Source organism: Diadema antillarum, unplaced genomic scaffold (genome assembly GCF_040938485.1).
Source record: "Diadema antillarum isolate AM-2024a unplaced genomic scaffold, OU_Dant_1.0 seq00000776_RagTag, whole genome shotgun sequence".
Lineage (NCBI taxonomy): Eukaryota > Metazoa > Echinodermata > Echinoidea > Diadematoida > Diadematidae > Diadema > Diadema antillarum.
Genome location: NW_027271665.1, coordinates 891,746 through 1,035,924, shown reverse-complemented (window position 1 = coordinate 1,035,924; position 144,179 = coordinate 891,746). Strand labels below are relative to the sequence as shown.

Here is a 144,179-nt window from a genome sequence, read left to right as displayed (position 1 = left end):
GGCCTTCTGTCATTTTGTTACGTGAAAATGTTCTCCCATTGGAGAACATTACCAAGAATGTTCGCCCATGGGCGAACATAACGAATGTACCTCCATCACGTGACTCTGTTTAGCAAATCTCTAACCGGTATTTGACTAAAACCTATTTAATATTATATAGATGATGACTGGCAGGGGAGGGAACATACCGAATGTTCCATCCGAAGGTTTGAAATGCTATTGAGGGCGGTTATAAGTCTCGAGACGAAGTCGAGGGACTTATAGCCTCCCTAAATAGCATTTCAAACCCTGAGGGTGGAACGTTTGATACATGTTCCCGACAACAAAGGCATCATCTGTTATATTATATGGGTTAGTCAAATACGTCAACGTTAACCACAGCACCGTACCAGCACAACGTTAACGCACTCGATCGCTCGCGTCGCTCGATCCCGCATGCAGAGCCAAATTCACTGTGCGCGCGCGGTCCTAGGCCTTCTGTCATTTGTTACGTGAAAATGTTTTCCCATGGGAAAACATTCACAAGAATGTTCGCCCATGGGCGAACATAACGAATGTACCTCCATCACGTGACTGTGTTCAGCCAATCACTAACTGGTGTTTGACTAACCCATTATATAATATATATACTTTAGTAATTATACACACATCAACACACATCACATTCACACACACAACAGGTGCATGTACATCAGGGAAGAAGTGTCATGTAGCTCATTAATAATGTCCACATGTAACTGACTACCTTCACATTCCTGTGGGGGCCTGTGCGTATGCGCCATCAATGCGCCAATTTCAGCGCTATATTGAAATAACCTGCACATCATTAAAAAAAAAAAAAATACAATTATCATGCATCAAATTCTGTTATTTTGATGGTGTAAGGTGAAGGCAAATTTAATCAACATACAATATGCGGTTTGTCAATACACTGTATAAGAACACAACGAAGAATGAGCGTATACCCTTGCGATTCGACCACATGAACTGCCCTAGGATTATTGAGTCCTGAGCTCACGAACGGCAGCGGCGCCCTCCGGGGAAGATAATACACCACGATGACGTTGGAATCTTTGAACACGGCAAAGAGTCGTTGGTGTCTCTCTGCGAGTGCTATGTCAGTCAAGCCTGTAATTCAACGAGAATAATCTCAAGAGAAAGTGTGTGCCTTTTCGTCTGTATCATCGCAATAATGATCAGATCTGGAGCAAAGACTGCTGATGATTGTACATGCTAATTTAGACAACATTTTGATGATACAAGATGTCAGATGATTTTTTTTTTTCATTTGCATGAGTACTATGACTTCTCATAAAAAGAACAAAATTAACTCATCAATATTCTGAATTCCGGACTTATGGGGATATCATACAGTCCAAAGTTGAATATTTTTCTTTTCTATTTTAGTAAATGAATAAATCAAAATACAAAAACTCACACAGAGACGAAATATTATCAATTGATATGATATTTTAATGGCTTACTTCTATTTGAAAAAAAAAGAAGAAGCTACAACATACAACTGGGCATCATTGTTAAATAAAGATCTAACTTCAAAAGATCATTTAAGAATGTATCAAAGGGAACCGATTAACTCTAACAAAAATCATTCATTTTATTGAAGAGCATAGGGATTTGGGAAAGCCTGCAGTTCACAAACTCAGAAAATTAACGTTTTTACATTTTATCAGATGGTGGGGGGGGGGGGGAGGGGAGGGGGAGGGGGGGGGGGGGGAGACGGCACGAAAAATCCAACTGTGCTATTCAGTGAGTTAAAAACTGTAATGATTGTTATACCTGTATAGGTACCAACCAGCAATGTGGAAAGAGACGATCCAGTCAGCGTGCACGTTGTTAGCGGGGAATCCCCTTTGCTGTTTGCAACATACACGCGCTTATCCACGTGGTTATAAGTCGCCTTGATTGGCCCGTCAAAGTACACGGGAACCCTGGTGAAGGACATGTGATCGAGGTCGCTCGTCCAGACGGCCTCTCCTCGTGTGTCGGCCACAAAAATCCTCTTTCTGGTGTCTGGTAAGTATGAGGAAAGTAACAACAAAAAGGTACAAATCAGAAGACTACCACGTATAATTGAAGACATAAACGTCTTCTTTTTTTAATTTAACGGAGCGATTAGTAGAGTTATAAGTAAGGATACTATCAGGACAATTAAGAAGCTAGACTTGAAAAGAGAAAGGAATATTGAAAATGGAATATCACATCTTGCAAATTTGCAATCTTATAATTATCTACACTCCTGTTTCATGTTTTGAAAGATAGATTGCCAAAGCATAACATAATCAGATCAAAATCAGACAGTTGTTTTATCTCTTTCTTTTTGTTGGTGTACTAATTACAATTTTTTAATGATACATTACGTCATTTTTGTACTAACAGAAGCTACTGTATGTGCCACTGTATATAATGTGCGTGCACTTTAATTACGTTCTAATGAGTCCCTTAATAAAGTCAATGGGCATAATCATGTATGGAGTGTGAAGTCGTCGATAAGATTTACCTCACTTTGACAAACTGCAAAAAATCATACCCAGCCCCTGTCTAAGACCTGTCCGATCGATGGTACTGATAAGGCATCAGACACAATAAAAAATGTATAATATCTTATTATCTACTATGATATAATATTATATTATCTACTAGAGGAGAAGTGGGCCTACTAGATGCGGGATGGCTGGGGGTATCTGCTCTCCCATCTAAAAGCAAAAAAAAAAAAGAAATGTTTTCGACGTCAGAACGTGATGCGCACATGAAGACAGAGAATGGAGAACCACACTTTTTTTTTGATAATTCTTTATTCGAATTTCGTTCAGGTTTATATCAGAAAGATCAGAAACGTTCACAGAACAAAAACAAGACGTCATACAAACCAGACTGCATTATACACAAACATAGTACAAAATAACATCAACTTACACTATATAAGGACAAAATGCAGTAATACCAACATCCTGCAAACTAATATCAAACTTACATTATAACCCTTTTAACAAAAAAAAGAAAAAGCCAAACAAAATCCGCTTTTCTTTTACACATATTCTCGCAAAAGCCCGCAAAACAGGAACATCAGAGATAATTTGCTTTAAAATACAAAACAAAACCGGGCAAAGCACACACAAAACACATTCACACACACACACACACACACACACACACACACACACATCATACACAAAAGTGATTCAAAATGTCTCGCTTATTACCGTGATGGTTTTTGATGTTGAATAAGTTCATGCATTGTATTGACAATTTTTTTTTTGCAGTTCGATCTGTTCTTTCCTGTCCCCGTTCCTGACACACGAGATAATAAAATCATCTGCCTGATATTGGTTACTTTAAAATCATTGTACTTCAGTTTTGCCTGTTGTCTACCTTTGTATGTGCTTTCATGTTCACCTCTTGAAAGCGTAGGAAAAAAAAAACATAGCCTGAAGTGAAAGCTGAATTTTAAGTGTGAGAGATTGAATTGAATGTAAATTGAATGAAGAGAATTTAAGATGCATGTGAGTATGAATTATCCATGTTTTCACTAGTCACGTCAAGAGTGGTTGGTCATATAGGCGCTTGTGCATCTAACGCATGACTCCTGTTAAAGATGACGCGGAGAATTCATGTTAATAACTCTACAAATCCGCACGTAAAACATGTGCACTTTGGTCTAAGCCTTACGTTTTATTACATTGATACGCGCTATGGGTTAATATGCCATTGGAAGATGCTCTCTTGCAAATAATTAGAAAATTGCCGGCACCGCAGTGCATTTTGAAAAGATATTACATAGTTCGGCGTCCGAGAGATTGGAAGGAGGGGAGTCAAACAATATTATTTGCATTATGAAATCGATAGTGCCCTTGACGGCACCGAAGTGCTGAAGCCAATTAGGTGTAACTATTTCTACCCCAAAAGGAAACCCTGGCAAATCATGTTTATTTGACCAAAACGTATCCTTCATCCCAGGCCTCATAAAAACTTCAGATTCTTCGGTCGCCATGGTCTGCGCTGTTCACTTTGGCGTCCTGTTATATTTTTTATATCAATATAGTGTCCCTTTATTGTTACATGTATATATTCTTCATTAATTTCTCCTTTTTTTTTCATTTCCCCTCTTGTAAATGTGCATTCAGCACTCTTCTAGTCTTCTACACCACTCACAGATATTCATTTTTTTTTAATGCTGTAGTTCATCTTGAAACGTCTCTAAGATACCATGTGCACCCGATGCACACATAATATGCACAGGTCTTTGTCAAAGAAGGTAAAGTTCAGCACTGACAAAGTAGTAGATGTATAATCTGATTATCAAAACACTGTCATTGGCAAATAGTACAAGATGATTTTGATCTTTCTTTGCTAAATTGCCTGTCGCTTCATGTCGGAAGTGCCGCATGCAAAGAGCAAGAGAAATAGCTGATTGGTGCTGGTTAAACATAATCATAATAGTAATAATAACCCGTTTTACCCGTTCCTACCAGAAATCTAGTACACCAGGCTCTCCAGTTCTGCCTGCATTCGTGCGTCTGCATTCGCGGTCTAATTTCATGTTCATGTACTTTAACTGATCAGAGTAAAGCAGTGATTGTTAGTGAAAGATTATAGTTTCGATAGCTGTTTTTTTTTTGTCTGAAAAATACTCTTTTTTTTTGCGCAATTTAAACTTCCAACGATATTAGTGTGTTTGTTTTGCTGCAAAACTCGTTTGAAGACGAAAATATTTCGCAATCGACGCTGAGCTTACTACATGACTTTCGCTGACTCAATTCAGTTGCCATTATTACATGTAGTGGATATGGAGCAACGATAGATGGTGCTCTTCATGAAGGTTCTCTTTACTTTCATGAATGTTGGCTACCAGAGAACGTTTTTGACGTCGACATTGGATTTCGATATTGGAGAGCGATCACGTGCGACTTCAACTGAAGCAATATCAATTATCAAGTTCTTTAAGAATCGATTATTTTTCGTTGCTCGTTTGAAATTCATGATTTTCTTGAGAAGGGGAAGGACAAACAACACAAACAATGATGCATTGAATTGATTATAATAATATTGTATCACTGAAAGTTTGATTTGTGTGTGTCTTTTAAAACGTACGTCTGCTCATTTTTCTAAATGTTTTCATTTGTTTATATTTGTCTTTGAAACAAACAAAATAACACTCATTTGAAAGGATTTATAATTTCGTTTACCTAAAACTCCCATATGATAGCAAAGTAAAAAAAAAAAATACTATTAGTGTTTGGATTTCCGAATTCAAATTCGACACTTTGATACAGGCCAATAGGCCTATATGATTGGTTTATTACAGCATGACATATTCTCAGCATGACATTATAGAGACATGTTTTGGTACTAAGTCTTGACTGCTTATACCTCTGCTTATTTGACGAATTATGTTTATAGCAAAACTAACGTAATTTAAAGTGCAATTCTATTGATCAGGAAATATTGATAAAGTACTGAAAGAAAAAAAAAAGTACAACAAAAGCACGGAAAATCAAGGTCTGACCGACCTTCATTGTCCCCCAATTTTAAAGATTTCATTCAAAGATCTTCATGTGAATGTCACAATAATGACACTACCACACTCATTTCCGATTACAAACTGCTACTTTTGCGTGAAATAACACTCACTACCTTCATAACAGACAAACGCACACACACTCACACACACACAGAAGACATGAATAATAACACACTTTATAGTTGGATAGTTTAGAGTTATACCTTCCGGACTTCTGTCTTCAAGAGTGAAGAAAGTGTAGTTTATCACCATGGTTGCTTGCACAGGGCTCGATGCCAGGACACAGTGGTTAGTAACGTCGTTGTACGCGTATGACGAACAATTCTCATTGTCAAGACACAGCGAACCGCAGGCAACGAGGTGCGGCATGGACGCGCTTGTCCAGTGGTTGAGTGGGGCGTGATTCTTTCTCGCCCGACGGTAAGTTGCGATATTTCCGCTATTTACTGTCGCTGCAGTGATTAAAACGATACGACGCCTCCTTCTGTTTTATTTCTTTTATTTCCTGGTAAGTTTATTGATCTTTTACACTCTATCTATTGATATTGTTTTTAAAATTCGTCAAAAACTTGTAGGCCCTACATTTTTGTAGTGGCTAAGGGGGAAGAACAGATGATTTCGTGTACATGGAACCTAAATCTACATGGATTTGGAAAAATTATAGAAGAAGTGATGATGTCAACGCCATCAAAGTGCCCAATGATGTAAACCTGAACATTCTATTCTGAAGTTGCCTATTTGATAATGAAATCGAGTGGATGAGAACTATTAAACAACTATATCTTTTGAAGGCAAATATTAATCATGTGACTTTCAATGACTTTCAACGAGGTGTCGTTCCTATTAAACCTATCAAAATTGTAATAGCTAAATTAGTAACCAAATCATTGTTCTTATTATCTTATATTGTAAATACATTACATTATATTCTATATCATTGAAAGAACTGGCCTCGACTAGCCTGCACGCTATTGCCGGTTCCTTTTTTTTTCTGCCAAAACTGTACTTCAACTATTTAACTATTTATAGTATTCAAGATGTATTACAGTTTATTTTGTATATAAATGTTATATTTGTGTGTGTGCGCGTGTGTGTGCATGTGTGTGAATGCGTATGGCGGTGGGGCTGGGGGCATGGATGTTTAGGATCACCCAACTCCGGTTTGATCGGAAGAACGAAACCCTTGAAAAATGATGGGCTTTGTTGGGACTTAAAATATCTTCTTAAAGCATTTTTGTAGTATTTTCTCCACACCTTGGTTTTCAATAATAATGAAACAAAAGAAGGTTTCTGTGTCCGTTCGTGTGTGTGTGGGGGGGGGGGGGAGGGGGGGGGAGGCCAGAACCCCTCCCCGTTTCCATGGCCCTTCTATGTATGATACATAAATGCGTGTGTCTATACGAGCGAAATGGGAGAGCTGTAAGGCGATGATATCATCTTATCTTGAGTATAGTGCGATTAAAAAAGAAATGTGGTATAGCGAATAACGTTATTTGATTATTGTACAAAGTGCGACAACTTTCTCGTTTCTGAATTTCACGAAACGTCCGTCTAACATTCTGTCTGCCTGATTTTATTCTACTGAATGAAGTCAACTTTAAACATTAGATGCACTTTAACTTTACTGCAACTAACCTGGTACTTCACAGATAAAAGCTCGTTTCTTGTTGCATAGCTCGTCTGTCCATTTAAAGTCGTCACTCTCATCGAGAACGAAACAATCCGATCCGTGAGAGAACGGGTTCAACGCGAAGTTCGTGTGGTTGAAAATAGTTCCGTCCATCCACCGATAACTGCCATAGCCGGTTTGGGTGAGTCCAAGCCAGATGTTCCTATACCCTGTTACGAGACAAACAAACAGACAAACAAACAAGCAAACAAACAAAAGATACAATTTCAAGAAAAATTATAGAATCATCAGTCCCTTACTTTTGTAATCATCTGTTGAACGAACTTGCAAGTGATATTATAATGTGTTCTTCATGCGTCCCTTCTTGCTTGTGTTCAGCTCTTGTACATCAAAGTGTATCTTTTTATTTTATCTTGTTTTGTTTTGTTTTAAATGGGAATGTTTCTAACGGCAAGGGTCTGAATGCGCAACATGCTTAATAGTAGATATCCACTCATAGTGTATTACTCATTGCACAAAATCTAGAATCTATTGTGAGCAGTCAGTGATCTTTTTTTTAAGAGTATAGGGAATCTCTTACAGAGGACATTCTAGGCTTAGAAGTGAAAGCTTTAGCTCTGTTCGTAGCGCTAGATAATAAAATCACTTCATGTGATAAGCACAGGGAAATGCGTGTGTAACTGGTCTTTTATTGCTTCTTTTTCACTGTCTTTGAAATGTGTTTTATTTACTTTTATTTATTCAGTATTCTTTACCCAGGGTAGCCCCGTAGGGGGTTTATACACTGTTATTCTTGGGAGCCCTTTAACAGAATAACAAATACAACAATTAACTTAAATACACAAAAATAACAAATCAAGGACATCCCGCTGTATATCGCAACATACAAATAATGTCAATGTTGTGTGCATAGCGCAAAATTATCCTATTTTCATAATACACAAATGCACATTATTTGAAGTACGATGATACCCTTTAGACAATACGTTACGTTACGATGATGTCTCACCTCACGCATTGCGTAGCAGTGGCATTGCACCTCATACTAATAATGATTATTGTAATGATGTTCATAGAATTCTATGGAAAGCCAAACATGTCAGTATTAAGGATCATCTCTTTCTTATGAGGACTATCACCTGTGGCCCGGGCGAGATCCACGAGGAAATTGTACTCCGTCCGTAAGTTTATGGACACGATGTATCCTGTATTGCAGAGTTTTCGCGCTTCATCTCTTGTGTGTCTGGATTCGTTCGGATGAAGGTAGTAACATGACGGACCAAAGCTCACGTTATAAGGCCCAGAACATCCTGGATATTGAGAAGGTTGGAAAAGGCGGCATTTGATTTTTCCCATGCAGTGGTGGATCCAGAGGGGGGTGCGACCGGCGCACGCCCCCCTTTATTTTTCTTTAAAAACAAAATAAATAAAAAGAAAAAGAAAACCCGAAATGAAACCCGGAAGAGGCACCAGAAATAATAGTTGCCCCCCCTCCTTTTACAGAATTCCTGGATCCGCCCCTGCCACGAAATTGTTGTAGTGATAGGAGCCATTTCAAACTGGTTGAAACGATGTTACCTTATTCCACAAATCTAAGGCTAACCTGTGATGCACAAAAATCTTCACTGATGTCTGTATGATATGAAATTTTCCGTCTCAAGGATGACTTATATACAGATAACATGCTGTGCTTGTTTTGATAGTCGACAAGAAGGATATTGTGTGTGTGTGTGTGTGTGTGTGTTTTTTTTCTAATGTAAACCAAAAAGAAACCTCATCTCCTCAGATAATTTTCAAACTTGTGGCCAACATCAATATTTATTGCACGAAAAAATGTGAACAAATTGATTACATAACTTTCTTATCTAAAAAAAAGCAAAGGTTGAACTCGAGTGAAAACAATAGAGAGGTACCTATGTGATTAAATAAATGAATAAATAATTCATTAAACAAACAATCGTAGTTCGGCAAGTGTTCCTATACGGATTAGGCATATCATATAACTCAAATGTATTTCAGAAAGGTTTTGTCCACGTTAGAGCAGGATTGCTATAAACCTCGCTCGTCGGCTTTAAACGCGTCCAAACCATGGATTTACATTGACCGGACACATAATATGGATAGTTACAACCCGATCGGCGTACCTCCTGTATTTGGTCTTTCGCAAAACACCTGGAAACTCTGACCGCAGCTTTTGTCGTACCAGCGGAATTCTAGAGACTCCGACATCCTCACGCAGTCCGTTCGTTCATCGTGGGGATCGAAGGCATCGCCCCACAACGAGAAGTTTAGGGGTGAACCGTCCTCCCACTCGAAGTCGAGGGCGTTCTTGATAGTCAGGCCGATCCAGTGATTGACGCCGCCCGGGCTCGTGCCTAGAAGTTCCAAGATTGCGGACTCCTCGTTGGCCGAGTTAATGGCTATCAGCGACGAGCCGACCGATTCGCACGCCTCTCGGGCCGCTTCTCGGGATGCCACACTCTCGCTGATATAGTAGCACGTGGAATTTATGCGCTGAAAACCTTGTGGACAATCTAAATGAATAGACAAGGAATCCTTATGATAATTGTGCTTGTTATACGGATAAGTGAATTTCCCCTCTCCTTCTCTCTCTGCATTATCATGGCGATAATACCTAGGCCTATTAGGAGACTAACAATAACACTAGTGATAATTTTAACAATCAGTCAACTGCAGTCCTATATCGTGACAGTCCCGTAAATGCAACGACCATGACCACTAAAAGTTCATAACATCCGTAGATACCTGCTCAGATATTTGATCTTATTCAGTGTTAAAGATCCCAAGAATGCATGAGACACCTCCCCTCGAAAATTCAGTGCTTAGGCATATCTATTGTTGTATCAATGAAAGCGAGGTTACTGCCTTTTGATATGCAGAGTCGTTGAAGAAAAGAATGATTTCGTGGTGTTTTGATACAGCTGAAACAAAAAGAAAAACACAAAAGCAAAACAAACAAACAAACAGGAGTAAAACAAGTCACGAGTAAAACAGCACAAATTTCTTGAGCTTACACATGCGTTTCCCACTTGAAATGCTCTTCCACGCAACCGATACAGCTACCAAATACAGAGTGATCTGGAGGAAAAAATAAAAACACATGTACATTGACCCGAATTCACGAAGGTGGTACAATCTTTGTTCATGGACCTACTACACATGGACGTTCATTGCTCGTTAATTGATTCATGCACCTGTTTCTGTCAAAAAGTGGCACAAAAGCATTAAGATGCTTTTCTGCTTTGATCTTATCGTTACCGCCGACAACCAGCCTTGATAAAAACAAAACAGAGCTTTGAGATATCTAAAAGTACATGCGCAGAACCTAATTACTCTCTTAAATCAAGAAAAATGCATGTGCAGTTGTAGTGTACATTGGGAAATGATCACTCAAGAAATTAATTTGCAAAATGCGCGTACTTTACAGGAGAAAGCACTTATTTTGGCAGGTTGGTTGTGATTTGTAATCTAATTTTTCCCATTTTTTTCGCATATTGTTCCAGAGTTAACATGGACATTAACCGTAGATGACATCCGCGTGCAATCATTAAGCCATGTTACATGTTTGTCCACAAGTGTCCACTTCAGTAATTTTGGTTTGCTCCTCCCTTTCATTGGTGTTTATTCAAAGGCAGTTGAGTCTGAAAAGGCACCTCAGCAAAATAAGGCCGCAATGAGGGAAAATTGTTCTTTTGTCAGTGTCGGTGCACGATGTCACAATCGTCATTATCCAAGCACCTGGATATACTAATTAAGATGCACATAATCAGGTGGCGGTGGTGATGATGGGATCAAAGAAAGGCATTCGTTACTAGTCCATGTGTGTAGTAGGTCCATGCTTTTCCCATAGTTTAAACCATGGACAAAGACCGCAGTATGGGGCGCCAAGTGTTGCATGGTCTATTTCGTTACGAAATCAGTCATTTCGTCAACGAAATGATAATTTCGTTAACGAAATGATCATTATGTCTACGAAATGTTAACATTTCGTAACGAAATAGGCCATGCGACACTTCGCGCCCCAGACAAAACTACGGTCTTTGTCCATGGTTTATACCACGGACAAAGATTGTACCACCTCTGTGAATTCGGAACTTAATGTCTATATCTAATACATTAGATCAAATACAACCACACATTAATGATCTGTCTCAGTCATGTTGCCAATAAGCACTCACAATTTGCAAAGTTATCATAACAAGGCCTAAGTGATGACAGCAATGCTTCTTCAGCTCATTACATACTGGTTCAGTCTTTATCTTTTAAACAGTTACGAAACAGCCACTATCACACTTAGTACAATGCTTGCTTGAAAATTCTATAAACCAGAGATTGACAGATTCGTGATGAAAAAAAAAATGCATGATGATACAACATTATCTAACCGGTCAAATACTGCACTAAATTAGTACCAAAACTAAATACTTACCAAATAATGATTCTTTCTGTCCATTTTAAAATGTACCAGCTCCAAGTTGTCGACATCCAACGAAATGCCGAATTCTTGCCAATATTCAAAGCTTCTTATAATTTTTACAGGGGACGACCACCAAAATTAAGCGAGTTCTCCCGGGATAGTTTACATGGCAAACGGCAAGTAATGGACATGTTGACCTACATTTTAAAATTAGAAATGCGAACAATGGCTATTCAGATCGATTATTTTCATTATTATTGTTATTATTACAGTGTCTTATTGCCTTGTCATTGATTATAATATGCAGAGAAGCTGGGAAAGCGCCTGACCGCAGCGACGTCACACAATTTTACATTTTAAGTCGACTTGGTAACGCTAAACCTCGAATAAGTAACGATCAGTGTCGTAGATTGATTTTGATTCTCTGCAATCGATGTAATAAGCTTGGCAGAAATATTACTTTTTTCATTCGTCCGAGGCACTGTATTAGACACCCATATTCTACAACAATGATACTCCATCGTAGATATACACGCATGTGATAAATTTAATCAACTATTAAATTGTAGTCAACGATGCGATGTGGAATGTCAAAATTGGTATTCTGACCGGCCAATATTTTCAACGCGATGATGTCTTTCCCTTGCTAATTCGATGGTGTTCACCACATCATTAAATCTGCTATTTTGTGTGTGTGTGTGTCTCACAGTCTGGAAACCATCATATTTTTGTTCATCAAAGGCTTACCCCTGAAATGTGCAACTCAATGCGTTGGGTTCAATAAACTCAATTTTTATGTTCTTTATGATTAAAAAGGTAGATGTCTATGGAATCAAAAACTCAAGCGATCAAAATGAATTGGACATATTAACACACGCAATATTCATAGACAAAATTAAACAGAATTGCAGGATGGAATTCATGAACTTTAAGTGTATCAGAAATAATCAGAAACAGCATTAATGCCACACAGCTACATACTTGTGTGAAAAAGTGACCTCTTCTGAAAATCTTTAGGGGGATCCCGGCTGTTTACATCGTGTTCCTTTCTTAAGCCTGTGTACGTATGCACAGTATGTGTATATGCATGTATGTATCTGTGTATGACAATTATCTTGTATGTACCTATTTTTTTATGTGTTGACATATGTGTATAGGGTTTTGATTGGTTATCTATGTAGTTATCCCAGCTGGAATACCTCAACTATGGAATTCTAGCATGGGGTAATTCGTCCAAATTTTTGTACGATTCGCTATTCCTTCTTCAAAAACGCGCCATCAGAATTATCAATAACGCCGGATATTTATCTCATACAAATGAATTTTTTCACAAGAATAAAATTTTGAAATTGATTAATTTGTTTGATTACAATCTAGGTATTTTCATGTATAAATACTCAACGAATGATCTTCCTGATGTTTTTCTTCACATCAAAAGAAACTACTCAGTTCACAATTATCCCACCCGCCAACGGGACGCTTATCACCTTTCACGTACTCGCACAATTTTCGCGATGAAAACAATTATGTATGCGGGACCGAAATACTGGAACGACCTCCCCCCTGAACTCAAAGGTTGTTTATCACTATCATCCTTCAAATGCAAATTAAGACAGTATTTATTGAATAATTACGCTACATCAGCTCATTGAAATTCTGTTTTGTGCTGTTCAGGACTATCCCGTTATTAGTCCATGGGCCAAGACCCGAAAAATGGGTTGTTGGTACCATCTGAGGTGGCACAACCTTTTTGGTGTCATTTTGTTTGTCGGGCATAGATATGCTTATCAAGCTATGATAGCATTTCCAAATGAGTAGCTTAGTCATGATAAATGAATTTTTAACCAATTTAGTCTCGTATTTATATCCCTATACTTCTGAATCGAAACTAAACCGCTATACAAAGAAGAGCACTGCCTTCTGTATGTCCACAGGTGTTCTGTTGTAAACGCGGTGCGCTTAGTCTTTATTCAAGGCAGCGAAGGGAATATCCAAAGGCTTATGATGTCCACAGCTGTCACGCGGTGCGCTTAGTTCTTTATCTAGACCAATGTACCGTTATCATATCTAAAGTTCCTCATGAAAGGGATTATCTATACTGTTTTTATACCACCCTATCAACAAATACATCAGTTTTAAACAAAAATCACTCTGTTCATTTACAATATCATTCATTATAATGTATCGTAGTGTACCAGTACATTGTTTTTGTATTATCTTATATTGTTGGAGGGAAATAAAGCTACATTGGCGTGGTATCAGCGTTTTCACCGTATCGTTTTCGCCGGAAAATGATAAATAATTGAAAGATACGGTAAAATTCACGAGGAATTGCTTTTGTTGTTGTTGTTTTTAGATAAAAGGATATACACTGTATCATACGCTTTGGATATTCCCTTCGCCGTCTAGAATAAAGACTAAACGCTGTGGACATCATAACCTTTGGATATTCCCTTCGCTGCCTTGAATAAAGACTAAGCGCACCGCGTTTACAACAGAACACCTGTGGACATACCATAGAGCTGCATTTTACAGCTCTATGGAACATACAGAAGACAGTGCTCTTCTTTGTATGGCGGTTAGTTTCAATTCAGAAGTATAGGGATATAACAACGAGACCAAATTGGTTAAAAATTCATTTACTATGACTAAGCTACTCATTTGGAAGTGCTATCATAGCTTGATAAGCATATCTATGCCCGACAAACAAAATGACACCAAAAAGGTTTTGCCACCTCAGATGGTACCAATATCTGGCCTGGTCCATGGACTATATACTGTACTCCAGGGTTGTTGTCATGTTAAACCAGACTTTAAGAGCCCAGCTGTTTGCGCCCTTAAATTCTGTCACTGTGTTTATGTATATTTTTCCTTCTTTAAAGATAGCTGGGACGAGGAAACAGCTGGTACTTCACATTTTCACTGCACTGCAACTGGTTGTTGAATGTCTTTTTTTAATGGATTTGCAGGTGCATGCGTGTTCCCTTCTTAATACACGCAATGTACACATTTCTAATACTGTCTGAACGGTATCATTGTTATTATAACTATATTAAGTCATATTGTATTGCCAGAACGACAATGGTTCATCCGCCTATATACAGCATGTGGCTTTTCCGACCCCTAACCTGCACTAGAGAAGAATTTGCTATATAACTGTATATTTGTACTTTTTTATTTTGTTTTTCTCCGGTTTTTCTCTTTTGTTTTTCTCTTTTGTTCCGGTCATTGTTGTACCCGTGCTCCCCTTCTCAATCTTAAACTCGTTTTTAACCGGGACCTACGCTCAACAAGCTCGCTTTTAAGTAGGTTCCTACATATTTCTTTAGCATTCATTCACAGATTCCAAACTTAACAGATCGACCACTATTTTGTTTTACATATTTGCAATATTCTATGTATGTCATGTATTTCATTTAATTTTGTTATATTTGATGTACTTTTTCATCGAGAAATATGAAAATAAAAAAAATTGAAATTGAAATTGGAATGCGCAGTGTCTCACAGTGTGTTCACATAGTCGACTACACGAAAACTGTACACTCGAATTTAACAGTGTGAAGCTGATATCACACTGTGATGTGGTTTTCACAGAGAGTTCACATACTAATGTTCTGTTTCACATCGTGAATTGATGATTCACAGTGTGTTCACAATGTATTCACATAGTCGACTATATGAAAACACTCGAATTTAACACTGTGGATATGATTTCACACTGTGTTGTGGTTTTCAGAGAGAGTTCACGTATAGTGATATTCTGTTTCACACCGTGAACTGATGATTTACAGTGTGTTCACATTGTTAAAACACTCGAATGTAACAGTGTGAGGAGATTTCACACTGTGTTCACGATGCCTTTACACTGTGTTTCACACTGTGTCTTATACCGTAGGACACGGTGTTTTTTTCAGCAGGGATCAATTCAGGTTTAACTCATAAACAATAATTTGAAAAAAGCGTAATATCAGTATTTTGAGAAGAAATGAGAACTCGCACAATATCCTGCCCATGCATTAGTGCCCTTTAGGTAATAACTACCAAGCATCTCAAAGAGAATAAAATTCAAATATATGTGTGAATTGTTGGAATGCAACAATATCCATAGAATATCACGGTCAGCGAAGTTTAAGGAAAATTGAAAAATTCTTTCAAAAATGGAGAATTTTTGAAACTTTGGTGCAGCCATCGTTGGATAAGAAGACTTTAACACTTCGTAACGCCCACTGGCGTAGCCAGGGGGGGGGGGGGGGGGCGATGGGGGCGATCGCCCCCCCCCCCCCCCTAAGATTTGGACCGGGGATTTGGGAGGCGGAAAAAAAAATGCGTGTATACTGTATATGCATGCACATGAAGCTGGTCTCCTTTGCAACCTTTCATCAAATAAGATATTTTTTGAATATTTCACTCAAAGTGTGCACCAGATCGTTGAATTTCAATTCAAAATATGCAAAATCTCTCGTGCTTGGGATACCCCCTCCCAAACCCTCCCCCTCTGTGCCTCTTTCCCTAGCTTAGTACACTTTTTAGATTTACAAAAAAATTATGAATAATTCTGAGTGCACAAGACTTATATTCCGAAAACTCAAGGTTCCCTCATGTATAAGGGGAATTTCCCCTTTTAATCGACCCTTTCCTCCCTCAGCCCCCCCCCCATCAGTTTTTTTTTTTTTGGTGTGATTTCCCCAATGTTGATTCCATCAAAAATGCTTAGATGAGATATCTCAATTTCAACCTTAAAAAGGCAAAAGCTTGATCGGAAGGGAAGGGTGGGGATAACACTCGCCCACGCCTTCTCCCTGCTCCCCCGCCCCTCCCCCCCCCTTCCACCATGCATAGAAGTATAGACTGTGGCTATACCCAGATCGCTTTATTTCAATTCTAAAAACGCAAAAGCTCCGCGAGCGGGAGGAGAAATCCCCCTTCCTCTATATATACCTCACTAGACTTTATACATACACACAGATGGTGCACATTCGGAATAAGAGCCAAATTCCGTGATTTTATCACTTCGATAAAAAGTATTGCACCAAAAATTTGCAACAGATCGCTGAATTTCAGGGGGGCGTTTCATCAACGAGTTCGTCGGAGGTTTTCACCGACAAATTTGCTATCAGCCAATCAGACGCAAGGATTTACACTGACAACTGTTAAAAGCTAATGAAATCCTTGCGTCTGATTGGCTGATAGCAAATTTGTCGGTGAAAACTCCGACGAACTCGTTGATGAAATGCCCCCCTGGTCTGAAAACGCAAAATCACCTTCGTGTGGGAGGGGATATGCCCCTATCTACACCCTCGTGTGCATGCTTTTTCTGTTTGACTGCTGAACAGACAGTGTTCATGATATTCAGTGTAAGAATCAATACAAGAAGATTATTTAAATGATACCATTTTATAGGCAAATTGTTCAGTAATAATCTACACTAAATTATACTGCAACTTTAAAAAAAGTGGGACTGTTTCATCTCGTTAAAACACGCAAAAACATGCATCTAATTGCACCATTTACAACATCAAAATGCAAAAAGTTCTTACCGTGGGAGGGGGACACCCCCTCCCACACCCTCCCCTCCCCCCTCGCTCTCTCCGCTCTCTCGGGTTCAGTCGCGTTCATGATATTCAGTGAAAAGAAGTAATACAAGAAGCGTATTTAAATGATAGCATTATTTTATAGGCAAATTGTTCATTGATAATCTACATCAAAATATACTGCAACCTTAAACAAGTGGGACTGTTTCACGTCGATAAAACGCGCAAAAACATGCATCAAATTGCACCATTTGCAACATCAAAATGCAAAAAGTTCTCACCGTGGGAGGGGGGACACCCCCTCCCCTCCCCCCTCGCTCGCTCTGCTCGCTCGGGTTCAGTCGCGTTCATGATGTTCAGTGAAAAGAATTAATACAAGAAGTGTATTCAAATTATACCATTTTGTAGGCAAATTGTTCATTGATAATCTACATCAAAATATACTGCAACCTTAAACAAGTGGGACTGTTTCACGTCGATAAAACGCGCAAAAACATGCATCAAATTGCACCATTTGCAACATCAAAATGCAAAAAGTTCTCACCGTGGGAGGGGGGACACCCCCTCCCCTCCCCCTTCGCTCGCTCTGCTCGCTCGGGTTCAGTCGCGTTCATGATGTTCAGTGAAAAGAATTAATACAAGAAGTGTATTCAAATTATACCATTTTGTAGGCAAATTGTTCAGTGATAATCTACATCAAAATATACTGCAACCTTAAACAAGTGGGACTGTTTCAACTCGTTAAAACACGCAAAAACATGCATCAAATTGCACCATTTGCAACATCAAAATGCAAAAAGTTCTCACCGTGGGAGGGGGACATCCCCCTCCCACACCCTCCCCTCCCCCTTCACTCGCTCCGCTCGCTCGGGTTCAGTCGCGTTCATGATATTCAGTGAAAAGAATTAATACAAGAAGTGTATTTAACGTATACCATTATAGGCAAATTGTTCAATAGTAATCTACACTAAAATATACTGCTACCTTAAACAAGTGGGACTGTTTCACGTCGATAAAACGCGCAAAAACATGCATCTAATTGCACCATTTGCAACATCAAAATGCAAAAAGTTCTTACCGTGGGAAGGGGACACCCCCTCCCACACCCTCCCCTCCCCCACCGCTCGCTCCGCTCGCTCGGGTTCAGTCGCGTTCATGATATTCAGTGAAAAGAAGTAATACAAGAAGATTATTTAAATGGTACCATTTTTTAGGCAAATTGTTCAATAATAATCTACACTAAATTATACTGCAACTTTAAACAAGTGGGACTGTTTCATCTCATTAAAACACGCAAAAACATGCATCAAATTGCACCATTTGCAACATCAAAATGCAAAAAGTTCTCACCGTGGGAGGGGGACACCCCCCTCCCACACCCTCCCCTCCCCCTTCACTCGCTCCGCTCGCTCGGGTTCAGTCGCGTGCATGATATTCAGTGAAAAGAATACAAGAAGTGTATTTAACTTATAGCATTTTATAGGCAAATTGTTCAATAATAATCTACATCAAAATAAACTGCAACCTTAAACAAGTGGGACTGTTTCACGTCGATAAAACGCGCAAAAACATGCATCAAATTGCACCATTTACAACATCAAAATGCAAAAAGTTCTTACCGTGGGAGGGGGGACACCCCCCTCCCACACCCTCCCCCCCCCCCCCTCGCTCGCTCCGCTCGCTCGGGCTCGGTCGCTTCGCTCCCTCGCAGACTAACCGCCCCCCCCCTAAGATGAAATCCTGGCTACGCCGTTGGTAACGCCATGTATGAAAACGATATAGAAAAATAGAGGAAATTCAACATAGCCTGGTCCAATTTGCCTAATATAATTAAAAGAGCGTATGACTTATATCTGTCAAAGAGAAGGGGTATTACCCCTAATTTACATCAGTAAAAACGTCGAGGGAATGTAAAGTCTCTACTTTACATAAAAATGAAGCAATCTTAATGGATTCTCTATGATTTTTTTTTTTTTTTTTTTTACAATTTTTTCCATATTTCTCGCCCGGCGACGGCTACACCGAAACTTTTAAAATTCATAACTTTTCAACGGATTGTCCTATTTTCCTCAAACTTTCACTGATGTGTTCTATCTATATTGCAGCATCCTCGCAATTTGCGTGTATATTTAAATTTCATTCCTCTTCAAAAAGCAACATACAAGCACACTCATTTACGCAAACATGTACAATCATACACTTTCGCATGTAACAAGAAAACGACGCTTGGAATGGAGGTAAGTGTAAAGACGAGTACAAGCCATTAAACAGCTGACTACAACCAAAGCAATTTGGTTCAATTGATTTGTATTTTCCTTCTTCTACAAAATTTATTGATTAGAAACATGCAAACGCATTATTTTTTTTTCTTTTACGCAAATAAATTAAAATAAAATCACAAAGGATTGCAACTGTTTACTATGTCGCTATCAAACAATGATACTTGACCCATAAACTATTAAACCAACTTTTTCCCCCGTCAGGAATGCCTTATCATTTTGTGACCTCTTTCCTGTTCGAATTTAAAAAGAAAATGTAATCAGTCTTGTTGGATATCGCTTTTCACGTAACCTGTAAAAATTATCAAAAATTCGTTCTTTTTGGTATCTATATTTCGCCACCTTTGACGGCATAACGCTCCTGTTAGAGCTAAAAACAATCCCCACAAATACTCCATCATTCAAGGATCAAGCTTCAGTTGATTGATAGGAATTTTCCATCAGCGAACAGAACGTTGCCTTCCGTCGTCACTGTCGAGTTCGGAATTGTGGTCGTGACACGCAGGGCGGAGTCTTCGTCCATCCAGTAAAGGAGGCCGCCATGACATGCAAGTCCTCTCGCCCCGGAGGTGATGGAAGGGAAAGTCCCGAGATCCGTCCCGTCCAGATTCATGTAGAAAATGTCCTCCTCGTTCGAGTCGATGGCGAAAATCTTTTCAGCTATATGTAAAGAATTAGGAAGAGAGAAAGAGAAAGAGAGAGAGAGAGAGAGAGAGAGAGAGATGAATAGGTAGTTAGACAGAAAGTTAGACGGATAGATTAAAAGGGAGAGAAAGTGTGTGTGTGTGGAGGTGGTTGGGGTGGTGTTGAATAAAGACAAGTGGTTGTCGTTGCTTCAATAATGAACTCTTTTTTGACAAGAAAATGTGATTCATCATTGAAACAACGCCAATGTTAAATACTGAGTGAGGCAAAGGGTGCTGCAAATCGAAATCATGTAACAGGATAGAATGTAGATCTTTGTATCAACAATAGATTTGTTAGATTCACAAAAACAAGAACACCTCAATGCAATCTAATACATAATCTATTAAAGAGAAACGTGGATAAAAACGAAAAAACAAAAGAAAACAAAACAAAAATGAAGAGTAAGATCAAAATCACTGAAAGAGAGTTTTAAAACTAGTCTGTGGAATGACCAATAAATAGACAGACAGCCACTCTCTGTTGACACTGTTCTGGCAGTCATGGCAAAAATTGAAAGAGATGTTATGTTCATGTGTTACAAATGTCTGGTACAAGAGATACCAATCGAATTTATCAACTGGACACCCAAGAAAGACCTATCTGCGCCCCCGAAAACAATGGGAGGACTAAATCGAGGAGAAAACCTAAGGGTGGAAAGAAACTTCAACAAAGCCAAGGCCATGACCCTTGATAGAGCAGAGTGGAGAACGTCTGACAAAGAGGCATTCAAACCAATAGACCCACTGGCCTACAGGTGTCAGGGTGAGTAATGAGAACGGAGATAAGCTAGTGGTTCCCAATGGTGTTATAGGAAGATAATGTCTTTGAACATTATGGTAATGTCGTCTATTGTATTATTATCATTACGTCCAGATCTGATTCGACGAGTTACGATTTCAATTCACCAACACTTCTTAGATTTCTTGGACGATATGATTTACACCCAGGTGTCTGGAACCGTTAATGTGAATGTCATAGTGGGGCCCTTGGGAAGAAGGGTCATGCTGACAATGAAGAAACAATGCTACAACTGATATGATTTTCATTTAATGATAATGGAGATGACGATAATGATAACTATTATCATAATGTAAATCATTGCGACATTGATTGTAAGACTGTAAGAACAAAATAAACCAGGAAGGTTTGGGGTAGATAGTGTCAAACGACTTACTCTCGGTATCTATTGCAATAGCAACGATATCAGTCAGGGACGGGTTCGATGCGATGACAACACGATTACTCCCGTCGACGTCTATCCTTTCAATTTCGTCGTCGTCACCAAAATACACGTGTCTGTTGAATGAATTAGACCACAATGGTTATCAAGCGAACAAGCTGAGGCACGCACCTACCTAAAACTTGAAATACCGCAGAAAATGGCCAAGATTACTTGTGTAACTTTTAGCAATTTGATCCTTCTGTGTGGACTTTTAGCCAGCCCCATGCAGTGATCCCGGCTGTATTATATATGAAAATAATAACACGGTCTTATTTATCCAGGGAAGCCTCTTCAGTGTTGCTACTGCTCTACCAGAGGGCCCTGCCATTATCAGTACCCTAGCGTTGCCAGGTACCCATTTATACAGATGGGCTCGGTAAAAACATCTTGTCCAAGGACGTAAGCACTGGGCGGGAATCGAACTCGGGTCCTTCGATTGGTAGTCAGAAGTCGCATCTACTATGCCACAGCGCCCCCATATATAACATGGGCGCTGTTGTATGTAAGTTTTAATGGTAATCATTATGGTCTTCCTATCAAAACGATAGAATTCATCCTCTACATGCAGTGTTGCCACTGCTCTACCGAAGGCCCCATATATTGCATCTTGGATGCAGCATGTCCCTTTCTACTCAAGGATATAAATGTTTACCATTTGTGCACATGGGTCGTGAAAGACATGAAGAGTAGGCCTATAAATAGATAATATTTTGTCCAATGATATATTACCTTTAACGCTTGACGGGATTCGAACCATAGGGACCCGGATTTTTGACAATCGACTGTCTTATCCATATTGCCATGGTGTCCTTAGCTTATAGTTTAGAAACATAGACGAATAAAAAGCTATAATAAAGACTCACCCTCGCAAGGGAACGGCATGCACACAACGTGGGTTGTTTAGACCAGTATCAACTAGGATGAAGGAAGAGGGGGTTGCAGTGTCCACGTAGAAACCCATTATCCTACTGTGAGTCTGGACGACGGCGAAAAGCCTTCGAGATCGGGCGTCAAGAGATATATCTGTAATACCTGTAGTGGGTAAATGAAATGGTAATATTGTGCGGTTGGCCAAACGATGAAATTTGATGTCTTCCTGATTTGAAATCTATCGATATATTTGCAAAACCTGGAGGTAGGAAATGAAACCTTCGTTCATCTTTACCTCTGTTAGAAATGTATGGTTTGCAAATATAGATATCTATACACTTCTTACGCCCTTCTCCCTTTCCAAAAGTAACGCAAATATCAAAATCTTCAACAAGTGAATAAATAAACAAGTAAATTAAACAGGGATTGTATACGATTAGTTTTTTTTTTCATTCGATATTGTTTTGTTGTTTATGCAATTTGCAATTAATCAAAATACCCCCATCTTTACGCTAATGCTTGATCTTTCAATGGAGGCCTCGTAGGTTATAATGCAGATGTCGCAGCATTCTGATATACCGGTAATGATACAGTTATACTGCCAGAAAATCAACACAATCAACAGCAGCAGGAGCAACAACAATACGAAAGTGTCGTGAATATGGAGCGGGTTTGTCCTCCCTGTTTTGTCATTCGTTTTGTTGATGTCATTGTAGGTAATGCGTTTCAGCACAGAATCAGCATCATTCCGTTGTTGTGGATTTGGGCACAGCATGCTTTTGTGCGAAATATCTGCAACACAACGTCTGTTACACTGCATGCACCTCGAAACACACATAGACACCTACACGCCAAATTACTCGCAAAAACATGCAGGTCTAAAGGACTTACGTTCTGAACTATCTCCAGTGACCTCAAAGGTCTCCATCAAAGAGCCATCCACTGTTCCTCTACTCAGTTTATTATATTGCGCCGCGTATACATATCCTGTCAGAGGATCCAGTGCTGCCTTAACTGGCCAGGTGACGCCAACAGGGATCTCGGAAAAGACCATTTTGTCCACGTCGGCCATCCATACTTTTTTACCCTGCTCGTCACCAACTAATATATTCTTGCTCGTATCTGTATATTCATCAAAACACATGGAATTATTACAATATTATGTGAGACACATTAAAGGGACTGTACAGTACTGGTTGAGGTGGGGATTCATGTTTTGAAAATTCCTAAGTGAGATTAGTGAAAAGCCTCTTATGAAATATGAAAGAGCATGTAATTTTAAGGATTCAACATTTATTTGATGAAAATTGGTTTTCAAAAGGCTGAGATATCCAACAAAGTGCTAAAAATAAAAGGCGACATGCCACAACTTTATTAGGATCTCTTTGTTTCACCTTGTGATTGGATATCTCAGCCATTTCAAAACCGATTTTCATCGAATAAATTGTTGATACCCCTTAGAACTGTATGCTCTTTGACATCTCATGGAGTGGTTTCTGAATATCTCACAAAACGTTAAAAGCTAAATCCTCACCTCGACCAGAACGGTACACACACTTTAACATTAATTTAAAGTATTTTAAATACCGCGTATTTCTCAGTTAATCATAATGATTAACATTAGAATACGGTGCTGACATGTTTGACCATTGTGTGTTTAACTATTAAACAGCAATCAGGCTGTTATACGTTTAATGTTATAAGCGTGTTTGTAGAGGAACTTTCTGGAAGGTAAAATATGTTTCGTTATAGTTTGAAAAAGCTCCTTTTATTTTCTTACTTGCGAAGTCAGGGAAGGTAAAGAGGTATTGTAACCCGAATCTTTACATTCTCTAGGGAACTACCGTCGTTGAAAATACATCTGCTATAGAGATTTAACAGCCATGGACTTCGTCACACTGACTAAAGAAAAATGAATACATTGTACTTCAGCGTGATTTACGTAACATGGTTGAGAATAACCATCATTTCAAGGCCGTCATCATCAATATATTTTCTAAGAGTGCTCTAGCTCAATAATGCTACGAAGCGTAAAACTGTATATAAACTTCGCCTAAAACACTGTGGAGAATCATCAGATACAAATTTCTCTCGGACCTTTCTTTTTACCACCGTAAAGCTCAAAAGTAGCAATTCTGACTTAAAGTCGAGTGTATACCTTCCGGTTTTCGTTCGTAGAGCGAGTACAGGTCGAAACCAGAGCTTAACTGGGAGTGTTTCACCGGTCCCGCCACGCGACAATCTCCCGTCTGCTCGTTGTAGGCAAACGTCGTGCAGTTCTCGTTGGCCACGCAAGAGGACCCGCATTGAAGAAAGTACGGCGTCGTTTTGTTTTCTACCAGGGTTTGGACGACTGGTGAAAAGCTCTTTCTCGCTAATAAGTATTCTCTTGATGTCCATGCTGTTGCAGGTTTAGCTTTTCGATGAACACGTGAGCAAAAAGGAAGTCGAGCGTTACAGAATTTCTCAAATACATTTTGCATACGAACCATCATTCAACGTACCCGGTGACGTTAGGGAACACTTATACAATTTCATACATTTAGACATTGTTCATTCAGACTAGGGTTAGATCTAACGTGAATCTTATAAAATATGACGCCAGTAATCCTCACCCAAATACTGATGAATTTCTTCCTTTGATTCTGATTATCTGTCATCACCTCAGGGGAATTCAAAAGATAAATTACTTTTTAAGGTTTGTATATGCCCTGTTATTGATGTTGCTGAGAATTCAAGTTCCTTATACAGCAGACAAGAGAACTTGGGAGTCATTCCAACTCCCGGGGCTATATCGTATTTAATATTGTATTTGGTCCAAGTTCTCGGAGGTCCAATATTCTTCCTGGCGCCGAGAACAGCCAGGTGACATCACCATTTTTTTTTTTTTAATTCTGTGTTTGGGCCTCAGAACTAGATGGGGCACAATTCACTTTGCTTGATTTATGACTTTGTTGAACTATACTACACTTCAATACATCTGGATTGCATAGTGGTTATTTGAAGAAAAAAAAACCCACGTGCAATTCAAACTATGTGTTAACTCGTGACTAGGCAATTACCGTTTCTAGGAAGGAAGCTACCAATCACAGCAGACCCATCGTTACCATCACCTGACACAGATTTTTACCTGGTGTCTCGCAAATGTAGGCATTCTTGAAGTAGCATAGTTCATCCTCCCACATGTAGTCTTCATCCTTGTCCATAACGAAACAGTCTGAGCCGTAAAAGAAGGGTGTGGTCGCGTAATTGGTGTAGTCAAAAGGGTCCCCAGTCATCCACTGAAACACGTCCTTGTTGACTCGTGTCAAACCCAGCCAAACATCCACATAGCCTTCAAACAATAATAAAAATTGCAACTGATTGACAGATTACCTTACATCGACGTAGCACTGAATTGAGCACTGTTTTAGGAGTAGCCATAACAAAAGAAATCATAGGCATACATACTAGACCAGAATTCGAACCTACGACCTCCTGAGCACCGGACAGGCGTATCGTCCACGAGACCATAAGCTTCCGCCCGAAAGTCAGTGCAATTTCTGGTCCTTACAACATGCAGCGGATACTCTGCACCGGCTGTCAGGCGGAAGCTCGGTGGTCTAGTAGACAAGATGCTTGTCTGCTGCTCAAGAGGCTGTGGGTTCAAATCCTGTATGCCCATGATTTATTTTGTCATGGCTATACTACTAAAACACTGATCAATTCAGTGCTTATTCACGGCGATGTAATGAAATTTGTCAATCAGTTGCAATAAAAAAAAAAATCGACAAAAAAATTTCATCACTTCAAACCAAAAAATATGAAATGAACTTAATTTAATCCGGATACATTCATTTTCTTCTTCCACAGAAATGAAAGATTAGCAAAATATAAAATTAAAGAAAGAATACCATAATTATACACAAATTTTGACTCTGCGATTTAGCGGAAGTTATTAGCAAAATAAACAACATGCAGAGTTCAAACGAAACTTGTTAGGCCTGCAATGTATCTATATATGCTCTGAGAAAAAAGTGAAATGTCCACTAAATTCTAAAAGTCAAATCTAAAGCCGTGTACGACATAACAACAAATTTGAACAACAACTTATTCACCTATTGTCTTCGCTAGCTCCTGTATGAATTGTTCCTCTTCAGCACTGTTGATGACCACTGGGGTGCTGGCTTGGAATGTGCACCACAGGGTGGCACCTGCCAAGTCTCTCGCAGCCGAAGCGGAATTTGGAAGGGCGTAATAGCAGGAAGATCCAAAGGTGTAGTCGAAACTCATTCCACAACCTGTGGAAAAGAACGAAAACGAAAAAATATATATTTTACTCGTAAATACGATATCTTGATAAGATCGCAAAATCTAAACCTGAGAAAATTTCAGGCAAAACAAAAAGAAAATCATGGACAAAATTTGAAAACCTTAACTTCATACAAAAGCAAAAGTGTCAGAACCTCACTTATTCTTGTCCGAAAGAAAAATTTATGAGTGATTTTGAAATCTGAATATAAATTTAAGCCTCTATGTAAATTGGAGCCGAAATGTAATGTAATCGACTCCTTCTGTTTGAATGCATTATCCTCTATAGGCTTGAATGCTACCTTGCTTCAAAAGCTGATTTTGAAATTTCTATTCGTGTCGAGGTTGGTTTTGATTCCGTTACTTTCTCTGTAATGATTTGGTACAGAGCGAGTATTATCTGAAATTATTTGACGATCACTTCCGTAAACAAAGTACAGCGTGAGGCGTAGACACGTGCCACTCTGATGTTGGGTCTGTAACACATTTCGTTTGGATTACTTCACTCCCTGCCGAACAAGTCTCCCAGACTTGTTTACATGAAATCTACATGACGCTATAAAGGGATTGGATAGTTTTGGTTGAGACCTAATTTCAGGTTTCTAACATGTTTGGTGAGATAATAAGAAACCTCTTATGAAATACGAAAGAACATGCAATTTTATGAGGAATTCAACGTTGTATTTGATGAAAATTGGTTTTGAAATGGCTGAGATATTCCCCCAAAAAGGCGATTCTAATAAAATGTGGGACCCATACTTTATTACGATTGCTTTCTTTTACTTTATGTTTGGACGTTTCAGTCATTCCAAACCTGATTTTCATCAAAAATAAACTTTGAATTCCTCTCAACCCTAACCAGGCCGGGCTTTTTTGGGTGTTCTGTGGCCGGGGAGGGGTTGATTCAACCCCCCCCCCCCCCCCCCCGAGATCTCGGCCGTCGATTGCGCAATCGCCATGAAATTTGGCACGTGCATTACCTACGGCGTAATCTACCAAGCTATACAAAAAAAAAATGGAAATTTTCGTCATAATGATTAATTATGCTAATATATGCATAAAATCATACATTTTGCTCTAAATCGGAAATTAAAGCTCGTAGAATCCTAATTTTTGGTGAAAACATTCTGTGTAGCATTCCTAACAATAACAAAAATTGGTATCAATATCAATTTCTTATGTATTCTATTGCTTTGTGAATTTCTTATGTATTTCTTTTTTTTTCGATCTTTTGTTTTATCATTTTTTTCGCAAAATTTATGACAGAACCTATATCAAGCATAATCATGCTAAAATTAATTAGTTTCAGCCTATAAAAGTGAAAATAATCATATCTTTATGAATAAGAAGAGAAAACTCCATTTACATAGATTTCATACACAAAATTACGTTTTTGAGCCATTTTCGGTCTGACAGGCATGTATAAAACGTTATGCAGCGTCGTAACGGTATGCACGATTTTCGCAAAAATGGTGTCAAAAGATGCGCGAGACTTGAAAGTAAAAAGTCAGCGAACGGCGCGGTCAAAAAGTCGCGAAAAACGTCGAGGGGGGGGGGGTTGATTCAACCCCCCCCCCGGCCTTTTTAGGGTTAAAAATGATATGCTCTGTACTATATCATAAGTGTTTTCTTGGTATCTCGTAAAAAGTTAAAAGCCCAATTCTCATCTCCACCAATACTGTACCATCCCTTTAACTTTACCCCTCATGTCTCAAGTAAACTGGCTAAGAATCCCTTGAAAGATTTCAATATGAAATATCTACCATTACTCTTTAAACTCAATCATAGAGAAGTCTCAGAATGCATCAATAACTACTCATACTCGTGAATCTATACTTCCCGTCTTCTAAGCGGACATCAAGTGCTGGAGATCGTTCTTTTTCGTACAGCTCCCAAATTTATGAATTTATCAGAAATCCCACTCGCGAAAAAAACATCCAATTTAGGGAGCTTTTCTTTTTTTTTCAAGAAGCCTTACATGTCAATTGTTTTGCCAAATGATGGGTGATATTTCAGGTTGCTATTTGTGGTTAATTGTATATCAATAAAAGTTTGTCTGATTAAAATCTTGTCTGACATATTTTCATCTATGCTTGAAGCATTTTGAAATCATTTGAAAAGGAGATATGCAAAATTACTATTTTTTATATGTATACATTTACGGCAATTCATTTTCATATCAAAACTATATGCAGGTATTACTAATCTAAGTCTGCGCATGTGTGCGTGTGTGTGAGGGCGTTTATTCTGATTTTATGAACATTTGGTAAAGACTGCTAACAAAATCATAATATATATAAATATATGATTAAAGATATACCGGATAAGGTGTTGCAGTGTTACTCCGAAAATTGGAGAAAAGATGATCATACATTAATAATGGCAATGGGATAATTTCTCTTCAATTGATGTAGATGACATACCTATATAATGAATCTACATAGCCACGGGGAAGAAAAAAAAAGAGAGTAGATTTTAACATGGGTTCATGAACACCTTCCACAATGTTACTAGTGATGATTCACGAAACCCTTATATTCGTCGCTTTTGTATTACCATATAATTGAAGTAGCTGAAAGAAGATGAAATTGTTCTTACTGCCATCGGATTCCTTGGACTTCTCGCAGATGAAATGGAACTTATCTGCACAGCTTCGATCATGCCAGTGGAAGCTATTTTCGCCGTCCATCCTAATGCAATCCGTTCCGTCGTTGTTCGGATCGAACTCGTCCCCCCAGTTAGTATAGTTGAGGGGCGTTCCGTCCATCCACTCGAATTGCAAGGGATCCACGTGACCCATGCCGATCCAGAAATCGGCCCCTTTGCCGTAAGTAATGGCGTAGTCGGTAACAGCAGCCTGCTCGTCGGCAGAGGTTATCGAAGCCAACGAGGCACCAACAGACTCGCAGGACGTTCTGGCGTCGTCTCTATCGGCCACACCCTCGCTGAAGTAATAGCACGAGGAATTCACCCTGATAAAGCCGGCTGGACAAGCTGCGTTGACAGAACATTTTGGAGAGGCTTTTGTCATCGTCTTCATTGTGATACCAGTGAAAAATATATATATATATTTTTTTAATTTTTCTCGTTATTTCAGATGATCTTTTCTAGATACATCACAAACTGTCAGTATCGTCCTTGTTCAATCTTGACGTGTACTGTAACTTGTTGCCAGAGGAAAATATTGTTAAATACGGATCCTAAAATACAAAGAAATAGACGGTGCATCAAATCATCTCTGGTGAACATATCCAAAGACATCATAAATTTTGCAGTTTTAGAGTTCATTCAGGTACGGAGAAGGCGGGGGCACATAGAAATAATTTGAATGCAATTCACCCAGAACATAGTAGTGATATACGTCAATTTCTGTGTAATACTTACTATAGAAAGTTACTCTAGAGAGTTACTCAAGAAACATCGTAACTGAAGAAAGCTTGATAATTATATCACGCTGCAACCCGATCGTATGTGATTGATTGTGCAATTTCATACCACCTTGATGATCAATAGAGCTTTCGAGACATTAGTCTACATGGCTCTGTAAAGTCACGGACTATTCGTCCATGTATCTTTGTGTGTGTGTGTGTGTGTGTGGATGTGTGTGTGTGTGTGTGTGTGTGTGTGTGCTTTCCGAAGCTGCATTTGTTGTTATTGGCGCTATTGTTGCTGTTCTAACATAGCAGTGGAGAAAAAATGTTGAGGAGCGATTTTTTTTTTTGTAAGCTTACATCACAAACCTAGAAATATTTTCCGTTGTTAAACAAAGACAAAAAAAAAACAAAAACAAAAACCCTCTCTCTCCACATGCAGTATAACATTAAATACACTCTCATCAAAAAAAAAGGAAAGAAAGTAAACGCTTTTTCAAGTTTAGATTGTTCATAGAATATTTGGCTGAAAGCTAATGTATTATATACCGTATCGAAGGTAATTTAATTGGCTATCAACCTGGTAGGTAAACAAAAAAAGAAGAAGGAAAGTTAACGCATGAGTGAACACCATTGTTTTTCTTTTCCAGGGCACAAAAGTAAATAATTGCAAAACTGAACAAGTTGTCATTCATGCGTAAGTGCTCTTCCATAGAACAATAAGAACAAACAACAAATTTCACACAAAAACAAACCTTTGATCTCTGTGATGTCTTTAAAGCCTTAAAGACCAATAAAGGAAAATAAGGCAGCTTATGTCAAATTCAAATTCAGATGAATAAGAGAAGAAGTAATAATTAACAAAATGGTGCAAATTTGAGCTTTTTAAAAAAAAGTACGGAATTGTAATGTTTGGTTCTTGAAATTTTCACATGGATTTTAAATAAGTAGTTTAAAAGATATAAATAAAGAAATTTTGCTCATCTAACCGTTTTTATGATTTTTATTCCCTATGCCATTTGAAGTTTCACTTGAGAAAATTCTTATTTTCCCCTTTAGTGTCACACTTTGTTATTCTTAGAGGTAACAAAGAGATAAAGAGAAAAAAATTGTTTTTTCTATTTCATTCATGTCTCTCATTATGTTAAACTGATCTTTTGTTGTTAATGTTATTATGAAGGGCATTTGCAAATGAAATGTTTGCGATTTTTGATTTTGTGCCTTGGAGGACAAAAACGAATGCGTAATTTTTTCTTTTTTCATTAATCTATGAGCTTCATAGCCAATTAACTTACCTTTAATACGGTATTATAATACATTGATTTTCAAAAAAAGAGTCTTCTATGATAAATATGACCTCGAAAAAGTGTTTACTTTCTTTTTTTTTTGCTGAGTGTATATATATAAATATGTATACATATATATATGTATGTATATATATATATATATATATATATATATATATATATACTGAGAGAAATTGGACTGAGGCGGACGTTCCTCTCGACCGCCTTAGTCTAATTTCTTTCAGTATTTGTGCAACCAACAATGAGGCACCGCGCAAGTTTGGGACCCAGGGAACTATCTCTCGCCTTGAATAACATGCTGCTACTAAAAAAATTGGATGTTCCTATAATACACGCAACTCAAGGACTGTTTACAGATACTATACATGTAGGACAGATTATACTTTTGGGGAGAAAAGGAAGGGCATCAACAGTTTATTGCTTATTCATGCTTATACAAATATACTGTCTGTCGTTATATACATAGACACACTCATGCACACACACACACACACACACACACATATATATATATGTGTGTGTGTGTGTGTGTGTGTGTGTGTTATATGTATTGCAGACAGGAAGGAGAAAATGAGATATATTTGAAAGCTAACACTATCAACCTAAATGAGAAAAAAAAAACTTTTCGGATAACAAAATCATGAGCCACCCTATTGAAGGTACAAAGATTGTACTCACTGTACGATTCGAATTGCCCGTTGCTCATTGTTACGCCTACTGCTGCAGTCCAGACAATGGCGATCTGTGTGTTAGATGCAAGCTTATCCGTTACATTACTTTCCTGTTTTGTATTTTCTCTTACTTTGTACCCAAAACGCACATTTCTTATCCAAAAAGAATATGAGTCAAAAGTGTAAGTGTGTAAAACAAAGATAAACTGAAAACTTCCAAAAATGACCAAACATGTCACCCAATCTGTCTGTACAATGATATAAAAAATATTATACATGTTATACCCATATTACTATACTTGCTAGGTGTAAATGTATTGTATAACACATCCATATACTAGTAATTAACATATATACACAATTATATATCTTGCCATAATCATGACATTATTGGGAAGCAAACACGAAACAAAGAAGATGACAACATACATGTTGGCCTATATGTACTATTCCGGACACATTTTCAGATACTAGTATATTGAACCAGTTATAATACAGTTAGATGTAAAACAAATTTTGGTGATTACCAAAACTATCAGACAAAAATCTAGTCGATGACCGTATACTTTCCCATTTTACTGTATACGTTACATTTGTGATTGTTTAAATGGAATCCTATAAATCATTATAATCATGTTCTGGGGTGCTTATAACATTTCCAAGCGTTAAAGTGTCAATCCAACTACAAATTTGGAAATGAGTCCATATAACGTAATCAGGACTTTACTAAGTGACTTTTATCTCACATATTATATTTCTAATTGATTACCCCCCCCCCCGTGTTTGTTCTTATATTGCGTAATAAGGGGGAAAAGATTAAGCGTTGTACGATTATCTCAGAATAGCAATTACAAACGAAGAGAATTTGTAATCTCTTCAGTCCTCTTGAAAAAAAAAATTATGAAATAATATCATATCATCAGTCATACAATGATGAATTGAAGCTCCAAAAAAGTTACGAACTCACCAGCACCTTGCGTATTGAAGACATGACAAGGTTCCACGGCTGCCAGTTAACATCATTTCCCAGTAAATACCAGTGCTGAAAAACTTTCACTCAGCTGCTGTCGAGGACATTGAATATTCATATCAACCATTACAGTTAATGCGTATGAAAACGATACATGATATTATATATATTTAAAAACTCACTTTACTGTTTCCAGGGCAAAGATAAGCATGTTGATGCGTCAGAGGCGGCGTCTATTATTTGTCGCGCGAGTACCAAACACCAACTCTATAGTTTCCATAGTTTCCATAGTTTCCAGTCACTAAGCTGGCATCGATCCTGCTGCGATGTCGGTCAGGTATGTTAATGTGACGCAGCTGTTGCATCAATTTTTATTCCACAGGCGCGGTGCTAATAAAGGAGATGGACCATTATGTCTGGGCGATACACCGGAATACGACATCATCAAAACAGAATTGATTTTTTTAACAGAAGAAATTGACGTGGTTTTGAATAGCAAAAAAAAAAAAAAGAAGATTGGGTGGTACAATATATATAATACGTGGTGAACGGAACACCACATAACAATGAAATTTCTTAATGTTGATTTAATTTGTTACAAATTACTATCCCTACATTACAATAATTCAACCTGATCTGTAAATGATAATAAAATCAAGGAGGCTTAATTTGATGGTCTTCTGCGGTTTCTAGTTCTATATCATTTTCATGCCACAAAACCAACGAAAGTATGAGATTCAATAAAGGAATAGTCTAACCGAAAATACAAAATATGTATACAATATGAACGATAACACAATATCAGAGTAATACGGCGTGTCATAATACATTAAACATCATCTCTTATGCAATACCATATTCATTACAATCTAGATCAAGATTCATGTCTATCTTCGTGTATCATTCGTAAGTAGCTCGGGCTCCATAGCGGTGATCTTTCATGCTTGCTTCTGCTGTTGATTTGCTTTCGACCATGTTCGGGTCAAACTTCGCACGTGATTAAAAAGAAAAGTGTAAATTTCGGAACAGTGTGACGCCGCGCATAGAGCCTGTACTCTGCGGAAGTGTGTGTGATCATGTGTGAGGGTGCACATAATTTGCATGATTTAGGTGCAATGTTTTCATCTGTATACTACTGATGGTATCGTGTTGACTAGACAACTTTCAAAACTCTGCATAGCAAAGAGAAAATAACGTATAACATGCAGTCCACGTATAGAACAAAAATTATGTTTAATGGGCCTTATAGTAGTAAAATGAACTTAACAGTGAACTTACATGTTGTTTAAAACAACTTGAGCTTGAGGTCTTTAAGGTCTCTTATACCCTGTCTGTGATGTCTAAATTATTGCGGGAGTGAAACATTTAGAATCTGAAGCATGTGAATCTGCTTACATTGAATCATAATGTCTTTAGAGTGTTTGTTCTCCAGAGGTAAAGCATTCGAAACTTAAATGTGTAATCAACCCGTAGACTATAGGCAGGCTTCACATAGCAAATACTAAAGTAATACAAAAATTCATTTCGATCGCAAAGAACCCCCAATATATTCTAAAAACGAAAGCATCAACATGTCACCTTAGGTTCACTTTGGAATGAAATCGGGACTGGCCTCAAAAAAAAAAAGTTTCACAACATCCAATACCCGTTTCCCATTGTCAGTGTTCATCTAATGTTAGTTCTTATTTTCCTTTTTAACTGACAGACTTTTATTCGGCACTTTTTTTTTTTACCAGCCGTTTTAACTATGTGTATAACTTTGTTTCGAAACAGATGTCCACATTTTGAAAGCTATGCCGACACGTCGAAGATAGACACAAAACAACGCAACATATGTTATTGCACTTCCTCTTGATTATGTAGTGTCTTTGTTTCCATGGCAACGTCCATGGCCTACATTTCCCGTGTCTCAGTCCTCGCGTCAATACAATCAATTAAAGTCATTAACACTAGAGATCAATGAAGCTTTAACCGACCTAGTTATTCGATAAGTTGACTTGCCCTTAAACTAGCTAAATTCATTAGACAAATGTCAGACAATCTTCCACAAGATGATCCTTTATTAACCGACCTAGTTATTTGATAAGTTGACTTGCCCTTAAACTAGCTAAATTCATTAGACAAATGTCAGACAATCTTCCACAAGATGGTCCTATATTATTTACTTAGGGGATAAGGAAGAATGTAAAATAGAGAAAATTCTAGAGTTAATTAAGGCAAAAATGTATGTTTTAGAAGGAAATGACACCTTTGGTTTGTTTTTGTACTCAAGTTTGCTTTGTTGTGATGACACATCTGTAATTTATCAGCAGAGTTTATACAGAATTAAAAATGTATTCAGATATTCTGTAACACCTATTTAAGATAGTATCACACGGGTCTTTTCTGTTTCTTTGTCGGTTTTTTTTTTGTTTCTTTTGATTGAGCCTTGTATCTCCAGCTTATCTCAGGGTAGGCTTTGCATGTTACATTGTTGTGCTTTTGACATAAATTGGAATGTTGATCACATATTTATACCTTTGGTTTGAAATATGATTACTTTTTTTTTCAATGAAGTGATCTTACTCTGACACACTAAAAGCATGATCGTTCCATGCCATCCATTCCATAGTCACCCGATTACCGAGGACAATTTTTAACAAATCTACATTCTCTTTTCTGGCCCTACGTTTGAAATTCTATCAATTATACATTAGAGTAAGCTTTGAGCTGTTATACAGTACTTTTACACTATCAAGATAAGATGACTCAACTCCCTGTATATATAAAAATAAGACAGTTGCTGGTTTTAAGGTTATTGTTTAGGTGTAAGGCTGAAATGGAGATAATTATGAAACATATTTGAAGGAAAAACCTTTATAATGTGAATATTCAGTATGTATGTTTTGAATGGACGGGGGGGGGGGGTGGGAGAGAGCGAACGTTTTGTGGGTTTCTGGGGGGGGGTACTTTCTTGGATTTGTGTGTATTTTTGTTAGTTTAATCAATGTATTGTATTTTTTGTTTTGTTTGTTTGATATGCTTGTTATTGTACAATGTATGATGATGTATTTGTGATTTTATCACGCATGGACCAGCTGAAGAACAGCCATTGGCTGAGGCAGGTTCCGTGCTAAAATAAAATAAATTGAACTGAACTGAACTGAATTGAATGCTTCTTAAATAGTATTACTCACACACAGCAAAAATGTTACATTCATATTGTAAGGCCTAATTTCAATTTCCCCTTAATACCTCTGTGGACTTAAGGGCTTTTTACACTTGTAAAATTTTGCTTAGCCCCGGACCAACGGTGGGGCTAAGGGGGGGGGGGGGGGGGGCTTAGCCCCACCGTTGGTACGGGACTATCCTTAGCCCACTTTCTGTTTACACTCGTTTTTGCCAAAGTGGGCTAGCCCACTTTGGCTAGGACGGTACTATCTGGCCCTGCAAAATAGCAGGGGTTAGCACCGCAATTGCGGTGCCAAGCAAGTGAGTGTAAACAGAACGAAAAAATAATCCTGGGCTAGCGACGGAGACGATGTCCGACCCTCACTGACCAATCAGAAACGAGGTAATCAAGTGCTGCCGGTGCGTGCGTGTACGTGTACAGTACACAGCGTAATTATGAATATTCATGTGGTTTGGAAAGTCCGGGGCTAAGAAATACGAGTGTAAAAAGGTCAGTTTTCTCCTTAGCCCCGGACAAGAGATAGTACGGGACTAATTGGCGAGTGTAAAAAGCTGAAAAAATTGGTACGGGACTAACGATAGTCCTGGGTCAGAGAAAGTCCGGGGTTAAGAAACACAAGTGTAAAAAGCCCTTTACGCATCTTGTGCCGCGCGTGCATTGGAATAAACACTTCAACTCCTCTTTTTCCAGTCTTCCTTTCCTCTGTCCTTTCTTACACATCTTTAGTCTCTTCCTGTTATTCTTATGACGCTTATAGTCATTATCATTGTTCTATTGTTTTACAAGAGCGTTGATTTTCGTGTGTGTGTATATATATATATATATATATATATATATATATATTCTTTCTTTTTTAAAGCAACCTGTCTTATTTCTTTTTTAGTTCAGAAATCAATTATTCCTCATGAGGAGAGGACCTATAGAATTAGAAGCCCTGCTTTGGAGCCGTCCCCGTGTATAGAAATCATAGCATATTGTAATCGTACTTAACTTAAATACAGTATTTCTTCGTTACAATGTTGTACTGATTTCGTGCATTCATGTTTAAGTCAAGATTTCACTGGAATTGTATTTTCTCTAGGGAAAAGAATAACTGTGACCGTGCACCTCAAAACAAACATAAAGTCGCACACACTGATTTTGCGTGAGGACTGAAAATAAGTGAAATGGGTCAACCTAGCCGAACTTGACTTTTTCATATTTTCTGAAATAGCGAGTCTTCTTTTACCTTATGCTAAAATGTGGTATCATAAAACGGGCAGGAAAGTGTGTTTTTATAGCAGTTTATCTCGAACATTTTTGGTACAATAGTGTGATTAGGTGTGTCTTCAGAATCCCTTTTTCATTTCTGAAAAACCTTGTCCACACTCTTCACTTTCAACTCTAATAACTTTTGAAAGGATAGTGCTACTGCTTTGAAAGTTGGCATTAATTATGGACAGAGTGTGTTAATGAGGCATGCTAAATTTCACTTTAATCTGATAATCCCTTCATTGTGGTTACTCTGGTGGTTTACTTCCTGTTTTATGTCCCACTCATCGCACAGCCAGCACGGTTTGGTAAAGATTAAGCGCTTGAATAGACACTATGTACTTCAGAGCCTCTTTTCTCAGTTCACACTTTTCCTGAGTTTGTGCTTTCTTTTCAATATTTAGATAGGTTAGGAGAGTCCATTTGATTTGAGTTATACATCATTTTAAAGCTTAAAGTCTGCTCTTTCAGAATATGGTCTTAAATAAAAATTCATGTCTGGCGACTTTTTGTTTGTTTTGAGGTGCAGGGTCACAATTGAAATGAGTTTTCTTTCTTGTTTGTATTAGTCTCTACGGTATGAATTTCTGAAAGGTCTACAGTTATATTGTAAGTCGATCTATTCACGGGATGAAGAGTTATATTAAAGGCAAGTTCCATCATATAATTCCATTCATTCATAAGACTGTATCTGTCACAGGGGACTTTCCTCTGAATATGGGGAACGAAAGTCCTCCCTGCGACTGGGATCTTTTCTATAGTCAAAGGTTGACTTTCTCTAAATGCAGCAGATTGTTAGCAGACCATTCACTCATTCAACTCTTTCGACTTGTGCAACTAATGTGCCTCGAAATAAATAGCCAATCACACAGTGTCCTTACAATATAACAATCAATAAGATTTATTATACTGGTCTCAAATTGTGGTCGTTTACAATAATAACACAGTACAAACTTGAATACAGATATCCAATTCCACTTGATCTTGAGCTTTGTTGCTCTGCTCGTTGGTTTATTCTAGAAGCTCCCGTGCTTGGTTGCTCTAGGTTGTCGACGATGCCCTGCCTGATGTAGCGGGTCGTCTCCCCTTACTTCTGGTCCTCTCTGGAACCCTAAACTTGGTCCTCGCTGGAACCCTAAACGGTGGCTCTCTCCCTGGAACCCTAAACACCCTGTTAATCTAATAACATGATACCTCCTTTATAATTTGTGGTCTTTGATTATTCCTGATTCTATTCATATAACTTAAACAAAACATATAATTATATATTCCATCATATTAACATTGATTAGCCACACATAATTTTCCATAATAAAGTTTCACCATGGATCATTATCTTTCAATGTTGAGTAAGGGATGATTAATCAGCCCATTAAAATCCAAGCGTTGTTCTAATTCTCTCTTTCTTTCACAATGCAATTAAAATTCGGTTTGACATACAAACATCACCCATACAAAGCAATATCGGGAATTACATAGGAACTTACAAGGCATAAACAACTTCAATTAAATGATCGTGTACTTACAACAGTTGTTGGTGTTTAAACTCGAATCCTCCTAGATTCTCTGCTGGACGGTCAGGCTGTCCAAGCCGAAATGCAACAATCCCTGAATCCCACTGATTCCAAATAACACTCTGCTACTCTAACTTCGCAATCTCGAAGTACCGTAGCCTGGTCCTGAGTGTTCCGCAAATAATGTGGCATCTGAATTTTGTGCCCAAACACTGCATATTTATACATTTGTTGGACCATATAGGTCTCCATGTAAAATTGATTAAATGAAGTGACTTCCTAGAAAGTTTTCATAGAAGTCCTGCCCCCTTTTCTTATTGGTTGGCGTTTTCTGTCTGTCAAAACTTTCCAGAGTATCTCATTTTGCATTGGTCAAGCCCCTGCTTGACGTCATCACTTCCTGTCCACGGAAACCAAAATTCTTTGAAGTGGTCCTGTCTTGACCTAGCTAGAAACTTGTGTTTGACGTCGTGAATGACGTCCACATACCAGATAGTATGAGGCATACTACCAGGGATACCCTTTCCTCGTATTTTGACGTCATGTAGGGTTTACTCATCCCCAAAACATTTAATTCCAAATCACTCTCTTTTACTTTGATTGTGCATCGCAACATCTCCTTATATGGTTATTTTGATGCAAGCTTTTGTGTTTAAAGCTGCACTTCTTTTGTAACCATTGCGATAACATCAATTTCTTACATGAGCTACCTAATAAACAGTAGTACAATGAGACAAATTATTACGTGACAAATACAAAATATGTCACATCCTGACAGTATCTTCAGTGCATTATGTGTGTGCAAAAAAAAAAAAAGTTCGTTTAAAGAAATAAAGGGCGATTTCTGAATCTGATGTCTCAGGTTGCACTGTATTTTCACAGTAGTCTCCTCATCCAGCGGTTCCAATACCAAAACTTTAAAAAATCATAACTTTTGCATCGATTGTCCGATTTTCCTCAAACTTTCACTGATGTGTTCTACTAATGTTGCTGCTTTCACTCAATCCACGTTGCTCTTTGGGTTTACCTTCCCTTTAATCAATGAAGACACAGCTACTTTTTCTTATGCTCACTCACTCGACATGGGCTGTTACGTCCTGGTTGCATTATCTGACAATCCTAAACTAAATGGATTTTGCATTTGACATAGCTATTTTCCTCTAAAATTGTGCTCAACCAACCATAAAGCAAAGAAAAAAGTCACAATAGATGTGAAGGGGACAAACGATTGATGATGAAACTACAACAGAGATTAATCAATTTATATACGATACACAAGAAACAGAATACTTCACAACCTCCCCCCCCCCAAAAAAAAAACCAACAACAAAATACTATAGTATACTTTCATATAGTAATCAAATTTGCCTTAGATGTGTAATCATTCATGCATTATTCAGGAAATCATTCTCATCTTTTTTTACTGCCGGTAGTTAATACGTGCAGACATATCATTGCAATTTGATTTTTGCTCATTTTTTGTTTTCGTTAAAAAAAAAAATACTATGGGGAACTCATTTGTGAGTCTACATGTAATGGTAGTATGGATTAATGATATATATGAAAATATCTCACAATTCATGATACAACTTTCATTTCATTGAATCATACAGTAATAAATTTTGTATACCTTACAAATAATGCCAATGAAATGTCTACACAATCACACAAATTGCAAAATGCAGGCTACCACCTCAAAATACGACATATATACGATCTGCGAGTAAAATAAGAGCAAATGTGCAAAAAAAAAAGTAAGCAGAAGGGAAGTGAAAAAGTCGATCCCGACCAACACGATTAAGAAGCACGATAAGTTAAGATTTGCTGCGTTTTGATACGATTCAAGACAATCTGATGCGATGATCACGATCAAAAATGAATCGTTTCAATCGTAGAAAATTTTTGAACCGTCAAAAAATTTTCTACGATTAGCGCAATTGCCACGATTTACCTCAAGATATCATACAATCTAATACGATCTAATAAGATCACCACGATCACTTCACGATTTAGACCACGATTTCAATCTTCGCGCCAATCATGATGGTGGGAACTCCGCTTTACCTGTATGTCAGCATTCAGTAAATAAACGTGAAAGCTCTGGGCGTACTTGTGCATGCAAGCTGTTCAAGACAAGCTTCATTTTAAAATATCCCATACGAAGTACTGTCTTGTCCGACGTCACTAGGTCTTGTTCGTCGTGTCTGCACATATTAAGAGAAGAACGATGTTTGCAAATAAAGTCAATGGTGTCAGTAAATTTTGCATTTAATTACCAATAAAAGTTTATGTAGTGGTTGCAGCCACATTCGTGTGGTTTGATTTGTGCTATCAAAACGTGTTTTTATCATCGATTGACTTATATATATATATATATATACAGTTGATGTATATATATATATATGTATAATATATATATATATATATATATATTATATGTAATATATATAAAGACAGAGAGAGAGAGCGAGCGAGAGAAGTAAGAGGGCTTTTTAAGAAAAATTATTGATCCATGCTATTGAAAAGTAATTGGAAGAGGAGAAATGTATATTACATTAAAGTAGCTTCGACGATACAAAGAGCTGGAAAAGAGTAGGCCTACGCTAACAATGATAAGAATTGCCCGTGAATATTGGAAGATTTCTCCGGAAGGTCATGTGGTCGTTTGAAGCGCTGTATGGATGTCTTGTGAATTCAGTTTCTTGCAGTCTCATATTGATTGTTGCATTTTTTCTTTCAAAAATTTTTCGAGTAAACACAAATGAGATTCAAAGGAATATAAGGTTGCACACACTTTGTAACGCTACAAAGAAAATATTCCGATGCATTTTCCTTTGGGTAAGATTTCAATCCACTACTTAGCTCTATGCCCAAAATTCATGGCCGTTGAGGACCGATTATTTCTTTGTATTTCCAAGTTGAATAGAGAGTAGCTTTTACAAAAAAAAAAAAAAAAAAAAAAACCACCAGGCTTCTTCCTACTCTTTTAGATAATGTATACATTATGTTACTCACTTGACGGTCATTTCAGATACGATTGCACACACAATCGATAATAAAAAAAAAATTGCTAACTAAAATATGAAAGGAGTTTGGACGTATGTACCATGGTGCAAGCTCTGGGCGCATGAGCACAAGAAAAGAAAATCACGTTTAAATTGGCATTATACAAATATAAGAGATCTCGTCGTCGAAGTAATATTTCTTTTGCTGACATACATGCAACAGCAGCGGGAGAGGTGCTACAGTTTAAAACTGATATTGTCTACCATCTACAGCCTAAGGTCTAAGACAACTTTTGCGTATGTATTGACCATCCTCAATTTCTTTTGGAGTCTTAGAATTATTATCATTGTTTTAATAATCATAATTCCAATTTAAGAGTCGTTCATGAACCTAGTCAATTAGTTAATCAAAAGCGGGTGAAAATAATCTTAAAAGCCTTCCGTCTGTGCTGAACCAATAAATTATTCTAGCACATCAAGGCCCAAGATGACTTTTAAAAAAATTCTAATTGACTTTAGTGGGTTTATTGTGCTCTATGAATAATGATTATAAATTATAAAGTATACGAAAAAAGAACATGTCGTTATGAAAAAAAAATCTGTTTTCACAGCTCATATTCAAATGAAAAGTAGCAAACTTAACCAAAGACATATTCAATTGTGTATTTTACTAGAAGTAAAATTCTCATTCAGATTTTTTCCCTTAATACTATCATGCCTTTATCGTTAATATGCTACACAGACACTTGTCTTCTAAGCAAGGGCTGTTTGAGTATAAATATGTGCAGCATTCGAATCTTGAACAGGACGGGACTACTTGTATTAATTTTATTTATGTTTCTGTTTGTCATGCAGAGGGTATTTCTTCTATGTTTCGCTTTGTTAATGTTTTTTTTTTTCCTATGAATTGCCAATTAGCGTTCGCATGATAGTTCCATTCGATATACCCTGGGTTGCAGTCATGATTATTATGATCATGTGTCATGCATTGTTCTCCCTGGAACGAGGACACTTCTTTATACAGTGCTTTGTTTAACACTGAAATGTCCTGATTTTTTTTTTCTTGAAATCAGTATTTCATGTCCGTCTTGTGTCGATGGAGCACGATGACCCGTGTTGTATTCGTAAGTAGGATCCAGATTTATTGTTTGCTTTATGAGTTCGTTTATTTGTTTGTTTCTTTGCGTTTTCAGACGATTGCCACTATGCACAGGTACGTGCATATTCTCACAGTTATTTGCCTTTGGTTAGCATGGTTAGTTAATCAAATCTTTGGAGAAATCGCCCTGACAACTGCAGCTGTGACAGACTCCACCTCATTTTTTTCGACAAGGGAACAACTAACAGCGCGAGAAAACTTGACCATGAGTTTCCTGTTTCTACCACATCGAGAATTGATTCCACCGTGGTGTCCACCGTGGTGGATTCCACCGTGGTGTCGGCAGGCATCGCCGCGCCAGGCGAGTCTGATGCCTGGTCCTGGAGCGCAATTCGATGGTCGTGGTGGAACGTGCTGCAACTTATTTCCGCCGTTCTCGGAATCGTGGGGAACTTTCTCGTGATGCTCGTCCTCTTCGTGCGCCGATCTTCGAGCCGCTCCACCGACTTCCTCGTCGGCGCCCTGGCCCAGGCAGATTTCCTCACTTCTGTGTTTCTCCTGCCGTTACCAGCCGCGTCGACCGCGCCCCGCTCTACCCTCGGACATCTGTACTGCTGGGTGGTTTACCCACAGTTTCTTATGTTTGTCTGCGTCACGGTTTCCATATATATTCTCATGGCAATATCACTGGAACGCTTCGTGGCGGTGGTGTACCCGCTGGTGTTCAATCGGCTAGTCAACAGGCGGCTCATCCTTGTGCTTGTTGCGTTGATTTGGATTGGAACCTCCGCTGTCTACGCGGCATTCCTGCCGATTGTGTACGGGGTGGATCCAGATCGAAGGGTATGCACGGTCCGGTTTGCATCCCCCAACACCGGAATCGTCTTGGGTAGCTTCTTGCTGTGCTACCGGCTTCTCTTTCCCACTGGAGTCATGATCATCACCCAGATCTGGATCGTGAGGTCTCTCCAACGCCAAGCGGTCCTCTTCCGCGAACAGAAAGCGGTGTCATTCCACCGAACCGCCAGGAATCGCGTGTTGAAGCTGATGACGACGATCATAGCCATCTACGTCGTCTGCTGGAGCCCTGGTCAAATTGCCTTCTTCCTCGTCAACATCGGCGTCCTCGACTACTCGTTCGTCGGAAGTCCTCTGGACAGAGGAGCCATCGTGCTGAGCTTTTACAACTCCTGTCTCAATCCGGTCATCTACACCGCCCGCTTTCCCGAGTTCCGCCAAGCGCTGAAATCGATATTCCGCCAAAGAGACGCCGACCTCAATGTTCCTCTTTTCGATGAGAGGAAAAGGGACTGGACCGAATCTGGGCGCGACAAATCTGGGCAAGTGTGATATAAAGTCACCTCGTTTCCGTGAGTAGGTCACAGGTGCGAAACAACACAAACATGTGAAATTAGAAATAATGCTGTTGCTGATGTTGTTTCTAACGTTATCATATCCGAATTAAAAAAAAACAAAAACAAAAAACACGTTGTTCTTTAGTAAGGGACCTCTGTTAACCAAAAAAAGAAAAGAAAAAAAGACAGGCACACACACAATAAGCAAACCTTTATAAAAGACGAATACAACATACAAAATATAATGTGATCCATGGGTGTTTTACAAATGATTAGAAACGCAAACAAACGGACAGAAATAACTGACTGCATTGGGCACATAATTGCATTTCTATGTCACTGCATTTATCTTTAAAATTGTGTTGCTTTACGTAAATCGAAATAATCATTTAAGAGCGTTTCAAACAACTTTAAACTAGCTGCATTAAGAATTCCAACAACTAACTGACTGTCATTTGCGATGAATGTATTATATATATATATATATATATATATATATATATATATAATATAATATGTGTTATTATATAATTATATAATTATATATATACATCAAAATCATCATTTGATGTCTTTAATACATTACGTGTACATGTAAAGGACTATAATTTTCTTGAAATTAGAAAAGAGTAATTTGTTTCAAATGAAGTTGGCTATTTTGTTCAAAATGCTTACTTTCCTCCACGCTTTGATACTGCATCTAATCTTAAGAGCTGATTTTGTCAAAACTTTCTGTGTTTGGTTGGTCTGGTTTATAAGTGTTATTTGAAAACTATGTGGTGTTTTTTTTTTTTTGTCTTGCCGTCTCTTTTTTTTTCGTGTTTTTTTTTTCAAGTTAGAAAAAGAAGATATATCAACGAAAAGCTTATAGTCTCAGTTATGGATGGTAGTTACAACGGACGGGTAGCGGCAATGGGGATTGGGTGTGAGTAAAAGGGGATATATTTATTTAGATTTTATTATTCTGTTTTTAGTTTTTGGTTTTAGGTTTCTTGTAGTGCATATTGAAAGTTGCTTGAGCCGGTTGGCATTCCTTTTTATTTGTCTGTTTGCCAAAGTTTCTGGTCACGAAAAAAAGGCTGTCTGCTCCAATTTGTGAATTTAAGTTTCATGCCGCAAAACAATGATTTTACAGTTACATACTTATCTTTCATTCGATATAGCTTATAGCTTATTAATGGTGACCGTTCTGTATGGTAATTCGTAACACATGTACTGTAACTATGTCACAGATGTATTTGTGATCAAACTTGTTGCAATTGTAGAAACTAGCTACATTTGTGTAATGACTATCATATTTGTATATATATATTATGTTTGATAATGTTGATTAAAAAGATGTAAATGATGCCATACGGAGAATGAATCAAATCAAATCAAAACAGAAGAAATGTATTAGTTATCTGAAGTGCTATTCGTGGTTTTGGAATATCCACACGTTCCACACGTCAGGATCATGAGGACTAATTGGTTTGCCTGGTAAAGTCTGGAGTTTTAGGGTTTATGAGATGGAGGTCGGATAATAGTTGTCTGGGGTAAGAATGTATATCCTGGCATTTTATTCGAAAGATGTTTGAAATGAAGACCGACGGAAATAATTTATGTGACATATTCATACATACATACCTATATCATAATATATATATATATATATATATATATGTATATATATATATATATATATATATATATATATATATATAATAGGCAGCCAAACTTGCACAGAGACGTGGCTAATGTTGGGTAGCACCCCTTTAGTTAAGCTTTCGGGCGAATTGCCCTTCTTCAGAATCTACAATGACAACAAACATTATAAACAAAATCAACCTCGGTGTAAAATCATACTAAACCTAACTATACCCTTCAATATGATACATTCAAATGTATACTCTGTGCAAGTTTTACTGTCAATGTATTTAACTGTCCTTGCAGCTGTATATATATATATATATATATATATATATATATATATTATATATATATATCATAATGTATAGGGTTGTTTGGAATATGTTGATAGTTTCAACTTTGGATGTTTTTCCATCTGTGGACTGTAAGCATATTCTTTTTGTGTTCTTTTGCACATAACAATTGTGTTTCGACCTTGGTTATGCAACGGTCCCCCAAAACAATGTTACAAACGTTCAGAGAAGGAAAAATAAAGGCAATGCAAAACATGAAGGTGACTTTACAGGATATATCAAATTTTAGAATTTGTATAAATTTGATACGTTGGTAATGTAATCATACCAAATCGTATTACCGTTTATAGTTAGTCCTAAAATTGTTTGGAAAATCCCTTCCTAATGAGAGATACACCATTTATCAAAAATGTTTAAATTTACAGGAGGAGCAAAAGATTTCAAAAATGTATAGACGTATATTACGGTACGTAATTACCTACCCAACCGCATCCGCCAGCGGTGCAGTCAGCACTGAGTAACCGATCAGTGGGAATCACTGGGAATGCTGAGGATGATTGTTCCAATCCTTGTGGGATTCATTTAAGAGTACATTATATATCTATTGTTGTGTGAAAATTATTTGCTTCAGAACGGTCTCATGCATATTCAAGTAATGTGCAGATTAATGCCCCGTCACTGACCAGGCACGCTAACCTGGAAACATTAAACTGCACATTACTTGATGTAAAAAAAGAGTCAAGTAACGCATTCAATTTTTTCTGTTTTTTTAATAGAAGATTGAAGCACACAGCTATAACTTTTAATAGCGAATCTACATGTATTTGTTTTCTTTCGTTAGGTACGCGCTGCACCTATGTTTAGTAAGTCTGAGTCAAGATCTTTGGTTATCAGGGATAACTGTCTGCATTAAATGATATGCATGGACTGCATAAAGTAATCTTTGTAAGCTGGTATTGCTTTTAGGCAGAACTCTTTTTCTGATTCCATTGCCTTCATGTGATCGCATTCCACAGGTGACCTGTCTCATGGTTGCAATCAGTACATAGTACATGCAGCACGCTGATCTGTACTCCAATCAAAGATATGTAAATTAGTCAATACGGAAGTTAGAATTGCCATGTGCAGTGCCCTCTTGTGGCGCTCTATAGCCAGCCCGTTCCAAGACCCGAGCTCGACTTGCCACTGGGCGACTTCTCCCGGACCACATACCGCGAACCTCATTAGCTCTCCGCGGCGAGCGTCCGCCGGCTTTCACACTCGGAAAAGCATTCGCTACAAAAGTGCATTGATTAATATTTCCAGTCTGCTTGTAGCTAACGCAATTACAGGTCCTTAGTGCCGGCGACTTCTGATCCACGGTCTGGCTTTCCGAGATCCCGTTTTCCCCTGGCGATTCCATGTCTGTTTGGAGGTACACGAAGGAATAGCATGCCATGTAGCTGCCGAGCGTTCTGGAAAATGCCCTCAGGTGCGAGTGTTTTTGCGGATTAAATGAGTCCACAGAGAATCATCAGGGATAAGTGAACCAGTTGCTACTAGGACAAGGACATAAAAAAAAGTATAGCGAAAAGGATAGACAGGGGCAAGTTCAGGATACCTTTCATATCCTCATTTGCACTTTGTGACGAGGGGCCGTGCGATGACGTGTGGTATACCAGCGACCGACCATCGTCCGACAGCATAGAAATGAAAAATTGAGGTCGCCTCGCTTCTGCGCCTACATCTTTGCAACTCTTGACATCTGTAGATATCACTTTCATTAGATAGTGTGACAAAAATACGACAAGAGCAGGAGAGAGGGAGAGAGGGGGAGAAAGAGATAGGGAAGGAGAGAGACTTGAGCTTCGTTGCCCCCGGGATTCCCGCCATTTAAACTCGGGCGATATCGTCTGTCTTCAGGACGTGCAGGTGCATCTAGCATGCCCAGGGACGAGATCTGAACGCACCGTTTTGAAGGTAAGCCCCGGTTTCAAGCCTCGTAATTAATTAGCTAGCTGATACCACACTGGTGATGCGAAATGGTAGTGATGGAATGGACTGATGGATGTTGGTGTTATTGATGTCGTGAATTCGGTCGATCATTGTCCACTCTTTGCCAGCTATACATCTTTAGTGGACGCCAGTGGCAGGTCAGAGATGTGACAGTACGTAAACCTCTTGTGTTATTTCAAATGCGCAATGAAACCAGCCAGGGAAGACAACTGGAAAAGGGAGGATTAGCTGCATTATTTTATTTCTTAGCTCCGCGCTGAAACTTATGAAACCGTGTCAGGCTCGTGGAATTTGGAAAATTTAAATTAAGTTCATTTCAACTCAGTTTAATTCATTTTCATATTTCCACTTTTCAACATTGACAGTAATACAGGTAAGAATACAAGGTGCATGTATTTTGACTGCAGCAAAATACAAAGAACATACTGAACACAAATGAATGGTCATATCATTATATAAAGGTGTCGCAAGGAAAACAAAACAGAAATATGATGTGAACGTGAAAGTCGTTCATACGGTTAACACCCCTATTAGATAGGCAGGATTCATGTTTTAATTTCTCAGACGATATTCAATAGAAGTTAACTTGATCGAAAGCTGTCATTACATGTTGGTTTGAGAGGGGGGATGTGACTGCTAATAAGAGGTACCATGATGTACCTCCGATCCGAAGTAATTCGATCAGGTTGTCAACATATTAACATACTTCTAACTGTTTAATTTCAAGCCGGATTCTCCTATCAGTTTTGAAAGGGCGAGGAAGTCGCCGAATATCCAGCAGGCTTCGCGTCTTCATTAGATAATGGATAGAATTCTGTCCATTGTATGTTGATTTTTTTTAATGAAGCCTGTACCTCGTCTAGCTTACTCTACAGTTTTATAGCAATGCTTGTATGCGGATACCAAAATACACTGTGGAATTGCCTGTAAATATTCATCGCGACACCAACAGGCTTGGAATGGTAACACCATGAATGAGAGAGAGAATTTACCCCTCCTTATAGCTGGCAACCTTTTCATACACTGTAACAGTGCCATCGGCAATTTTGAGGTGTTGTGCTGAATGGGTTAAAGCCACTACAAGATGAAAAAAATAACTTTAGTGGTTCAATATAGTTCTAAAATGCGAGTTAGGAATAGGAATAACAAACGTAAAGATCAGTAAATTAATCAGTTTAATCAATTGTAACTATTGTTACACAAAATGTTAATTATAGTTTCATAATATCGTTTCAAGAGCAAACCGTTTACAGTTATTGTTAATGGAGAAAGAACATTAGTCATATCTCCTTATATTTGCGAATTTATTGCCAAATTTGTATAATGTTATTATGTTTTGTGGTACAACTGAACTATACATAATTATGTATCAAACTAATGTGATAATTCTAACACTTTTTTCTTAATCACACTGCTCCCAACGGCAAACAGTGGCTTTAACCTCCGTTCTTTCCTCAGTATCTCACCTTATACTTTTCATCTGCACCTCCCCCCTCCTTCCCCCCAAGAAGACACCACCTCCTTCGCCTCAATACTCAATCTCTCAATCCACGCGAAGTGAAAAGATAAGTCACCGGCAATGCCTGGCATTCATCGCTGGTCGTGACGTTTCATACACTCATCTCGCCTCTAGGCCGCTGTGACGTCTACACGCATGATGACCGTGTTTCAATTTCTGCCTCCTATCTTCAATCTGTTCCCTCTTTCTCCCCACATCCTGCGCCATCCCCCCCCCCCACCCCCCTCCACATCGTTCAGAGTGACCTCACACACTTATCCATGTGTCATTCTGTCACTTTCTCTGAGCTCTTTGGGTTCATTGCTTGCGCTTGTCCGTTGCGGCCCGCCGCGACAAACCACAGTGTGCACCCCTCTAGGCGTCATAACACCAGGAACTGAGGTACCCTTTGAAAGTAGTACCGCTCAACGACTTATTATTCCTGTCTTGCTTTTAAAGACCTTGCAACAACAGAGTCGTCAAAGTAGAAGTTGACATCCGTTGCAATGCCCATGTGTAATTTTGTTTTTCGTTTTCAGCAGTATTCACGCCTTTTCATTTAATAGTGAGAAATACTCGTTCCGCTTTCGTTAACCAGTTTAACAATTGCAGCAAGAAAGTTGTAGCAACACTATGTCTGCAATCTTTTCTCTTCTATTTTTATGGCAGATATCATTTTGGACAGCGTCCATGACGGCACGTAAAATTCATGCCAACACACCAACACTCTTTTCCCATTGCCTAAACCTGTTCGATCAGAGGGCCATCTCTATATTCATCGATTATCTGTTCTCACTGCATTTGAAGTGGAAAGTGTGTGACGTAAGACCTGGCAAACAAAATGATTAATTACGAACTAAGTTCATGATTACGTGAGAAGTATCTTTCTACACATTACATTTTGATGCAAAAGAGGGACCAATACCTGACTACCCAAATTGGCGTAATTACCTGCTCGCGCAATCCCATACTATTATTGCACATTTTGAATATAATGCGTGTATTTCAACTTCAGCGCCTGGTTAAGGTGTTATGTAAAACACCATGACTTTACATCGATCACCCGGGGGTGTCTATTCAGTATCCAAATTGGAAGAGAGAGAGAGAGAAAGAAAGGAGGAATCGATGCACAAACGGTCAAGTGTTTGACACTGTACGAGAGTTACGTAAGCTGGTCCCAGAATCCAATAATGAAGCATCCTTGCAACAATCAGGAACGAAATATAGAAATACATTGTACATACACACACTCAGGCCCACACGCAAAAAACAATAAAATAAAATAAAAAAAGATAACCACACACGCCAAATCTAAAGCGTACAAAAATAACAATTTAGAGTAAGTATACTGTCTGAGCAGTTCGCATCAGCAAGATAGTTATGCTGACACTCTAGATGTGTCTATGACCCCATACGAAGAATGCCACCATCTGAATCACCATTACCACCACCACCACCACCACCATCATCATCATATCCACACCATCCTCATCATTTTACCCACTGGTAGAAAACCTTGCAGTGGGAGCATTATATTATATCAGATTGAGTTGTGAACGCCTATCCAAAGAATCTCAGTTCGAGCTGTGACCAAGACGTACATCCATGGAATGTTTCTCGCCACGCTTTTCGCCCATCACAGTCATGTCCATCTTGACCATTGTGTATAGAAACCTCGCAATATTGGAGGTAATACAATGGCGAAGCCAGCTTTAAGGAGAACAGTGCTTACACTGAAGAGGCTATAGACTGGATTTTAAAGACCACGATGGTGATGGTGATGACAATGATGGTGATGATGATGATGATGTCTCCATTTGCATTTTTTTAAGGTCAGTTGCCCTCTTCTCTACCTTTGAAGATTTCCATCGAACCTTTCTGTCCATCAAATTTTTGTCGTCGCCTTCTCTGTTCAGTAAATTTCCGTTCCCTCCGCATTTACTGAAAACCATTCCTCTTTACCTGAGTATGTGTATATACATGTTGATTTATATATATATATATATATATATATATATATATATATATATACATATATATATATATATATATGCACACGCACACATTTACTTGTATGTTTGTGAGTGTGTGTGTGTGTGTGTGTGTGTGTGTGTGTGTGCGTGCTCGCGTGTGTATGTGTACATCTCATATTCTTTACACACGTATCGCAGAAGCTGTTTTGGCGCCACATTTTCCACGCATCCTTGTTCTGCCCTGTTTAATCAATCAATTAGCTGATCGATGAAGCGAGGAGATAGCGTAACCAGAAGAAATGGCTTCAAACAAGAATCGGTATAACCATAGTGAAAGTAAAACATATAACCATACAATATGCAAATATACAAAAAGACATTATGTGCCAATATTGACATATGTAAAAGAAACACTATTTAAAGGAAATCCATAGTTGTTACAGAAAGATTGCAAATGCTTGTTTGTAACGGATTCCTTGAGATGTGTTTCTTGATAGGAGACAAGTTACTCCTGAACCCTTTCAGGAGTTGGCTGCTAGATACGTAAACTCCTGCTTTAAATGAGACCCCCGGATGATTTTAAGATTTTTATATTTGAACAACAATAAATTACTTTATGAGTACAGAGTTTCAGAATTTATAGTGATTGTATGGGATGAGGAATAAGAATGTTTTCAAAATTTATAAAAAAAAACTTCAATGAACAAGGATGATGACATGCAGCCTCCACAAGAATGTATGAGTTGGGGATCAAGGAAACAGAACAACAGAAGAAGGTATGCATACATTCCACGCAGGTGAAATAATTGTCAATCAAGCAGTATTGTAATGGAATTACAATGCTACATTTCTGAAAAACGTGAGACTCCTATGTCATCAACACTGTTCAGCGTAATTTGTTTAAGATTTTCCAGAGTATTGGTTTCTCTGCTCAAAGACCACAACAAATTCCACAAAGCTATGCATGAATTCATGTATCATTTATTTATTTACGATTTATGTACTACATTATGTGAAATTATGAAAAGGGTCTGGAATGCTCCTTTAAAGTGTCCCTTGTTCGTGCTCACATACCCAGCTCCAATCCACCGCCTGATAGAGAATTTTGGTGTTTTTGCTCAAGGCTGTATCATTTTTATCAAGAATTCCAACTGCTCAATCAAACTACCACTGACACCTCCCAAGACCATAAAAATTTAGTTTAAGATTTCATGTATAGACATTCCATAGACATTTTCTTATCAAACGGTGGTTATAAATCAACACAGGGAGATCGATGAAAATTGGAAAGAAAATAGGGGGAAACAGGTTGCATTTTTTAAAGCTTTGACCATTTCACCGCCAGCACATGGCCAGTGAGTCATGGAATGCAGCGACGTAATGGACACGTGAAACAGGTGTTTTGATCATTTGAACTTGACGTCGCTTGCACAGCACATTTCATATTTTACAACGGAATAACTTCGCTTCTCGAGCAGTGTTATTCATATGTTGTTGTGTCTATTGATATTAGCTCCTATTCGATTCACAATTAATTTCATTTGTTTTTTTCAACAGCACACAAATATGGTTTGTATGATTATGAGGTCACGACATAGTGAAATCAATTGGCAAATATTCTTTTGAAATAAATCTACTTGTCATTACAATTCAAGGCATGCTCAGCGAAAATAGATGGTTTCACTAAAGAGTATTGTTTGCAATGCGCTGGGTCCCTCAAAGAAAAGACAAGTCACACATGAATAGACTACTAAAGAAAAAGTTTTGAATGCAGATTATAAATTGAGATTATTTAGTGTAGCCAAAAAGGATGAAACAGAAGTATAGTGTAGAATATTGGAAGTACTTTCAGGAGAGGTACAAGTTCTGGGTAAAGAAAGAGAAGCAATTACTAGTATAGACTTATCTCCGATACTGTGATGTGAGTATACCTTAACAGTAGTAGTGCTGGTGGTGATTTTAGAGGTAGCTGAAGTAGCATTGAATAATGTTAAAGTAGCAGCGGAGTTATCTGATAGTGAGACTGGGAATGAATAAGAACAGGGGGTTTTTTTTCGACAATAATATTATCTGTAGCGTGTACCTGTACGTATAGGTCTACGCCTGATTCGTCAGACTGTACATCCAGAAGCTGAATTGAGCTCAATAGCTGAATAAAACCAATCGATCCGACAATAACAATATTAGGCTTGCAAAATGAATGGGGAGAAAAGGAAGATTATCTGTTTTCAGCAAAGACCGGGGTCTGCTTTCAAAGGAGTGAGTAGTTAGTCGTCAAATCCGTTAGATGCAAGCCATAATGGCATTAGTTCTAGCTGATATCTCTGGCTGGATTAGGCGCGCCGCATTCAAATTGAAACGACCGCTATATACATGCGTGGTTGAAATTCAGTTCAGTTCAGTTTTCAGTTCAGTTCAGTTTGTTTAAAAGTCAAATCCTAAATGCAGATATTATATAGGGATTCAAAAGTCATGGGGTGGTAGAGATTGTGTTTTTCTTCTACAAAATTACTTCACTCGGTCGAGAAGAGATCTCTTTTGGTATTCTCTCTATTACATGGTATAAAAATAAAAAAAGCGCAACCGTTCATCCCTCATGTTTGTATAACGCAAGCGGGTCAGCCGTAAATGTTGCTATCTGCCCCCATTTTCAAGAAGAAGTATGGGGGATGAGATAGGGCACAATGAAACGAAGAAAATTATGTGTTAGAGCAATGATGTCACCTGAAGAACCCAACCAAAGAATTCAATATCACTGGCTTGTTGTGAAATAGCAAATCATTTATTGTTTCAGTAATTTCCCTCTGTTTGGGACGGTGAATCGACAGCAAAACTGGAGGGTAGTGGACAGGTGGAAGTGGCGGTTATGGTAGTGTATAGTATGTACGTGTGTTTGGGAGGAGGGGTACCTATTTCTCGTACATAGAGATGTAATTTTGGTGACTAAAATATGACACCATAGAGGTCAATCATGTTAGAATCAGAATCATATCAAACGAAACTATTCTTTTTTTATTTGTTTAAAGTTTACGTATGCACACTGAACATTAGAATAAATACCAGAAGCAATCTCCCTACTATCTGATTTCACTGCCAATAATCCCTACTCAAACATAATACTGTCATTTGAGAGAAAGAGATAATTAGATAGATAGATTGATAGATAGATATATAGACTGATGGATATAGACAGGCAGATAGATAGATAGATACATGTACACTAGATAGATAGATAGATGATAGATTGATAGATACATATGGATAGATAGATTATAGATTAATAGATGAAGATAGACAGACAGACAAACAGACAAAACGACAGACAGATAGACAGAGAGAGGGAAAGAGAAGAATGACATGATCTACTTTTTTTTTTTAATATCACAGTTTGTCAGTATACAGTCGTGTACGTAGGTATAGAAATAGCGTGAGATGATCTTTCCTCGTTGGCAGCTTGGAAGCTCTGTGTAGACAGCAGTCATGGTAACGCAAATATTCAATTAGGCTTTAGTGTGGGGTAAAAGTGTGAAGTCTATGCACACTATTGAATATACCACCTGTCCTGGTCTATACATCATGCCGTCTCCTTTTTGTCCTCACATTTGACATGTCAAGGTGTTCTCTTTAACCCCCCCCCCCCACACACACACACACCGCAATAGAAATGTCAGATGCGCACAGGACAGCGGCTTTTCAATGCACAGAGTTAGGAGATAAGTTAAGTGGTTCCTGCTTTTGCTAGCAGTTATTTCATTTTTATTCATTTCATTTTTATTTATCTTTTTTTTTCCAGATTTTACCATAATGAACATAAGAACCTATATACGACAGTAACCTGTTGCACGAACTTGAAGCTCTTGTTGCATGAAGAAGAAAATCGAACATAGAAAACAAGGTTGCAGTCTATTATTTTGTTTCGAATCACACTTTCAGTATCCAATTGTTCAGGTTTGCCTTGAATATTTTACGAAGCAACATTTTACTGGAACGCTCAGTCATTTTACTTTCTCATGGCCACGCTTAGCAGTACGTTCGTTTCATATTGTGAACCTACGCTTCGACAACCAACACCAGACATTAACTTCGACGTATTAAGAAAATTGAAGAGTATATATACGTACTAAAGACTCGGAGAAAGAAGAAAGCGAAACGTTTATTTGATTTGTAGCCTTTCCTCCATGCCATGTAAATACCTTCACAATTTATTTTTGTCCTTGTTCGCTGAAGCGCTTAGCGAATTATTGAATTTGCGCTCTAGAAAAACTGTTCATCATCATCATTATTATTGTTGTTGTTGTTCTACAAAGTGTACTTTGAAAAAACAAACAAACAGCAATATTAAAGGAATACCATGGAGCAAATCTAAGAATTGAATGCATTCTTAGACTCTCAGTTAAACTTGAATCGTTATCCCCTTGAAACGTGCCCATTGACAACCGACCTCCAATGTAGACCTTCCCTTGATATGATAATTATCATCACCGAACCGGACACGCACTTGTACTTTTAACTGTTTTTCTTTCTCAATGTTAAATAGATGTACCGCTTACTTGGAAACAGTGGAGGTAGATCCTGTAGATTGATTGTGAAATGTCGTTCTTTAAAGTATAATAAATATAATACAGGCCTAGTTATACATAGTACTGGTGGCTTCAAGTGAGGTTTCAAAGCTTATAGGTCTATAAAAAAAGACCAATTTCTTAAAGGCATAATTTACCATTTGCAGATGAAACAAAAACCCAGCATTAGTGCTTCAAAATAGTTCTAAAATGTGCTTTAGGGATAGAAACAACCAATGTAAAAGTCTGAACCAGTAAAATCGATGTCAAGTGTTCTTAAATATACACAATGTGAACAATATTTATAATAAAAGTGTTTCCACACCAGACCGTCTACAGTTATGGTTTAATGAGAAAAAACAGTTATATCTCGTTATATTTTAGGCTTTATTGCACAAAAAATTATATGGTAGGATGTTTTGTGATAGGACTACAACTGACCTACACATATGCATCAAAAGTGATATCTTGAACATTTTTTAATCGCTGTTCCCAAAGATAAAACAGGACCTTTGACTGCTATGATGTACTCCAGAGTTTACTCCCCCAGGCTCTTTGTCATTACTTTTCTCTATTATATCTTTTTATGATTATATATGTATATATATATATATATATACATATATATATATATATACGCACATCCCCCCCCCCCACACACACACAGCACAAACATACACAATTTCACATGTACAGGTAAACAGCCACACATCTTCCTTCGAAGTCATCGGGCGACATTGTAACGCTATGAAAGAATTAGGGTACTCTTGATGACCCACTGTTAATCCCTATGGGCTAACCGATGGGCATCCACGGATCCACAATCTTACCCATGGCTAATCCTAACTCTGTAAGCGGCTCTGTGTGGGTACCTCTAGGTAAAATATTGCCTAACTGACGAAGGGATTTGGCGAAAAGAAGCTGCCTTACAAGGTTCAGATTCTTGCTTTATCATACTCCCGGTAGGAGGGGCATTGTAATAGGATGATCATAGCCTATACGCATTCCACTCATCGGATCTGTGACGCCCCTCTTTATTCAATCAAATCTTGGATTCTTGAAGAAGAAGGGGAAAAAAGAACTTACAATACATGTACCTTCTATTTCAAGTAGCCTGTAGGGTCGGAGAAATTTCAAACGAAATGTCTCGCCTATTTGTGACCGAAAGCGGCTCAAAGCAAGAGAAGTCAGTACTTCGGTAATGATGTGAAAATGTCTATTGAAACTTTTTTGACAACCACCGGAAATGTATCGTTCTTTTCTTTAGCCATGAAGATAATCATCTAGATATGGGACTTTAAACGCTAACCAACTGGGTATAGAGGCAAGAAATAAGAGTGCGACTGAACAAACATTTGAACGGAAGTCATCTGAATGCACGGTGAATCCAATCTAGAAGATGGAAATAGCAATAAAAAATAAAAAATGTTTTGTTGACAGTCGCATCAACAAGAGCATCGATGGAACAGATGTTTGTTTGTTTGTTTGTTTTGTCTGTTTTAGGGAGGCTGTATTTTCCCCAAATATTATCATATTTGATGCGGCATGCATTGTTTTCATCATCTGCTCACAAAGTTGTAACGTGCAAAATGCAGAAAGAATAAGAAAAAATGATGCCCTCACGGAATTATCGATATTACGTGTAAATATAGCAACAAATGAAAACAAGAATGCGTTACGTACATATACTTCTCGTATTACGATGAAAACAAGCTTTACTTTCCCACAAACAAACACCGTTATTACACACCAAAACACCCACGCGCATGAAAATACTCTCCTCAATTTGATAGAGATGATACTCTAAACGATGTATTCATCTTTGCCATCAGAACATAAAAACGTCTTAACAACAATTTCTTCCCAGAAAAAAAAAAAAAAGGAAGGATGAAGATGGAATGAAAGATTATGTGGGATGAAGCGTGTTGAACTCACACGTACATGCGTGCGCGATCAACGATAATAGCACGGCTGTTTGTTGAGCGATATACCATGCTGGGCAAGTCAGAGGTCGAACGAACGTTTGCGTTATGAGGTAAAAAACTAATTACGCTTGACTTGATCGAGAAGCGAAGAATTGCACCTGTTGACATCATAAGACTAAACTCAATTGAAAATCGAGTGAAGCACATGCCAAAGGCGTTATATTATTTCCATCCAACTGAATTTGTTTGTCCGTAGAAGTTCGAGTACATTTGCCGTTGAAGTATTTTTGACGTAAACGCTTGAATTTCTTTCGCAGCGTAAGGTGTCAATGTTTGCATTTTATCCAATAATTGCAGCAACAGGGAACTTCTGAAGTGTAGAAACAACAACACCCCCAACAACAACATCACCACCACCACCAACAACAACAACAACAACAACAACAACAAAAACAAAAACAACAAACAAATCAACCCACGGGATCGACAGGTTAATGCACTCTTCAGGTTTGAAATTATTTCGGTGCTTGGTACTGTAGAACACCTCTTTCAAAGCAGTAGAAAAAGAGCTTAAAATTTGTTTAAAGTCAAAAAATAAAAATGAATATTTTGGATTTATATCTAAAAAAGAAATCCACCCCAAATTAAATAGATTTCAAAAGAAAGAGAAAAAACATTCCCTATAGAATGACACAAAATTGACAGAAATCGGATAAGAAATAAGAAAGATATGACATTTTGTAATTTCACAATTTTTCGGAAAACATTTCTTGACCAGTCCTTATAAATATTCAAATGAGTGAGTTGATGATGTCATACTCTCACAATTTTTAATATATGTTATATCACTATGAAATTCGGGAGAAAATTGTTATTTTTAGCTCATACAAAGCATGTTCCCATAACAAGATATATCAGAGTTAACAATTGTTCCTTTTTGTATGTTGGGTGGTTTTAAGACAATTATTTTCATATTTGTACAGCTGAAACATGAGATATCTGTCATTTTTGTTTATGAAAAGAATAAGAAATTTTAAGTGCATGACATCGTTAACTTGCTGATTTGAATATTCATAAGGACTGGTCGAGTGTTTTCCCCCCAAAATGTGAAATTTCAAAATGTCATATCTTCCTTATTTCTTATCCGATTTTTGTCATTTGTGTACCGTTCTGTAGGGAATATTGTTTTTTTTTCTCTTTCCTTGGAAGTCTATTATTTATTTATTTTTTTTTTTTGGTGGATGTCCTCTCTAAAGTAAAGCTATGATTTTAGGGTTGCCATATTGGTCGATGACGTCCAGTAGCTGCATATGCTCAGAAAGAAGAAGAAGAAAAAAAAGATCGGTTTCAAAGACGAAGCACAATACAGTTAATACGCCACTACGGCATTCGTGTAATATGTATAAAAAATTATTGCAAAGTGTTTTGCATGCCATCTGATGTCGGTTTGTGTCAACTTGGCTGCTTCTTTTCCCGTTTGTTTCTTTATTAGGTAATCATTTTGCTTATCAACTCTTTGGGGAGAAAAAAATTTGGGGGGTAGAGCTATGTGTTTTTCTTTATATTATATAATTCGTATCAGATGCTCACGTGTTTCTAGATGGACTTATTATACTCGCTGAATTGTATAATTTCTGAATGCTGATTGAATATCTGTACCAATATTCTGTATAATATTCTGACCCTCACATGGTGGCTTTTAGGATGAAAAGACATCGCAACTGCGCCATCAGTGCCTTCAAATTCTACATCGAATAACCGTACACCGTGTGTGTCGTAATGATATAAAAATCTGGCGAGACAGTTTTTGTCGCGGCAGAGTCTTTGTTGTTGCTGTTTTTTTCTCACCAGTGACGTAAAAGCTGCTATCTAACACGGGGATCTGATGAATCTTGTGTATGTCACACAGACAATTTCATTGCTCAACACCTTTTGTAACGGCACAGAACATCACGTGCTGTTTCGTGTACACAAGCTGCACATTTAACCGGGATAATATGGACAAATATTTGGATATCTACCATTCATATGACTGAAACTTTTTCCAACGTAACCCATATACTCACCTTAAAGCAACAATGATAATCTAAATAAAAAAAGAATAGATAGTGCGAATATTTATAATCTAGAGATGATTACATGCAAAGTATTTTTAGTATAGTTGTTGACGTCACAACGACTGGAGGCCATTAAAATGTTTCACAAAGCCGTACCTGCAACGAAAGAAATACAGTTACACTGTTGTTGCTTATTCATGTATGAAGGGCAAGTTAAAAAAAAGTTTCATTCTATGAGTAAACAGTCTGCTTATCTATACGCTCCTCCGCTTTATGTCCTCATCAATATTCAAGTACGCAGTCATTTTTCCTGTTTTCGTCATTCATGCTTTCGCTATTTTTACGCAATCTAAATGGCATCCCAGACGATTTTCATAATTTCACATCACGTAGTACATAAAATCAACAGTCAACAGCTCCGTGTACGGATTTGTGGAATTTATTGTGGTCCTTGAGCAGAGAAACTAATACTCTGAAAAAAAAAAAAATTAAACAAATTACACTGAACAATGTTGATGATATAGGAGCCTCACATATTTCGGAAATGGAGCAGTGTAATTCCATTACAATACCGCTTGCTTAATAAGTTCACCTATGTAGAATCTATGCATGCCTTCTTCTCTTGTTCTGCTTCCTTGAGCCCTAACTCATGAATTCCGGTGAGGCTGCCATGTCATCTTCCTTACTCATTGCAATTTGTTATGAATTTGAAAACATTCTTGTTTCTCATGAACAATTTAACTCCTTTTTATTTAAAAGATGAATTTGAAATTGTAACTCATTCCTACCCCTCCCGTTTTGGGCAGAAATCAAGACTTCCCAAACCTAGAACTGAATATTTGAAGAAATCATTTAAGTATAAATATGCTAAGGAATATAATGACCTTCCCATGGATATCAAAATTTCCCCCAGTGTTTATATATTTAAATCTAAAATAAGTATGTTTAAGGTCACTGCCCCGTTGATTTAATTTTTTTTTCTTTTTGCTGATGAAAAAGAGTTATTGCAGAAATATTTGAATTAGTACAGGTTATTGAAAATTATGATTTATTATTTTTCCACTCCCTTTCATTTGTATCCTTCTCTTTTGCTATTGGCCATTTGATGTTGTTGTTGTTGTTTTCTTTCTCTCAATTTATGTATTTCAAATATGTACATTTTTACAAGAGTTATGTATTTCATAATGTCACATTGTATTTGTATAACTTCCATGTTCTGGACCCCATGGAAGACCAGCGACGCCATGTTGGCATCGCTGAATATGGGCCATCCAGCCGTTGTTGTTTTTATACGGAAAATAAAATCAATCGATCAATCTCATCTCAATCACTATAAATTCTGAAACTCAGTACTCAGTATAACTAATCTATAGTTGTTCAAATGTAAAAGTTTGAAAATCATCCGGCCGTCTCCTTTAATAACAGTGTGTCAATGCATGTGTGTGAAGATGAACTTGTGATCTTCGTGTTTATAGGTAAGTTTATGAACAATAAGAAGATACATTCCATCAACATAATATCATTCAGAAAGATGAAAGAAAAAGAAAGTTTAATGCAAAGAAACAGAAGAAAGAATAAGCATATGGAAAGCGGACATTTAAAAGACTCGAAAAGAATAACAAGAGGAAAGACAAAAGGCATTAGGACTACAAGACCCTGCTGGAAGTAACACAGTGTCCCACAGTGTGAGAAACATAGTGTGAACATAGTGTGAACACAATGTGAACACATTATGAACACAGTGTGAAATCACTTCACACTGTTAAATTCGAGCGTTTTAACAATGTGAACACACTGTGAAACATCAATTCAGAGTGTGACACAGAACATTACCATGTGAACACTCTATATGAAAACCAAACCACAATGTGAAATCATCTCCACACTGTTAAATTCGAGGGTTTTAACAATGTGAACACACTGTGAAACATCAATTCACAGTGTGACACAGAACATTACCATGTGAACACTCTATGAAAACCAAACCACAATGTGAAACATCTCCACACTGTTAAATTCGAGCGTTTTCACAGAGTCGACTATGTAACCACACTGTGAACACACTGTGGAACACGTTGTTCTTTCCGGAAGGGGAAGAAGGAAAGTGAAGAGAGAAAGAGAAAAAAGAGATAAAGAGATACACAAGTCAGAAGCATGGTGAAAAACGACAATTAAGAGATAGAGAACGAGAGGAAAAGGAATAAGACGATGAATAATGAGGAGTAGGAGGGGGAGGAGGAGGAGGAGGAGGAAGAGGGGGAGAAGGAAGAAATAGGAGGGGAGGAGGATGTGGAATATTGAAAACTGAACATGATGCATCATCGAGGTGCATACAAGCGGAGGCGAGTGTTCCACGCGGATGATATTAGATTCCGGGAGTGAGTAATCTTAATGAGAGAGAACATTGTCTTTCCAATTATCCCGGATAGGGAGAATGGAACGAAGGCCACGGAGATAGTAGAGAGGAAATCATAGCCACATTAACAGAATATCGGGGGCCTTCTGAAAGTTGTACGCCTACCATTATATCTAATATCATGAAGGTATAGCGTTGTCTTCGGAAAACGTAATGGACCCCAATTAGGCTTGCTTCGACTCATTTGATTTAACTACGAATGCATACCTTCAAGACAAATGTGGAACTCAAAAGAACACGATGTTTTAGGGAGCGATTCTAGACTTAGACGGTCCTGCAGCGCGATTTATCCAGGACTTTCGGCACGCTTCGACATTTCGTAGGGACAAGGAGAGCGGCTTTTCCGACGTTTCATTAAATAGTCGTGTGATAAGGTTTAAATTGTGTGCACTCATTTTCTAGCTAGATGTGTTTGATTTGTGATGATAAATTAGAGGACGACAAGGACAGATAAATGTTGATATATAATGCACATATGATAATATTAAACAGATATAGATAAAGATCGATAGATGCATAGAGGAAGAGAAGGAGAGTAATGAGAAACTTGTATTATTTCCTGTACGCACATTGAAGAAAGGAAGACAAATAAAAGAAACGACATGATCGGAAATTTAAAACGGAATACAATATTAGACGGTGGTTCATGCTTGTAGGATAAAATGAGTTGTGTAGGAATTCCCCCCCCCCCCTAAAAAAGGACTATACATTTGTCTACATGCAACAGCATGGGTATGGTGAATGCTTCTTTTGAACTTGTTATCGTTAATGATAATATTGCATACCTGGAAACTGTACCCACATGTTTTAGTTATTAGGAAGAGTGTATTCCAACAACCTTGGCCGTGTATCGCAGTTTGCCTTTGCCACAAAAACAAAGATCACGAACAACGGAAATCTGATTATCAAATTTTGTAGGTCCAATATCATTTCTCCCACCCCTCCCCCTCCATCCGCCAGCCCCCCCCCCCCCCCAATCCCTTTCAGGTTCATGTCTCCATTGTTTTGTTCCCGTCGAATCTTCCAAGTACGGGCCTTCCTCCGGCCGTGCGTTATTGGCGAGGAGTAAAAACGTACGTCCTTGCCGCCCGATAGTTGAATTAAATCCTCATCATACGATGTGTATCAATTTCATTTATATGAAAATCAATTTTGACGTGTGCCTGAGCGTTCCAGTGCATACTTCAATATACCTCCTCTCCACCAGACTTGTTCTCCGCATATTATTTTGTTATGCACTCACGGCAAAAAAAGGAAAGAGGAGGAGAAGTATAGTACTCAGTCCGCACTGTATGCAGTAACGGCGGCTTAATATGCAATGTAAATATAGATACACATTTGTGAAGATAGAAGTCATTACTTGCATGCATACATTATAAAGCTGCTTACAGAAGACTGCCGTTGCTCTGGCATCATCTCCGCCTATGTGTAAAAGATGAGATTAAAAGCAAATTTTGTGCTTTCAAAAAAAGAGAAAAGAACGCATAGTAGAACAGATTTATATAGTGAAATATTTTAATTATAAATGAAACTGCAATGTGACATTAAAAAATGCTTCATATTATTCATAGAATAGCGTATGGAGAAAAGCGCAAAGAAAGGGAAATATGTATGTAGAAAAAAATATCTGGTAATTCAACAAGAATCTGGGAGCAAATATCTGAATAAAACAATATGTATCTATTTTGGCATAAGTACGCATTGATAAATCCTGACAGCTTGATTGTAGCGCCGGTAGCTATTTCAGAGAAGTCAGTATAAGACATTGTGGACATTCGATAAGAGGGTCTACCTCCTGTTCGTATAATGTCTTCTGTATTCCATGCTTTCCCCCAATACTTCACCTCTATACTGGTCGTGTTTTGCCACGATGGTAACACGTTTGTTGCTCTGTGGAACACGGCAGTGATGTTTCCCCCCCCCCCCCCCCCCCCCCATTCTTAATTCTGGAACATATCTCTGTGCATGCGCCACTGGCATTGTTATGCTTGTTCACCACTCTTGGACAAAAGCGGTTTAAAACTGAGGCAGATCAGCATCATAATGTATTTCCATGTGCTAATAACGTGCCCTCCGCCAACACAGGGGGTGCATATCACGTGCAGGTTCTATCCAATGGATATATGCAGAATAATGCCCATCAGTTCGGCTTGCAAGTACCCCCGAACGACTTCCACCAGAAAGAACATCCGGGTGTTTTCTCACGCACTTAGCGTTAGATTGTCCGGTCGACATGCAAACAGAGTTTGGAGTGTGTTCTCCATCACCGTTGCCGTGGAGACCAAAGTTCTCCTCAGCACTTGGGGCGAGCATCTGCGTATTTGATTACGGCTTGGAGTGTTTTGGAGCGACGTCGTTTTCTAGCCCGGGTTCCCCCCTTCAGCGCATGTCTCCATCGCTGCGCTATAGGAGTATACATATCGCTGTGGAAAAGAATACAGGCGATATCATTCTGTTTGCTATATAGGTTACCGAGTCTAGTTTGAGATGCGCAGCCTTCAAGGTGGAAACAGTCTGCGGAAAAAAACAACACAAAAAACTAAACTAAACGCTTTCACACCTTGACTTTTGAAATTAGACAAAGATACTAAATAGTAAAAGTAAACATTGTGTTTTGTTAATGTCTTGTGGGAGTATATACGGCCTATCTGTACCTTATAACCGTCAGTATTTCATTCTGTTTTTTGTAATGAATCGTCCTATAGTGATATTTTAGTGAACTTTGACATTCTTGCCAACATGGATGTCGATATAGGCCTACTTCTTCGGTGATTGGCTGGTTTATGTCAGTTTATGCGTCAGCATAGTTTGTATGCTGTGTCTATCAATACTGTACTCTTAAATGCTTGAATTCGTTGGTGTATGTGTGTGTGTGTGTGTGTGTGTGTGTGTGTCAAATTACATCCTGTCGTCGTACCTTCTTCGCCGATGCTTGATGCCTGGAATTGAAAGCCAATGACAACGAATTTAATTCCAATAACTCATTAATTTCCAACACCACCTATACTTCACTGGCGCACTCATTTCGAAGGAGGGAAGATATGAACTAAAAATTTTCAAAAGAGCAATGGATATGTATGGTGCCGGAAAACACAATCATCACTCACAGTTTATCTATTGGAAAGGAATAAAATCTTCAGTTCATGAAGTGAACATAATAAATGCCGGTAAAATTATTTAATTTTTCTTAGTTTTATACATCGTATTTTTCGGGGTTTTTGTGTTAATGCGAATATCGTTGAATGATGTAGTCTTGTAAGATTTCAATTCTGTATGCTTTTCACGAAACTTGTCTTTTTATAATGTTATTGAGAGGAATGCATGATACAAATTCTGCTTATTAGATTATCCTCCAATTTCATGGTTCAACATGTAATGCATTTTGGCTTGCGTTTGTATCATATTTCCATATGTCATTATGAAGAACATGTATAGGCCTACTTCTCTTTTGGGGGCTGTGACATGGTTAGCACACTTACATTTTGTGTTGTGAATGAAAATGAATAAATGATATGAAGTGAATGGAATACAACACACACGCAGATAAACAAACAAGGCATTCCTAATCAATGTATCTTGCTGAGGAAATTGTTAATGCTTGTAAACTTCGCTTGCAAACTATGCTTGTAATTGATCCTTTTTTATTGCCATTATGTGATATTAATAGAATTAATTGGTTATGGCAGGTCGTCCAGGATGGTTATGCATGCTGCAGCGCCATTTTAAACGCATGCGTATTTTGTTTGATGCATTCGCTCTTGACAAAATTATCATCATTTTCTTGTAGCCACTCAACTTCGTTAAGCCGTTCTATCGTTTCGTTGCTTTGTTGATTTCTTATGATACAGACGTGTCTGGTGGTACTTTACGGGGTGTCTAGGCTGTCAAAAATATACCGCGTTCAATACCTGCCTGATCCACCCCTGCCTGATTCATAAACTTACTGTTCATATTATGTATGTCTATTATGTGTTCGGATATGTACATGTGTGTAGGACGTACGCATATATTCATGTATTCGTGTATGTATGTATATGTATTATGTATACTACGTATGTGTGTTTGTACGTGTGCATATACGTACTAATTCATTCTTTCGTTCATTCATCTACCTTCATCTCCTTCGTATCTCTCTCTCCGTAAATATTATGATATGTACAATATCTCCTACATGTGCAATAAAGATGTACTCATTTAGCTGCTTCTTCTTTATGTATTGTTTTGTTTACCTATTTGTCCTCTGATTTTTTTCTCCTGTATTATGTTGATTACGTCTTTAGCTTTATGTACTGTCGTTTTATAATTATAATTATAATCATAATGATTATAATTATAATTTTAATGATTTGTTTATCATTATTATGATTATAATTGTTTCAGTCTGTTTCACCGTCTCTTCCTTTTTCTCCTCCTCCCTCTCTCTTTCTTTGCTCCTTCTCTTAATTTGAACAAGGAGTTATTTCACAGAACGTCTGTGATTATCTTTCGTTCGAATCGTACGTCTTCCTCCTCGAACGTCACCCCGAACTCGCCTTCTCTCGCTAAGCCTCATTCCCCTTGCGCATACCCTCGGGTCAGGCAGCGAGTGAGTCAAGAAACTTTCTTCTTTTTTCTTGGTCATGTTTACCCGGTGTAATCTTTCCCGCCAAAATAAACTGCCGAGAGCTTGAGAGGGAGCGCGCCTGGGATGCTCAGAATGACATTCGTTCTGAGAGATCTTATTCAACTCTCACAGCAAGGGTTGCGTTCACATCTGTGGAACTGAAGTTTCATCGGATTGAAGATCTGGTGTGAAAATTAAGACATTTTGTGGAAAGGGCTTAAATGAAAGCCAATGACTCTTATTTGCTCGCTTGGGACGAAATCATAGACGGATAGTAACACTGCGATATTAGTGTGTTAATCATTTATCATCATATAATTCCTTTCACATGCCCACGGCCCCGTTTTATCAAAAGATATAATCGATAGTAAATTCCCTTACCACACAGGCTGCCATAGACTTATGATAGAACTCAACTATTAAATCAATTATAACTCCTTGTAAAACAGGGCCCAGAACGACTTTCGTTTCAAAAGTTCTTATTTAGGTCACACTTACTGTCATGTTCAGTTGTTAGGCTTAAAAGACACAATTAAAATTTGATGTGCTTTGCGCGATGCCATGTTATTGAAAAAGAAAAGAAAATATACACAAATATAATTACATTTGGTACATTTGGTCAGAATCATTCTACTCTGTTCGAGATTTGTTCAAGCGTAATGGCGCCTTGGTGAATTAAACAACAAGGAATGTTTGTTTGAAATTATTCTCTAGGTTTAGCTTTATAACTATCCATACGTCTGCATTCCTTATCTTCTTTCTGCTTATGTTTCCTCCATCTCTCTTCACTTTCATCTCACACTTTCACTCTCTATAATTATACATTTATACCTTTTATCGCTCCTCCTCTCCCCCTCCCTCTCCCTCTCTCTCTCTCTCTTTCTTGTCTATCTCCTCATTTGTATTTTATATCCCTCTCCCGTGTCCTAAGTATTCATCTTTCTCTCTCACCCCCCCCCCCCCCCTCTCTCTCAATCTACCTGACTTTCTCAACGTCAGGGGAGATACACGCAAGTAGAGCAAGCATAAATATTATGCTGATAATACCGTCTCTATTTGTGTTGAATTGAAATGGAGCACAATAAATCATGCCACTAAATCTGGAATCGACGACTAAACACGATTTCAAACATTAGGGTAATTCACTCACAGTATTAAAGTCCCAGCTTATGGTGTACCGTCATCTTTGCTGATGACGTAGACTTGGGGATTGTTCTAGGAAGGCGGGAGCTTCGAGGCGATTGACCTTTCCCGTCATGACGTCAACGATGGGCGTGGCCGTTCGAGCCCGGCGCCATTCCCCGCTGGAGGTATGCGCGCTAAGGACCGGAGGACATAACCCCGACCGCGGTGTCGTTACAAAGTTTCCTATCATTGCCGATAGGACGAAGTTATAAGCGTCATAACATCGGAGGATATGATAGGACAAGGCTGGGAGGGTGGTGATGCGGGGAAAGATGTTAAAGTGCCAGCGGGAAATCAGATATTTTTAGTCAGACGAAACGGTGTCATCACCAATTACTAAACCTACTTTTATCTGTGCCGTTCAATCAATGAAGACGCGAGGGTAAATGGTAGGTACTTAATGATGTGTGTAAGTTAAGGATCAGAGGCTTCGGATGCCATAGCCCTTATTACGCCTGACCTTTCGTTGACCTTCAAGTTTAGATGATGCTAGGGAGAGAATGCGATATGCAAACACCGATGAAATATCATACTGGAATGTGGCATTGCCAAAATAGAGCCAACTTATGTGGTGTCCATTTCTACCAACTTGAAAATGTTGATTTGGGAGGATTTTGTGCGACGTGAAGTTGCTCTTTTCTTTATGGAGTGGGAGCAAGGGTTCATGTTATGGAGAATGAAATAGATGAAGCATACATCGTATTCTTGGGCGCATGTTCCCATTGTGTATGTATGCGGGCAGCCTGCCCTGGAGCAATTACAAAGTCTAGGTGCCAGAGGCTCAACCTTGTTTTAACCCCCTCTCCCAAGTTTTTCGATGGTTTATTTCGAGTGTGCTTAATCCAAATCTGGATGATTCAGCTCTCACAATCCTTTAGGATTTTGAAATATTCAAAATGACCTCCAAAATGGAAGCCAAAACCTGAACTTCTTATATATTTCCTTGTAGATAGATCGATTTTCACCAACAGTGTTCTTTAACTATTGACTATTTTGACTATATATTGACAATGTTTGTGTTACTTTTTGTTAAATAAATTTCATTTCATTTCGTATAATTTATATTTCCTAGTAGATAGGTGAAAAATTATATTAAAAATGAAGTTTTACATAATTTAAAGGGTGGCGAATCCGAATTTGGATGATGCAACTTTTGCATTCTTGAAGATTTTTTGTACATATTCAAGATGAGCGCCAAAAATTGAAATTCTCATATTATTATTTCCTTATAAATGGTGACAATTTTGAAAATTTGATGGTTGTAACCATTTCGGGGATGATGAATCCGAATAAAGATGAAACGATTCTTGAATCCATGAGGATTTCGAGATATTCAAAATGGCCACCCAAAATTTTAGTTTAATGATCTCCTTATAGAATGTGAAAGAATTGAAAGTGATTTCAAGGGTTGCGGAATCCGAATCTGGTTGATGCAACCCTTGCATCATTTAATTTTGTAAGATATTCCAAAATGGTCGCCACAATGGACAGAAGATGTGTTTGATTCAATTATCTCAAAACTCTCAAGGATTCAAAAGTATAACATCAACCAGATTTGGATTCAGCACCTACGAAAAGAGTAAGAGTATAATGCTTGTATTGAGTTATCTATCATTTAGAAAGAAACACTTAAGTTGGAATTTCAATTTTGGGCGGCCATCTTTGATATCTGAGAAACTTCTGGAATACAAAACTTGGCATGTCCATATTTGAATTCATCACCTTCGAAATAAATTAAAACCATCAAATCTTTTTTATTTTTTCCACATCTAAAAGAAAATAATTATACAGAAATTTAAACATTTGGCGGCCATGGTCTTGAATATATCTAAACCTTCAAGGATGAGAGAGTTGCATCATCAAGATTCGAATGCATCGCCCTCAAAGTTGGGTAAAACCATCAAAAAACATTGGGCGGACGGTAAAACAAAGTAGGTCCAAAATCAGACTTTGGCACTTTGACTAAATGCACGCAAAGTCGTGGTGATTAAACTTTTCTACACAGACTCTCTGTATTGATCTGTACATTGATATAGAAAAACATATGAAACGTCCACTTAAAGGATTATTACGTGCCTTGTGTATGCATGCCTTCATTTGCCTTCACATACGCTTACAATAAAGTGCAGACACAGTTTGCTTTGATTTAAATTCTCATATTGTATTATTAAGGTAGGATATGAAGTGTGCCATATAATAGTAATAGAAAAAGCAACGTTTGGCAATTGCGAAATAAGTTCGTAAGGATGGTTGATAAGTATAGATAAAGAGTTCTCTTAAACACACACAAAAGTTGTATTTACTTGTGACAGTTTCGACGACCTGAACAGACGTATCAGAGAGGCCATCTGGATTAAGAGAACCCCCACAACATGAACCGGGATTTGGGGGGGGGGGGGGGGGGGGGGAGGGTGGAGCATACCAACTGTGTGACATTTGCGATGGCGCTATCACTCGGATGTCACACCTGGGTGATTGCCGATTGGCGCCAAATCATCAGTTACCGATTAGCCATCGTTTGAGAGAGATGACAACCCGTCATTGAAAGTGTCACGGATAAATACAACTTTTACATGAGTCTAGAGAACTTTTTATCCAACGTTTGGCAACAAGAGAATACAGTACTCTAAGCACATATTGTACGGGCTCTCTACAGTCTCTGCTTGGCTGCCGTCGGTCGCAGTTACACGAGTTCTGCCTATTAAGTACTGCCTTGCGATATTCAAATTCATACAACATTCGACAAGAGAAAATGACGATTTCTATTTATGCATCAAAGGACACGAAGAGTCGAAGGACGCTTAAAGATGATTAAAGGCTGGGATTCGATGTCACCAGAAACCTGTATTCATTCGGGACTAATGCTGTACACATAAGCATGATTAAGATTATTACATCAAACCCATGGGACATTCACTCACGTGTTGTGTTGCATTTCGCGTCTTAACTACTTTTCTATCATTCATACCATCAAGACCATGTACCACTGTTCGCGGTACCGTCGTCTAGTGGTTTGGCCACTGCTCTTGGCAATCTATGAAGATCTGAGATTCAAGTCCAGCCATGGGGCCTTCGTACTTGGACAGACCATTTCATCTAGGCCTATCTCCTATTACACGCTCCTCTCTACCAAAGTGTGCAGATGGCCACTAAAATTGAAAGCGTAATGTCTGTGTGGTCGTAAGAGCATGATGGCAAGAGTCATTCTAATAAACACTATAGTATTTACAGATTTTACTTATCGTCAATGAGCTATGGCCATGCGACCCTTATCTACATATGATTCTTCCTCCACATAAACTTCAAGTCTCACTCTCTTTGTCAAAGTCTTTTATCTTTATATCATACCATTTACAATAACATGTAAGGTTATAAATCATCGAATTAAAAGTCGGCTGTCTATTTGCAATATACGCGTGAAGTAATTATCTCACCTCTGTAAAGCTTGGTGTCCGCATTATCATACTCATTGTACATATATTGCATTCGGACTTACGGGGACATTTGAGTCTGTATTCTTTATCAACGACATGGCACCATTTGTGAGAAAGCACTATTAATCTTCTTTCATAAATCTGATGTGATCGATCGGTAGCTTGATCTGTTTACAATCACGCGTCTCTCATCCATTACAGGGATTATCCTTTGAAGCCTGTGAAGAAGCTATGTTATGAGAAATCGTCAGCGTTGCAAATGCAACTTGTAAGGAATCTTTGTATATTTATCGGTAGTGGAGCTACCAAACTATAAAAGGCGTCTTTGAATTGGATCGTCCCCTAAAAGCGGGTCCGTACTCTAAGGTCGCACTTGTCATTGCTGGTCCGTTGCACGTCTCTAACAACCTATGTCTGCAAAGTTTAAAAGCAGTTGCTATTTCCTTGTCCTCAGCATTCTGCTCCTCCTTCCCCTTCCCCCGTTTGAACTCCTTCCAGCATCTTCCTCCTCCTTCCCTGTACATCTCATTTTCTTCTCATTCTCTCTCTCTCCTCCCTTTTAAATTTCCTCCTCTTCTCTTCCCGCTCTTTTTTCATCCTCCTCAATCTCACCTTCCTCAACCTTTTTCTCTTCCTTTCACCATCACTCTCTCCTCTATATACTCCTTATTCTCTTCCTCAACCTCCTCTATCTCTCCCTCTCTCCCTTCATATCTATATCTTCCACACACTCACTTGTCCTCATCTTATCCTTCATCTATTCTTTCTCTCTTTTTTTTTCTTTCAACCAACATTTGCTTTTATATTCCTTTTCTCTAATAAGTGCATTTTTTCACATTTTCATCGTTTTCTTCTGTGCTTTCTATTGATTGTCAATATTTCTCTATAAACATTTTGATTATGAGAAGAACATATTTTCTTTTTTCGGCCCCATGATTATTTTACCAAACATTGTCCTTGTTACTAGGGATACCACTGTGCGTTGCCCGTCACTGTTTGGACTGTTAAGTTTTGTAATACACTTCCCATGTTCTTTTAATCACAGTAAGAACAACAAACAGACAGACTGTTGAACTATTGAATGCAGGCAAGATACACTCAGAAAGAAAAAAAGAGAAAGCAAACGCGTTTTCAAGTTCATATTTCTTATAGAATATTCGACTGAAAATTAATGTATTATATACCATAATTAAAGGGAATTTCAAATAATTGACTATGAACCAACCTGGGAGGGCAATGAAAAGGAAACTGTATGCACAAGTAAACACATTCGTTTTTCTCTTTCGAAGAACAAAAGTAAAAACTGCAAAAAAAAAAAACTAATGAACAAGTTGTCATCCTTGCGTATGTACTCTTCCATAATAACAATGAAAACAATCAAAACTTTGATTAAACACGATAAAAAACATGAATTATCTTGCAAAATAAAACCATGATTTCCATAGTGTCCTTGTAGCCCCAAGGGCTGAAGATAATGGAGGAAAATGAAGAATCTTCTGTCAAATCCAAATTGAAATGACGTCAGAGAAGAAGCAATACCTGTGTTAACAAAAATGATAGAAATTTTAATTGTTTCAAATTAGGGAAATTGAGTGTAACAATTTGGTTCTTAAATTTGATATTTCTAAATTGATAGAATGAAATAAAGACATCTTGTCAATTTAATCGCCTTTGTGGCTTTATTCCCTTTGTCATTTGAAGTTGGAGTTGACAGAAAATTCTTATTACCCACTCCAGTTTCCAACATTTTTTTGAGGCTATCAAAGATATAATGAAAACTTATCGTTATTATATTCATGTCTCTTATTGTATTTGTCACGACTCAACCCAATCACCACATCATGACAATCAAAATGTTCCGCTCCATTCCTGGCAGATCGCACCCAAATCATCACAACAATGTTGCAAAAGACCACGATTGGGAAGCCATGTCTTGATCTGAGAGCGATAACTTGCTGCGGACCTCTTTATTGGTATTAGCCTTGTTCAAGGCGCATCACATCTCCCCCCTTAAGACGGGAAGTTATGGAAGAACTTTCCAGTCAAACTGTAAACAGTCGTTACAAACATGTTCCGAAACACAATATATAAAAAATGCACAGTTGTGTGTTCATACACTAAAGTGGATTCTTCACATAAACAAGCTCAGACTTAATGAGCCTTATCAAAACCTTTCTTGAGCGCAGGCTAACTGTCTAAATATAGACCCACTACCAGCTCGGAACAAGCATGTGCGTATACGCGCAAAACTTTACAACCACAACATTCCTTCTTTTCTTTTCTTTTCTTTTTTTTTTCCTGCTTGGTCATAAATCATGAAGCATGTATTCTCTTTAGCTTTCCTGAAATGCTTATGAGTATCAGATGGCCAAACATTTCAACACCTAGTCGAAGTCTAAGAAATGCTGCTGGTTCAGAACTAAATACACTGTATATGTATCATGAAACAATATACCATAAGTATGGACAGATCAAACTTCTATCTTAGCTTGATGTGCATATGCTTGAGAAAAAAAAAACCGCTACACATATCACTGAATAACCTGCATACACTAGCTAATAATCATGCAGTTTGCATAATGAACTTCACACATTTTTGTTGTTGTATATGTCACCAATAACAGAAGTAATCTTCCATTCACTATACTTAGTAACCATTTTTACATGGTGAGCTTGTAGCAATCTGACCTTTGATGAAAACTGACATAACAATGCGTTCAGCTCAACTGTTTGGTCTGACAAACATCTCTACATTTCTTATTTCTTGACACTTCTGTTCAAGTACTGTAAAGCCTTGTTCGTCAAGACAATAAATGCATGTACAGTGACTAGAGTATAGCAAAACAATGCAATTATGAACACCTGTTATACTCTCTCTGTTTCTGAAACAAGATATCACATGAATATAACCTGGTTATGACTGTATACCTGTATGGTCTCATGAACCTTGCACAATCATCAAACATTATAAGTATCATACTTATAATTTCACCCAATCTATGCGATGGAAAACATGTATAATTGATCAACTCTGTGATACCATAAATATTCCAACTCTTGCCAATTAAGCATTTAAAGAGAAGCAACAACAGCTTTTGGGTGTTTGTGTGTGCTATTCTGCAAACAGCAATGCAACTTAATTTGCAGTTCCAATTAATACAATGTCTACATTATACACTGTATCAAAATATGCTGTATTACTGAAAACCCTTTTCTTCAGCACATAAAGCATAAAACATAGCAAAACTCATGCTATATCACTGGAAATGATTTTGCCCTGTTTTGGTGCAAAAAATCATGACAATTTGAAAAACATGCTGCTTTTCCCATGCAGACAAGAACAAATTATGAATACAAATTAAAACAGTGTACACAATGTTTGTGTCATCATTTCAAAACAAGAATACTCTTTCTTTGACATGAGAAATATCCTTCTCTTACAATAACATGGAAACACATTTCTTTTGTCTGGTATTGTTCGTGCTTCCAAGTCATCACCAGTCTTATTATCTGTGGATAATAAGCACATTTGGTGTCCTTTTGTCCTATCCGTGGAAATACGCGTACTTCTATCTTATCCACGGGACAAAGCGTCTGCAATGACATTGTCTTTTCCGCGTACGTGCTGTATCACAAGGTTGTACTCCTGTAGCACTAGCGCCCATCTGGTTAGGCGTCCATTTTTGTTCCTCATTCGCGACAGGAACACAAGCGGATTGTGGTCTGTGTACACCAGCACTGGATACTTTGTAGTGTTCAGGTACACGTCAAAATGACGAAGAGCCATGACGAGCGCTAACGTCTCCTTCTCGACAGTGGAGTACCGTCGCTGATGTTTGTTGAATTTTCTGGACATGTACGCGACGGGATGGTCAACTCCGTTGTCGTCCTTCTGCATCAGGGCTCCTCCTCCTCCTGTGTCACTCGCGTCCACCATAAGAATGAACTGCTTGTCAAAGTTCGGCGCTGCAAGAACCGGAGAACTCGCTAGCATTGCCTTCAGCCGGTTGAAAGCAACTTGACTGTCATCTGACCAGTCGAACTGCGAGTCTTTCCGCAACATGTTGGTGAGCGGTGTTGCAGCATCAGCGAAATTATGGCAGAACTTCCGATAATAGCCAGTCATGCCCAGAAATCGTCTCAGCTCGCGCTTACTCTGTGGGTGGGGAAAGTTCAGGATCGTCTCCACCTTTGCTTCAACAGGATTGACGGAACCATGTCCCACAATATGACCCAGGAACACGACTTTTGCTCGGGCGAACTCACATTTCCTCAAGTTCACCGTAAGGTTGGCACTGGTCAAGCGGTCAAACAGTGCTCTGACTCTCAGAAGGTGGTCCTCCCATGTATGACTGTACACTATGATGTCGTCGAGATACGCCTCGCATCCCACCAAGCCAGACGTGACAGTGTTGATGAGTCTCTGGAACGTAGCGGGCGTGTTCTTCATCCCGAACGGCATCACTTTGTATTGGAAGAATCCGTCAGGAGTCACGAATGCAGACAGTTCTTTCGCTCTTTCAGTGAGGGGAACCTGCCAGTACCCCTTCAAAAGGTCAAACTTACTGACGTATTTGGCATTCCCTACGCGATCAATACAATCATCGATGCGGGGCAAAGGGTACGAGTCTGACTTTGTTTTCGAATTGAGCAACCTGTAATCCGTACAGAAACGCAAAGAACCATCCTGCTTTGGAACCAACACACAGGGAGAACTCCATCCACTCTTACTGGGCTCAATAAGGTCATGTTCAAGCATGTATTGAACTTCCTTCCTCAGAACATCCATTTTCAATGGATTCACACGATATGGGTGTTGCTTGACAGGGGAGGAGTCCCCCACATCAACATCATGCACCACCACACTAGTACGACCTGGTACATCACTGAAGAGGTGTTCATACTCATGGACTACATCCATCACCTGAGCTCTCTCTACCCCTGGAAGATGAGATAATGTGTCAGATAGATTTGCTAACACCTCAGAATTCTTCAACATCAACTGCGGAATTTCCACATCATCACTCTCACTGTCTTCACCATCCACTTCACAACCGATTCCAACTGTGGCAACAGGCTTTTCTTTAGCCTCTTCTACATTTTCAACATACTCCTTTAGCATGTTGACATGACAGAGTCTTCTCTTCTTCCTCCTATCAGGTGTCAGGATGATGTAATTGACATCACTCACCCTTTTCTCAACCACATACGGCCCTGCATATCTAGCCTTCAAGGCATCTCCTTGAAGAGGGAGCAACACAAGAACCTTAGAACCAGGCTCAAAATGCCTTTCTTTCACCTTCCGATCAAACAGTCTCTTCATGTTAGACTGAGCTGCCTTCAGATGACCTGCAGCTAATTCACGAGTACAAGAAAGTCTATCCTTGAACTGACACACATAGTCCAATAGGTTGGACTCCGGCTCAACCAAGATCTTTTCTTGCAAGATCTTCAAGGGACCACGAACTGAGTGCCCAAAGACCAGCTCGAAAGGACTGAATCCAAGAGATTCCTGGACCGATTCTCGAACTGCAAACAAGAGGAGAGGAATACCCTCATCCCACTCTTTCTCCTGCTCACTGCAGTACACACGCATCATATTCTTCAAGGTTTGGTGAAAGCGTTCAAGAGCTCCCTGGCTCTGTGGATGGTAAGCACTTGAGTTCTTACATTCTACACCTAACTCACTCATCACCTGTTGGAAGATTTTGGATGTGAAATTAGACCCTTGGTCTGACTGCACACACTTTGGAAGTCCTACCATTGTGAAGAACTTCACAAGAGCTTTACTGACATTCTTGGCAGTAATCGTCCGTAATGGAATTGCCTCGGGGAAGCGGGTAGATGCACACATCATCGTCAGCAAATACTGATTACCCGACTTTGTCCTTGGAAGAGGACCGACACAATCCACAATGACCCGACTAAACGGTTCTTCGAAGGCTGGAATTGGCCTTAAAGGGGCAGGGGGAATCTTCTGGTTTGGCTTGCCAACTACCTGACACACATGGCAAGACCGACAAAACTCTGCGACGTCATGTCGCAAACCTGGCCAGAAGAAATATCGAAGCACCTTCTCTTGGGTTTTGTTGATCCCCAAATGACCTGCCAATGGTGCTTCATGGGCAAGAGATATAATCTCCTTCCGGTACATCTTTGGTACCACTACTTGATGAACATCTCGAAAATCCTCATCACTTGTGGCATCAGGAGGGCGCCACCTCCTCATCAAGATACCATCCCTTTTGTAAAACTTCACTGTTTCATTCACTTCCTCATCCTCAGGTACAAGTGACTGTGCAAGACGCACTATTTCAGGGTCTTTGCCCTGCAATTCAACCAGACTCTGACGAGAAATCTCTGACATTTGACCATGGTCCATATGTGCATCATCACTGCTGCTAGACTCTTCAAGTCTAGAGAAGAAAGTATCAGCCAAGATATCCTCTTGCTCCTCTTTCTTCAGTTCACGAGCCATTGACCTGGTAACAGCACATGAGGGAAACACATCAGGCATATCCTGAACCAATTTCTCTGTGGCTTCGTCAACCACGGGTGTCTTACTTGGGAGAAAGTGAGGCAAAACCTTCTCTCCAGCGATATCATTGCCGAGCAATAAGGTGACACCTTCGACTGGCAATGTAGGCAAAATACCTACTACAACTGAGCCACTGACAAGATCGCTCTTCAATTCGATATTATGAAGAGGCACTCGGACACTCCCACCTTCAACTCCCCTCACAAACACTTCTGAATCCACAGAAGATTCAACCGAAAATGGCAATGTATTTGCACACAGGAGACTCTGTGATGCTCCTGTATCCCTCAAAATGTGAACCTGAACCTGCTCACTATCAGGCGTCAAACTAACATACCCTGAAGATATGAAAGGTTTGTAATTCTCTGCCACCCGTTCAAACGATGGCAGATGTTCTGTGCGAGTGATAGCAAAAGCATCTGGCAATGCTTTGGGGTTGCTAATCCCCTCTTTTTCTCGCTTCTTCTTCAACTTCCAGCAAGCTGACATCACATGTCCATCCTTCTTGCAATAGAAGCAAGCCTTGTTCGGCTTTTGATCAAGATCGGGCTTGGGAATGCTTGGAGCAACAGCTCCTTTTCTTGGCACACCCTGGCCTCCTTTCTTGCTTGAAGAAAGTTTGAAAGTACCCTTGTGGGTAAGCACATACTCATCAAGGAGGACAGCAGCTCTCCTGGCACCATTCACTTCCCTTTCCTCCAGGTACTGCCGCTGATCTGGCTGAACACACCTCTTCACCTCCTCTAACAATACCAACTCTTTCAGTTTGTGGAAATCATCAACACCAGACGACCTTAACCAGTGTTCAAAATGGGTCTGCTTGTGTTGCACAAAATCAACAAATGTCTGATCATCCCTTCTCCTATAATTCCGAAACAATTGCCTGTGGGCTTCTGGCACCAACTCGTACGCCCTTAACACGGAACTCTTCAAATTCTCATAATCAGAACACTCTTGGATAGTGAGAGACGCATAGACCTCTTGGGCCTTCCCTACCAGCGAGCTCTGTATCAATGTCGGCCACACTTCCTTGGGCCATTCTAAACTCACAGCCACTTTTTCAAAGTGCTGGAAAAACTCTTCTACCCGGTCTTCACGAAATTTCGGCACCAATTGAGATTGCCTTAATGCATCAAATTTTGATGACTTTGCTGAACTGCCGGAAGAAGGTTCATTCGATTTTGCATCGATTGACTTGATTTCGAGTTCTATTTTCTTTGCCTCGACTTCCAGCTGCTTCATCCGAAGCTGGATCTCAATTTTCTTCAATTCACTTTCTGCAGGGGTTACCAAAGGTGTGATAATTTCACCATCATCTGTCCCTGCTTCATCCTCTGACAAAGAGGCAGGCCAAACACCAGTATTGGTAAAAAACTCCGAAATTGTGTCCTTGATCTCTGCTTTTCGATCCGATGTTTTGATCGGGATTTCTAAAATTCGAGCAACTTCCACCAGTTCTGCCTTCCTTAGGTTATTAAAACCTTCCTGAGTGGGTTCATCAACAAAGCTCTGCACGACATCAGCCATTGTGGGAATATCAAAATCAAAACTTGCAAGAAGTCACAAATCCTCACAAAACTACAAAGCCTTAACAAAAGAAATGCACTGCATATGAGTACACATGTACGCATGAACCCAGTCACATGCGCAGAACAGGCAAAAATTTTCTACGATAAGCAGAAAACATCAAAATCCCTAAGCCTTCGAATCAGGCATACAATCAGAACACTACGGCATCACATTAGCATGTGATCTAAGGACATAGAATGAGTATACACACTCACTACAAACGATTACATAGCACGATTGTGCAAACCAAGGAAAATATATCAAAGCCTTTAACCGAGGCTAATCTTCCTGAAAATTCGGCGTGACCCGTAGCCAATGTGTACGCAAGCCCCCACACATACACATCCAGCATACGCACACTCACAAACTGCACTAGCCCTACACACGACGCGCTAGACCGACCGTCTGCGACTACAAAACACGTGCGAGCCCAATGCGCAATACCCACGCTATGCACTATACGCACACAACTGAACGTGAGAATCCTCACCCAAATCGGTCTACACAAGACCTTCATGCAAAAACGACAAACGTTCAAAACGTGAGAATCCTCACCAAAATCTGCACTAGGCTTTCACACAAAATGTAGCCTATACAACTACTAACACAGTCAATGACTGCCAAAGCCTACGCAGCATAAATGTTATACACAACGTGCACAACCAAACGTGAGAATCCTCACCAAAATCTGCACTAGGCCTTCACACAAAATGTAGTCTAAAAACTACAAACACAGTCAATATGACTGCCAAAGCCTACACAGCATAAATGTTATACACAATAAATGTGCACAACCAAACGTGAAAATCTTCACCAAAACGCATGTGGCCTGTCAAAACCAACATGCAAACAATGCAGGCCCAATACATAAGCCTGTTATCGACGCTATACACTTGTCTACATACTAAAAACAAACGTGTACAGCCAAACGTGAGAATCCTCACCAAAACGCATGAGGCCTACGAAACACTGTAACAGAACCGTATGCAAGCAGGTACATAGGCCCGATACGACATGAGCCTATACACCATCGACGCTATACACTACGTACTTACAGCACACGTGTACAACCAGACGTGAGAGTCCTCACCACAATCCGCATGGTACATGCGAAAGAAAACGGCTTGTCTGTTCATTTTCCCGGACAAGGTCCCAATTTGTCACGACTCAACCCAATCACCACATCATGACAATCAAAATGTTCCGCTCCATTCCTGGCAGATCGCACCCAAATCATCACAACAATGTTGCAAAAGACCACGATTGGGAAGCCATGTCTTGATCTGAGAGCGATAACTTGCTGCGGACCTCTTTATTGGTATTAGCCTTGTTCAAGGCGCATCACATATTAAATTGGTCTTTTGAAGGGCGTTTGCAAATGAATGACAACATGTCAATTTTTGCATATTTCACCTTTGTTCCTTGAAAGACAAAAACGAATGTGTTCACTGATGTGTAAAGTTTCCCTTTGTAACGTCATACCAGGTTGATAGCCAGGTATGATGAGATACAATGATTTTTATCAACGTTTTCTTTTATTTTCTATAAAGGAAATGAACTGGAAAAATGGTTCACTTTTTTCTTTTTTTTTTCTTTTTTTTTTGCTGGGTGTAAAAAGATGAAACGATAGCGATCCCACAGGTTTCTTGCTTATTTCAGTGAGAATGGAATTGGAAAGTGAGTTTAACTTTCACTCTGAAATAATAGACTAATTGCAGAGTTTATCAGAATGTCCTCCCTGTTTGATGAAACCATGCAATATCTAATCATTACCCTGAGTTCACCCTTTTAGTGTGGGGGTCTGTTGGATAGGATTATAATGATTCATGTGAAACTGCCTTTATTGATAAAACGCGAGCGGGAAAGCCCACGGACACTATTACGACTTCGCGTTATATGATCCCTTCTGTTCTTGTTGTTGTTGTGGTTGCTGCAATTGTTATTTTTTCGCTTGATACCCGATAGCTTAGACGGCTTTCGCTACCTGGTTTTCTATGAGTTCAGCGGTGTAAACTGGTGTCGGAAACTCATAGGAAAATTGTGTTTGTACTCTTTATATTTATGTGTGTACATGTATGTATGTGTGCGTATAGGTCCTATCAACTATCAAGAGTTATATCTACATGTACACGCATATTGCAATTAATGTCATATATATAGATAGATAGATATAGATACGCATGTGTACAAAATATGCACAAAATAGTTGCATGCTTTAAGTCGAGAAAGCATGAACGCATTCCCATATCATAAAATCTTTCATTTGCTTTGCTCCGTCTTCCTTGTTGCTCGGCATCACACGTACATACAGTGCACCTCACCTCCACTGCCTTAATATCAACCTCACCGCGACACACAGTGGTTTCGGTCAAGATCAATGATTGTACCCTGTACCCACGATAAAGACTTAATGCAACGAGGTTTTTTTTTTGACATAGAAGAGCGGAGTTTGACAAACACTGGTCTCCGGTTCGTATACCATCAGGCTAACAGCTAGAACATCGCAGAGATCCACCACCGTCGACGCATATATTCATGAGGCGTTACAGGACGATAATGAAAGGGGTGTATCACTCGAGCACGTACTGCAAGCTCCCACTTTGTGGTAGACCCTATAGTCTGCCGTGTCCTTGTCTTTACATTCCACCATCCTCTTCTATCAACTTGTATTTTTCCATGACTAGATTCTTTAGTTCTATACTATTGCCTCTCTATCCCTCCATCTCTCTATCTCTCAGCCTCTGTCTTTTTTTTTTTGTTAATTTTTTCTTCCCTTTTCTGCTCTTCCATTTGTTGTGCTCTCGGTCTCTGCTAACTCCGTTCTGTGTTTCGTATATAACGCGTGGAAATTGATTGAATTACAAACGAATCTCGTGACGTGTTAATCTCGTTATGGAAAAGTCAGCGAGAGCGTTGCCGGAATTGCCCGGCCTCACCAAATGCGTCGTGTTTTAATCGGAACTGCCGACATGAGTCTTAAAAAGAGTGGAACCTACCGCCCCCCTCCCCCTAATAAAAAACAAAGAAGTGGAATTAAAGGACAAGTTCACCTTCATAAACATAAGGATTGAGGGAATGTAGCAATATTAGTAGAACACATCATTGAAAGTTTGAGGAAAATCAGACAATCCGTTGAAAAGTTATGAATTTTTGAAGTTTTTCTGCAGTAACCGCTGGATGAGAAGACTACTGCAGTGTATGAAAAACTTAGATGTCACGTGCGTACAACAATATAAGGAAAATATAAAGAGAATTTCACAAAATGCCATCTTTTGAAAAAAGTACACATTCCCCTGACTCGTTACCGACAAATGTTATGGGTAATATTATTCCCCCTGCCTTAGAAAAGAGGCAAGTCAAGAGCTCTTTTATTATGCGAAAAAAGTGAAAATATGTTGAATTTTCTTTTACATTTTACATATGACTCGCAAGCTGTAGTAGTCTCCTCATCCAGCGGTTCCAACACAAAAATTTTAAAAATTCATAACTTTTGCATCGATTGTCCAATTTTCCTCAAACTTTCACTGATATGTTCTACTAATATTGTTGCATTCTCTCAATCCTTATGTTTATGAAGGTGAAATTGTCCTTTAACATAAGCAATGTAAGATAATGGACCAACGGATACCGTTTTGATAGCGAGCAAAGTGTAATGTCAGCGCCCGTATTTCTCATAGTCGAATTTGAATGTGATTGACACTGTTTGATATCAAGAAGACGGTCAAACGTATCTTCCAATTACGTCAACATGGCATTATTCGTGTCATGTCGATATAGATATATATAGCAGTGTGTGTGTCTATGCTTGTATAATTGATGAGGTAATATGATGACCCACGCGACCCACGTTCGATTTGGAAACAAGCCTTGATTCATGGTATTTTTACCGTTTTATTTCATTGCAACTATACCTTGGACTTTGTATTGCGGATGTTATTTCTGGTATTATCAGCCGTATATACACCAATCTTTGTCCCTTTTTTCTAGTCCTTTCACAGAGAGAGAGAGAGAGAGAGAGAGAGAGAGAGAGAGAGAGAAAGAAAGATATATTCATTATTCCGAGATTATCAATGCTAAAAAATCATGATGATGCCATCAGCTAGTCACCCACACAGCTGCTTTTGATGATACGCTCTTGTACAATACGTGCACTATTACGTATTTTTCGAGTCTGACATCAATATGATTATGACGTGTAATACGATGACTGGATTAAAGGAAATGCTGTCTTGCTTTCTGTACGACCTTAATCAAAGGGGAAAAATAGAAAGAAAGAAAAAAAAAACTTCCACAATGCTTGTTGTCATTTTCCTGTCTACCTCCGTACGTTCTGAATAACATCCAGCGCTCAAATCAACAGACGACAATATTACCAGGTGTCTGTTGATATCTAGTCTCCCTCGTACAGCCTTTTCGTTGCTGATATGACTCACTTGTTCATACTGGTGTCGTGCGAGTGGCCTACAAAATTGAGACAGGAAAAGAATACACCGATCTTGACATGACCGAGAGAGAAAAAAAAAAACATGAAAGTGCGGCCAAAACAGAGGAGAAGGAGAGTGCTACAAATAGACAGACTGACACAGAGTAAAACACAGGCAAGAAGACAGTATTACCAGGTGTCCGTTGATGTATCATAGTCTCATGTAGGCAGCACTTTTTAATTCCAAGTAGGATTTACTGGGAGATACCGCTGTTACCCCTCCTTGGTTGCATAGCGAACTTGGGGAGCGAGATCATTGCTCAAGAACATGCAGCGGATGAACAGTAGGAAACGTAAGTTGAGGGCGCTGCATCTATATTTATTCATATCATCTGAATTAGTAGTTCAAATGACTTGTCAACCTTTATAGTCTTATACTAATGCGATATTGCTGGCTCATGCCCTTGCAATTAACAAACAAATACATTTGTGCGTGCACACACACACACACACACACGCACACACACACACACACACGAAGAAACAAACATAGCGATGTCATTTACAAATGACTATATTGTATGATCGGAAAGACATACGTGCTTGGGGTGGAGAGTGCTGTATTATTTTTTGTTGCTTTCTTTCCGTTGAACAAAAGTCATGTACTACAGTACAGCAGTCGCTACATAGTGGCAAGATGTTACTCGTCAGTAATTCGTGATGTGATTTTATAAAGGCAGGCGCCACAAAACAAAGACTCCTTATTAAAAAAGGCCAAGTGCTCTAGTTCACCGGAACGGGTATCGCAGAATAATTATTGCAAATTATTGAACGCATTCTCTGTGGATTAACACTTAATATTTTGTTTATTTCTCCTTATAATCTAAATTAACTTCAAATAGTTTGAAAGAAAATCAAACAAAATAGGGAAATCTAAATCAAATGGGAGAAAATGATGCAAATAAACTCCTGTGATGGTATGACGGTTTGAACAAGGTTCGACCATAGACATGCCCTAGTACATAATAATGTTACTAAACCGAAGGGATATAATTATTATAAAAATATATACCTTCGGTTTACCACATTATTCAGTCAGCTGTCAGAGTGGTCATTATATTAAAGGGAAAGTACAGTTTTGGTGGAGATGAGAATTGGGTTTTTAACTTTTTGCGAGATACCAAGAAAACACTTATGATATAGTACAGAACATACCATTTTAAGAGGAATTCAAAGTTTATTTGACGAAGATCGGGTTTGGAATGACTGAAACATGAAAAAACAAAGTAAAACAAAGCGATCGTAATAAAGTGTGGGTCCCACACTTTATTAGAATCGCTCTTTTTTGATATCTCAGCCATTTCAAAACCAATTTTCATCAAATAAATGTTGAATTCCTCATAGAATTACATGCTCTTTCACATTTTATAAGAGGTTTCTCATTATCTCACCAAAAAATGTTAGAAACCTGAAATTAGGTCTCAACCATAACTGTACAATCCCTTTTAATGTAATACATTTATAAAACACGCATTTGTGCTCGTGCTTGAGTTCAAATCAATTCAGTTCAATTCAATTCAATTCAATTCAATTCAATTCAATTCAATTCAATTCAATTCAATTTAATATAATTTATTTTAATTCAATTCAATGCAATTGTTTATCTATTTCATCAAGAAAAGAATACATGATGCAAAGCGGTACAATTATCAATTCAACTTTCATCCAGCTGTGATGGACAGGTCATTGAACGCAATACAAAATATATGCTCGAATGGTATAATAGCGATAAAAGGAACAATTCATACGTTGCCATTGTAAAAAAAAAGTAATCATAACGATGGAAATTATTATAATATATCAATTATTTTCAGTACTGTTTGATAACGTGCCTCCTTTCTGTCGATCGACATTCATTTCAGTGATGATTTGTGTATGAGGGGGGGGGGGAGGGGAGTGAGGGAGGGGAAGATGTATATATAATATATACAGGCTGTATATATATATATATATATATATATATATATATATATATATACATCGCTGGCACACTCATTGTAGGTTTCTTCCTCTCTGCCTATCCCTTTACTCCCCTCCCTCTCCCTTTCAATCTCTCTCCATCTTTCTCTGTATATCTATCCACCTACCTATCTATCTATCTATCTACCTATCTACCTACCTGTCTATCTACCTTTCTATCTATTTATCTATCCATCTATGTATCTATGTATCTATCGATCTATCTATCTACCTACCTATCTATTTATCTATCTATCTATCTGCCTATCTATCTATCTATCCATCTATCTATCTATCTATCTATCTATCTATCTATCTATCTATCGGTCTATCCCTGCCTGTCTTCTGGCATGTAAACATTACTGAGCAGCGTCAGCGATGCAGCTCCCAGGGGAAATACCACTATGAGCCCTTCTCCGATAATATTCCCCAACGCAAACAAGACACTGATGACTTAAGTTTCGCTTTGGGAATAGAAAAGTTCATCGCGACCAACAGATCCCATTTCCAGTGACACCAGACTGCTTAATTCTCTTGCATTCTGAAGGAGTATGGCAATAATGCGATTTCGTTTAATTGTGTTTCTGCTTTCCTTCGTGATATTATAACCTGCTGAGTGACGGTGGGAGGCACAAGTTCTCTGACCTTGAGTGTCCTTCAAAAATATTCATAGGTCAGTCATAAATGGATCCCAATATCAGCGATCGCGTCACGTCCATCACTGATGCTCTTTGGTCAGTTTGTGTGACGGCCACTCTGCCACGCCAGGTGGCCGGCGATTGACCAGCATCGAAACCACTTTTGGTCGCAGCTTTCATCGCCTGGACATCCTCGCATGGAGCTTAATGGTGACTGAAATCAATCGATTACCGCCGCACGAAGTTATCAGCGCTAAAAAAAAATGTTTACATTTAATTGGTAATTTATCAGAGGGCGATTTCACCATCTGACGGTTTTCTCTAATCATTCTATCCATTATTATCTACTTCAGCAATCAACGATCTATTGCTTAACTTTATTCGCTGAGATTTGAATATACTTTGAGAGGCGAAACATATTGTATTCAATCAAAATGCAGAGTTTTTGACACCAAGTACAAGAAATATCATACGACTGGTTCACTTCTTTCAAGATCTATTTTTATTTGATTTTAATGGAATACATTACGTCACAAGTTATCTACGGAACAGTGCATAAATCTTTGATGTAATCAGGAGGACACAAATTTATGTCTTGTTTAGGCGGGAGTCAAAACTGTTATCGCACGCGATTGGATGTCACTATCGTCTGCCGGGAGCGAATGCAGCGCGATAGGCTTTTGCGTCAAGTGTGGCGAGCCCCGACCGAGAACTTGGCACGAGCATACATAATAAAAAGCATGTCAAGCAAGCAAGAATTAAAGCTGGAGAACTTACCGCGTGCTTCTTTGCAGAAATGTTTTCATTATCATTCGCGGGCAAAGCGAGGGGAGACACGAGGCGAGCAGGCCGCGCAGCGCCCACCTCCATACCCTCTCTCTCGCGGCTGTCAAACGGCGGACAAATAAACATTATTTATCGCCGGAGCAGGTCCCGTCCTCATCCGTAAGATAATGCGATCAGCATCGCACACACCAGCTCTCTTCAAGTTCAAGTCGCCGCACTTCTCTCGGGCATGGACTTTAAAGGAACGTAACTCTTCCGATTGCTGATCTATCATCTAACTCATCAGAGTTTATAGACCTGTTGAGATGAGAAGATAATGCCATTTCTACTGACTATTTCGTCCATACTCTGTTACAAAAACACAAGTTGTATATTTGAATAATTATTTGTAAAGCATAATATTTACTTCTTCTTTTTTTCAAAAAGGTAACTAAACGTTGCAATACAAGAATGTGATTTATTAGAATTCGGAGAAAAGAAACCGAACAAAGAAACACCATAGCAAACATACACACAGATAAACAAGTGCCTTCTCTTTGGATCCTGCCTGAAACGGTAATCTCGGACAATGTGTTCAATCTACAGAGACCCTCTTCATACAAGCCAGATGCTCAAAAATGTGTACATGCTAAAATGCTGGGGAAAACGTCATTTTCCCCAAGAGCTACCCTGGACGAAAAAGTACCACATTTCTTCATGTTAGTATCACTTTTGTTGTTGTCGCTGTGGTTGCTGCTTCTGCTCTTCCGTTGCTCCGATGTGTCGCGGAGTGCCTTTTTAAAGTTGTCGTTAAGTGGCTCGTTTCGCTGACTCTCGGTGCTCAGTACGACCCAACAGGGATCGGCGGGGTGAGCAAACCGCACCGCATAAATGCCTGCTTATCACGACACATTAGCGTAAGTGGTCTCTCCTCCCTCCCCCCCCCCCCTCTCTCTAAGCCAACATCACTCCAGTGACATATCTTTGCAACATACAAAATTTTAGGCATAACGAAATATGCAGCCTCTTACGCTGCTTTCGTGTATAGAGTCATGCAGATAACGCTTGATGGCTTCAAACGAATGTAAAACTCAAGGGTGTCATAAATCATTTTATCCACGTGGACTTATTTCTCAGCTGTTATTCCCACAGTCTATATTGTTTAACTACAGCAGTACCACAATATGCGGTCCCTGCGAAACGTGCAAAAACTCGATTGTGTACATCTAAGGATATGTACTCGAATTGCTCATTTCTGTGCTGATGTGTCCTCACTTCTTCTAGAAATCGATACTCTTTGTGATCGTGTTTCATTTCTTTATTCACCTAGTGGCCCAAACTTTTAAGTAGTTGCTTACTAAGTTTATGCTTGTACGCCGATGGCATTAGTAACATGGAATTGGAGTCTTTATCTCAAGCGCTAATTGAAGTTTGAAATAGTTTAGTCTTTCAGTATAAAGATCATGTAAAATGCATCAGCTCCAAATGGTCATCATCCACAATATTATTGACTATATTGGCGCAATATCCATGTAGGAGTAACATATTTCATCCAGGTTTATGAAAATCAATATAATGAAGTTGTTGACTTTTGTCTCACGATTTATAGAAAGTAAGCAAAAGACACATATACCAGCAGTTTTTAGAGAAAGGTATTTACAATATTTTTTGTGTATTGTTGCTGCGAAAATGCTGCTCCTTTTGGAGCTGCAGAAATGAAAAAAGTGTGTGTGTGTGGGGGGGGGGGGATTGAATGAGTTCACAAAAATGCTGCTTGTGATTTCAGATAATCCAAAACGAAGTATATAAGTATGTATAGACAATGACGTGACATAATGTACAGAATGAATTACCTGTCGTCATTATATCACTAACTCTACATCTACTGAAGATCTTACAGCGTTCGGTGTACATAGAGACTGGAACCTATGCCTATACATATCCGCACCTGCGCAGTCAAAATTAATTAAAAGGTCGATGACCTAATCTTTTGTGTCCGTTACACCTCCCTCTGACTTGTTTGCTGCTGCGTTGTTGTTGTTTCTGTTGTTGTTGTTGTTGTTGTTTAGCTATGTTGTGTATTTCTTTTGTAAATTTGTTTCTATTCACATTTTGTTGTAAAAGGGGGGGGGGGAGGAAGCCGACATACTAATTAATGGCAATCAAACAGCATCGTCAGTATTAATAGAAATGAAAGTGCAAGTTTCATCTGTTTTGTTTGTTCGTTTATTTGTTTGTTTGTACTAAGACAGATAGTAGATTTGTGCTAGAATGTAACTTGCGAAATGTGAATTTCTATTTTCGTTTTCGTTCTGTTCTTTTTTTGTTTTTCATTTTGATCTCCTATATTTCACTATCTACGAGAACCGGTAAACTTATATCAACATACTTACCTCTGGTTACAACACAGGGTTCAGTCACAACGAAATTGTGTATACTCAGAAGAGAGTCAAATCTGTTATGAGGAGCTCAAATGAACCAGATAAATTTCGGATTGCTTTTCACACTCCCGAAGAGACATGCGCTGAACAACTGCCGCTATTTTGCTACTCGGCTTGCAGAGAGCGGCGCTGTTGTCTGTTTTAATAGGAATTCGTGAGGCAATCAGGGGGCTGCCATTTAGAAAAGGCAACGCGGCGCTAAAAACTTTGGCATCTCTTCTCCATCGCAATCACAAACGACGTTCCAGAGCTGTGATGACGTCATCAGTCCGTGTTGCCAAACGGCGGAGTCGCTAAAATCAATTTAGATAATTGGCTCCATCCACAGGGTTCTAAGAACTGCTCGCCCGCAGCGGGATATGGTCGGGTTTTGACATTAAAGGAACTCTTCAACATGTGGTGAACGTCAATGCCCATCTTTGGATGATAATTTTAACTGAGAAACACGAGCCGAGTCAATAAATGCCCATGATCAGTGACGTAAACACAAACAAATAAACGAAAACAAACAAACAAACGAACAAACGACTAACTACATAAGATGCCCTCTCAGTTCTATGCGGTACAATAATTACTAGTAGCCTAAATTTGGCGTAACCAATTTTCATAACTTTGAAGAAAAGCGCGGACACTTTACGGGTGGTCTGATTCATTCGCTGCTCACCGGGGAGGCGCCACCGGGGCACATTCAACCACGAATGGCCCCGGTCAGCGAATTATGTGCATCGAAGCGTACCGCCGATCGGTAACGGTCGACTCCGTTCTTGATTCTTCGACTGTGTGTGCACTAACATAGAGATCATTGATAAAGCTGTAGGCAGTTTGTTACGGGGATTGCCGGATATATGCGAGTCGGACCAGCCGTCTTATTCCATGGTACCCTATCATTGCCTATCGGGTCTTTCAAGTAAAACAAATCAAAACAAAACTAAAAAGTTGTCCGAATTATTGGTGTCGACGGGGATCTTGGAGTCGGAGCGTTTGGTTTATTGCTTTGATGCATGCTTATCATTGGAGTTGTACTGCTGTATTATAAAAATCATTTTGGATGTTATGACATCACATCAAAATTAGCATCAACGCAACATGGAAATCGCTTGCTTGTCGACGATGCCATGATTTTCCACTTGATAAAGCTAATAAGAAAATAACTTATGTCTTGTTTTTCTAAATCCAGTTTTGGATGGTTTGAAAAAGTTAATACTGTACGATAAACCATCCTGATTAAGATAATTGATAACAGAATAGATATGGAAGTAACGAATTTACAACAATTTTACATCGACTCATTTTGTCATATGTTTAACCTGTGTTAGCAGGTCAATTTTCGTATGTTCGTAATCATCATAAGCGTGAAAAGCATACAATGAAGATGAGACATGTTCGAAAGTGGTATACCTATTACAGGCGAATAAAGAATTCACGATATGAAAAGAATTATTTGTCATCCATTTAGATTTTAAACTGAATAACGGTGTTCTCTCACAATCGAGGGAATCTGCTTCAGTCGTAAAAATGGCGGGGACGAAAATCAGCATTAAGCGTCTGCTCGATCACTTTGATTTGAAAGACTTTGCTAATGAGATATCGAAATTGAGTCTGCACGTCGTACACCTGTTTTAATCGATATTCTTTATCCATCCCACCCTTCTGTGTCATTATCCCCCCCCCCTCTATTCCAATTGATAGATATGACATTATCTTCCTTTCCGTAATTCATTCGTTTTTCTCACTTACTTTGAATTCGTCCCCCCTTTTTCAGTCTTTCGTTCATTTTGACTGATTTTCTATTCAGTTTTCTCACGGTCGCTTCTTCTACGTCAGATTTTGATAATGTGGTTTTCTTCACCTATGAATTGAAATTACCAATCATTGTTTTACATCGAAGTTATTTTGTCTTCATAACATTTTTTTTTCTATTGTAAGCACAATTATACCAATCCTCTTACACTCCCTTGCAGTACGTATTAAGGCAGGTAGATAATAATGTGCCGAAAGCCATCGGCTCGGGCATATGCAGTAAATCAATTTTCACCTCCCTCATTACTCCGTGCTACTGTCATGAATACGTAAACGCCGTGGTCTGTGACGTACTCCGGAGATGTATAATGTTTACCCAGTGATGATGCAGTAGCAATGGCGAGGGCTCAGTGTAAGAATTGGGGGAGGATTGCCGCTTACTTGTATTGGGACATCTTGGTCTGGAATGTTTCAAACGAAAGGGGCGCGCTTCATGTACGTGATAATAAATCTTCTTTATATGTCATTCATGACATTGTGCGAGAACAAATACTTGACAGTTCATAATGTAATTAAAAGGTGACATTTGCTTAAGGGAGGGTCATCGCAGTAACTGTTCCTTTCGTAGACGTCATTGGTCCCAGCACAGTCAATTTCAAATTAATACACCTCGGGAAAGATTTAGGACGTGAATAATTGTCTAGCGTCTTGTCAAATTATGAACCTATACCTGATAGGATTCGAAATCGAACATACCGCTTAAGGATTCAACGTCGTGTCCCCAACTGTTACTGTTGGTTATTCACAAGGTTCGTTAGTCCCAAGGATTGTAAGTCCGAAAATCAAATGAGGTTCATTATTCAGAAGGCTCGTCAGTAGTACTTTCGTGTTTGGTTGTTGTTGTGGTTTTTTTTTTTTTGTGTGTGTGTGACTTTTTTGTTTGTTTATTTGTTTACATGTTTGTTTATTTTTCGTTTTCGGACTGTGGGACTTCGAAAACAAAAAACCAAACCTTATTTCATTTTCGGATTAATTAGCATTTGAAGTAATGAAAGCGATTTCATTTCCGGATTAACGAGCCTTCGGAATAAGGAACTTCGAATTTGTAAAAACGCCAAAATTGTTCGTATTAACGAGCCCCATTCACTACTAACGAAAGATTTATGTGTGTTTAGGAGGGACCAAACTTCAGAGTAACCGACTTCGTTCATTTTCGAATAAACGAATCTTCGGGAAAACGAGCATCACTCTTCTCCAACACAACAACACTATAACGCTCAGAAATTCAATGTTAGACCACGTTCATAGTATAAGCAACGTTATTTTCCTTCAGCAGCTTATCAGGTATTCAGCGTTTACACTTGTGGATTGTCTGCTGCCAACAGAAATCACGCTCGACTTCGTGGAAGGAAAATTTTCTCCTCAATGTTGCGCACAGGCAGCGGCTGTACTATTGTCACGGGGTCATGATTTAGAACGATATTTTATTGCCGTCATATGCGGTTCAGCGCTCGTTTGGATGGTACTTTCGAGGATCAAATTTGCATATGAGCGCTCGATATGCATGTTGATTAGTTTCCATCACGATCGATAGTATGTCATCTGAAGCCATCAAGACTTCCAGTTGTTGTTTTTTTTTTCTTATTAACCTACTGCCTGCACTGACATTATGCTCAGTGTATACGCGTACATTGTGTAGGCCCTACTTTCATAGTGGGGTTGTAAGCGCACGCGTGTTTGCGTGTATAATTATGCGAGTGTATTTGACTCTCCGAACCATTAATGGCCATAATTCACTTACAGTTTATAGATAGGAAGGTAGTAGTAGTAGTGGTGGTAGTAGTGGTAGTATTTTTTTTCCTGTACCTCAATTTTGCTTCCTATGGTAACGAATGAAATTAGTGATCAACACGCATGCACACATACAGGTAGGCCTGTTTCATACATGAAAAGTAGTTGATTTGTGTTGTCATTTTTATACCCATAGTTTGTCTGTCGTTTGTTCGTTTTGTTTTCTGAATATCCGGAGGAAAAACAAATATACAGCATAAAGAAGGTCCAATCAACCAAAATGACCAAAAACCAACAAAAAAAAAAATGTCCAAATTTCATTCAGCCTGATATGATGAAGAACAGGTAACGGGAGGGGGGGGGGGGGGGGGGGGGACTCGGACTCGATTGAATAGATCTTTTTTTTTTTTTGCTTTCCACTGGGGGAGATTCGAAAAGCACACACAAAAAAAGGCCTGTCAGTTGATAATGTGCATGGAAGCGTACTCTCAAAGGTAACGGTCGACTCGGGTCGAGATTCTTCGTCTGTATATGGCTGTGTAATTAATACATAGAGATTGGAGATTTAAAGGGAAGGTACAGAATTGGTGGAGATGAAAATTGGGCTTAAACTTTTTTGCGAGATACCGAGAAAACACTTATGAAATAGTACAGACCATACCATTTTAAGAGGAATTCCAATTCCAATTCAATTCCAATTCAATCATAGTTTATTTCCAATCAACGAAAATCAAAAACATAGTACAAAGTATACATGCCATGAAACAATATTGTTCAAACGTTTGCAAAAGATTCATGTAATATACGAGACAAATTATAGAACAACATATATGTACAATAATTAGGAGGAACACTGTATAAATACTTCGTGGGCGAGCGGAAAATAAATTCGATTATGGAAAATAGTGATCCACTTAAAAAGCAAAGCTTGTCGGACGTGGATCGCTAGATAAATAATGAGTAAATGATATACTATTCTATAACAATATACATGTAGTTATTTTGAGATGCACAGGTCGGGAAAAAAAATAGAATACCAATGCTAGTGCCCGGAATTCAAAGTTTATCTGATGAAAATTGGGTTTGGGATAGCTGAAACATCCAAAAACAAGGTAAAACAAAAAGATTGTAATAAAATGTGGATCCCAAACTTTATTGGGATCACTCTGTTTTGGATATCTTAGCCATGTCAAAATCAATTTTTATCAAATAAACGTTGAAATCCTCATGGAATTACGTGCTCTTTTATAATTAATGAGAGGTTTCTCACTATCTCACCAAAACATGATGAAAACCTGAAGTTAAGTCTCAACCAAAACTATACGATCCCTTTAACGGGCCAGGCTTTCCACTCCATGGTACCCCACGCTACTTGACTGCCGAGTCTTTACCGGTAGGAGGGAGTAACCATCACCGCTGAGCCACCTCTTCCCGTTGCCAGGCGACCCATTAGTCCCATCAACGTCCTCATCAATGCGGTAGGAGACAGAGATGACTTACAAGTAATATTCTGTAGCTGATCGATGAGACTTATGGCGGCCATGCCTTTATAATTCATCACCCATCGTTATTAAGCATATGACCTCACAAACCAACTCGCCCAGGCTGGCCACTCCGCTATACACGATGTATATAAAGTGTACCTTCGCTTGGCTTTTTGACAGTATAAGATCCATTGTGACTAGCCCATTATCTTAAACTGTCTGTCTCTCATATCAGGACAAACATCGTAAAATAAGCTTGATATTTGTAGTGTGTGTGTGTGTGTGTGTGTGTGTGTGTGTGTGTGTGTGTATGTGTGTGTGTGTGCGTACGTGCGTTTCTGTTAGTCTGTTTCCATGCACATCAAAGAATGCAAAGTGGATAATATCCCGGGGAGAAAATGCGCCTTTGATATTAACGTGGGAACCCAAGAACTGATGGGAGATGCAGGCTTGTGAAAGGGAAAGTTTGAGGAGCGTGAGGAAAGTGACTCAAATCGCTTGTTTGACCTTCCAGTGCATTTTACGCCTCATTTGGAGTTACCCGTCAGACATTATAATAGTAAAAAACAAAAAACAAACAAAAAAAAACCTCGAATCTAGTTCTTGGCTCGAGGCAGCTTCTTAAAGAACGAAAACAGATTGTCAGAGGTCAACGGAGGTGAAAATAAGTTTTGTAAGTAAGCCAGTTGGAAATGATGAAGACATGCTGTTCGTCAGACGTAGACTACTCGTTAGTGACTCACTCGAAAAGATCAAGGGGCTCTTTAAAAAGGTGAATGTCAGACGGAAAGACAAAAAAAGGAATAGAAAGGGGTGTTTCTCAAAAGATCTGGCAAAGAATGAAGAAAGAGAGTGTGCGTTTTCAGAGCGAAATAATGATAATAAAAAAAGAAGACAGCTGTAAAGAGGAGAGCGAAAATTGCGGAGACGTCACCCGAACCACTCGGCGAGTCGAGCGACCGCTTCCTGGCCGTATCGATTTCTTGATTCAATTTGCGCCGGTCGATATTCCGCCGCACACTCGGCCGCTAATTGGCCGCGAGCCCCCCTGTGTGACGGATACTCGAAACGCAGCTCCGCGTGTGATAGTCTGCTTCCGCAAAGGCTATGATCTCTTCGCGCCTTCTCCACTCCGCCTGATAAACACACCAGCAAACTATCCTCCACCCTGTCTTCTCTCCCCAAAACGCCCCCTTCCTCCTCCTCCTCCTCCTCTTACATGTCTCTTTCTCTGCTCATCCCCTCTCAGTCCTTCTCCTTCTCCTTCTCCTTCTCTTTCTCCTTCTATATCTCTCCATCTCTCTTTCCCCTCCATTATCTCTGTCTCTTTCTCTCTCCGTAAATGAATAATTATTATAATAGGTTTGATGACAACTTTACGATAAACGGAAACAAACACATTAATAAACAAAATATACAGTCACTTTTTTTTACTGCGCCTTGAGCACATTAGTTATGTGGAATTGGCGCATTATAAGTACCCTGTATTGTTATTGTTATTTACAAACAGTATGCATATGCATAATGATAATACTATGTATGATCATGGAGGTGGAAGTCTCTCTTCCACCTCCCTGGTATGATAATCCATAGCCATTGTCTCAATACATGTAGGTCCATTGCCCGGAGTTCGGCGGCAGCTCCTGTAGCACCATGGTCCTATTTCTGTAATCCTTCTTCTACTTTTGCTATTACTAATTTCCCCCTACTATATAACTACATCTACAACTAGTACCACACATTTACCTTAATGTCTGTCTGATTTTCGCTCTACATTTCATACTGTTTGTAAAATAAATAATCATGATTATGTCTATTAATGTGTTTTTCTCAGTCGATGAGTTGCCAGTAAAATATTTTCTGTTGAATCAGTATAATATTTTAAGTTACTGTGGATCTCCCTGCCCATACATTGATACTTTCGCGAGGGCTATGTGGCATATTGGATAAGACTCTTGGCTTTCAGTTCGAATCCCGTCAAGAGCAAACGTATTTTGGAAAGACGTTTTTACCCACCATGGCCCTCCGCAGTCATCCCACGAGACCGACATCCACGAGTCATACAGCCTACGAGTTCGACATTGAAAACAGGTCCATGAGTCATACAGCCCATGAGGTCGACACTCGGCAAATAAAGCCCACGAGTTCGACACTAGGTAAAAACAGTGCACGAGTTCGACAGATACAACACGGGATTTAATGTGTCGGTCTCGTGGGCCTTGTTGCTTTAGTGTCGAACTCATGGGCTGTATGACTCGTGAGCTGTATAACTCGTGGGCTGTATTACTCATGGGCTGTATAACTCGTGGTCTCTATGACTCCTGGGTGTCGGTCTCGTGACGTGCACCCGTACCTTTATTTATTGGTTTTTGCTCCTTTTTGCTCTCTTTCAGCTGTTGATCCAATGCCTCGGCGATGGAAGTTAGAACGAGAATTCTGCTGCAAGTCTTCTCGATAACAGCGCTGTGCCTCGCTGCAGCGCGCCCCCAGGCGACAAATGGAATCCAAGGTAAGGTGATACAGTTTGGTGCAATAATTCTGGATAAAAAATACCAAGTACCCTTGCATTGGTGCCCTGAATTTAATCGAAGCTTTAAACAACGTTGTACGTAAGCCAGACAAGGGACAGACTACTTCTTTCCTTTCTGATGTGTTGGTGTTGTTGAAACCATTTGCATTGTAATCGTTACCATAATTTACCTGTCACCGTTAGAGTTGTTATTGTTGTTTGCCATTTTGGTATTGCTGGGTTTTGTAGAAGGTTGTATAGCATGCACATAGACTGCTAGTCATTTTGACGGTTTCAATACCTTCTTCATAATTATTGTTCGATGAATGAAAAGATGGTCACCTTTTATTGGGAGTAGATAGACAGACAGACAGACTAGCGTAGTTTGCTTGCTTGATTGATTGATTGAATGACCCCTGATTGATTGATTGTTTGATTGATCAATTAATTGCTTGTTATAAGTCGATCGATTGATACATTGTTCATATCTGGAGAGCAAAGCGTATGGATGAAATGCTCAATGTGAACACATGCGAGTAGTGGCTGAAGCACGTCTCTTGAAATTACGGCAACATGCTATAGTCGGTTGGACCGATCTCGCGATCAATCTCAAGACCGTGACGAGGGTGCCCGAATGAAACGGGTCACGTGACCATCTGCAGAATTTTGCCGGACGCGCGTCTGAGAGATAACAGGTGTCTATGTGACGAATACGTGACACATCGCTTCTATCTCCATGTCTCACCCCCACCCCATCTCTTTCTTCTTCTTTTTTTTTTCGGGGGTGGGGTCGAAAATATTGCAATATACAGGAAGGGCATTTTTCCAATATTTGCAGTTTCCTGTTGTCCCGTTTTATTTGACACGTCATTGAGTGCAGAACCCTGAAAGACAACGTTGTTGGGGGAAGTTTATGACAAACTGACTTTACCTGACCTTGCATGATATATGATTATCTGACAATTATTGGATGCATTGAATATTCAAAGTACAACTGAAATTGTATGATATTATTGTGTAAGTGGTGTTTCTAAAAAGATTGTAGAACTTCTACATCGTATTTTATAGGGCCTACATATACGATCATCAGTAATGATATAGCATAATATGCACTATCTTACATTATTGCTGATGATTGGATTTATTTCCCTTTGCTCTGCATACCAACCCTACCTTCAGCGATATCTATTTCTCATTTACCACATTAGTGGCAGAGACCATAATCGGCTGAAAGTATGTCATCAATGTCAATAGAATAAGACCCCTCCCCCTCAAAGAAAAAAAAAGCGGAAGAAGATTTCCATTTTAAAAAAAAAAAAGCAGAGTTTAATGTCCCTGCTCGTCTCTTCATAGTGAGAGTTGTAAGTCATCACCTGCGACTATACCGTTGCAAATAAAAGAGAAAAAATAAACTGTGAAGTATCAACAACAACAATAACAACAACAAAATGGGAAGAGGATAACGCAGAATTTGGGTTCTTTTGCACATTGATCACGGTCGGTTTATTATATGACGCCTTATGTCCCTGCTGGAAAGAACACACTGCTCTACAGTGTGAGAAACACAGTGTGAAACACAGTGTGGACACAGTGTGTAATATCTTCACACTGTTGTATTCGAGCGTTTTAACGGTGTGAACACAATGTGAGTCATCAATTCACAGTGTGAAACAAAGCATCATTATGTGAACACTCTGTGAAAACCACACCACAGTGTGAAATCATCTTCACACTGTTAAATTCGAGCGTTTTCACATAGTCGACTATATATGTGAACACACTGTGAACACACTGTGGGACACTGTGTTCTTTCCAGTAGGGTTTACATATTCGTTACCTACACATTACTCTGACCGGTTACACTCCAAATATAAAACAACAGCAACAACAACAACAACAACAACAACAATAACAACAAAATTATTAAGGAAGATGGTGAAAAAAATATTACATATTTAATATGTATATGATGTATTTGTAAGCAATAGGTTAGACTATTTTTTAATATTTTTAACCCCGTCAATCTTTCCCCATTCTCCAGTGTTCTCATATTTTTCACTCTCTTTCTCGCACGCTCTCGCTCTTTCTCTGTCTTACTATAGGCGAAGGATATCTCTTTACATTTTAGTTGACATTAATGATTTTGCTACTGCTCCTTTTAACGTAAATATAGTCCGAGAGTGAGTGCTCATGCATATCGCTGTTTATAAACAACGGTAAATATTCGGGGCAAAAGTTATCAGCAAAAGCGGAAAAACTTAGTCGTGCTCAGTATCTCGATGTCATGATTGGAATGTGGCAACAGTATACGAAATCAACAAAGAAATGGTACTTTTTTAGGCTGAAGTCAGGGAGATAATAAGATGTGGATTTACTGGCCAAAGTTCTCCTCTGTCATCGCTTTATGAATTTCAATATCATTAATATCACATGAAAATCTTAACTGAAAAAGAAAGATCATGCTTGAAGAACACAGACCTTGAGTTATCGTTTTGACGCTCAAAGCTGATGGACTATAAGTTATTACATCGCAAGATGATGATCCACTTTTCTCTTAAACTCGTAGAAATGAGCTGCCTTGTATTATACTGGGATAAAGGTCACATTGTTAGATCTGCATTCACTTCTATTCGACATCCGTAAAGCAAACTGTTTTTAACTCGCTTTAATTTTCTTTTTAACATTCTCTTTTTGTTTCGTCGTTCTTTTTTCCTGATACATAAATACGATATCTATCTGGGTTTTTTTTTTTTCATTATGTTGCAGGGCTGCATTTATGATCATGTCAAAATGATCAATTATTTTTGCGTCCTAGAAAACTAACACTGGTGTCTGATTGATAATGCCAGGTAATAATGCTCTTGTCATTTTTCTTTTATTCTTATCCCACTCTTCTCAGGGTCGTGCATCTACGGCGACCAGGTTTACGCGGAAGGCGAGAAGTTCAAGGTAGACAATGACCCATGCTCACGGTGCCGTTGTCAGGTAAGTGGCATGAGTCGATTTCAGTTTTGTCTTTGTGATTATGAAGAAAAAAAAGTGAAAATAAAGATTAAATTGAATTGAATTGAATTAAGATATCCACGTGTAAAAGAGAGAGAAAGAGAGAATGAAAGAGAAAGAGAAAAAATAGATAGAAGACAAACAGATGAATTATATTTTGTGACAGATCAGAGAAGAAATGTTGACGTAGGCAAATAAATACAAAAGACTCAGGTGGGAAAGAAAAAGATATCAACCCCGATATCAAAAAGTAGTCAAACTAGGCTATACTGAAACGTTGGATGTAAGCAAGTTCATTTATTGAAAATTTGGAAATAGGTTTCCAAGCTTCACCGATGTCTGGAAGGGCATCTGCTGTAGCTGGCCTTGTAGAGCTACAGAATTCTCTTGACATGTTTTTTCCAACTCTATAAAATCATGGAACAAAATAATTATGATCCTCCATTTTAACTGACTTTAATAGATAACTATTTTTGTTTTGTTTTCACTGTTGGAAAGAAGTTCACAATGTGTTCACATAGTCGGCAATGTCAAAACGAAATTTTTAACCATGTTCACAAGTGTTCCACATTTATATTTCACACTTAGGGAAGCTGTGCTCTTTCCAGTAGGGTTGTTTTGTTTTATTTTTGTTTATTTTTTCCTTCGTTTCAGAACGGAGAAGTAAGCTGTCGGGTAAAGCAGTGTCGGGAACCAAAATGTGACAACCCTGTCATTAAGCCGGGAAGATGTTGCGCCGTTTGTGAGGGTGAGTACATTATGTATTTACCCAGGTGGTGAAATCGGCTTTTTCGCTATTTAGACTCCACATACTCACTGTCATTAATTTCCAGAGATTCCATCAAGTAGTAATTATTATCTTAATGTTATCATTTCACTTAGAGATATGGCCTGAAACATAGAATGAGAAGGGACGCACCCAGCTGCAATACACAACAGGTGAAAACATTCTGGATGTCACTATTTGCTAATCCAAAAGTACATGTCATCATAATTAAGAGGGTTGTGAAATGATCGACAGCCTTTCGATAAACACCAACTACATGACTGATTGTACTTACTAGGGACGAAGTGTTGCCAGTTTCAAACGAAATCTCTGTAACGAAAACACCGGTGATACACATTATCATGTCAGTTTATAGAAACGATCACGTTGCCAAATTCAGAAATGAAACGTTCCAACCTGACTTTGTATTCTACTTTAAACAAACAGGAAAAAAACAAGCAAGCATGTAAACAAATATATCTGTCAGCAAATGAACTGTTGAACGGCTTCTTGAAGAAGTGAAGGCTTTAACGTCAGCATGCTTGCCTTTCAATGCCTCGGCCCATTTACAAGAGTGTCATTCGATCGAAAAAAAAAGAAAAAAAAACTGCAGTTCAACTATTGCTTGATCGCTTCAGACCCATAGGTCCAATCTTATGAACCCAATATAATGTGTTAAGAATATGTGACGATGCATTTCACGAGTGGCTGTAGGGTGTCGATGACAAGCAGTCATTTTTTTCGATGTCACTTATGTATCTATACATAGATAGGAAAGGGAGAAAGACGGGGCCGACGCCCTCTACGGAAGGAGTAGGGGTAGTGGCTCCGACTCCTTCCGGGTCAAGCATTCTGATTATGAGATTACCACCTCCCCCGATGATTCCTCCCCCTCCTCCTTCAGAAGTCCTCGATTCGCACAACGAGACGGTAAGCTGTTTTTTTTTCTTCTTTTGCTTGCTCAGAGATATGCTTTGGTACTCGACAGCCATTGGTCAATGCATCAGCCAATTACGTCACATGAACCATGCTTGCTACGAGTCATACTCTAAAAACAACGCATTTTATAAGAATGGCATGGTCGCAACCTCAGAAGATGTATACTCTCTTTCATATAATCTGTATCTGTGTAGGTAAAATTTTGCTTTCGAAAAAAAGGTGGAAGTTGTCACGTTGCACCTGGAACACGCTATAATTATTTTGATGCTCTTGTTCTTTTGTGAATTTCAAAACAGCGCTTCACAGGCGATTTAAAGTTGACCTCACAAGAAAACAGAAATTGAAGCTGGAAGTTTCAGTTATGTCCATTCTGGCTGCTGAATTGTGGATATATCAATTAGATACGGACAATGGCAAGGTGTATCAATCAATAGGCTTTCGAAAATTCAGGATTTACATTTCTGGAACAAAGCGGAATGTGGACCAGCAGGGTTCCAATGGGTATCTCGAGCGCTGTATATTGTCATTATTATTATTATTATTATTATTATTGGATGTTGTACATCACGTACTTGGATACTAATGGTATTGACCCAGTTGTTTTGTCTCGAGACACTCGTTTTTTCAGTGACGTCACCCACACCCAACACCACCTTACGTCACTAATCATTCATTGTTGATTCAGCGTCATTCTCACAAATCCGAAGCTACACATCTTGTGAAGTGTTGGTCTACGACCAGGAAGTCAGAATGCTTATTTGCTTACACTCATTATTATTCATAAGCCTCGCAGTACAATGGAAATGTTTACAGAGTTGTAGAAAGTGAATAACTCACTATTGTGTGTGCGTTTGTGTCTGAATGAGTAAAACTTTATAATTATGGAAATGAATATGACGTAAAAAAGTGCCTATCGTTATGTTTGTAGTGTCTTTGCAATAACTTGATTATTATCATAGTACGGCCTAATATTTGTGTACCTTATGTCGCTATAGATATTAGGGTGGTTATCATTCTTTTTTATAGAGTGATTAAGTTTTATCCATTATGAAATGCTAATCAATATCTGTATCTACCCCTGTGAGAATAACTGTTTCATATAAAAACATTAAGCCCCGCGGACCAGCAACCTGCGTCGATTTATTGATAGCCTACAGTTGTGTTTTGTTTCATGGTCGTTATGTCTTCGTGACACATTGGTGTTTGACATCTTGGTATCGTCACCATTGTCAGCCATCAGTATACACCTCACCTCCCATCAAAATATTCAATCTCTTCTCCTCTCTTCCTGTCTTTTCTAGAGCTCTCCCCCGACCCTCTCTTCCTCCCTCTCCGTCTCTATCTATCTCTCCCTCCCTCTCTTCCTGTATCTGTGTCGTTTCGTTTCGTTTCGTTTATTTCCAATACATACGATTACAACATTTGAATAGACATATATATATATATATATCAATGATACAACAAAGAAATGAAAAACAAACAATGAACCGTAATACATGATATAATCTTATGATGATTTCAAGACAAGTATCCCCAAAATGGTTGGAAATGCATATATATTTATGTACATATATATATGTATATGTATATATATATATATATATATATATATATATATATATATATATAGTACATTATTTTTTTCTCTCTATCTAGCTTTAAAAATATGTTTACTCATCTTTCTATTCATCTATCAATCTGTTTATTTCTCGATCTATCTGTCTATCTTTCTCTAAATCTATCAATCCATTTCTCTCCCTTCCCTTCTCCCTTTCCCTCCCCCCCCCCCCCCCTCCCCCTTTTCTCTCTTTCTCCGTTTTCTGGTCACATTTTATCCGTGCAAATCATCAGCTTCATTGTACATGCTTCCTTCAGCCCTCATCCGCATCTGATAAGTCATATGAGCCATATTATAATAATTGACAATGATTGATAAAGAAAGAAGCAGAAGCGCTCAGTCAAGATGAAATATGCCACCCCCCCCCAAAAAAAAAAAAAATAATGATAATAATAAGCGAGATAACAATGAGGCAAAATGGGAAGCATACGTGTCATAATGCCACAACGTATTCAATACCGGTTAGTAATCAATTAGCATGACTTTCCTTGAAAATCTTACAAGAGTCATATTTGTCACGTTAATCTAACCTTATCTTTATATGCATCTCACTCAATTTGTCGTATAACTTTGGAGTTCTGTTATTGATTTCGTGACAAAACACTTTGTCGTTGTTTTACTATGTGCAAAGGAGAAATTAAAAGGTTATAACGCAATGTTGTAACTTTCGAGGTCCATTTAGATATTCGAATCGTGCGGCTCTCCTAACAGTTGTTTGATTTCTCTCAGACACGATACCACTCGTCAGTCTCTGCTACGTCATAGGTCCCCGTTGTATGGCAATTCCCACTGTGGTGGCTCTGGTCACGTTTGGTACAGCCTTCCTGTCCTGTTATTGTGTCACTCGTCAATTTTACCCAGAACATCTGTCCAGTCATATCATACCTATTTCTTTCTTCTTCTTTCTTTCTTTTTTTTTTAATCACGATGCGACATTACTCACATGTTGTGTCACTGTGGCGAGGTCCTGATGGACAAGTTCACCTTCGTAGACATGTGGATTGAGTGGATGCAGCAATATCAGTAGAAAACTTCAGTGAAAGTTTGGCAAAAAAGGGGCAATCCGTTCAAAAGTTATGACTTTTTAAAGTATCTGCGCAGTCACTGCTGGATGAGAAGGCTACTACAGTGTAATGATGCCACATGCGTAGAACGATATAATGAAATATAAAGAGAATTTCTCCAAAAAAAAAATCATTATTTTTTTATTTAAAAAAAGGTGCACATTTCCTCTACCTGTCGCTAACGTGTACAAGGAACAATGCCATACCCCCTGCCTTCTGATAGAGGCAAGTCAAGCGTTCTTTTTATTATGCAAAAAAAAGTGAAAATATGATGAGGTATCTTTTACTTTATATCGTTCTATACACAAGCATGTGACGTCATACACTGTAGTAGTCATTCCATCCAGCGGTCCCGTGACTGAGCAGAAACTTCAAAAATTCACAATTTTCGAACGGATTGTCCGATTTCCTAAAACTCTCATTGATGTGTTCTACTAATATTGCTGAATTCACTCAATCCACATGTCTATGAATAATTAGAATTTGTCCTTTTAACCCTTTGTGTGATTTGAGTACCGATTGAGTGTTGAACACGATGTCCAAAGTCACCGGCATAGAAAGTGTTAATCAAGGACAATCATTAACACTTGACGGAACATCGTTTTGAATTTCATACTCCTCTTGCGCAGACTCTCCCTTTTGAATTCCATCACGGAAAACATGATCTGACCACTTTGATCTTTGAATCATAGGATATACACTGCAAAAAAAAAAAAGTTCGGTGTTAGATTTAACACCATGGGTGTTAATGTAACACCGTTCATGTATCAAAAGAGGACCACACCGATAAATACAGAAAGTATGTCGTGATGGTGTCGAAAAATGTTAACCTGGCACTTTGTGGCGTTAATTTGGCACTGCAATGACATTACAAGGTATTTATTTGATATTGCTGGTGTTAATGTCAATGGTATGACACCCGCCCAGTGTCAATAGGAGACCACACTAACTGGTGTTAGTGTGGAGTTAACGTGTTCACAATTTTTTTTTCTCCAAAATTAAGCACTTTATTGTAAAGTTCTTGTTCGTCTTGTTGAAGTTCAAAATCAACAACTAGAAGAGTAACTAATCTATCTAAAAAAAGTTATATGTTCTAAAGTGACACCTGGAGTTGTAAATTTAGCACCACAAATAAGCACCGGAAATTAAACACAAGCTCAGTGTTTCATAATTATCACTCGACTTTTTGCAGTGTACAATATTTTTGATATATATTTACATGTGTTGATTATTATCAAGAGTGTCCATAATGTATATTCTTGTATGCTACGACATTTACAAATATGCTCAAAGAAAGGAAACTTGAATTAGAAGCCTGGATATTGAGAGAGAGAATGTAATGGTGGAAATCAAGAAAGAAAAGATCTACACACCACCGACGCACTTTTTCGTAAAGAATGAAATTCAGCAAATCCTAGTCAACCGCGCATTGCAGTAACACCAGCTTTTGTTGTGTTCTAGTTTTATTCTTGAATGTGGATGAAAATCAAGCATCGCCATCACAAACACACACACACACACACACACAAAAATGAAGTAAAAGGAGCACGCATGCATTCACTTTGTTTATTATTGTTTTCAGTTAAGCCATATTACTTAAGTGTAAAAGTTTCACGTGTGTGAAAGCAAGTGCAGTTTCGCTAATGTTCTTTTTTTTGTCACTTTTAGGACTCACTTGTAATATCATTGCTGGTCGTAAACGCGTTGCAACGATTAATGATGGAAATGATGATACATGTATAGTATCCATTCTGAGATTCATGGCATTTCACCTGCTTGAACAAATTGTTAATGCTACTTTGTAATGATTTTGTGTTATATTCACATGGAAGCAAATGAATGAAATATAATGCAGTTCTTAAATGAATGAAATAAAATGAAATTATCATGTTCGGTGAGCTTTAACCCGTTGAGCTTTACGCGCATTTCCCATAGACACCTGTCCGAGTATACTCGGGACTCGTCCTCAACTGGTGGAAGATATTTCGTTACGTTTCGGTTGTCACTATGGTGTTTTTTGTTTTTTTTTAATGCCACGGACAGGTAATACCGACGTCTCCTCCCCATGTAACTACAACCCTGATACCACCGCCACCTCCCCCATCCCCTCCTTTATTCTTGCCAACCCCAACCTCACCCGCTCCGACCGATGAGGGCAGTACGCCCAATCCCACGGAGGAAGGCGCCTGTACCGTAACTTGCGTGGTGAGTTTAGAAATTGTGTTGCTTTTGTTTCTGACTTTCTCCCCTCTTTGTGTTGCCTTTATTTGTCCAAGCATAATTTTCATTATCACCATTATTTGCTTTATCATTATTATCGTTATTATTATCATTATTATTATTATTATTATTATTATTATTATTATTATTATTAATATCATTGTTATTATTATTATTGTTATTATTGTTATTACTATTATTATTGTTATTATTATTATTATTAGTAGTAGTAGTATTATTATCTTCAATATTTTGTTGTTGTTATTATCATACTGATTATTAGTAATGTTGACATGCTTTTCATCAGTTTATGTTGCTAGTTGACAATAAAAAACGGGCATGAAATTATTCAAAGCAGATGAATGATGGAGGAGCAGTGCTAAGGATGTCAATTAATGTTCGGAATCTACTGTACTTACAGGATGAAATTATTTCTTTACAAACGCGACTCCTGTTTACGCGGAGACACGTTCCGGATATTTATTTTCTCCTACTGTCTTGACAGCCATAATAGACTGCATTTGGCCCTACAATACTTAAGGATTTTATGAAATGAATGTAAAGAAATCATGCAACTCCAATTAGTTAATTGTGAGACTACATCGTCATTTGTTAGCTTCTTTATCGTTATTTCTATTTCTTCATTGTTCATCCTCTCACTATCTCTGCATTTTATATACTAGGCTACTCCTTCACTTTTTCAGTATCTCGTCACACAAATCAAAGCCTGCGGTAGAGTTTGTGTTTGTTGAAGTGAATATTTTGGTTATAATATTATGATCATGTTTCCATGGGTTTTCTTCCCCTATACCTGTAGGGAATGCCGGGAGAACGCGGGCCAAGAGGAAAGCGCGGGAAGAAGGGAGATCGAGGAGAAACGGGACCAAAGGTAGAGTGCAGAAATTGTCATCGATTGACATGATAAATAAATATTACGTTTTATTTAGATAGGCAAACAGTTTACCATAGATGCAATCTTCTCAACAATTCTCGCTTTCACATGATCTTTAGAGCGGCGACGCGAACGTTATGTACGACTCTATTAGGCAGAAAATAACGTTCTGCACATGCGCTAGACAGCTGCTTCCATTGCTCAACCCGAGACGGGGAGTCGTCTTGGCCTTCGTGTCGCAGATCTTAAGCTTGCTATCATAGAGCGACAGAAACAAACACTACTCCGAAATTAAATGAAACCCAGTGACGAAGAACATCACATCCTAACTTCAGTAAAGAAAAAAAAAAAGAATAAGAAACGTGACACAAACTCTGTCTGTCACAGGTATACATTTATTCTGATTAGAAAACTATCAAGCTTAAAGCAGCTCTGTACCCCCAGGTAGGAATTTATCGCAAGGAACAGTGACCAAGGTTTGACTCAGACAATAACAGTTACTGCGTAAGTATGACATCATGCGACAATTCAAAACAAATGTTTTCCACGAGGTCACTGTGATGCCCTGCAGCACAAACTGTCAGTTCTGCAGGATCTACCTTCAGGTATACCGCCCTCTTGAGTCAATTTCAACTTGTTGTTCCAAATCTCTCATTGAAACCTATTTCTTTGTCTCTAATTGCTGTTGTTGTTGTTGCATTTAGGGTGAGCCAGGGGAGAGAGGGCTGGATGGAGCATCGGGGCCACCCGGCCCACAGGGACCGCAAGGACCGCAGGTATTTTAAAATTTGACAGTGTCGAGAATATGTCTGTATACTTCCTGACCAAGATATTACCGTAAAAACGTAACAACTCGACACATGACGTGTTGCCACGTAGTGACGTCATGGTTGCAGTAATCTTCTGATAACAAATGAGAGTGAGATGATACTGAAAAAAATTGATATAAGCTTTTCTTTTTTCAAGTTATGCTGCTTTTCCCCCAACTCCAACTGTTATTAATATAGTGACATCAACAGGGTGTAGAATAGAAGAGTTTGTTTGCAAAAACCGATAAGTCCATATTTGCCAAATGGAGATATGTGCGATTAAAGGTCAAGAAAAATAAAGAGAATTCTAAGAAAATTTTTGTTTCTTTTGACCATAACTTCAAAAAATGTACCTTATGTAGTGACCAATATATCATTAAAAAGGTACTATTTTGTACTTTATGACAGAGACCGTACTTCAAAATCTTCAAAAATGGACTTATCGGTTTTTGCGAACAAACTCTTCATATGTAGATTTACAATTTATTTTAACTTCAGTTCAATTTCAATTTCGATTCATTTATGGAACTCTTTCAAGACTACAATGTACAAAAATGAATTTTGGCCGACTTTTCTTTCTACAATATATCAAATTTTACAAACATATTAAACCCATTATTTCAATAGTTGTATGATTTTCCTCGTTAAACTGACCGCCTCTGCTCATTGTGCTTTATAATAAAAAATGAATTCTGAAGTCACTCCCATGTAATGATTATTATTCTAATATTTCTCTGAATGTATCTAACCCCCAACCCATGTGTATCTCTCTCTCTCTCTCTCTCTCTTTAGGCTCATAGGCTCTTCCTGATTTTTTTTTTCTCAGTAGCGTAATGTTTGTATCATTTTGTTTTTACTGCAACTTAATTGTCATTGCAAATTGTGATGATGTGCTCTATTCGATTAACATGTTCATTATTATTATCTTTTTTTTGTATGTGTAATACGCTGACATTGTCCATGCAGGTAATTGGATTGTATGTTTTTAACGATTGGACCCCTTTGAAAGGGCATCCAACCCACAAGCTGAAATAAATTCACTTTCATTCATGATGTTACGATTTCTCTCCAAAATATGACATCAGGGCCCAATCGGTGAGCAGGGTATCATTGGCACACCTGGGATACGAGGACCAAAAGGACAAGCTGGAAGTCCAGGCAGAAGGGTACATTCCTTTAAGTTATTATTTTAATTGAAGGGTAAGGGTGTTTTTATCACCCCTTACACTGATCTTTTTCAGTTTAAGTTTGTTTTCCTTTGTTTAACATCACGTGTTAAGCATCTTTTTTTTTAAGATTTGTTGATAATCACCGATTAATGTTGTGATTAAAAAATGACATGATAATAACTCATAATTCTAACAAGCTGATATATTTCGAGGAACTACATCAAAATCCAATAAAAAGTAAAGTTGTGAATGTGTGCGAAGCAAATGTTGACTGTGTATGAAAACACGAACTCTCAATTACGAAGTTCCTCGCTTCGAATCCTCACTGGCAGCCGGACCTTTACTCACAGGCCATCCGGACATTGACCATTCACACTATTCAAAGGAGACTTAAAGGCACAACGTTATAATGGTACATGCTTACTCGTAAGCCTTTAAAAGCTGTCTGTTTTGTTAGGGGATACAAACTAACAAAATTCAATAGATCCCGATATTCATTAACGTGTAAGATTAAAGCCACACAATATCAACACAGAACCAAGCGACACACAGAATTAGATATGCAATTTGCTTGAAAGCAAATAACACAAAGATCGAAGTAATGTTATTGATCGATGTTGCATGCAAAGCCATGCATGGGTCCATCGGAATAGCGTAATTAGCGCAAGGTTACAAACTGGCCATGTGCAGAGCGCTGTAATAGTGGGCGGGAAAGGGGACTCCTGCATTATGGACGTGGGAATAACAATGGCACAACGCGCTGTAGTATTTGTTAGAATTATTACCTTATGCTAAATGGGGAAATGGGGGCTGGGACCTCTTAGTTTGGTCAAGGGAAAATTTGTCTTCCCTCCTTGCAGTATTTTCCGTCTTTATATTTTTCCAAGAACCAAAGTGTGTGAGTGTTTGTGTGTGTTTATTTTCACTCATTTTGGAGTGACCTCAGGGATCCCTGAGACGTCACTCCAAAATGAGTGAAAATGAATATTTTCACTCAAAATTCACTCCAGTTTCACTCCATACTCACTCTCTTCTTACATTCACTCCTTCAAGAGTGAATATTTCCACTCGCTTTTTTCAGAGATTATATAAAACAAAAAGAAGAAGAAACAAAAAAGCGCGGCCAGGTATAGAGATGCGACAATAATATGTGTATAGTTTGTGGGTGGGCAATGGGGCAAGACAGTGGGACTTTATACCAGAGATATTCCAATGAGCTTTGACAAGTCATGTCAGTAGTATGATTCCCATTCACGCATGATGAATTATAATGTACAGCCTAAAGCGTTAAGATATCCACGATAGACTTGTTCCATTCAGCATAATTGTGCACCACTTTGACAACGAAACGTTGCAAATGTATGCAATGTGTACGCAACGTTAAACTAAAAAGAAAAATGGCGAGGTGCATTGACCCAAATATTTCTTCTCCTTCTTCTTCTTCTTCTTCTTCTTCTTCTTCTTCCTCCTCTTCTTCCTCTCTTCTAACCGCCCATAGCTTTATAAAGCTTCCGGTACTGTTTTTGTTTCACGATGCAACAATCATTTTTTTTTAAACGACGGAACGTGGTTTCAAATGGTAATAACCTGTACTTACATCGCCTGTAAGCATAATAGTCGATTTGACCGATATCGGAAGTGCGGTGATCCGAAATTATGGGGTCTCATCAACTTTCCCTCTACTTAAAATATGCCTTAGCATAAGTTATTCATATAAACCGTCTTGAAAAAGGCCTTCGCTTTATTTGGAAGTAGCGAGTCGTACGATAATGCTTCTTGGTCAGATGAGACCACGGTTGTATGGTTGGTCATTTATAGATACCTCGAGCGTTATATACTTTTGATTTCTTTTTAAAGATTTACTCCCCAAAATGAGTTCTGCAATCAAAAGATGGATATATCATATTTCTCTTAAACCGGCATTATCTTCATCAAATATGACGTCATGAAAAGTCTGATTCATTATCTTTAATTCAAGGACATCTCCACTTGCTATGATTGGGTGTTCTTTGTATGTTCAAAATAGTGTGTATTGGGATAAATCAAAAGTCAAAAGTCGCAACAATTCTGCTATTGATAATATACTGTTTCAATTACACAGTGCTAAACATTAGATGATTGTTTGGTCAACATTTAATGTTTGATTTTAATCTGCAGATACTATTGCAGTTTGTAACTCATGGATAAAGTCATGAATATAATGGTAATCTCACAATGCATTCTACACATGCCTTCCATAAAAAGACACTCACAAAAAAACAAAAGCAAATGGAGAATATACCTGTTTGGCATAACACGTTTGCTCCATTTTGCAACATTTCACATCTGATCTTCCTCATAACCAGTAGTACTGTGCATTCCAGCAGTGTCTAATGTAAACAAATGAGTTGTTATTGTAAAGAAAATTATCAAGGCTTTCTTAATTTGTAACATTTGAAGGAAATTATGTATTTTTGAAGAGAAGCATGATGCACGAAACCGGAATTGCAGGACTTTTTGATGGATTATTATGATATTATCTTGACTTGACTTGACTCTAAAGTGATAAAAATATATATCTCCTGAGGTAAAATTGAGTCCAAGTACATGAAAAGAAAAGAACATAAGTATGCTAGTTAAGAACTCTGTGATCGAGTGAATAAAATCTTCGTGCACTTGTCTTTATCGTGAAACAATGTGAACGTAATGAAAGTTCTGCGTGACGTCATAGACGCGAGTGCTCCTGTAGACCTGCACGACGTCAAAATCCAGATTGGACGCGTGTTAGATTAAGGCAGTTGAGGAATGAACTACGCATGCTCCAGGTTTGGAAATGACGTCATCGAAGTAGTCCACTTTATCAGTTTAAAAAAAAGGCACACTCTATGAAAAGAAAAAAGAAGACTTTCTATAAAATGGTAAAGTGCGCACATTCGGTACAGGCTAAAACTTACATGCGTATCAAATAACCATTACCTTTGTTCCTATTAGGGACGTCGTGGACCGGAAGGACTACCCGGGCCACAGGGACCGAAAGGCATGATGGGTATTCAGGGGCCACAAGGGCCCAGGGGCCTACCTGGCACAGGTCAGTAATTTGTTGGTGTTATCTTCATTTTGACCTGGCATGCTTTTACAAAAGTAGATTTAAAAAAAAAAGAAATCGCAATTTTCTGGTGACATTTCATTAAATGATTATCTGCTTACAATATCACTATGGATATAATTGATAATCATAATGTGATACGATGGGATATAACAACACATTATGATTAAAAATTGATACCACATACGTATTGCATCGTATTATTACATCACAATACATAATGTAACACGATAAAAATAACATTAATATGACCTTGTCCTAGAAGCTAAGCCTCTTTCAGGGAATAATTATGCTTGTGTTACACATTTCTTAATATGGGGGTCAGCGAGATAAAATTCAAAATTATCATGAGTAACTGGACTCCCAACTCGAGAGGTATAAAGCAAAATTTGGGGTAGTGTTTGCATTTCTTTTTTTTTTAAGAATCCGGTTTGCCTTGTTAAATGCTATGCGTTTTTTGCCATTATATTGTCTTTTTCCTTGAAGTTTCATGTATTGTCATCTGTTCTTTGTTTCTTTGATGTTTTTTTTTACTCAGCTGTGAAGGGGGAACCTGGAGCAATTGGTCCCCGAGGCCCACCTGGCCTAACTGGCACCCCAGGCAAGAGGGGCCTTCAGGGCCCGCCAGGCCCACCGGGGCAGAAAGGGGAACAGGGAGATTTCATAACTCAAGGCGTGAGTGGTAACATCCCATTGTCTCATTAAACCGTATAAAGACTCTACTCGTCTATCATACTTTTATTATTACACTTAAGAGAAATATTGTTCCCATATTAGTGCATTAATCTGTTCATGCATTTATTTCTTTTTCTATTTATTCATTCATTCAGTCATTCATTTGCCTTTGCTTAGAGCATGTGACTTTGCCTTGACTGTGTCGAGACAGACTCTTGATCATGTCGTCTTCTTACACCATTCTGAGTAGAAGATATTTTGTGACTTGCGTTGAGTGATATACGACTCACGATCTTTTTGAACACCCAGAAAGAGTCTGGCGTGGTCATTGGTGGTAAGCTCAAATTAGAAAAGTCTGATAAAAGGACTTTAGAATCTCGAAAATTCGGGCGACGATGGGCAAAAAATTTAATAAACCACATCTTTCCTCTTTGCCTTATCATTCTATTTCTGTGTATTGTATCGACCCTTTCCTTCATTTAAAGCCCACTGTCCCTCCAAGCGCCACTTTCTCCGGTTGATTACCGGAAATATGCTAAGTGCAGATCGCTTTCCAGTTTTGGCTGGCCCATAAGTCTGTGTGCGCTAACTGCGCTGTGACCTGTTGTGCAACATGCATCTATCATACTTACCTACTAATGCTTATGATGATGAAGAAGTCACATTTGCAAGTTTATTTGTACGTTGCTTTATGTGGGGGGAATCAGATTTTGCCTTTCACTTTGATTGTATTTTTGCATTTCCTCGAATCCCCACCCCCTTTTATCCACCAGCGCATAATCATCGTGCCCAATGAACTGGCAATGAACAGCATCAACGAGGAGGCGGCCCTCGCCTACCGCCTGGACGACAAGAAGCTCTATTTTCGCGACGACTCGACGTGGAACTGCCTAATGGCGTCCTCCGATCTCCACCAGGAGGTGAAGACAATGCGAGGTCCTCCGGGACGTCAGGGGGCGCCGGGCCCGCCAGGCCCACCGGGCCCTAAAGGCGACAAGGGCGACGTCGGGTATCCAAGCGATATGACCAGCCCGGGACAGGTGTGTCACGTTGTTCACAGACAGTCATAGATACAGACACGGACATAGATCAATACAGGCACAGCTACAGACACGGACATAGATCAATACAGACACAGCTACAGACACATTATGCAGGTGCAGACTCAGACGCAGACACGGATATTGACACATAAACGACACAGAACCGGACGCGCAATCAACTAGACAGATAAAGACACAGACACTTGACAAATGTCACACAGACATGGAAAGCCGCACACAGATACAGACAATGACACCGATGCAGATACAGATGTAGACATGAACACTGCAGACACGCCACATGCCCAGACACAGGTATCTTTAACATTTTAGTCTCAGTGTACGCAAACACATTAAATCATGTCAGCTCAAAATGGACACGTGTTCCAGAGAGTCAAACATAAACATTAGCATGAGTTATCTGACCGGATTGATACACGGGGAGTAATGTGGTTCGTCGTAATGACACAGATAAGGAATGACCGTTTTTCTTTTCTTTTACGTTGGCAATCTGGATCTTACAGTTTTATTCTATCTTAAACGTATTGGCTCCCAGAGTGCCAAACTAGACTTGACAATTGGACAACATAAAGTTAGCGATGTTCCTGTTTTACTTTTTATTATTTTTGTTCTCGTTATGCTTTATTGCAGGACTTTGTCTGTGGAAACGGCATTATGGAGCCGGGTGAACAGTGTGATGACGGGAATGAAGACGAACACGACGGCTGCATCGGTAAGGGACTTGTGAAATAATATGGTCCTAAAGCAGATATGATGTGTGTTCGTGTGTGTGTGTGTGTGCGCGCGCGCGCGTGCGTATGTGTGTTTGTGTATAAAAGTATCACGTGTGAAACTGGCCACATGTGCAACATTTCTTCTTTTTGTCTCTTTTATTTGGTTCATTAGCTCAATCGAGTTCTCTTGTGAACGTTATTATCAGACCAACAAAGCCGACACGAAATTACACAACCATGCAGAAGAAAAGAGAATGGTTCTCACACACACGCGCACAAACAAACATATAAATACAGACACAACCTCACGAAGGTCCACATGCAAATTTATGCATGCATTTATCCATCTATTTATTCATTTATTCATTTATTCATGCATTCATTCATTCATTTATTCATTCTTTTATGTATGTATGTATGTGTTTATTTATGTATTTGATTATTGAATTACTTATTTGTTTGGTTATCTTTGTATGTTTATTTGTTCATTTGTATATTCATTTTTCTCTCTAATTCATCTATCTATCTATTTTATCTTTCTCTGCCACCCGTCTATGCAGACTGTAGACGATCTTATTGTGGTGATGGCTATCGTCAGCGTGGCGTAGAGGCGTGTGACGGGACGGACTTCGACGGAAGGACGTGTCAATTCTTCTTCCCAACGTGAGTCCAAGACGATGACAAACAAACAAACAAACAAACAAACAAACAAACAAACAAGCGTTTAAAACATTCATTGGCATTAGCCATACTTAATATCATTTATGCATTATGTGTTCCAAAACTCGACCCGACAGCATAATTTTCCTGTACTCTGTCCTGGCATAACTTTTTTTTTTTTAAATGTGTAACACTTGAGATAGCCCTCTCAAACCTTATGCTTCAATTCAATTCAAATTAATTCAGTTTTCATTTAATTTTCATCCAACAAAAGGGTAAAACAAAATAGAAAGCATACAATACGAATATTTCATCAGTTTTTAGAAATTCGTAGTGCATTGTGGATCCTAAAATATAGGATTTTTTTTTTCCGAAAATGAATACAGATATCATACTTTGCAATGTTGACAAGAAAGTAAATTGAACGAGAGAAAAGAGTGGTCTACTGTAGAATGGTAAGAGGGAACTCGAGTTATATCACTCATTTTATCGTGAATTTGAAGTGTAAATCTGACGCGACAGATTCAAAAAATCTCGCAATGAAGTAATAATTATAACAGCAATAACAATGTCAGTTTGTATCTTATCTTGCATCAGCCAGGGCCGATTTTCGCTTTGTCTATCCACTTCGTGCAAAGAGGTCGTTTTCTTCGCCAAAGTAGCATTGCCGGAAACAACCAAACAGAGAGGGGAAATTTATAGGCTGTACTCTAATCGTGAAATAATAGACTGACTAATAGAACCGAAGAGCTGTAGTTTTACATTCGTAATATAACAAGCTTTGAATGCGTAATGTCTTTTCCGTTGCTTGCTGTATGATTATTAGCGCAACTGATCGACAAATTGCCCTACATCGACGTACCGATAGAATCCTATTTTCTTTGCTCAATTATCCACTAATGAATAATATTCATTCCGGTCAGTTTTTCTGTTTGCGTTCGTTACAGCTCGATAGGACAGAACATATCCCAAATTTGAAACATCTGCTTCGCCATATCATTCAGACATCTGGTATTTGGTACGTTCCTATTTTATTGTGGTTTGGAGGGTTTTTTGGAGCAAGGCGTATATAGGAGAGTAGGTTCTGCTGAAGAATGATATAAATTTAAGATCAAGTCAACAGTCGGTCATACACCCTGGCAGTCTTTGTCTTGAACATTTACGGTTTTGGATGGTACTCTGTTCAATTTTCGGCTTTCTATAATATAATGTTGTACTTACGTATGTGTTCCCTCTCCCTTTTCAAGGTACGACACAATCGGAAATCTGCGATGTACTAACAGATGTCAGATTGATACGGGTGCATGCATGGTAGTGAGAAGAAGGAGAAGAAACTTACAGACGCCGTGATGAACTCCATCGGGCACCGCTATGGATGTTCTTCGCATTCTTCATTACTCCAGTGCTACTTTACGATCAGGGATAACCACGCGATATGGCGCGCGGGAATGTGGGATGAAAATCATTTCTTGGAACAATCTGGTACAAATCTAAACTGTTCTTGTGCAACTAACATAGTCCGGGCATAAACAGCCTTGTCTGCAATCAGATGAACCCAGGAGCGTTCGAATAATAGATAATAGATTAGCATTGCTATTAAAACAACATGGAGACTTTTTATTGAATTCCATTTTTCTATAAAAATTTTATTTCCTCCTTTAGAGCAGACCTCTTACAGGCTAAGACTGCGAATGATTTTATTCCTTACTTAATCATTCATTTTTAATAGCACATTTCTTTTCATCTTTGATTTACTGGTTATGCTTGACGGTTTCACTCAATCATGGATTATATTTACGGTCCAAAATGAAAAAAAAAAATAACCACAGATGATACAGTAGTTTTTCATTTTGTATATTAGGCGCACTTTTCGTGAGATTCTACACACGTTCATTAACCATACATGTTGAAACACTCAGATTATCGCATGAAATAATCCCAAATAAGACAGTTTAGTTAAAATAACATCCATACGACAAGTCTATGTTAAATTTATAAAGCAAAATAAAACTGAAAAGATATCCGAGTTAAGACTGATTAATTGTATGTTATAGTCGTCAATTAGGAATTATTCTTTACCATTATCTCTTAAGCACTTCGAAGAATACAATTGTTGACAAGTCTATGACAAAACTCTCACTTGGAAATGTCTCGAAGAAACAGTTAAGGAAAACATATAGTGTTAGCCTTTATTAGCTTTAATTTAGGTAACTACGACCCATCACCCAAAATTTATATGCATTTCATAACTGACTTAGTCACCTTAGTCGTAGGTTTTCAAGTTTATATCTATGTTTTATAATATTCAATCAAAATGTTGCAGAGAGGGAAGTCTCCGTAAAAAAACAACGACAAAAAATGTATCAAGAACAATTTGTCTTTATGCCTATTTAGTTAGTCGAAAAGCGGAATTGTTAGGTGCTTTGTAGTAAATTAGATATTAAAAATATTCAATCAAATTGTATGCAGGGGCGGATCCGGGATTTCCGTAAAGGGGAGGTGCCTTTACAAAATCAAAGGGTGGCGCAAGAGCCCCCCCCCCCCCATCCATGTTTTTAATTTCTTTTGTTTAAAAAAAAATAAATAAAGAGGGGGGCGAGCGCCCGGTGCGCCCCCCTCTGGATCCGCCACTGTTGTATGTGAGGTTGATGGTGTTTTGAGGTGGCATTCCCTGATTCATTCCAAGTGCAATGGAGATTATTTGCCTCTATTAGCATGGTGTAGTTACCACAGAGATGAAATGCTCGGGAAAAAAGTACAGGCTGTATAATTTCCTCTGATTAAATACAATTCTTGTGCTTCTCATGCAGACCAGCATTGATTTGATTTTGTTTTACATCAAGAAGGAGTGAAGATGTATAGGAGAGATCGCAGTTACTGTCAGAATGTTTTATTAATTGGTAGGTGTTCGTCATAATCCAACAACTGCGTTGGAATTTACAGTGTCTGTTTATTTTGTAGAATTTTGTCCTTTTTTATAATCACAGTTCTCATTTGAAGTATCAATTTATTCACAGACTGTTGTGTGATGTATTGAAAGAGCGTCTTTGGTATATTTTGTAAACTATGAAAAAAGTCTGAGTGGAATATCACTGAGCAACTTCAATTGTTGTCTTTTAAGTGCTTTTGAAGGGTTGTGATATTGTATTTTTTGTTAGTTTCTTATAGATCTTGTATTTGGCTTGTCCACCCTTAGCGAAGGAATTAATCAATGGTTTCAAAAATGAGTTAATTGCAATGTAGTGAAGTACCTCTTAAAAGGCCTTTTCTTCTAAGGTGATGTGTCCTTAATACGTTTTTACCTTTTAGAGTAATGCATGTAATGTCATGTGAATTAGGCAGCAAGAATTTGTAATCCTGTGATGTGTTTTGTTATCATTGTTATTATCATTATTATTTTGATCATTATTACCGTCTCCATCATCTTTATGGAATATGTTTATCAGCCGTAGATGATAGACCACAGTAATTTTTGTCTTTAGTAGATAACTATATCTTATTCAGTGTTACAGTAGCTTTTTTTCATAACCCCTGGGAAGTGATTGTAAATAACGTTGCATACAAATATATTGTACTTAAGATTGTTTGCTCTTAATCGTTTCGATGTTTTAGTATTGCAAACTGTGTGCGTAACTAATGATCTGGGACTTTCCGCTATAATCTTAACCATAATCGAAAATGCTCATTTTGTACGCGTATTGTGAAATCTGCATTTTAGTAAAATCTAAATGTCAACGTAGATTGGGGCGGCAAATGGACAGTGGGGGCACTACGCAATCGATAAGACTGGTGCCGAGTTCGAATCCTGCCCAGTGCTGCCTCGCCCTCGGACAAGATGTTTTTAGCCACCATATCCCACTCGACCAAGGTGTACAAATGGGTACCTGACAACGCTAGGGTAATAATAATGGTAGGACCCTCTGGTAGAAAAGTGACAACACTGAAGAGGCTATCCTGGAAAAAAGAAGACCGTTATCATAAACTAGTAGTAGACGTCTACATTTAGACTACGACAGACAAATTCCCCTTGAAGAACATCCCATCTCTCAAAGGTAGTCATTGTGGTACCACCTGTGTTTCGAATTCTCCCATGTAGTCTCAATCAAACTATCCTACCGTACCTTTATTAACAATGATTTGTTTGTGCTTGGTGATCCTTCTACAATTCTAAAATCTACTTCTTGTTTTGTCTGTGATTGGTTTCCGAATTCATGTATTTATATTGCTTATAATAATATTTGTGAAAATATTTTGCACTTTTGTATTGAATGCGAACTAATTGTAAAGATATAAATACGTAATACAAGTGTATTGATATTCCCCGTGAAATAGTTGCATACCTCAAACTACGTGTATATGTTGACATGTATATACATCGGCATATGCATATATATATATATATATATATATATATATATATATACATATGCATGTGCACATATCGTGTGATTGTATATGAAAAATAAACGCAATAAATGGAGATTTACGCGTGTATAAGTATACACATATATATTTTGTGATTTTTCTGCCTCCTACAAAACCGGAGTCTTCTAAGTTGACTCGAAATGTATGTGAATTTAATGAAATTTTGTTAGGAAGAGAACTCCACAAGATTTTACTTAGTTTAAAAAAAAATCTTTATGTTCACAACTGGATGATATCTATGAGATATGGTACTTTCCCTCCTTCGTGGCTGCAGCACGATTGTGGTGTGTGTTAAAGGAGACCTCTGGATGATTTTAAAACTTTTACATTAATGAACAACTATAAATTGGTTACACTGGGTGCAGAGTTTCAGAATTTCTAGTGAATGGGATGAGAAAAGGAGTGTTTTCAAAATTTATAGCGAAATAATAATTATAGTAAAATCATGATTAAGCAAGTGATATTGTAATAGAAGTACATTGCTACATTTCTGAAATAATTATGTGAGGCTCCTATGTAATTAACATTATTCAGTGTAATTTAAGTATTGTTTCACTGCTCAAGGACCACAATAAATCCCACAAATGTATACATGGAACGGTTGATTTAAGTACTACAGGATGTGAAATTATGAAAATCGTCTGGAATGCTCCTTTAAAGATAAATCATGTAATGCATAAACTGATAACTCCATGTTGAGATTTGTGGATTTAATTGTGGTCATTGAGCAGAAAACAACAACAACAACAATACTCTGGAATCTCCGAACGAATTACACTGAACAAGCGTGGTGACATAATAGTTTCACAATAAGAATGCATGAGTAGGGGCTTACCATGACGATGTATGAGTAGGAGGCTCAAATATTTCAAATATGTAGTAATTTCTTTACAATACCGCTTCCTTAACAAGGTCACCTGTGTAGAATGTATGAATGCTTTCTACTTATAATCTGCTTCATTGAGCCCCCACTCATGCATTGTTGATTGAAAAGCTGCTATGTCATCGTCCTTGTTCGTTGTGATTTGCAATGAATTATTAAAACATTCTCATTCCCTATCCCAATCACTAACAATTCTGAAACTCTGTACCCGGTATACCTAATAGTTATTTAAGCCACTTCGGAAATAGCTCATGTGCACATGAGTGCAAAAGACTTTTCATTCTTCTCAGTTGGTAAGGCACTTCACTCTATTCAAAGCGACATAATGCATCATTTGCCCAACATAGCAATTTATGGAACGCGTATACAAACATAGAATGAACCTGCTTAGATCAAGTGACCAGAATGAAAATCATCCGGTGTTCTCCTTTTATAAATTGTCTGCCCAGATGTGTGAAACGACAATTGTGCCAATCACAAATCAACAGCAACCACAAAAATCTTCTAATTATACTCGTTGATTATGTCATACCTCTGGGTGTAGATTCCTTGGTATATTTAAGTGTAGTGACACTTTGGAATAAAAAGAAACACACACCATTTTTTCATCAAATATTTGACTACGTCATACAGTAACCATCATCCCATTTCTTTGTTCAAGTTCAGTAATACTTCTGACTTAAATCTGGTCTCAGTCAGAATATCAGCTTGTAGACGTCAGACTGTCAGATAAAGTTGTGTTGCCCCTCTTCTCTTTCTATAACTGAACTGGCAAGTTTTGCCTTAAAGTGTGCAAAATCATGTACCCTTGCAATTTTACAGATATCAACGGCGGAAAATGCAAATCAATCTATTTTTTCTAAGCATATAGGACTTGTGTGTCATATTTCTTTTTTTTTCAGAGATTGGTGTTGTAATTTCAAAATTGACTCCTGTCCAAATTTTAAAACTTAGCACAAATATAAAAAACGATAAGAAGTTATAAGAAAGTTAAGAATATAAACTTTATTGACAAACTCAAAGTATCTAAGAACGTTTTGAATTAAAAAAAAAGAAAAAGAAAAAAGTTTCGATGGCTATTTTGGTGTCTTGATTAAAGCGTTCCATTACAGCATTTTCTCCTTCACGCTTGACTTGACTAATAATCAAAGCATATCTGAGGTAGGGCTCGGGAAATGGAATAGACAAGTAGGCGCCCACTATTTAAACGGAAAACCGAGATAATCTCATGTGAAAAAGAAGAACAAAAAAACAACAGAAATCGACATCGACGACACTTTCCATGCTCAAAATCAAATGAAATTAATAAAATACTATGTAAAACACGTATATATATATATATATATATATAATATTTATATATATGTATATATATATATATATATATATAATACTATACATATGAAGAGTTTGTTCGCAAAAACCGATAAGTCCATATTTGCCAAATTGAGATATTTGCGATTAAAGGTCAACAAAAATAAAGAGAATAATAAGAAAATTTTTGCTTCATTTGACCATAACTTTAAAAATGTACCTTAGTATGTTGTGACCAATATATCATTTAAAAGGTATTATTTTGTACTTTATGACAGATACCGTCCTTCAAAATCTTCAAAAATGGACTTATCGCTTTTTGCGAAACAAAGTCTTCATATATGTATAAATAAACATATATATATAATGTGTGTGTGTGTTTGTGTGTATGGGCGCGTGTATGCCCGCGTGAGTGAGTCTCTCTGTGTGTAGTTAAAACCAGAAAACGTGACTTTCCTGGCAAAGTTGTCTTTTGAATAGTAACACACATAATTATGGTATTTACTTGTTGTGTTTGAGTGGTCGTTTATCCGCACAAAGTTTCAGTACAAATAGCAAGGTAAGCAGGGCTGGCTGGCGAGGATCGATATTAATAGTAGTGCTAAATCGTAAAATTTGCAACAAAAAGTAACAACCTTTCTCAGCAAATTGTTGTATTGCATAAACCTATTTTCATCGAGCACGTAACTTTTCGTAACCTTTTCCAGATCCGTTACCCTTTTTGCTCTTTAACTGTCTTCCGGCCTCTTTTCTTTACGACTATTATATTTCTAATAGGGATAATAGGTATTAACCGTATTAGTTTGGAAATATTGATACTGCATTCTGAATATTCAAAGTAGTTACGATGAATCTTGCTTGTTATCGTTTATTTGTTTTTTTAATTCAATGATACGTTTGTACTTCCTTGTCTTCTTTTTCAATAAGTATCGGCGTACAACGCTAACAATTTAAAGTCGGATAAAATAAGAGGTGTCGCTGTAACTACTCTTTGAATTTTAGAGATATGAGAAGGAGGTGATCTGAAACTGAAATTGAAGGTGATAAAGGTGACGAATGACTGTTTATTTTTCTTTAAAAGGTGACGATAAAATGGCATATAATCGCTTTTAGCGACGACTCAAGCAGACGTTACGATGTCCCGCTGCAGCATGACACTCAGTGACCATCCAGTTATTTCCATAAAGTCCGGAGATATTTGTGTTTGGTCATATATGTATTTGATTAAAATATACCTCATTTTTCAGCGCAGATGTACGGCTTCTTTTAAGGGTTTCAGTATTTCGATGATTATCATATCAAGCGATATGACGCTGAGTAATGTACAAACCGTATAGACTTAATCACTTCCCGTCTACTAAAAATTATATTTGCTGCTGGCTTGTTACTTTGTGTGTGTGTGTGTGTGTGTGTGTGTCTGGTGTTTTGTGTTGTTTTGTTTTTCAAAATGTGTTTACTGTTCCTCATACTTGGGACAGAATTCGTCGGGGGAGGGAGAAATTCAACCACTGGAGAAGAGAATTTTCCAATCTGTGTGTGAGTGTGTGTGTTTAATCCCTTTATCTAACAAGTCATCCATATCTCTTTCTTTCTTAATCTTCTCTTTCATACGATAGGCATTCCTAGAAATCACACGACGTTTCCCCATACTATTAGAAAGGCCGAAATTTCGTCGATTGCACATCCACCACTGGGATCATCAAATTAAAACAAAAAAAGATATATAGAGAGAGATAACAAAAAATGGTATCTCCCATGAGCCCAGCGAGCGCTTTGATCATGGTGACTTTTCTAGCAACAGGTAAGTTTATCCGAGTTTGAAATATCATTAATTGTGACATTACATTGCAAAACAAACAAAAAAAGGTGGTACGCACTGATTTCATATGACTCAAAATAGGTATATCAGGTCAACTTAGTCAATCTTGCAGGTTTCTTTCAATTGCCAAGTGAGAGAGCGAGGATTTACAGTGGAAAAAAAGAAACATCAAAAAATAGAAAATTTAGGTTAAGACAAAAATCTAAAATGTTCCCCCAAACTGCATTTTTTTTTTCTGTAAAATGTGAATTGCATTGACAGAGGTGATAATTGTTGACGGTTGTATGTGACGTATCTATCTTTAATTGATTTCTTAATTTATTCGAGTCGTCTGGTGATAACGAACCATTTCTGATTTCATGACACTTACGATTTGTTAAAGGTATACGTTGTAATTGCACTGCATTCGGCTTGAAATAATGAAGTATGATGTAAACTGAATCGAATGTACAATACGATAAAGAATTAACAGAAATTTGGGAAGAGCAAAGCTTATCCTTAAGTCTGACTTATTCTGACTTACTCTGATTCAAAGGTTCTTAGCATAGGAGATTCTGTCACAAACATTGTGCCTTTTCACCTGATCAGGTATCCAAGGTCAACACGAGTCTCCAGAGCAAATGTGCCCGAAACTATCCTGCTACAGAATGTGGTTTGATCATTTACAACGAGAGGTACAGTTCAGCGCAACCACGCTTCCAGAATCATTGAGCCTTGTGGGTCCCAAGTCAGATCCTGCTTGGAATTCCCGCATCTTAGAGTGCAAAATTAAAGGTTCGTTAAAATTCTGTCAGCTATCATTATGCTTATAGTTTCACTTTTTTGGGGGGTAATATTATAGAAACATATGGGCGGTTCTTGGAGGTTTGTTTGTTTGTTTGTTTGTTTGTTCTTTTTTTAAAGGGAAATGCCATATCATCACGATTGCACGTTACGGAGTACTACCTATACAACTCTAAAACAACCAAATTCTTAAAGAATAGAAAATGATGTGTACCTGAATAGAAAATAAACTTTTCAGAGTTATGAAAATAATAGAAAGTGTTTATTTAGGTTCTTAATCTCCCCAAGCTGTGTAGTGAGCAGTGAGCTCTGTGCAGTGACTGGAATAAAAAGAAACAACAACAACAACAAAAGGAAACAAAACAGAATGTAATATTTTTAATCATCACAGCAATCACAATGATGGAATTGGCAGATTAGGCTCAAATTGTTCACCATCTATCAGCGTATTCCATTCAAAATTAATACTAACATTCCAAGCAGTAGCTAAATGGCTGAGGTCGCGTCATCTTTTGAAAAGTTGTTGGAGTGGAAATGAAGAATGTGAAATGGATTTCAAATAATGTAAAGGGCCTCTGAGATATACCCGATCCTACAGAAAAAAAGTGTGTTCTAGAAAAAACGGCCAAAAAAAAAAGAAAAAAAAATATGTCCCCATTCCTTTAATGATCCCAAAGCTTAGAAAAATGCAGAAAATAATCTTTCAGAACTGTTTAAAAAAATCAGATTAACTAGGTTGGCCCATTTTTCCTAAGTTGACTCTTTGCCCAAAATTACGCTACTTTTATTTCGTCTTTTTTTGACGCACGGTAACACACACACACACAGAGATGTGTGTAAATATACATATATGAATATATAACATTTTAAGCATTATGAAGGATTAAAGGCCACAACAATCCAAAGGAAATGGTAAATTTGATGACTTTGTCGTCATCATTTTCGTCATCCTTGTATTCTTTCATTTGAAAAATTTATATTCTTTGTGTTAGGGAGTTTTTCATGACTCTGTTGTGTTATACATTTTACAGAGGGAGACTTATGCCAAAATGGAGGAAGTCATCACGGACAAGACCACTCGTACTCGTGCAAGTGTAGGTCGTACTACTCTGGTCACAACTGCCAATGTAAGCATTTCCATTGCCAAGTGATTCCGTATAATTTTGCTGACGGGTGTGTGCGCATCACGCACGTCGTATGATAAAGCTTAGGCGTTCCAGTGCTGATGCAAATGAGCATTCAGTACTAAAGACGTCGATTATCCAGCCACGTCGTGACCGACAGGCGTCCGGATAATCGACTAGGCCGGATAAGAGAGAGATACCATCTATGCTCAAATACAGAACTTCCTAGTATGTCATGCTATAGGGGTATACACATCATGTTTCACACTTCAGGAATTGATAAAGAAAATAAAACGAAATATAAGTACAATATCCCTTCATAACTGTTCACTTGATTGATATTAACCGACAATGAGATCGATATTGTAACTCGTCGAATACTGCATTACTGCAAGGCTACATCATACAGTAATTACTGCTGCGCACTCTCACCGTGACGAACAAGAGACCTGTCCAGTCTCAAAAATCGTCTCGCGAACTGACTTAAATGTTGCAGTCCTCTGCGAAGATTGGAATATGTCCCGTCGTGTAATGGCACAATAATGGTTGAACGTGCGTTTGTTTTGAGTGAGATTTGGCACTGATACACGAAAACATTAAGAAGAAAATGTCAGCAAGTCGACGTTCGATCAAGAAAGAGGATGGATATTCGATGGCCGGATAATCAAGGTCCTACTGTACTTAAACCTGATCAGGAATGATAATATTTTGTTAGGTATTGTGTCTTGGGCTTACATTCACATCGAGCGACTTATTTGAGACTAGATTGGCGTAAACATTGTGAACGAGTATAAGTTCATCATGTGACCCTCAAATAGATTATGCTCTTGTGAATCCAGTAGTTAGGTGTACACACAAGTTTTATGTCTCACCATTCTAAATTTTGGCAAAGATATAAATCAGATCATGTTGAAAAATACCCCATCATGAAATTTATTAATGATCAACACAAGAGATGTGTTTTATAGAAAAAAAAATGTTGACAAGAGCATGCAATATATGTAATTATACAGAATATTCGAAATTCGAAAAAAAAAAACGATTCGGAAAAAAAGAAAGAAATCAAGCGCAAAGAAAAGTTAATTCCATTTTCTCCTACTAGTGCAACACTGGTATACATGAGAATTTGGTGAATGCAAGAGTATCAATAGAACCACATCAGCGTAGTTTGACGTAAATCAGACAACGGATTGAATAAAACATTAGTAAGCTGAATACACTCGCGTGATCGCATAATCAACTCTTTCTATGCCCATCGGCCAAATACGCCCAAATTTCACACGTATACCTATGGTATAGAAATATGTATTAGAATATGGTAAAGAAATATGTGGTATAGCAAATTTTATGCGCATACCTATGAAATTAAAGTGTCGTGCAGAGGGTTAGCCATGTAATGCAAGTATTGATCGCAAGTAGGTTATACTAGGAAAAGTATATTAATATTAATTATCTATAATCAGTTGAATTATCACCATGTTCGCTGTTGTTGTTCTGAATAGCACTATATATATATATATATATAGCTATTATATATATATATATATATATATACACGCACACACACACAAATGTATATATATATATATATATATATATATATATTAAGTTAATAGTGAACTGAAAAAAGTAACAAATTAGGTTAGAGCTAATAAGCTCTCGTTGAATGTTCAAAAAACGAAATATATTCTTTCTAGTAATACCGTTAGCACTCTAAATACAGGTGTATTTTTGAATGATACACATTTAGAAAGAGTTTCATATTTCAAATTCCTTGGTATTATTGTAGATGTTAAACTTTCTTGGAAATTGCATATTGATTAGACCTATATTTTCTGTAAACTGAGAATTCATGAAAGTTGTACGCCACATTTTTCTCATGCCTCCCTTTTTGTATCACGTCTTGTCGAGATCATTGTTCTTGAGCTTTGGTATTCCCAAGTCACCCGTGCGACGCATCATGCGACTTATCATGCACTAAGTATTCAATTGTATGCCATGTCTCCTCAGCACAAACCATATCCAGTCTTTTCCCCTTACATAGTGATTGTTGTCTTGTTAATGAAATGGATGGTGGTGGAGTTCTGTTCCATTCCCCCCCCCCCCAAATCCAATGTTGTAGCTTTTCATCGGTCACACCAAACAAATGGTTACTATTCCTTAATCTTGTCGCCTTCGGCTTCTTTAAAAAGTCCTATGTATTCACAGCTACTGTATTCTTAAAACTGAGTTTATATTTGTGGAAATCGAGTCGTCAGTTCAGTGATAGTTCAAAGTTGCATTTTTCTCATGCTTTCTCTTTTGGAACATGTGCATACTGTCGTGTGCATTGCCCTACGGCTCTAATGGTGCCAAGTCACCCTTGCGATACTCGTACTATGTGCGTCTTCATATGCATTTCAGATTGTAACAAATTGGTTGAGCAAACTGAGATATCTGATGTCATTGTATTCTCTTCTGAGGATGATCCCAAGCAATGTTACACCACCTTATTACCTTACCCATGTATGTCTGTTAAAAATGTTAGGTAGTGTATCCAACGATATTGATGATATCAATACTCTAAATGATGATATGCCTAATCTTGACCTCATTCATGATGACCATGACGCTTCATTCCATCCGAAACTAGCAACATCTTGTTATATTCTACCGCAACACGTAGCACAGCTTAAGTCTTTCAGTGCGGAGTATACTTTCTCAGTTTTGCATTATAATATAAGGAGTTTGATTAAAAATTTTGACCAGTTACAATTATTTCTTGACACTTTGAATATAAAACTATCAGTTTTGGGATTATGTGAAACTTGGCTGACTGAAAATTTCACTTCCCTTGTACAATTAGATGGTTACACACTGGTAACAAATAACAGAGTTTGTAAACGAGGTGGAGGCGTGGCATTTTATGTGAAGAATAATTTGAAATTTGAGATGATAACCCAGTTAAATTACATGTCTGATTCAATTGAAAGTATTTTCATTGACATAAGTATGCCAGGTGGTAAAAAAGTATTGATAGGAGAAATTTACAAGCCCCCAAATTATAATTATTCGGACTTCATCTCAAACGTAGAAATTATTTTAGATTCGCCCTATCTCCGCAACAAACAAGTGTACATAATGGGAGATTTTAATTTAGACTTACTTGATTATGGTAAGCCACAAACACGTGATTTTCTTGATACTATGGTATCATCCTCTTTCACTCCTTGTATCACTAAGCCTACAAGATTATTTGGAGCCTCCACAACACTGATTGATAACATATTTTTAAACAGCTATGATTATGATGATCAATGTATCGCTGTTACGGACATATCAGATCATTTTCCCGTTATAGTTTCTTCCATTTCTACTATACCTGAATCGCATAAACAAAAGGTGTGTAAAGATTTATCGCAATCACGAGTGTTCTCCGATCATAATATCCAGCTGTTCAAACAAAGTTTATCCGAAATTGATTGGAATGAGGTTTTAAACTCCACTGATCCGAATGATGCGTACGACAGATTTATGAATATTTTGGTACCTTTATATCACTTGCATTTCCCTTTGAGAAATCAAAGAGGAAACTACAAAACAGTTCCGCGCTCACCCTGGATAACAAAAGCTTTACTTAGATCCATAAACAGAAAAAATACTTTATTTTACAGATATAAATCATGTAATACAGCTTTAAATAAGGCACAACAGAAAAACTGTGTTAGGGAGATATCTTCGTCGCGACGATATGAGACAAAAGATCGTCGCCAATGGTCCCCGACGATCCAAATTTTGGGCCTCATGTGCTCATTACTGCGCTCTTTTTGGCTCATTATAAATATCAACAAAAGATGGTTCCGGCGAGTCGGAACGAAGTCGTCTCTTTTCGTCGCGACTAATCAATTAAGGAGGTCTTTTGTCGATCGGCGAAGCATTTCAGTGATTGTTCAAACGTCGCACATCGTCCCCGACGATTGCGAATTCAACTTGACTAACCGTTTTGTAAAGGTTTTGGTGATGGGTTTGCGTCGCTCATCGTCCCGACGATTGACCATTGAATTTAAATCACCGTTCCGTGGCGAGTTTGTTAATCCATAATTGTTCAAACGTCGCACTTATCGTCCCGACGATTGTCCATTCAACTTGAATCACTGGTCAGAGACGCGTTTAGTAATTGTTAAAGCGTCGCACATGGTCCCTAGGCTTGCCCATTGAACTTTAATCACCGTTTGGTATGAGTTTGAAACGTCGCACGTCGTCCCGACGATTGCTCATTCAATAATAGAAATTGCTCGATGCTGAGGTGCTTATTTTTTCTAACATCGCGAGTGGTCCCGACGATTGCCCATTGAATTGAATTGTCGTTCAATGATTGCCACCATTAATTCATCTTCTATGAAGCCTTGCTCTCATGTTTGCCATACTTGTCTGTAAACAATACAAAAACATCGTAACGAGATCCGATGGCTGTCAGACTCCCGAAATTCTTGAATGAATCATGAAAAAAAAAGTGATGAACGTACATTATTATCTTTCCGCAAGTCCAGAGCTTGAAAGAAAACATCCGGCATTTATTTTATCATCGTACGGAGTTGAATATCATTGTTATTCATTTCCGAACGTCAAAGCAAATTTCCGACACTTATATTTACATCTTTCAGAGCTGAATGTTATTGCTATTTACTTTCGAACGCATAAGCAAAATATCCGGCATTTATTTTATCATCGTACGGAGTTGTATATCATTAGTAGTCATTTCCGAACGTCAAAGCAAACATGCGATATTTATTTAATCACCGTACGGAGTCGAATATTACTGTTACTCATTTCCGAACGCAAAATCAAATTTCTGACATTAATTTTAGCACCGTATGGAGCTGAATCTTACCGTTATTCAAATCCAAAAGATAAGCATCCTTGGTATAAGCAAACATCCGACATTTATGTTAGTACCGTACGGAGTCGAATATTACCGTTATTCATTTCCAAAAATAAAACAATATCTGACATTTATTTTAGCATCTTATACGGAGTCGACTGTTACCGCTGTCCATTTCCAAAAGTAAAGGCAAACATCCGACTTTTTTTGGTGGCCCGACGTGCGTTTTGGGTGGCCCCGGTCCACCGAGCCACCGTTAGTGTCGAGCCCTGGTGTATACCTCACTAACCTCAGCTTTTTGGGGAAACTTAAACTGCCATACGAAGGGAGATGCTTTCATCTCTTCCTAGAGAGCTTCCCTATGAGCGAATGAATATCTTTGTTTGGCATTTTCATTTCTATACGCCATAATCATTCGTTGTTTCCAAACATTTTCATGATGTCGGTATTTCAATATCATAATATTTTTCTTTATGTATTCCATTTTCATTCCTTGACCAAAGTCAGTAAGTCCGCCACAAGTACGGTAATCGTTACGTTTCGCGCAGTGCAATATGTGCCGAACACGTGGTTATCAAGTTCAATGAAACGCTCCGTCCATGCGTGCTTCTTGTTTGGTTTCGTAGTAGCTCCATGGTTACGGCAAAGACAATAAACGGAGGAGACACTCCGTATAGTGTTTTTCGTTTACAGTTAACAGTTTACATTCGATACAAATAAATTAATAGTCACGTCTTTTACTGTATGATGATCGCCAAGTTGGGAAGAAGTATCTAGAGGAACTTCTCAGTTGATATGTCCGTGATGTTCATTCTAATTTTCACACGCAGTGGTACGCAAATTTTATGAGTGTGGGATCGAAAGAAGTTTCAATATACATTGTATGTTGCCATGATAGTATGTAGGCCTACTGTTGTGTAATTGGGTAGGTAAAGCTCTTACACTATAAACTTCAGCTTGTTGCAGCGGCATCTAGGAAAGCGATATTTTCTTCGGCATTCGGGACCTATTTTATATTATCATTACTTTTTTTGACACGTGATGCGATTGTAAGTATGAAGCGACGAATAATCCCTTTGTTTTGTTTTAGTGTTAACATTAATGTGTAATACACCAATACTGTTCAACGTGGTTTTTTTTTTTTTTTTTTTTTTTTTTACTGTTAAAGAAGCCAAGACTGATAAGGCGACATTTTAATAGAATTATGCCGTTCGGTCGGTTTACAGACTGCTTATAACCTGAAATAGTTACAGTGCGCGCATTTTTTTTTTGCCACCTGTTTTCACAGAAATTTACACTAGAAAGGTTGTCAGTTTTTTTTTTCTTCAGCCATTATTTTCTCTGATATGATTTGTCGTGGCCATTAAGTCAGTTTCAACCTAAAAGATACGTGTCACGTAGGTCTATTGGTTGCCAGCACGCATTTATCTGACTTGTTGTGCGGTTAAGTCTGTTGTTGTTGTTGTTGTTGTTGTTGTTGTTGTTGTTGTTGTTGTTGTTGTTGTTTTTATCATTCATGGGAGGGGGCAAACAAGAGTGAGAAATGAGGGAGAGGTGAAATCAGAGAGGTGATATTCAGATCAGTTTTAGTCATATCCTATAACATTCAATACACGACTATCATCATCATGACATGAGAGAGAGAGAGAGAGAGAGAGAGAGGAAAAAAACCGCCACCCGTTCAAGGGCGTATACAAAGCAAACGAATCGCAAAGTAGATCAACCGGGGGGCGTTTCATCAACGAGTTCGTCGGAGGTTTTCACCGACAAATTTGCTATCAGCCAATCAGACGCAAGGATTTCAGTAGCTTTTAACAGTTGTCAGTGTAAATCACTGACAAAAAGTTTCATGAAACGGTCCCCAGGAAGGTGGATTCCTGGTACAATATTCCGTATGGCATACCAGCAATACAAACAGACACGTTACTGCAAAATAAATGATAGAACACAGCAAGCGAGCAGGCTAGAATCAAACCTCCTTTTTCGGAAAGTCCAACAAAAGTCTTATAACATACCTGTAATAGGGGGTTCACACGTACACAAATTAGCATGTTACAGAACTCAATTTCTGTTACCCTCTAGCAAACTCCAGTCTTTTGCACATGTGGACACACACACACACACACACACACACACACACACACACACAACAGAAAATTAGTGCGAACCAGTAGCGCGATGCATAACCTCAGAAATCTTGCTGATATTTCTGAATGAGCGCGGTATTTGCCCCGGCAGTACTTGAACGGTCGGGTTTAGAAACTTGATTGAGTTCTTTTATCCCCATCATTAACAACAGTGTGCTCTCCACACCACTGTGAGGCACAAGAACAATAGTTTCATCGATTGGCAATTGGCGGGTTATTTTCTGTACGTGTGAACGGTTGCAAAAAAAAAAACCCTCAAGTTTCCGAGGGTGGCTGGAGCGTCTGAACCAAAAAGTGTACAATCCTCGCCTGTACGCTCTTTTGTCTGAGAAGTTGGAAAAAAAAACCTCGAGTATTGGAGCATGTTCAGCAACGCGCTATTTTGCACATGTGAATGCGGGTATTGATATAATTAATATCAGACTCAGCATGGGGGGGGGGGGGGGGGCTGATGAAATCTAGCATTAAAAGAATGAACTACACTGACATACTAAAAATGATAAAACTGGACATGAAGTTCATGACCTCTATCCGAGTGCCTCGGACACGGGAAGTACTATGCATGTATCTACAAGCTACATTAAAGTAAAGCATAATGATATAATCATAAACGCTGCGATTCGAAGTGTTCTTCTGTTTTGCTTTCAGCAATAACCAAAACTGTATTTTTACGCTCGATTCACAGTGGTGCACTAAATAAATCGAGCGTATAATATCAATACTAACTCTTTAAGAAGCAGGCCTGTGATTTCTCTATTTAGTCTGTTGAAGTATCTCATTGATATGATTTTTTTTTCAGTCAATTGTGCTCCCCTGACTAAGCTATCAAGAGTATAGCTTTTGTGTTCGGAAACTGGATTCACGCAAAGCATACATTCACCATGTATAGTACAATGCTCCAATATTGATGAAAGCGGTTTCGTGTGTGATACGTATTCCTCTTTCGGGTGAGTGTGCTGTGAAATCCGGTCATTTTGTTTTATTTTCAACTACATCTCCTTATTTTGTAACTGTGGATGAGACTTTATTTCATTTTCTAAATTATGCAGGATGAGCCATACGTTTATTTTTCGGCATAAATAGATAATTCGCCTTTTTGAATGACGAACCTTATGTGTAATTTTTGGATTAACAGATTTGTTACAGCTGCACTGGGATGTCTTCATAATTATATTTTGAGGCCACTGAGATCAAGATGATCATGCGTAGGCATATATAACTCTCTACACTTTAATGTACATGAACTTGTTCAATTAAGAAAAATTAACATATTTACTCTTGCTTACAATCCAGCACATTACAACGCATCGCACATTAACCTGCCATTGCCCAATAATCTTGGTAACAGCTCGTTATTCCGAAGGTTCGTTATTCACAAGACTCTTTAGTCCGAAGATTCGTTTTTCCGAAGCTTCGTTATTCCGAATTTCATTTTCGAATTAACGAATCTCCGGAATAACGAACCGTCGGAATAACGCCACAATGTTCAGATTAACGAACCCTTTTTCATTTTCGGATTAACGAACCTCGGTATAGGAAATTTGTTTGTTTCAGATTAATGACCCTTCGGAATAGCGAACCTGGGAATAACGAACAGCACCAATAATCTTATAAAGAGAAAGGATGCCCGATACATTAAAAATATTGAGGTATAATTAAGATACAGCATTATGTACATAACAGCAACAACAACAACAACAAAATTAGGATTGAGTAAGCAGACAAGTTTTCAACAATGATTTGAACATATCAACACTTTCAGCTATGCGAATATAGAGAGGGAGTTTATTCCAAAGGGGTGGGGAAATACAGAAAAGGTCCTATATCACCATAGCGGGTATGTGCGGGACCATGTGATAATTGGAGAGAAGAGAGAGAACAGGCTGAAGTGGAGGAGCGGAAGGGAGGTAGGATTAATCCATAATATTTATCTTGTAAACAATAAGGATGATTTTAAAGGTGATACGTTGATGTATGGGGAGCCAGTGGAGGGATTGGATAACTGGAGTAATTTGGTCAGATGTTTTTGTCAGGGTTACAAGCCTTGCAGCTGTATTTTGAATTTTGAATTTGGTGCAATACTCGAAGCAGGGAGACCAACAAGAAGGGAATTGCAGTAGTCAAGATGAGAAATAACATGCGTGAATTAGACGTTCGGTGGAAGACTGCTCCGATAACTTACGGATATTAATAATTTATTTTTACAAATACCCCTGAAGCAGCAGAACGACATGAGTTCTTAATGTGTGTGTTATTTTATTTGTTCGTTTGGTTGTTTTTTTTTTTTTAAGTTCAGATGCTTATCTACCATAACTCCTAGATCTCTGACGGACTGGGAGATAAATTTTTGTGAGAAAACTAGCCCGCCTGCAGTGACAATTCTGATTTAACAGAATTCAATTTCAAATGATTATCGCGAGACCATCGCTTAATATCATCAACACAACTATGAAGTTTGCAGAGCTCTTCGACGTTGGGTATTTGGTAGTATGATTATGTAAATTTGAGTATCGTAAGATATCTTCACGATCTTTCACAAATATTTCTTAAGTGATCAATATTGGATGCCGGCGTTCTACAGCTGATCTAAATTACAGCGAATTATGTGTCCTGTCAATTGGAAACCTTCACAATACCGCAATTTAACCGTCTAACGCAATAGAAATGCCACAACCTAAGGATTTGAATCCTCGTTCATCATTATGGTTTCTATTAATAAAAAAGAAGGGACAGAACGAAATGAGATTGAGACTTTTATGTTAGTGAAATTGATCACTCTCAGCTGCATATATTTTGAAGGAAAATTAATGATTTCGGACATGTGTTAAAAGCAACGTCGACAGCGCGATGCTGCTCCATTTGGCATGTTTGGTAAAGCCTATTATATCCCCTACTCCATTCCCCCGTTCTTTATGAATTTTGGGGATCACATAATAGGGTACGCGCTCTTTTGAAATGAGTCAAGTCTTAGTTAGGCATATAATCTTACCTTTACAGTGATCAGTGATCACACTAAAGAACCCGATTCCACATCATTCTATCTAATCAGAGAATCGAAAAAGATAGCTTTTCTAATTGATGTTTGTTGATAATCAGTGTATCCGTCCCGTGATTGCCTATCAGTGACGTAACAGCGCGAATACTATGCCCATACAACTGCTTGTGTTATCATAGGCCTAATCAGTTACACTAAGAAGCTGTCCGTGATGTGTGGTGTTTGCACCAAAATTAGTATGTAAAATTTATACAAACTTTACACTAAATGGCTTACATGATTTCTTAGCTAGTTGGCAAGAGGGATACCCCAACTCACAAGCGAGCGCACCCTCTGCGAGCTGTGTAAAACATGTCTCGTTGTGTGTGTTGTTGAATCAGCGTGTCTTATTCGATTCTTCTTGTATTGTTCCGCCAGGATGGTGTCTTTCAAGACAGTTGGACACTGCTTTCATTGTTCCTGGGAAAGGGTCATCTTTCTTTTGACGGTCAAATCCTTTCATTATTATCGTGGTGAACTTCACTAATCGTCCCCACGCTAACGTACAAAGGAAGGAAATGCTTTTATTATGTATCAATGCACGCGTAACACCATCAGTATAGGCCTATGAAACGAAAGTTTGACTTTATGTCCCGAACTGTAGGCCCTGTAATAGCAACTATACATGAAGTCAAGTATGGAAACGATAGATTCCCACTGCCAATCAAATCTCTCTCGACAAGGACGCGATCGGAATCGATCTGGATGTGATCGATCTACCTTGATCGACATTGGTTTTGGCTTCCTCCTATACACGATATTTTTAACACTCTCTGTCGGACTATAGATCATAACAAGCAGATTTGATCGGCAGTGGAACCCAGCCCTAAGGCGGATTCGTGTTCGAAAAGTAATAGCAGAAAAAATATCCTATACACGAAATTCAGCATTGCATATACCGAAAGACAGATAGAGAGGAAAACATCGAGAAAGTAGTTCCAATCTAGAATTGAAAGGAAGGTATATATATGTAACTGAATGCCATAAAAAGATAGATAAATAAATAAACAAATACAGCTCCAAAGTTATTCGCTTTGCGACGTCCGCCACGTACACAATCTGAAAGTGAAGTTGGCTGTATGATTACATATTGCGCATAATGTCCGTTGGTCTGTCGAGGCGGTTGCTCAACCAAAATACGTAGCATTACACTCTTAAAAAGAAAAGGGTAAAACAGCATTTTAAAAGGGGCGAGGAGCGACAGTGTTTTCAAAATGTTGTATTCACCCTTTTTCTAGCTGTATCTAGCACATCTAACGTTGGATTCAGCTGGATAGATAGGGTGAATGCAACATTACCTTAAAAACGCTGTCACTCCTCAGCCCTTTTAAATGTTGATTTACCCTTTTCTTTTTAAGAGTGTAGGAGGCTAATTTCAATTTCAGATCGAACAGCTATTGGTATAGTCACGAGTTGTTTTGATCGATGCCATGCAATTTGCCGTAATTCGCGATAACGGGTTCGGTTCAAATTTACGAAGGTGATCGGAAATTCTATATTTAGCGTTCTCGTCATTTTGGTGCAAGTTGGTACATTGTTTAATTTGATAAGTCCCCATGGGTATGAAAATAGGCCCTACACTAGCGCCTGTTTCTCTTTATTCGAGACAGTGTTTATATTGGTATTGTGCCATCATCACACTTGTGCTTGTTTTGTTCAAAACAAACTGTCTTTTTCTCCATCCTTTACAAGTTACTTTCAATACGCAGTAGTTCAAAGGATGTTTTGATATACAGGAAGGTAAACGAGTAATTGCTGTTCGTTCACCGCGATCCCCCGACTTTCAGCTAGAGCCGCGTTGGCCAGCACGCAATGCTAAATCCCTCTAACCAAAGATTCTACGGAACAGTATTACCCAGTGATGAAAAAAAAAATCCAACAAATCTTTATTTCCCGTTTTTTGTTGTTGTTTTTTCTGTCTCAAACACTGTCATTTCTCGTTGTAAAGTTATCTTTCGACATTATTGCAATAGTCGGGTAACGGGAAAACAAAACGTAAGGATTTTGTGTTTGATTCCGCACATTATTCTCTTTATTTTACATATGTAGAGAAAGAAATAAAGAAAGAAAGAAAGAAAGAAAGAAAGAAAGAAAGAAAGAAAGAAAGAAAGAAAGAAAGAAAGAAAGAAAGAAAGAAAGAAAGAAAGAAAGAAAGAAAGAAAGAAAGAAAGAAAGAAAGAAAAAGAAAGAAAGAAAGAAAGAAAGACAGAAAGAAAGCAAGAAAGAAAGAAAATGATCCCATGCTCGTCTAAAGAAGTTTAAGCTTTTCACGCTGCAACCTACTAGGTGACGTCTATTCGGTGTGGCGCTCTCTCAAAATGAGTACTATGTCGCACGTGGAGTTTTCCTGTAATGAGCCAGAGATGAAGGGGATGCACTACTCGGGTCAAATAGGGAAGTTACTTTATGACGGATAATGATTCCTTGGTGTTTTATTTATCTGTTCAGAAAATTTCAGCGTGAAAAAATTAGTAAAAGTGTCCCAAATCACGGTTGCTTTGAGACATTTTTTTTTTCCGTTACAATTTTTTTTCCAACCAGACGCGCAATTGTTCCCCGACTCAGCTGCATTTGGGGCTTTCTTCACCATACAGCGAGAGGGCCTTGACAAAAGGCTGGCCCGATCGAGACTCGGCTTCCGTTGTAGAGCCTAAGATGCTAATTAGCATTGCTCTTGACCCCATTGAAGACAAAAGGCATGAAGCGTGCGGCGGCGAGGGCTTTAGAATTGCGCAATACTGATGAGCTGAGCAAGACTCTGATCGGCGATATACATGCACCACATTTCATGAAGTGGTGATTGGCATGACGCACAATGGCGTTTGAAAAGTGTAGACACAAAGTACGATATGTATATATACTCAGTATATATATATATCGTACTTTATATATATATATATATATATATTATAACAGCTAAAACACAAAATAGCGAACTTACGACAACTCTCCGTGTGTACATTTACAAAGGTTATTGGCTTCATCAATAGATAATTCATTCAAATAATAATAATAATTAGCTGTTCCCTACTATGTGACGGGTGGTTCAAAGTTTATCTTTGGAGATATACAAGGTTAATTTCCTTTTCGCAAAGACAATTCGTGTAATAATTCATTCGCTGATTCGCCAAATGAATATATTGTGTACTTTTCCCAGTCCAAAGACTTATTGAATAAGTTATTGCCGGCAGGGAGAGAAATCGGAACAATAACTGATGCCCATTTTTAACTCGTGTTCTCTTTGTGAAATCTCTTCATCTGCGCACTTTTAGAAGTATACATAGGGCCTATTTGAGAAAATGACAGAAAGCTTTGTCGCTACACAAAATGTGTTTGTTCAATAAGAATGTTTTTCGTGTAGTACGTGTACCTGACAGTTCAGAGGTCAAGTCTGCAAAGAATTTGCCTCAACAGCTTTGAGAAACTCGAATCAGTTGCCTGTATTAAAATGTGTAATCAGAATGAAAAGACTCGGACTTTCACACCTTGTAACCGAGTACCACAGAACCACACACAACGAAACACACACACAAGAAAGGTGAGCTTCCTGCAATCTCAAGGAATGGATAATCAAGCAGCCATCATCCTTTCTTCGCCATTGATAGCAGGAAGTGACGTAATGGAGCGATGCTGTTGGAGAATCGGCATAAATGTCTGCTACAAGTACTATGTACAAAAAAATTTCAGACCCCCTTTGTGTTCATGTTTTGCCAAAACAAAAGAACCACAGTCAGTGAGACGCTAACTTACTTTATGTCCTATAAACCAGAGCTCCACACTAACTTTTATTTTTGGTGGCCCAAAGGCAAACATCCGTCCTTTTTTGGTGGCCCGATCAGGTCACCAAAGTCTTCATTTCTGAAATTTTGGTGGCCCGATGTGCGTTTTTGGTGGCCCCGGGTCACCGGGCCACCGTTAGTGTCGAGCCCTGGATAAACTATGGTTACTATAAGTTGAACGTTGAAACTGCCTTTTGCTTCCAGGCTTTTATAATAGCATACAAAGCTTTTATTGTTTGCCTGTATAAAAAAAAAGGCGGGAATACATGTACACCCTTCTCGCAATCATCCTGATCTGATAACAGAGTGATACATTTTTTTTTTGTTATCTTTCCCCCGACCAAGACCGATGCCATTAAAAAAAAAACAAGATCAATGCCATCAGAATAATGACCAAACAAACAAATAAACAGATCCATGCATATAACGAACAGAATATGCGTGTGTTTCATGTTTGTATAGGTTATCTCTTGATGTATAGTAGACAATTGTTTTTATACCGTTTCCTAATAAGTACCTCTAGCGAAAACCCGACTTTTTTTTTCTTTTTCTCAAGGAGGGAAGTTAACTTCAACGTAAAGATAGCTTACAGCTACATGCAAATGGGGCAATCATACATTCGCATTGTAAATTGTAAATTTGTCGGATGACGCTTATAAACGTTTGATGATTTTCGTCTTCCCCTCCCCCCCACCCCCCCCCCCCAAAAAAAAAGGCATTTTGGTTATGATTACAGACGTATCTATTTACAAGACATAAGTGATGGTTTAGAGAAGGGATCTTCAATTTAGCAAGGATTAGTCTTATAAAGTCATGAATTCCCTTTACCCATCATGGTTAATGGAACTGTGACATCGTTGAGGTAACCACACCTTTCAATTTTCATAGTTCAAACCTAAATCGTAACATAATCAAAACACAAGCAAAATATCTCAAAATGCTCAGAAGATGGCATGAATCAAAACTTTTTATGGAGATTGGATATGGCAATCTTTATTGACCTATATTTAATACAAGTTATCAGCTATAATTTCCGCATATGATAGCATTCTGATGATTTCGACTGCGTTTTGAACTCGTACCGAGCTATATTATCGAAACAGCTTTGACCTTTATACATGTAGTTCAATATGAACGAGTGTTTCGGACTCATAACCAACGTTCGTAATCGTAACCACACAGTAACAAATCAAACGAATATTGAGTAATGACTATCTTTATACATAGGCGGCCTAACTGATCACATGGTCTGACTACTACTTCAAGCAGGCTGAAAATAAAAGAAGAATGAATACACTTTTAATAATGATACGATGCTGTACAGAGTATTCACAGTATAATGTTTGCTTGCGTTTCTGTGTGCAATACGGACGGAAAATAAAATGTAGATGGATGCTATTAAATGCTAACACCCAACGCATCCAAATGTTTTTGAAATACATTTCATTGTTTAACTATACTGTTTGAAACGTCGAATTTGCGAGTCCTTTAAAGGGTTAGTACTCATATTATCAGGCAAAAATAAAAGTATTAGGATTTCGATTTGCTCGCAAGACTAACGATGCTATGGCGATCGTTCGCAGCAGTGACAATCCGCTTCAATAGATCTATTCAATTATTCTGTTTCATTGAAAGAGGAAGGAGAAGTCAACTTTAAACTTCATTAGTTTTCTCGCCTTTTAAACATGTTTTCATGTATCACGCGTGGTATCGCTATTCCTTCTCAAGGTAGTGCGTGAGATGGAGCGTGAACGCCGTCGCTAAGCAGGACTGCTATAGCGTTTCGTCCGAGAAAAGAAACAGGTTGTAAGCTTCTCGGATATACAATTCAATGGTACGCGGCAGTTTCTTTTTGAATGGACTCCTATATTATACTAGCTACTTTCAGGAGATTAAGATGGCCACGCGCTTAACGTTTCACATAATAAAAGAACCTTCTTCATCCCCATCCCGACAATAGAAAGCGTCGCCTAAGCAACCACATCCTGTGTACCACCGATGCTTTTTGTCCCGTCTCTTTGTACTACTGGGAATGTCTAGACCATAAAGTCTTTATAGATCCGAGCATGAATCATAAGAGGGCTTGCTCCAGTCGATTTGAGCGACATCATTAGTCGTCTTTAAGATGACAATAGCCTTTCAAACACAAAGTTCAAAATTGATGCGCCCCTCTAGCCTGAAATAACTATCATTCTCATATTCTATATAGGCACTGAGGTGTCCACCGCGTACAAAAAAGAGGGAAATTTGGCTCTTGCATAAAAATGGGCAAATGGTGCAATTCTAAGCATACTAATTCTTAGTTGTAAACTTGTTAGACATTTGATAGAATGCATGGTACTGAAAAAAAAAAACACTTTGAATATGTTTAATGTAACAAACCGTTGTCAAGAATAACTCTATTTAATATCTTAAGTCAAGAATAACTCTATTTAATATCTAAAATGGCGCATGTCCATTTTGATACATAATATATATACTGAAAGTTAACGTAAAAGACGAAAATCGCAAAATTATGATTAAAGATTACAGGTAACAGTGTATCGTATAAGACTCGATAACTTATTATGATAACATCCATAAGTCGGCTTTCATTGCACACTATTCCGCTGCTATCAAAAAGAAACTAATCTAAACATGTAAAAAAGTACAGCCTCAGTATTGCACTTTCATCAAATCAATGTGCTACATGCTGATAAACTGTCCGCATTTTTTTTCGAGGGGCAGAGAAGCATATTCAAGGTGTTAAGCATGAAATAGTATTGGTTGAGATGAGGATTCAGCTATAAGCCTTTTTACAGATACAACGTACTTTGAAAAGAAAGAAATATTAAAGAGCATACAATTCTGACAGGAAATCAAATTTCATTTGGTGAAGATCGGTTCTGAAATGGTAGAGATATCCAGAAACAAAGTGAAACATAGCGATCCTTGTAAAAGGCGGGCACCTATATCTCAGCCATTTCAAATCGCACTTCTCTTTGGGTTTTGGATTCACGATGAGCCCTTCCTGTCATACTAACAACAAAAATAATCATTGTCTGATTATGTCAATTACTATCGCAGTATTTCAAAGTGAAATGAATATCCCCACTAACTAGTTACATGACACAAACATAATGATGTCTTGAAATTTGTTGTGAAGATGATAGATGAATGTTATAAAGAGATAGGAGGTAGAACATATCCTAACCGCATTCATGCAAGACTAATGATATTGTAGCAATAGTACCCCCCCCCAAAAAAACCCCGCAATAATCATAATAATAACAATAACGATAATAATGATGATAATTGCAAAAAAGTCTTCTCTATTCAGAGTAGCCTCTTTAATGCTATCAGTGCTCTAGCTATCAGAGGGCCCGCCTGACATTATTGCTCTATATAGAGTTGCTATAGGACGGAATAGGACGTAATCGCTGCGGGGAGGGAATTGAACTCGGGTCCTTCGACTGGGAGTCGTTAAGCTTAAATATCCACCGTGCCACGGCGCCCTACCCCCCCCCCCCCAAAAAAAAAAAAAAAAAAAAAGACGAAAACCAAAAAACACCCAAACAAAAAGAAAAAAAGAAAACAATGTTATTTGGCATAAAACAGTCATGATTGTGCTTGATTTTTATGGTTCATCCCTGCAATACTGAAGATTTG

At 38.3% G+C, this 144,179-nt stretch overlaps 3 protein-coding genes across 3 annotated transcripts; 2 read left to right on the top strand and 1 right to left on the bottom strand.

Annotated features, from left to right (window-relative positions):
• The first annotated feature begins 33,131 nt into the window (after window positions 1–33,131).
• LOC139738966 (allatostatin-A receptor-like) lies at window positions 33,132–44,196 on the top strand. The gene is made up of 2 exons (XM_071649583.1): window positions 33,132–33,142; window positions 43,047–44,196. Exons 1-2 carry the CDS (start codon window positions 33,132–33,134, stop codon window positions 44,194–44,196), a joined length of 1,161 nt encoding a protein of 386 aa, XP_071505684.1.
• A 3,215-nt stretch (window positions 44,197–47,411) lies between these two features.
• LOC139738963 (uncharacterized) lies at window positions 47,412–118,102 on the top strand. Its single transcript, XM_071649581.1, has 15 exons — window positions 47,412–48,082; window positions 97,570–97,685; window positions 100,585–100,670; window positions 101,343–101,436; window positions 102,224–102,384; window positions 107,119–107,280; window positions 108,113–108,184; window positions 108,892–108,963; window positions 110,082–110,162; window positions 113,136–113,232; window positions 113,789–113,925; window positions 114,699–114,965; window positions 115,620–115,701; window positions 116,263–116,365; window positions 117,610–118,102. The coding sequence occupies exons 2-15, from the start codon at window positions 97,592–97,594 to the stop codon at window positions 117,710–117,712; spliced, it is 1,611 nt and encodes a 536-aa protein (XP_071505682.1). The 5' UTR covers window positions 47,412–48,082; window positions 97,570–97,591; the 3' UTR covers window positions 117,713–118,102.
• On the bottom strand, window positions 75,343–79,833 carry LOC139738965 (uncharacterized). The gene has a single exon (XM_071649582.1). It carries the CDS (start codon window positions 79,831–79,833, stop codon window positions 75,343–75,345), a length of 4,491 nt encoding a protein of 1,496 aa, XP_071505683.1.
• Window positions 118,103–144,179: the final 26,077 nt, after the last annotated feature.

What these genes read in the sequence shown, in the direction of transcription:
- LOC139738965 (XM_071649582.1), bottom strand. Translation starts at nt 79,833, where the DNA reads ATGGCTGATGTCGTGCAGAGCTTTGTTGATGAACCCACTCAGGAAGGT.
- LOC139738963 (XM_071649581.1), top strand. Translation starts at nt 97,592, where the DNA reads ATGGAAGTTAGAACGAGAATTCTGCTGCAAGTCTTCTCGATAACAGCG. An exon ending in ATGTTGCGCCGTTTGTGAGG is followed by an intron (nt 101,437 to 102,223) that starts GTGAGTACATTA and finishes ATCTATACATAG; the next exon opens with ATAGGAAAGGGAGAAAGACG. An exon ending in AGGGACCGCAAGGACCGCAG is followed by an intron (nt 108,964 to 110,081) that starts GTATTTTAAAAT and finishes ATATGACATCAG; the next exon opens with GGCCCAATCGGTGAGCAGGG.